The 103,567-nt window shown below is 42.0% G+C and overlaps 1 protein-coding gene across 4 annotated transcripts; it reads left to right on the forward strand.

Annotated features, from left to right (window-relative positions):
- Positions 1–4,875: 4,875 nt before the first annotated feature.
- On the forward strand, positions 4,876–97,384 carry MKLN1 (muskelin 1). 4 transcript variants are annotated; one of them, XM_079303976.1, is made up of 18 exons: positions 4,876–5,010; positions 19,191–19,260; positions 26,672–26,814; positions 28,180–28,268; positions 34,060–34,169; positions 37,948–38,140; positions 45,249–45,326; positions 46,471–46,536; positions 54,109–54,221; positions 69,908–70,120; positions 71,958–72,179; positions 73,503–73,632; positions 81,392–81,539; positions 82,500–82,614; positions 84,250–84,389; positions 86,597–86,699; positions 95,114–95,168; positions 97,069–97,384. In XM_079303976.1, exons 1-18 carry the CDS (start codon positions 4,916–4,918, stop codon positions 97,188–97,190), a joined length of 2,205 nt encoding a protein of 734 aa, XP_079160102.1. In that variant the 5' UTR covers positions 4,876–4,915; the 3' UTR covers positions 97,191–97,384. The 4 variants fall into 4 exon arrangements, with proteins under 4 accessions (XP_079160102.1, XP_079160103.1, XP_079160104.1 ...); XM_079303977.1 differs by having other exon boundaries at positions 4,889–5,010; positions 37,945–38,140; XM_079303978.1 differs by lacking the exon at positions 28,180–28,268 and having other exon boundaries at positions 4,892–5,010.
- Positions 97,385–103,567: the final 6,183 nt, after the last annotated feature.

A 103,567-nucleotide genomic window follows, 5' to 3' on the forward strand; every position in this document is an offset into this window, starting at 1 on the left:
TAGGAAAAAATTCTTTAGTGTGAGGGTGGTGAGGCACTGGTACACCAGTGGGAGGATGTGGATGACCCAACCCTGGCAATGTCCAAGGCCAGGCTGGATAAGGCCTTGAGCAATGTGATCTAGTGGAAGGTATCCCTGTTCATGGCAGGTGAGGTTGGGACTAGATGATCTTTAAGGTCCCTTCCAACCCAAACTGTGATTTTACCAAAGGATGGAGAGTGTGAGTGTGATTTGTGCCACCATTCCCATCTCACTGTCCTTCCCTGCCCTCGGGTGCCCTATTTCAGTTCAGACAGGGCAAGGGTACCAAGGAGATCATCTTTCCCCAGTGTGGCTCAGAGCCACTTGCATCCCTTAAAAGGCATCTTCTGACTCAGATACACTCTCCTCCATTGTCTGGAGCATGTTGTTTTGCAGCTGGAGACTAGTGAATGAAGCTGAGTTACTGACCTTGATTCGAAAAAAATGCACACTTGTGCTTTGCAAAACAAGCCTTTTAAAGCTGGCTTTTATGCAGAGAATTATGCCAATGTGTGCATGGAGGCGCTGGCATTTTGGGCCCCTTTCAATCTTCTGGATTGTCAGTGAGGTCTTTCACTGATTTAAAGCTTCAACCAAAGGACAGATGCTGCAAGAGGCAGTGAAGAGGACTTAAGCAGGTATTGGAGTGTTTAGCCCAGGAGCAGATGCTTGGATCAGGGCCTAGATCAGAAGAGGTATTTTATTACGCTGAAGGAGGTATTGTTTTACTGCATTGTAAGGAGGCACAGATGATCCCTCTCTCTAAGGGGAGAAATAAAACATCATCTGTTTTTGAGGTTTGTTCTCAACCCTTTTCAGTGTGGATGTGCATGGCAGCCCCACAGGAAATGGGTCTCAATAAGATTTGCCACTTTTTTTCATCGTGTCATCAAAATGAGAGATGAAGATGAGTGAGGCCAGTTTGAGGAGATTTTGGAATTCCCTCTGGTCCTGCTCCAGCCTTGCACATAGGTTAGAAGTGTTTTTCTTTGAAGCTGCTGCAGGAGACAGCAGACATTTGGCTCAGGAGGAAGTTCTTAGCCTGGGTCTGGTGCAGGCAGGAGGTTTGATTCCCTTTGTACCATGTCTGAGTTAAACGAGGCCCTTGCCTTGCAGGAGGAGCTTGGTTAGGTGAGCACCGCCAAAATCTGGTAGGACAATACCCTGCTGGGCCAGCGCTCTGCTTCCGCTGCCTGAACAATGGGAGTTTACACAACTGCAGCCCACTTGAGGTTTCTGCCTTGCTTCATGGCTGAGCAACGAGACCCCAAATGTTACAGCTCTGCCTAATGTCCTTGGCTCTGTCCTGCTTTGGAAGGAAACATGCAGCGGCCTGTGCTGCCAATGCTATTTCCTCTCTCGCTTGTCTTTAAAGGTCTCTTTTCCCAACAGCTGATCGGCTCCGCAGCTCCGGGGAGGACGTGAGATCCGGCTGGCCCACGAGCTGGCTGGTATGGCTGCGTGCCATGTTGTTGTTTGTATTGCTTTCATTTTTCTGGCGTTACTTGGCTCTTCCACGAAACTTGTTTTCATCCTGAACTATGTGCTCATTACATATCCAACCGCCCACGCGAGGTTTTGCATGAGGAAACTCGAAACACACGCGCAGTAGAGGAGCGAGTTTCTGATGCGGGGGGATGAGATATTCGTCTTGAGGCTGACACAAACAATTGTCAAATGCCCGAGTTTGCTGCAGTTGGGGTTCCAGCTTGCTTTGCTGATGATAAGCACATGAACGCTCTCTGTGAATCCTCCTGGCAAAGAGACGTGGGGAACATCTCTTGTGGTCACCTTGGCCTTTCCCAGAAACTCCAGCTACTGTCCAAAGCACACGTCCAGGGAGCGCTGAGCTCTCTGGCAGGCTGGTCCCTGAACGCCAAAGGGACCTTCTGCTGCTAGGGAAGCTCTCACTTCCCCTCTGCGGCCCCATCCTCAGACAGCAGCACAGATCCACCCAGCCAGCTCGGGGCTGGGAGGCACCAAAATGTGTTGGAGGGTTTCAGTGAGGTCCCAAGTGAGGGAGGCAGAAGTAGGAAAAGTCTGGACAGGGTTTGCTTCATAAGGACAAGGAAGCTTGTGAAGGGTCTGGAACACAAGTCCGATAAGGAGCAGCTGGGGGAGATCAGCCAGGTGAAAAGGAGGTCAGGGAGAGACTTTTCACTTTCTACAACTCCATATCAGGAGGGGGCAGCCAGGTGAGGTGTCTGCTCCCAGCAATAAGATGAGAGGAAATGGCCACAAGTTCTCCCAGAAGAGCTTTAGATTGGGCATTATGCAAAATTTCTTCACTGAAAGTGTTGTCAAGCACTGAAACAGCTGCTCTGGGTAGTGGTGGAATTACCATCCCTATAGTGTTTAAAAATCTTGTAGATGTGGCACTTGGGGATATAGTTTAGTGGGGATTTGGCATTGTTTGATAGTTTTAGAGGTCTTTTCCAACCTTAAGGATTCTGTGATTCTATGTGTAAGTGCCCTCCTTATGGTACTTTCTGGAGCAATGGTCTCAGTCACTGCTGGAGGCAGGATGAGGCATGTTGGTGCCATTGGGCTCCCCACATTCCTCAGATCCAGTGTTACATTGGCAGAGCAAGCACAGCACAGGCCTGGACCAGCACAGTGGGGTTCACTTACTTGTGTTTTCTGAGTTTTCTCTCCCTCTTCCAAGACCCTGCCACCAGCTGGGCTCCAGCAGCTGCCCTGGTTGGGATACAGAGAGCTCATCCAGAGGCTGCAGAGTGTCCAAATCTGCAGCACAACACTGCCCTGCACATCATGCTCCTCCCCACCATGCTCTGTCCACTCAGAGTGTGGAAAAAAACTCTTCTTCAGCAGCCACTGGTAACTGCACAGGACTGGGCAGGCTGAGCTGGAAGGACCAGAGGGCTCAGTTTGCAGCTTTGGATTGCTCTGCTTCTTCACAGCCTTCCCTGCTGCTTGTGCTGCAGATGAATAAAGATTTTCCAGGGCTGTCAGTACTGTGTATTTCACCAGCATTCCTTTCACTTTAAGTCCAAAATGTGCTAAAAATACGCTGGCTTGGCATCCAGGTCTTGATTCAAGTGGTAACAGGATATTGGGCAGAGAAATCCTGGGGTGGTTTCACTGTGCAGCAGTGAGCTGCTGCCTCTTCCTCCTTTTCCTCCTCCTCCTGGCTGCTGCAGGGCTCTTACCCCCACTCTAAATCCCCTAAATTTCACATTCAGAGGTCACAGGTTTCACAAGGCATCGCTCCCCTTGGGCTGGTTTTTAGCAAGGTTCTGAATACTGAGGTGGCATGTCTCCCTCTGAGGTTGGGAGTATATTACCAGCAAAGTTTTTGTTGTATTGCTCCTGTGGTAATTTCAGGAGGGGAGCTGGAGCTGGGATAAATGAAGTCTGAAATGCCACAGGAAGGCCACAAACTTCAAAAGGCCTCGTTAGTGAAGCAGCAGAAGGAGATGTGGATGTTTGTGCCTCATCCATGGATTCTGTTGTGCTGTTGCTGAGCCGTGTGGCTTTGATAGCAGTGAAAACACAGCAAACCCCCCTCTGGGAAGGGGTCTTGAGATGAAGTGCTTTCTGCTCCCCCTCACTTTTGAAACACCCAGTTGATGTTCAGCCTTCAAGGCTGCTGAGCGAGTTTTTCATCCGCAGGCAGATTTTGCTGCCACATTCTCACTCACTTTCCTAAAATAAAGGGGAAAAAAAAAAAAAAAAAAAAGAATCCTAGTGCTAATTTAATCTAGCCAGGCATCCTGCTGTCCTGCCTCATAATATCTCTCCAATCTGTCATTTCCAACAGACAGTGGTTTACTGGTTTGGCTTTTTTTTTTTTTTTCCCTCCCCCTGGTCTTGAAATATCTTTTTTTCTTTCTCAAGTAGCCCAGAGCTCCCCCAGGGGTGTCCCAATTTCCCCCCTTACTTTGGAGGCTCTGGATGAAAACATCTCCCTTCCTCAGGAAAAACCTTGCAACAGCTTCAGACAGAGAGAAGCTTGTCAAAGAATCCCCAGTTTATGTGCTGTTACTGTCGTTGCTGCATTGATGGTTGGACTTGATGGTCTTTTCCAACCTTAGCAATTTTATGATTCCAGGAATCAGTGTAGGATCGAACCTCAATGGGTTTCTCTTGATCCCTTTCTGAATCCCACCTGCATGGAGTCAGGGAACGAGCGTTTATTTTGCTAATTAACACTCTCAGCTCACCTGAGCCCCTCAGGGCATCCCTCTGGAGCCTCATGGGGCACCCCCTGAGCCCCTCATCCCCACAGTGCATTCCCCAAACTTCTCAGCTCACCTCAAACCCTTGAGGCATCCTTGACCCCCTCAGGGTATCCCACAGCCCCTCCGAACCTCTCAGGCCACCTCAGGTCCATGGAGCATCCTCTGAGACCCTCAGAGTGTCCCCTCAGACCCACAGCCCCTCTCAGCACCCCCTCATACCCATCGCCCCTCCGAGGCCCTCAGGACACCTCAGCTCCATGGAGCATTCTCTGAGACCCTCAGGGCACCCCCTCAGACTCACATCCCCTCCCAGCCTCTCAGGCCACCTCACGTCCATAGGGCATCCTCTGAGACTCTCAGGGTGTCCCTCTCAGACCCACAGCCCTCCGAGCCCTTCAGAGTGTCCCCTCAGACCCACAGCCCTCCGAGCCCCTCAGAGTGCCCCCCTCAGACCCACAGCCCTCCGAGCCCCTCAGGGCACTCCCTCAGCCCCTCTGAGCACCCCTGAACCCCTCACGGCATCTCAGCCCCAGGGAAAAGCGCCCGAACCCCACGGAGCGGCCCCTCAGCCGCTCCCCGAACCCCACGGAGCGACCCCACCCCCGCCGGCGCGGCCCCTTTAAGAGCGCGGCCCCTTTAAGAGCTCGGCCCCGCCCCCCGCGGTCGCTGCCGGGGCCGCTGCTGACAACAAGATGGCGGCGGCGGCGGGTCCGGCGGGCGCTGAGAGCCGCGTGTTGGGCTACAGCCTGCACCGCTGGAGCAGCTTCTCCTCCACTTACTTGCCCGAGTGAGTGCCAGGCTCGGCGCCGTGCGTGGAACGCGCTCCGGGCTCGGGTTTGGGGGTGGCCGGGCGGCTGGGCCTGTGTGGGGCCTGCGCGGGCCCCGCGCTGAGGCCTGCGCGGAGAGGCCGCGGCAGTGGGAGCGGGACAGGAGCGGTGTGCGAGCGGCGTTCTGTGTGTCACAGGGCTCCGTGCGGCAGATTTGGGGGGACCATGTGTGAGCAGGGTCTCTGCAGCAGAGTTTGGGTGGCTGTGTGTGAGAGGGTTCTCTTCAGCAGGGCTGCGTTTGACAGAGGTGTGTGCTGCAGGACTTGGGGGTGTTAGTGGGGCAGGAGCCCCTCAGCAGGGCGGGAGGTTCAGGGACAGGGCACCATCACTCGGGGCTGTGTCTGGGAGGTGGTTCATGAAGAGATTTGGGGGGAGTTGCGTGGGGCAGAGGGTCTGGGCTTGCAGGTTTGGTGTGATGAGTTAGATGGGGAGACCTGGAGAGTCAGGTTTGGGGGGTAGGTTCAGCACGAGGTACGGGCAAAGGAAGGTTACAGCTAAAGAGAAGAAGCTGATCCCGGCTTTGGGTGCTGCTGTGGGAGAGGCTGAGCCCGGCTTTGGGTGCTGTTGTGGGGGAGGCTGAGCCCGGCTTTGGGTGCTGCTGTGGGAGAGGCTGAGCCCGGCTTTGGGTGCTGCTGTGGGAGAGGCTGAGCCCGGCTTTGGGTGCTGCTGTGGGAGAGGCTGAGCCCGGCTTTGGGTGCTGCTGTGGGAGAGGCTGAGCCCGGCTTTGGGTGCTGCTGTGGGGGAGAGGCTGAGCCCGGCTTTGGGTGCTGCTGGGGGAGAGGCTGAGCCCGGCTTTGGGTGCTGCTGTGGGGGAGAGGCTGAGCCCGGCTTTGGGTGCTGCTGTGGGAGAGGCTGAGCCCGGCTTTGGGTGCTGCTGTGGGAGAGGCTGCTCAGTTGGTGGGTGAAACAAGGAGAAGGGTCAGTGCCCCTCCTGCCCCGCCCTGCCTCTGGCAGGTGCCTGCGGGCTCTGTGTTTTTTGGCAGCTGGGCATCCTCTCCTGCCCCTGACCCATGGCATGCTGAGCTGTGTCACTCCCATTTTAGGGGAAGGGTGTCACTGCTGCCCTAATCGCCTGCCTTTAGGAATTTGGGGTTGGCAGGAGCTGTTACAGCCATTGGCTTGTGCTGCTGTACCAACTCATCCCATCCTCTGTTGACCATATGGCATCCAGCTGCAGCCTGTGGGATTCCTCTGTTGCTGAGCCAAGTTTGGAGTGATCACAGCGTGGTTTAGGTGTGATGTTTTTGGTATACACCTTGTGGATAAGCCATCCTTGGTGCTGTAATTCGGGAGGACTGCTGGGGTCACAGCACAACGAGGTCATTATGGGCTGTTGAGACTCATCTGATCATTGATTGTCCTGCATTTACTGACCTTTGATTGATGTATCCTGAATTTACCTGCTGTCAACAAGTGACAGAGTTGCCTTAGTTGTTAATTATTAATATCCTCAATTATCTCCACTTTCCAAAATCAGGCAAACCTCTAAAAACAGGTTTTTAACTAAACTCCAAATTGTTTTGTTTTTCTGTATGTTTTCTGGGTTAGATGTGAAAAAGAACTGGTTTCTTTTCTAATTGGTAATCTTTGGTGATAATTAAGCCATCCCTTTACCTTTCCTGTTAAAACAGCTTGCCCTTAGGGTGCCTCTTCCAAGTCTCTGATGGTCTTGTAGTTATTTCTACAGGCATTTCTGGCTTTTAAAATCTTATTAAAGTGTTGGTCCCTGAGGAGAGGGGTGACAGTCCATTATTGATCTCAGTGATGCTATATAAACACAGAGTATTGTCTTTCTCCTTGGTATTCCTTTCCAAGGCTCCCATTAGTCCCTTTTGCTACAGACTCGTGTCAGGAATTAATGTTCACGTGGCATCTGCAGTGCTGCCCAAAGTCCTTAATGCCTTCCCTGATACAAATTCCCATTCCTGTTGCTGGGCTGGTATTTAACAATAACAATTGTGTGACCTTGCATTTTGTTGTTTTTAAGATGTTATTTAAAAGTGCTTGTCATCAGTGAAAACAATTTTATCTGCTTTTAAGCACTATGATCCCAGCAATGGGGTTGTTCTCTAGTGTGCTGACCTTGGTCTGAGGGATTCTGGTCCTCATGTGCTGTCTTGCTATGGAAGTTTTGGTTTTTGCTTGCTAACTTTTTATTCCCATGGTCTGGGAGAGAGCTGGAATATAGTCTGAATTGGAAAGGAGAGGCTTTGACCTGTGATTTGTGATCAGCCTCTCAAAAAGAGAAAGTTTAACAAGAAATATATGGGAGGGTGGGTTTTTGGGGATGGACTGAAGATGGAAATCTTGAAAATTGCTGGGACAAGACCATAACACCCTGTGGGATGAACATGCACATAGAACTAAAGGTTGTCCTAGTATTTAATATGTAGAACAAAATGATGCTTGTCTGGAAGAACTTGATCTTTGAGGATGTTTTCCAACCTACATGATTCTATGACATTGGGAATTCAGGTTATACTGTAGTTTAAATGGGTTTGCTGGCATAGCTAGAAAGAAACCACTTTAACCTTGAAGGAGAGGCTCTGCCCTCATGTATGTAGGAATGAATATACAGCTTATTAAATATTATTGCTTCTTGTTGGGAGTTGTGGTCTTGCAGGCAAAGTGCTCAGGGAGGAGCAGCAGAGGAATTAAGCATGATTTAAACACATGCCTTAAGTAGTTGTATGGTTTTAAATGTAAAACAAAGTTATGGAATGTAAAACTTTCATCACTGCTGATCAGGGAAGAAATCAGATGTCTGGTGACATCTCACCTGCTTATGTGATGCTGAACTGACATTGAAACTTTTCAGAACACTGAAGTCATCTGATAACCTCACTTTTAATTAAAAAAAGCCTAAACAGAGTAAAACAAAAAGTGTTTTTCAAAGACCTTTCTGGTCATACTCTAGTTGAGGATCAGTAGTCTGTTGAAAAACATTAATTTTCTTTCAGTGACAGAGAAACTTCCTCTGCTGAATGCCAGTGTCATTCCTCTTGCATTTGGTGATGGCACTGGAGGATTACTTAGTGCTGGATCCACTTTCTGGCAGTTTTACCAGTGCTTCAGCTACCTGCATGTTTGCAAGGACCTGTCCAGACATTAAGTGAGGATTGTCTTAATGAAAAGAAGTAGTTCTCCTGTTTTTCATGTCACTGGAATTGTTGTCTATTGGTTTGTACCAGCAAGAAGACTTTAGGAAGAGAATTGATCCAAGAGGGAATTTGTTGTTGAAACATCTGTTGTTTCCAGAGATGCTCTGCCTGTGCAGAGGCACTGGTGCATTGAGAGGCTTCATCTTATCCAACTTGGAAAATGATCAGCCCAGCCCATTGCCTGAGCTCTGTCAGATCCATTCCTTGCTCTCCAAGGTTCCTTCCCAAAGGAATGGAGCCTCAGGGGAAGCTGCTCCCTGCCTCACAGGGGACTGACCCAGTACTGGCAGTGACTCCAGTGGCACAAATGAGTGCTGGTGTCTTTAGACATGAGCAGAGACAGGGAGATGGGCTTCATTCCTCTCCCTTCTCTGCCCTCCTGCAGGAAGTCATGAGCTCAATCACTTGGTTTCTTTCTGGACTAGGAGGGAATAAAGTTATAGAAGGTAATGCATGCCTTGCACCTACTTGTTTTTGGTTTTTTCTGGTAGGAAACAGAACCAAAAGCTCTTGCTCTCCACTGAGAGAAGCACTTCATATCTGACTTTTTTAGTGGCCTGTTTCTGTACCTGCTTCAGTTTGAACTTCCTCCTGAGGTGAAGTGCTGTGCTCTGTGCAATGGCAGCTGTGTACTCTGTTTTTATTGCCAGATGACTTTATCCTGGGGCTGTGGGTTCCAGTGGCTGCATCAGCCTCATGGCATTTTGTGTTTGGTAGTGCACTCAGGTCCTTCTGTCACTGTTTTATACAGCTGAAATCCCACTTCAGACACTAACAAGAGCTTTTTGCTGTGTTCCTCTATTCACATACTTTAGTGAGGAATGTTCATCCTGTTTCTGTTCCTCAAATTTTTAGTCCTTCAGGTTTCCCTGTATGAAATCTCTGTAGAGGAGGATCAGTATGTTTCCTGTGTTTGACTTCAGGATTTTTAATTAGCATTTTGTTTATTTCTTGTGCTAAGGTTGTTATTAAGAATATAAATTAAGATTGTTAATGGTATTTAATTATCAGATAAGAAACCAATCTCTTAGTTGGTGTCACTTTTTCACTGCAACTCACTTTTATCTATTTTACAGTCAATTTCAGTTTTTCAGAGAATTCCAGTCTTCTCCAGTTTGATGCATGGAGTGGTGTCATATGGTGAAGACTGAATAACTCTGTTTCTTTCTAGGCAGTGTCCTGGAACAGGGAAAAATCCAGTTGATTTGTTAAAATACACTCAAAATAATTTTATTCGTTGGTTCTGTGTTTTTCCATCAAACTAAGGGAAGAAAACTTAGTGGAAGATACTTTGATAGTAAAATATGAGTGACTCATAGGCTTTTAAAGTGTAATTGCAATATTTTTTACTTTCTAGTTATGAACCAGCAGGTTCCTGGCCAGACTAAAATGCACTTCTGTAGTGATCTGCTCTGAAAGAAGTTTACTGTAATCTTTCAAATCTTGCAAAACCTTAGCAAGAAAGTGAAGAGAGCACATGTAGCAAACTTCTTGGGGTAAAGTCCAGAAGGATTAAAAACAACAAGCCTAAACAAACAAACAAAAAACCCCAGGTGGAAAATAACCTGAATTCCAGCTCCTGTGATCACTGAGATTTTTGTAATAGGAATAAAACATGTGTTTGTGGCCAGTGAATTGTGGTTCTCTGTTTCTGAAACTGATGACTCAGATCTGTACTTTAGAGGTTCATAAATGTCTTTGTAGATGCATCCAGCTCTTGAAGAATCTCATGTTCAAGCTGAGATCAGTCATGACTAATGAAAAGGTTTATTTTTAATATTATGTTCCCTGAGCCCAAGCTCTGTTTCCTTTACAAGGTGAGGATACCTTCTGCTGAGGTCTAAGCAGATTAAAGCCATCTAAACCAGACCCCAGTGGTGGAAGAGTTGTAGAACTGTGACTTTGGAGGTTTTTTTGCACCAATAATAAGCATTAATGTACTTTTTTCAGCTTAAATTGTTAGCATTTCTAGCTTTACTTCAGTATTTTGAGATAGCCAATCACTTTGCTTGTTGTAATTGTTTTACCTTTAGGTATGGAAGGCAAACAGGCACAGGGCTGGCTCTGTAACTGCTGATTACTTTCACTAGTGATCAATACTTGCCACAGTTATTAAAATAAACAGGGAATGCAAACCCTGCCTAACCAGTGAGCTCACCCACTCCTTTGCTCTCAGCTGAGCCCTGTGTATAGAAGTGCTCTCAGTTTTGCTTTTTGTCCTTTCTAGTGGCTGCTGGAAAATATTTTTTTCCCCTCTGCTTGTTTGTGTGGACTTTCTGGATGTTTCTAGACAACCTCATGAACATTCTGACAGGCATTTTCCCCTCTTGTTTACATCACTTCTGTAGCCTAGGATTTTTCTGTGAGTGCTGAAATTCAGTGTTTTCAGAGTAAAATATTTCTGTAGAAAATAAAGCTGCTTACAGACTGAATACATAACTATAAAATGCTTCTTTGGTATCTGATCAAGTTAACTAGTGAGAAAGAAAAATGTCAGAGGTGGAGGCATTAAAAAAAAAAAATCACAAAATTATGAAGTTATGAGGAATTAGGAGTTGTGATATCTCTTACTCCCCAGGTAAAAGCACAGGTGCTGTAGTATCAGGAGAAATCTCATTAGGCTCCAGTTAAAATATAGACATTATTTAAGAGATTAGACAGGTTTATTCACTGGCAGAAGGAGGAAGGTGAAATGCTAATTGCTCAGGTTCCCTGGTGTGCCCAACCTGGCAGAACCTGTAGTGCTCTGATGTACAGCCTATTCTGGGATGGCATTTTACAGGAGCATTAAGAATGTAAAATTTTCATAGGAGGTGTTAACATCATCAGATTGTGGATAATTTACTGTGTATGTGGCTGTATAGCCTGTGAGCTTAATAAAAGTTTTCCAACCTTTAATTACTAATTACTGGTTTAAAGACTAACTAGTTATTGGGGCAGAGCTTTCCTTGGGAGAAATGTTGTTGCTCAGGCATCATGTGCAGTCTGCTTGATTTTCTTTCTTAATGGCAAAGAATATGGGTTTTCATTCTGTACATTCATTTATCAGATTGCTGGTGGAATGGTCAGGTTTATCACCACCATCAGTTTTGTGATCTGATCCTGATTTTTTTGCTGAGATTAAGTGGTCTGGGTAGCACTGATTATGTCATGTACATAGATGGTGATTTGTTCCAAAGCAAGCCAGTGCTTGACTTTAATTACACTTTCATATAAACCTGTAAACCCAGATGTAATTTGTTTTTTTTGCCTGTTGAATTTTGTGAGAGGGGTGAGCTGTAAGTTCACTGGGTCTGAATTCCTCAATACACCAGTTACTGGAAAGGAGGAGGAGCCCTGAAGATGTAGAGTGGCTTGTTGCTTTAGGTAGTTGCTATTTCAGTCATTACTTGCAACTCAGTGTGCATAATCCTTGAGAAATTATTTCCTGGATCAACTTTGAATCAAGGAGCACAACCATCTATTTAAGTTAAGGACAGCAGCCTGCACATCTGAATTTAAACTGCAGGAGCAGACTGGCTAATAACACTTGCTCTTCCTCTGCTGGCACCTTCTGCTGTTCCTGGAAAAGGACAGGATCTTCATCATGGATAAAAATTGTGCTCTGGTTAGTTTGAATTTGGTGGTGTTTTCCTTGGTCTTCCCTGCCTTTCCTCCTGAGACTGGCTGGGTTCATAATGTCATGCTCAAGCTTTGGGAAGGTGCCTGAAAAAACATTGTAACTCCATTTAGGACATGACCTGTATTTTTTTGGAATCCTTTTCTGTGGGTACATAGTTTAAACAGCATTTGGCTGTTATGGTAATTATATTTAAACAGCAATTTCCTAGCCTGTTCTGGAATTGAAAGTTTTGTTAGTAAAGAGATGCTCTTAACACAGTGTTAAATTGGAGGTAAAAATTTGGTTTAGGTAAATTGACCTGTGAATAAGGAACTGATGAATGAGTTCCCACTCCACCCTTATGTGACAGTGTACTACAGCAACTTTCAATTTTGTCTTCTAAAAATCCTGGTTTCTGCTACAGGGTTTGGAAGCTGCCAAATATGGAAGTAATTTTGGCCTGGGAACTGCTGTATCCTTTAGCATGAATTATGTATATTGATCCAAAATAAGGAATTATTCCCTAATGTAATCCTGGGTCAAATGTTTGACCTGTACTGTGTTTTTCCTCATAACCAGCATTTAACAGTCTGATACTTCCTTGTTTTCCCAGATCAGTATTTTGTCTTCTACATTCCATGAGTTGCACTGTCAGTGAGAGAAACTTAATTCTGAAAGGAAGGCTGTGAAAGTTTTCCTACCTGGAACCAGGAGGCATTTTCCATAGAGTTTTGTTGGAAAAATCTCCAAACCTGACATCAATTTGGGCATGAGGGAGATTCAGTCTGTTTTTTTGAACATAGTCTGCTTTAAATTCTTTTACAGGCATCAGTTTTTTGGGTGAACTTTTACTGGGTGTGAGGTTACAGTGCTGATGAGTACTAAAGATGTGTTTATGGCTTACATTAGTAATGTATATCTTTACATGTAATCACTGAGTCTGGTTTTATGGCTTCCCCTGAGTGAAATTATTGCAGATATTGTGGAATAGAAGAGCATCCTTGCACTGTTGTGAAATCGTGGAAGACCTTGATCTACTTCCTGGCCTTCACTAAGTTTTTCCATATGTGCATTAGTCAAACAAAAATACTCTACTGAGGTTGTGATGCTTCCAAAATACAGCACAAGGAATTTACATAGATGGGCTGCTTTCCTCTAATCTACTTAAAAAAGATCTGTTCCATCCCAAGAAAATATTTTTGGCAATGAGAAGTGAGCAGTGCTGAAGTGGGCTGCTCCACCAGAACTGTGGTACATTTGGAAAGTCAAAGTTCAGTGATTTTGCTGTGATTGCTGGCAGTTGAAATCCCTATGTTCACACACAATCCAAACTATTTTCAAGCTAGATAGGAGATTTTCTCAAAATGAAAACTGAACGTTGTTATCCAGTGATTGTCAGTGCTGATGTTTTAAAGTTTGGGAGATTTTATTCCAGTGTTTTATCTGTTGGCTACAAATTCAGTCAACTGAAGAATGTAATCTCTTCATCTTTTTCCTTGAGTCTTGAAGGGCAGAATTCATGCTATTCTTGGTCTCTTTATTAAGCCAGGGATTTATTTCTACTCAGGGAGTCTTCTGGTATCTTAACCTAGGCTTGGTTAAAAGGTTGGAATTCAGATATCCTTGCTTAAATATCCTTATTGAGGATAATAATATGTACAGGTGAACACAGAGTATGAAATGAATAAAAGAAGCTGCATCAGATGATCTTACAATCACTGAGTTCACTAATATCACTAATTTTTTAAGTTATTTTCTTTAAAAAAGCAGATAGACATTAATTAAAGTACATAGAAAAGATTTGTTGTAGTGATCTAAGAGTTATTAAATTTAAACCTAAAGACAGTGCAGGGAGAGAATGAACCTTGGTAATTTTTCAAGCTTAGAAGATTCTCAGCATCACTTAGCAGTGAAATTGCATCTAAACTATAATCCCTAAATGTTGGGACAATTAGGCTGGTAATCATCTGTGATGTGTGAAGTTACTGTGGCTACCAACATGAGTAAATAAGCCTGACTTTATTTTTTCTCCTGTTTGTTTTTCCTCTGTGCTAATACTGATATTCCCAGCCTGGAGCTGGGAGCTTTTGCCACCAAGGATTTGAATCTCTCAGTGATACAGTCAAAAGTTTAATCCGTGATTTAGGGTTGAGTGTCACTGGAATAGAAGTTATTTACTGGGCTGGGATAACTTGGAAATGACCTCAAGAGTTGCCAGGGGAGAGTTTAGATTGGATATCAGGAAGGGATTCTTCACCAAAAGGGTTGTCCAGCACTGCCCAGAGCAGTGGTGGAGTCACCATTCCTGGAGGGATTTTAAAGACATGTGGATGTGGCACTTGGGGACATGGTTTAGCAGTGGCCTTGGCAGTGCTGGTTTAATGGTTGGACTGATGATCTGAGGGCTTTCCCAACCCCAAGTGATTCTGTGACTTCCTGCCTACCCTGCTGCAGTTTTAGTCACTATTAATACTACTTCAATTCCTGTATGTCTCGAGGAAGAGCTGATGAATGAAAAAAGTTTTTGAAAGTCTTAACTAGATGAGGGGAGAAAAAACAAAAAGTATTTCCTAACTTTCCTTACTGGAAATGTTTGTGACAGGGTCATTTAGCATTTAAGAAGCATTTTGGCTGGTCTGGCAGTGATGGTAGGCAGCTTAAAAAACAGAATTAAGCTTTTCATTGAAAAAATTGAGAACCTGATTATAATTGGGCTGTTTCTAGGCCAGAGCTAAGTAATGTCAGGTTTGTTGTCCAGTATAGTCAGCTGTGATCTGAATATATTTCTGTAATATTTCTAAATTCTTTAGTTTATTTTTGTAATGCTGTTTTTATTAAGCTATATTGTTTTTGATAGAAATAGGTTTATAATATACTGGGTGAAAGTGTGAGACTGCTAAGGAAATGAAACAACTGAGCAGAAGTTGGCCAATCTCATGACATTATTATATTGAAAACTGTGCACTCCTGTACATGTTCTATTCAAACTTTGTTTTGCTATGCAAGAGGTTGTAAAAAAGCAACCCCAAAACCTACACTTTTTTTCCTGAATGGATCTGCATAATAACTGTCTGCATGATAACTTAACATGCTTTTACTGTGTTTCAATTAGATGTTTTCATGTCTTGATGTTCTTCTGCCACTCTTAGCAGAGAACTTTTCCAGTGAGAGGGAGAGAAGCTGTAGCAGAACCTAAAAAGTGTTTTTTGACTTGGCTTTAGATGACAGCCATAGGTACATGCAGGTTTTCAAACATTGCAGCCAGGTGGTTGGAAACCAGCATGGCTTATAGTGAGTTATGGGAGTTGCAGGAGAAAAAAAAAAAAAACAAACTTTAGTTTTTTCCAGATCGATTGGGTTTTTAGGTGATAAGTAATTTTTTCCCCCCTTGTTTTTCTTGGTTAAGGCTGTGTGTACATTCCAGTGTCCAGGCTGGGCAGGATTATCTCTGTGGATGCTTTCTGCTGGCTGCTGTCAGAGTTCTGCATGTTTGGGATAGTTTGGTCCACCACGTCTTACAGTGGACTTGATGGAAATTCTACTCTGTGTATTCCAGTTGCTATGCTCTTCCCAATCTCTTTTGGGATGGTTGTAGGAAAAACTGAAGGAATCATCACATGGACAGCCCTGGAGCAAGTATTTAGTCCATTTCCAGCCAGTCTGTGTTTTCCTAGCACTCCAAGTGCAGTGTAATGGTGTGGTGGCTCTGTGGTATTGAAGAAGAAATCTGAGTTCCAAGTCCTCTCAGTAGAGCCTGTGCCCTTTCCTGCTCAGCTGCTCTCTGAAGAGCCATGTGAATGTGCCAAGCAAAGAGAGTGTTTAGGATTTGTTTATTCTTAAAGACTCATTCCTAAAGTCATGGATTTCCCTAATAGCAGCTCCATGGAAATATTTAGGTTAGATGCAAATTTTAGCTGCCTTAAACCTAATTAGCAGCGTATTCTGCAAAGTCATCTTATTTCTCTCTTCTCCACTGGAGCAAAGGAAAACTCTCCCTTAGTGATTGTCATGCCTGAACCCACAGAGCTCTTTGTACAGAGAAGTCCCCAGGTCGTGGGGACATCTCTGTCATTCCAGCAGAGATCAGCCAACTGTGGGCACAAAGGATATGACCATTTCTGGGTTGGTAAAAGGAAAAATTATCTCCTTCCAGCAGTTGTGAGACCAGTGTCTGCCCGGGTAATAAAAAGAAACTTGCACTGTGCTCTGCCAAGAGCTTTCTGCATGGAGCCATCCAATTTTTAGCTATGAATGCTTACAGTAAGGCTTAGCTGCTGATAGCTGTGCAGGCAGCCAGGTTAGAAAATGAGGCACACCAGGGCTGCCTCTGGAATTGCTTGTGGTGTTAATAATAATAAAATGGCCCCTCCTGCTTTGCTTCTCATAGCAGAGGTGCCACGTCATCTCTTTTTTTTTAGTACTTTCTTACCAGTGGGAAGGGGGGATTGGGAGTTCACTCCAGTGGGAACCCCTTTTCCCAATCTAACTGCTCATCTTTCAGGCTCAGTTTGTGCTGGTATGAGCTGATCTGACGAAATAAGTTATTTATGCAAATCTTTATTATAGCTGCTGGTGTAGGGAGGGGGAGGATCCTTTGCAAGTGGGTGGGATGGTCCCTTTGGCAGTGTTGCAGATTCATGCCAGACTTGATCTTGTATCCACAGCTGATGATGATAAGTTATCTCAAACCACGTTTAATGGGATGCTTTTTTCACAGGAAAAGCTTGTGTAAACCCATCGGTACTTGTGGTAGCTCGAGGGCTTACAAATACCCTCTTTTTTATTTATTTATTTTTTTTTTTTTAATGTCTTGTGAAAATAGCATGGGAAGTCATTGTGTTAATGGAATTTTCACTTCTCAGATTTTAATCTAGGTGTCATATCTGCAAAGCCTCCCTCCGGGTGCTGTGTAGGAGTTTTGTGATGTCCAGAAAAAGGGCTTTACATGGAAAAAGACATCTGCTGTTAGGACATGAGTTTGTTTGTTTTTTATTGCCTCATGGCTGGTGCAGTGCTTGGATTCCTCCAGATCCATGAATTTTCCTCAACTGTTATGGCAAATCTGCTTTGTTCATATGGACTTAGGTCTTCACTGTTTGTTGAATCTTAATAAGTTAATAACCCATGTATTTTAACATTTCTAACTCCATTGATACTGCTATCTTTATCTTTCACGTCTCTTTTTAGCCTTTATTTTGTGTGAGCTGCCTGTTCCTTTTCTCTCTCTATGGAACGATTTTTATCTGGTCTAGCTGTACTGATTGAGATCTTCCTTGGTTGTGGCAAATCTTTGACCTGGAGAAGCAAACAAATCTATTTCTAAAAATATGGTATTTGGGATCTGTCCCAGGTACAAAATGCCTCTTTCCAGCTGGGCATTATCTGACCATGCAGCAGTGCCAATTCCTGCGAGTGTTGCTCAATGTACGAAGAGTTTATTGTCTAATGTTTAAACAAATGTAATGGAATCATAAATAAAATTTATTCCGTAGGATAACTTGTCTTGTGTTCCAGGATTAGGATAAAGTTCCAAAAAGGAGAAAAGCCATACAGCATTATCTAATTTTATCTGCCTTTTTATCCCTAATGTATTTAATATAAGATACGTATCTTTAAGTTTAGCATTTTTTTTTCTCTCCAGATACTAAGAGGTATTAAGAATTTATTAAATACCAAGTCTTGTCTGTGGCATGGTACAGAAGACTGCAGGTGATTCTTCTCCAAAGCAAGTGTCTTGTGGTTTCTAATGGTGACTTAGCTTTCAGACTGGCAGCTTTTATTAGAAATTTGTGTCTCAGTTCCCAAATTCTTCCCTTTGCTTAGAGCCATTTGTTTTGTCCCAGTTGTAATTCAAGACAGTGCCAGGTTTTCTCTTGGAACTGATCCTCTTTGCACTGCAGATGATGTTCTTAGCTGGATGTTGAGTTATGTAGAGCCATGTTTTTTGTGTTTGATGGGATTGGAGCAGAGGGCAGTGCTGTTCCATTGCATTTTCCCAAGTGGGGATGGGTGAATAATGCAGCCACAGACCTGGGTCGCTGCTGGTGTGGCTGTGTTAATAAATACTGTGCTATGATGGGAATCAGCTAAAAGGAGAGGGAACTGCACTTTTATTCCTGCACTGTGTGAAAATCCGGAGGTGTTCTCCAAGCCTGTGCATAGACACAGCCACTTGGCCAGCTCTCAAAAGTGTTCAGATTTAAGAGGCCACCCTGGTGTGGCTGCTGGCCCTGTCCCTTGTCTCATGGTGGGACTGCCTGGATACTGTTGCCACTGTGGTGATTTTGGGCTGCCCAGTGTGGAAAAAGCCAGCTAATTTTTGTCTGGTAATGCTCAACCTCTGACTTAACCTCATTCCCTTTGGAGCTTTCATTGGAGCACTTTTTCCTCCAGCCCTTTGTAGTAATCCAGATGCTCGTGTTCTTTTCCTCCTACACAGCAGATGGAGATGGCAGAAGCCTTTTGATGACTGTTTCCTTCTTTTTACATAAGTTTTATGAGCTGACAAGTTCGTTAGTTGGAAGTGGTGGAGCTCACAAGCCCTGTCCAGCAGGTGGTGCATTGTCACCTTGCCAATAATTATATGTATTTTAGGGATTTTTAGTTAGTTTTTTTTTTTTTTTTGTTTTGTTTTTAGTTTAATCTGGGATGTGAGCTTTACTGCATGGTTATGGAAGAGAAAGCAGATGTGTCATGTAACTTTCATGATGGATTGGTTTCATTTTAGCCAAAAAACAACTATTTTGAATTTATTAAATACCAGAGTGTTGTGCTATTTCAAAGTGAAGAAAGAAACTCGGTTTTGCTGTTGAAGAGTTGAACTTCTGCTTGCTTATGTGTTGTTCTAGGCTTGTAGCTCTTGAAAAATACTTGTTAAAATTTGGCATGACTCGGGTGGTCATCTTTCTATGGTCCAGGAAAGCTTAAAGTGGGTTAGCAGCCCTCTGTCTCCCTTCCAGCATTGCCTATCTACTAAAGAAGAGTTTTTGGCTGACTAACCCTCCAGCTGCTCATCATTTCAACCTTATTGAAAAGTTCTTGCCCTACTGAGGTGTATAAACTCTTTTTTTCCACTTCATTACGGACTTAGGCCTATGTAAATTCATCTGTTTTACATTTATTTCACAATTTGAAGTTTTTTTTATTTCACAACTTGGAGCTCTGTTTCACAACCACAAAGCTTGAAGGCGTATTTTGATGGCTTCTGTGAAACAGTAATGTAGAAAATCTTTAATAAAGAAGGGGTAGAACCTGAATCTGTAGCTAATGATTTAGGCAGTTGTATGAGGATGTTACTGATCTGAATGTACAACACATTTATTTCAGATGTAAAATACGTAGCTGTTACTTAAATTACTTTTGGCTTCTTGTTTCTTAGGAATATCTTGGTGGATAGGCCAAATGATCAGTCCTCAAGATGGTCTTCAGAAAGCAATTATCCTCCCCAGGTAAGCTCCTGAATTTGTGCTGCTCTGTAGCTGTGTTGTACAATTTCATGTATACTGGGGATTTAATTTTAAATGTGGACTGCTGCTATTCACACTGACATATTTATAGGTTTCTTTCTCTGGGTAAAATGCAGGTTGTTGGTACATGAGATATTTACATTTCTAGCAATTTGTGATCCTTCTAGAAGTGCTTCATTGTGGGGGCAGTTTCAGGTTTCCTCCTTGGCAGTCGTGGTTGTGCTGGAAATAATCAATCCTTATGGTGAGATTAAGCTGCTAATGAGGCATGCAGGTCCCCCTTTGTCAGCACTACTGGAGGCTGGTGTAGGTTCTTGGCCTTCAATCCCAGATCTAAGGAGCTGCTGTTTGTTTCTCCTTACAGCACGTTCAGAAATGTGGCCTCTGGTTAGAAATACCCATGTTACCTCTTCTACTGGTTAAGCACTTTATTAAAATAAGATTTGTATTGATTTTAGCATCTAATTTGCTTTCTCACTATGATTAAGGCTGTTGGAATATCCAGAATATGCTTTTTCACTTTTTTTTTTCCTCCAGTGAATATTATCCTTTTCTCTGTGTTAGAGCTGTACCTTATTCTTAAATGGTTTGATCAGCTTCTATGTCTCTTATGCTGCTTGTTTTCAATTCTTTGTTTAAAGCACTGATACACAGCAGAGTGACTTGCACAGTGTCTCTTGTCATGCAAAGTTCTACTTATTTAATCCAAGCATTCCTCATCAGTGAAATCTCACAGGATTTTTCTCTAGGTAAATCTTGTTGCTTTGTTTTGGACTTGTGCTAAAAATCCAGAGTCTGCACTGGTGGCTCCCTAGAGCAGCAGGTCATCTGCTGCATCTGAAGAGCTTTCACCTGGATTTTCTGATCAATCCTTCTGTGTCATTATGTTTGTAAAATTAGATTTTTGGGTTTTTTAGAGGAGAAGGAAAGGTATCCTCTGTATTCCACTAACATGTTCCTTAAACCTGATTGTGAGAACTGATATTGATCCTCTTGATGCCTCTATGCATCTACTGCTCTTTGATTATTTTACTTATTTATATTTTGATAAACAATGTGGAATTTTAATCCATGGCCTGAAGCAGTTTAATCTATCTAGGAACTATGGATTGCAGAATAATGGGTATTGAGCATGGATTATATCCTAGCCTGTGTGCCATCCTTTACTTTCTGTCATGCAGGAGGCACATGTTTTTCTTGGTTTTTCTTGAGCCAACCCAAGACAGGGTTGCTTCATGGTGCATCTTTGGACTGGGTTTTTTTTCTGACATGTGCTCTTAGTTGTTGCTTAAATTCATTCTTTAATTTTCTGAGCTGTCATGAACATTCAGTCCTTTTAAAAATCTGATTCTGGCATGGAAACACACTTCTTGTAAGTGGATGCTTTAGAATATTCCAAATTTATACTTGAGTCTGACAAGGAGTGATGCAGGTTATACTCAGACATGTAGATTAAGCAGGGATTAATTAGAGTGGCAGCCTTCAGTACAAACCACATGGGCTTGTTAAAGAGATGTCTTCTAAAAATTTCATGTGTGTGAGTTGTGACCTGAATGGAGATCCTGTTGCAGAATGACTTGACTCCAACCCTGGAGAGTTGGGCACTGCTCTGCATGCTAAGCAAGGCATTTAACCCAAACTTGTTGGTAGGAGAGAGATGAAATAACACTGGCATTATCTCCCTGTGTGTCACATATCAAGACATATATTAGGTATCCAGAATTAAGGCCTGGGATTGAAAAAAAAAAAAGGTCCTCATGTGGCAACTGAGATTGGCAAGACAGTATTTGAGTTTTATTCTATTACTTAAAGACAAAACTAACAGAAAATGTGACTGGAAAAGACCATGTTGCTGCATCCTCTTCCTTGAATCTTTACATCTAATAATGAGAATATAAAATACTGTGTAGTTGCTCATGTGTTCAGCAAGCCATATCCTGAGCACTAAGATAGACAATGTATTTGCAGTGCCTTTATACTATATAAAGTACTATATATACACTATATACTGCAGCTAATGCTAATGGTTCTAATCTGAGTATTTAATTAGTCATGTAAAGCATTTTTTGCAGTTTAATTTCTCTGGTGAAAAATTAGCTGGAAAGAGGAAGTGGGGAATTAAAATCTTCAGAAGAGTGGTGTGTGCAAAGAATGCAGTTTTTGTTATTTCTGTGTATATAGAAACAGTTCCTATTTGTGTTGTCTCATACTTAAGAGATGAAAGAACTCCAGATTTGGTTGCATTTTGATCAAAATAGTTCTTGTACCTTGTCCATTGAAAGACTGCCAAATTAAATGCAGGAGAAACATTTATATAGGTGTTCTGCTTCCTTGGTTTTTTTCCCAGTGGCTGAAATTCTTACAGCAGAATCTTAGCTTGGAAAACTTCAGTTGAAACATTGAATGACTGGATTATAAATGTGGTAAGGAGACAATTTGGGGGAAAATCAAGTTGAATAATGTATATTCCTAAAGACTTCTAATCTCTGGAATAAATATCATAGATCCTATAGAAAATGAAGCTGGAAATCATTTTATAGGTGTTGTGTTGGCAGCTCTTCAGTTAAAAATTGGTCACTCGTGCAGTGACGCACTTGCTCAAGTGTGTGGGTGGCCATAATGGTCTGGACAGGAAGTGAACTAAAACTCAGGGAAATAAAGCTCTCCTTGTTCCCAGCTTTATTAGCTGAAACCAGGGTTAAGGCACAAAACAAGGACTGATGTGCATGCTCAATGGGAGATGTTTTCATAAACTCTGCAGCTCTGATTGCTCGTGTTTGTCTCCTCAGTGCCTCACCTTAATGCCAGGGTTTAGCAATTCCCTGCTGAGGTGATAAAGCTGTGCTGGCTTAGAGGTAAAAATATGAGTGAGTCCCTAAACACTGGTTTATTCCCTTCCCTCATTGACTGAAACAAAACCTTTCCTGACACCTTTTCTTTCAGAGCACATATCAGAAGAGCATAGGTAAAAATGTGTTCAGAAGCTCAGTGAAAAAGCAGTAAATGTGCTAAGTCCATACCAAACCTTTTTGAAAAGGGAAAGAAAATGAAAGTGGAAGTTGAAATGCTGCCACGTGACTATATTTAGTAAAGGGGTTTCCTGGCTTTGTGGGTATGGTAGAGTTAAATAATTCCTGTGGCCATGAAAGCTGCCAGTTGGTTATGAATGAGTGCCAGTGAAAGGAAATACATCTGACAGCTGTTTTTCTGTTTATTAAACTAGATATCTTTCTTGAGTCTTGAAATAGATGACCCAGAAATTATATATTTAATAACAAACCTGTTATGTAGTAACCTATTCAGGCAGGAGAGGGCTGATGGTTCTATTTTTAATTCTGTTCTCAGCTTACATTGAAAGTGTGAAGCAATGAGGCTGGTGATGCTGAAGACCATGGCTCTGTCAGAAAGGCTCATCCTGATGATTCTAGTGATGGTCTGATGTGGAAGACTGTGCAGAGCATTTAATTCCCCTGAGTGCCTTGATTAATAGCATGTAGAACAAAAGCATAGATTTTTATTTAGCCACCAACTTAATTGCAAGAGAAGTTGAGATGTTTGTGTTGTGGACAAGACAGCCCTTGTTATTTTGTGGGTTTTATTTTTACATGCAATTCAAGTTTCACTGTTTCCTAATTAAAAAAAACCAAAAAGCTTGAGCAGAACTGGTTAAAGAAATTGATAAAAGACAGTGTGAATCTAATTGTACAGGCAGCTTGTTTAGTGCAGTTTGGAATCTGGTTCAGCATATTTGATCACAGAATCAATTAGGTTGGAACAGACCCCTGAGATCAGAGTCCACCCTTTGACCAGTCACCACCTTCTCAGTGCCAGGGTCCAGTTAAATGCCACATCCAGCTGTTTCCTGGACACTTTCAGGGATGGTGCCTTCTCCACCTGCTCCCTGGGCAGCTCCTTCCAGTGTTGTGGAGGTGTGAATTTTGAACAGTTGAAGATCATAAAGTTATTGGCCTTGTCCAAATGGTTGGTTTCAGGTTTGCATCTGAAGGCCAGTTTTTCTCTGATTTCCATCCTGCTGTGTAGATTGTATCAGGAATCAATTTAAAGAACATTAATAAAATTTACACTCCATTGTGTGATGCTGCAGCCTGCATATGGTTGTCATCAAATGGTAGCACATACCAGAGCTTCAAAAAAGTTTGGAATTTGCTGCAGCTCCCAGTGTAAGGATGGACTTGCTTATTTTTTGGGGGGTGCACTTTAAGCATCTGTTGGGGTGCTGAAGTGCCATATGTGACTTAGTCTGCTCTTTGTGCATATTTACTTGTTAAATGTGTTGAATCAGAAACCAGGAGTTTTCCTTTTCTAGCGTTTTGTAGCATGTTTTTTGTTAGTGTTGTGATTTGAGGCCTAACAACTGGGCTGAGGTTTTTGCTCTGTCTTGCCAATTATGTGTGCCATGTTCTAATGGACAAACACTTCAGTTATAATTTGGATTTTTGGAGTACTGCATGGATACGTGGACATTGAATGTGCTGATGTTGCCCACAGCAATAAAATGGAAAAGTGTCAAATATCTTGGTGTATTTGTTGAAATCTCATAGAATTGTTCTCTCCAGGTTGAATAAATCACTTAATCCTACAGACACTTCTGTCACATCTTTTAGAGATACAGAGAATAGTCTGTCACAGCTAAAATCCTGGTAGCAGTCCAAAAATATCCATGCAACCAGCTGTTAGCAGCTCTTGAGGCAGTGTGTTTTTTCAACATCACTAAGATTCATGGCTGGTACCCACACAGTAGCAATGATGTGTTTGTATAGAAACCCAAAAAGTGCATCTCTGTATTTTTACATTTATCATTGAATTACAGAATAGTTTGCATTAGAAGGGTCCTTAATCATCTCATTCCAAGCCCCCTGCCATGGGCACCTTCCACTAGACCAGGTTGTTCCAAGTCCTATCCAACCTGGCCTTGGATGGGAAATCCACAGGATCTCACCACCCTCACAGTAAAGAATTTATTCCTAATAGCTAATCTAAATATTTTAGTTGGAAAGTCTCTCAGTTTTCTCTGTGTCTATGCATTATAAACCAGGAAAACACACATCTAGGTGCAAGGTTTTATAGCAAAACTGTCCTTTGTTTCCATATCAATCAGCAGATAATTCACAAAAAAAGGTTGAGCTTCTGTTTTCGTAAGGTCTGCATGACTCAGCAGATAGTGGGATGTGTGGAAGTGGGAAGGAGGGCAGCAGAGTTCCCTCTCTATCTGTGGGGTTAAGAAATCACTGCTGGCCATGTGGAGTAATTGCTGTGCCTTGCTCCCTTCCAGGCATAAAGGATTTAACTGCAGTCCTGGTTTTCTCTCCCTTAATTTAGGGTAAGAATTGAATAATGCAGGATGACATTGGTGCCAAGTTTTTGCAAATCTTGTGTGGTACTTGAGAAAATATGTGTTCATGGCCCAGGCATTAGGTTAGGGATTCCAGCAGGATTAGGAATTGCAGTTGTTGGTAGTGCTGGCTTCACTTTTCCAGCTTTGGGAGAAATCTGCAGGGAAGATATGATGGTGTAGGAGGAGTTCTTAGACATTGTGTACTGTCTGTTCTGCATGGGAATTTTGGCAGCAGGCTGTGCCATGTATCAAGTGCTGCCTTGCTCATTAAAGGACCATCCTTTTGCTCATCCTTTCCTTTCCTCTGCTTTCAAAAATTAGTTTTCTCTATAGAATTTTAGTGGGTTTTTTCCTGATGTTTGGGAATTACTTTGGGACAACAGCATGGCTTGCTGCTGCATAACAGTGAGTTCTGACATTTGATGGTATTCTTCACAAAACTAGAACTTTTTCATTAAAGGTATTTGGAAAGGCACCAAAGCATTCTTTTGTTATACCCTCACAGTGTTGATACTAGTTTATTTTCTTAATTTTGAAAAGATTTGAGATGCTGGAAAAATTTTTGACAGTAAATCTGCTATTAGTACCTATCCAGTCTGCACCCTCATCTGTAACTGCTCTATGTTTCATATTTCTCTTAAGCTGAGCTTTTTGTAAATGTAGAAGGAACTAGCCATTGAGATGACACCTTTATTGATCATAACTTTATCCTGATGCTCTCCAGAAAATATCAGCTTTATAGGGCTAAGACAGTTAAAAAAAAAAGACTAAATGGATGAGCAAATTTTTTCTGCTGCTCTCCCTGAAGTTACTTTTCTAGGGTAAGATTGCCCTACTAATAGAGTTGTTAGGATAGTAGATACTATCCTAAGATGTTTAGCATAGGAGATCCTACTCAGTCTCTACTCAGGATCTACAGAAAGCAGCCACACACATGCAAATAACTGTTTGATATTGATGAGAGACCAAAACTCAGGCATCATGTCTGGCTTGGCAGTGCTGCTGCTTGGAGGACAGGGCCACCAGCAGAGCCTGTGGTGGGAAGTGTCCTACAATGTGCTGATCTGCTTGTGCTGGAGTCCTGATGACAGGGTTTTGTAACAAAATCCAGCACGATGAGTAATTGTCATTCTGTGCTTTGCCTCTGTGGTGCACTGCTTATTTCTGAGAAATCAGGGAAGAGAGTGAAACACATTGTTTTCAGATATAAAACTTGATGTATTCTGCAGAACAGGGTGTCTCCAGACTCACCCCAAGAGCTGTTTGGTAGGGGAAGGTACTCTGTGGTCCCTGATGAATGGTGCAAGTTCTTCCCTGCACCTGCTTTTCCATGGGAGCAGATCTTTTCCTCCAGCAGTGCTGGTGAAGCTGGTAGCTGTGGCCTGAGTATAAATAATCTGACTACTCATAGACAGATTGTGTCCAGCCAGTGTGAGTGGGGAGCAAATGTTCACAAGGGAGAACATTTTCATCCTTTTCCATGTAAAGCTCCTTTTCTGTCATTAAGTGGCTCTGTTATTTGGGATGGTTAATAAGCAGTTGGTTCCTGTGTTCCACACACACCAAACTTTGTGTTCAGTGGTTAAACAGCGTCAATCCAGAGAGGAAAAGTAATTTGATGTTCTCTTAGCATGTGGAACATACTGTATTTATCTAATTGTGCATTCAGTTTAGGTTTCATTTCAGGCTGGAGTGGGCGTTTCAATCTTCACTCTCTGTGGTTTGATCCTATTTGCCAGATTTCAGCAAGCCTTGCATCCAACTTAAAGGAATGTATGTAAGCTCTGAATAGAATTGCTAGGCATAAGTAGTTCAACCAAATCTTTTTCCTAGATAAGCTGATTTTAGAATAATATTTTTTGAAAACCTTTCCTTCGTTCCAGGACCAAGGTCAAAAAAAAAGCCACATAATGGGGAGGTTTCATCTTCACTTTCATTCTCTGGCTTTGCAAACTGAGTGTTTGGAGTCTGTTTCTCCCTTAGCATGTTTTGCAGCCTTGGCTTTAATATTCCAACTCACTATTTTCTCTTCCACAGTATTTGATTCTGAAGCTTGAAAGACCTGCCATAGTCCAAAGCATCACATTTGGCAAATATGAGAAAACACACGTCTGCAATTTAAAGAAGTTCAAAGTCTTTGGTGGGATGAATGAGGAGAATATGACAGATCTCTTGTCCAGGTAAGACATGATTCCATCAACTCTGAGAATCATAAAGGCTGGACCAAAATGCTCTTCCCCCTTGTCTGGCCAGCAGTGGGGCAGAGCTGTGGGTGTGACCCTGCCATTGGCTGCCCTTGTGTTTGTGGTCAGGTCAGAGAGCAGCAATCCCAACACTCCCTCCAGGAGCCTTCCTTATCCTGCTCTAACCACAGAGGATTTGTGGAAAGTGAGCTCTTGGGGATTTGGAAGAGCTGAGTGCTGGGTGCAGTGTTGCTGGATTGCAATTCCTTCCTTCCATGTGCTTGAAGCACAGGAGAAATGATTTCCTGGGTGTAGGGGACTTTGAAGTAACTTTCTAAAGCCCAAGTAACCTCCCCATGTCAAAACCCTCATTGCAGCCTTAAAGATCTGAACTAGTTAGCTGCTCTGCCTTTTTCAGATGGGTCAATAAACCAAACAGACAAATGGAAACCTGCATTTTCCTTTGTTTAGTTGGATTTGGTAGAGTTGTGATAGGGACTAAAAAAAAGAGCCTTTTGGCTGTTCAGGTTATCCAGAACTTCTAAGTAGTTGCTAATGCAAATTTGCAAGGGCCTTTTAAGGAGTGTGCTGTTTCAGAAAGGGAAATGAGAGGTAAAATCCAGGCATACAAGAGAAAAGAGCAAGAGCTGGTGTATTTTGGGAGGCCTCCAGAAGAGAAGTCCATCTCCAGGGTATGCATGGGGTACATCATCTGTAGTCAAGCAGAGTAGCCATGGACAAACATGGGAAATTCTGTGTTGCAGGTGTCATTCAAGACCATGTAGAATCTATCCACAACCCTTCCCACACTTTTACCCTCTTTAGATAGATCAGTCTTGAAATTTGTCTTTATTGCTGTTGCAATTGTGGGGGAAGAGGTCTTTTTAGTATCATAGTAATTATTGGCATTTAATATAATTTCCTTTCTGCTGAAGTTTAATCATAGTCAAATGGACTTAAGATTTTTGATAAATTATACTGAACATTTGATATTTTTAGAAAACAATGCCCATAAATGAATCACAAAGCACTTTGTCAGGGTGATAATTTTGAGATCTCATCCATCTCCCTCTTGAGAATGGAAAGGTGCAGTTCAGCACATCAGGAGCTGAAGTCTCAGGGTTCCAGGTGCAGAGGAGCAGCACTGATCCAAAGCCAATTCCCTGCCAAAATCCCAGTGTTGCCTCCCAGGGAGGCACAGGTAGGTGGAGAGCAGCCCAGGCCTCGGTCCAGCACGTGTACTGATGATTCAGAGTGGTGTGGAAACAAGCTGCGTGTTTCAGGCATGACCTAGATTGCATTTATTAGCTAGTTCTAAAATACAAGGTAAGATTTAGTAACCTTATTTATTTTTTCCCACAGTGGCTTAAAGAATGATTATAACAAAGAAACATTCACCTTGAAGCATAAAATTGATGAACAGATGTTCCCCTGTCGATTCATTAAGATAGGTAAATGCATTTTTTCAGCATTCTGAGTAGAAAATAATCTCTTCTGATACTTGTGCCTGTCTTGGCACTTGTGACTTCATTGTACTCAGGAAAAGTATCCACAATAGCTGTTCCATTTCATCATCTTCTAGGCTGGTTAGATTGGAACACAGTGAAGTCCTGTTAATAAGAAATAGTAGCTTCATAATTTAGATCCTGGGGAGTGAAAGCAAAATAGAGCAATTTTCAGAAATAAAGCTGTTGAGTCAACTAATTGCGGGAGAAGCTGCTTACTGTCCTATCAATTGCTGTATAGAGCTTTAAATAAATAACTAAGCTAAATACCAGTGAAAGTTTCAGCATTGACAGCCCTCAAGTCTGAAAAAGCTTGAAAAGTTTCATTCTCAGACACGCTTGCAACACTTAAAGCAACAGCAGAAGCCTCCCTTGTTCTCTCCCTGCTGCTCTTACCACGATTCACTCACTTCTGGCTAAGGATGACACCCAGGGGCAGGGAAGGGCTGTACCCCCTGATGTCTGGTTTGGCTGGGGCAGGGGATGAGGGGGTGCTCCCAAAGGCCAGGTACTGGGAGGTGTGATGGGAGCAGGTGAGGATATCTTCTCCTTGCTTTCTGCAGGCCAGAGAGAACAAGAGCCTTACAGTTGTTGGATTTAGTCCAAGGATTTGGAGCTTTTCAGTTTGCTCAGTAAATTTATCTTTCCATTCCTACCTACTGAGATAGTACAAGAATGACTGGGTTTGAACTAGCTGTTTAAGGTTAAAAATAGAGCAAGGAGGTAGTTGCTGAGAAATGAGATAAGATCCTGTTGGCTAATTTAGATGAATTTAAGAGTGTTTTGATGTGTTGGGTAATTCCTTTGCCAAGACTGTGATGATAGTGGCTGTGTAGGAGCTCCCCTCGGAGCCCTTTGCTCCAGTGTGTTCTTTCTGAATCTTCTTATGTTTGTCAGGAACTGAAAGTTTCAGGCTGGGAATCCAGTAATTATTTGTGGGGTTTCCTGTTCCTAGAGAAGCAGAGGATTTAGTTGTTCACTGGGCTGGTTTCTGGCTGCTACTTTTGGAAGCAACTGTAGTGCTTGGCTTTAGGAAACCTCAAGAGTAGTTGACTGCATCAGGAAAGTTAAATGAATTTTTAAAAACTTTATTTTGTTTTTTTTTTTTTTTTTTTTTTTTTTTATTCTGAAGCTTCCAGCATTAAGTTTTTGGAAAATTATTTTTCAGTGGCTAAAAACCAGCAAGTAGTTCCTGGAGGGCTAAAGGGGCCAATGGAAAGATTTCTGGATGCTTTTTTGAATGTGTAAATTGTATTCCAGGAAAGTGTGTTCTGATGAAATAAAGTGTAGCTGTGAGTTGAAACTTGTTATGAATGTGAAATGCTGATTAATTTCTATTGCCAGGATGTTTTCCTCTGAAATTACATGAGTACCTCGTTTTCTTGGGATGCAGTCTTCATGTAGCACTTTTCACAAGGGCATGTGGTGATAGGACAAGAGGAAATGGCCTTATCTGAAGGAGGGTAGATTTAGATTGGGTATCAGGAGGAAATTCCTGATTGTGAAGGTGAGGAAGCCCTGGCACAGGTTGCTCTGAGAAGCTGTGGCTGCCCCTGGATCCCTGGAAGACCAGATTGGACAGGGCTTGGAGCAACCTGGGATAGTGTCCCTGCCCACCTCAGGAGGATGAAGTTGGATGTTCTTTCAGGTCCCTTCCAACCCAAACCATTCATGAATAAACATTATTATCTTTGTTAATATTGGGTTTGCATTGAGCTGTCACTTGCTCACTGGTTATGGTTTGAGATGAGTTTTCCTTTATCTATAGCCTTTCATTTCCTGAAGCTGTCTTCAGGACAGAAATTTCATGAAGAAATTCCTCTAGTAAGGCACAACTGGAAATGATCTTTTCACCCAAACCTATGAAAGCCTCTGGTTGATGGCTGGTGTCATTTTGTTGATGAAGTTGTGAGAGCAGTTTTTGCCGTGAAACAACTGCAAAACAATGTTACGAAATTCTGTTATTTTTCAGATTCACAGCTTGAAAATGTTTTGAGTTTGTTAAAATTTCCAAGCTGCTAGCCAAAGTAACTCAAAATTTCAAGCACCGTGCTGTGTTCCTTGTGACAGTGCCAGGAAAGGAGGCCAAAATCTGCCCTTTGGACTCTTGGGGACTGACAGGGCAAAATCCCACTATCAGGGAGGTTTGGGTTTGGGACTTTTCACCACCTGCACCAGGAATTGGCTTTATGATTCCACAGATCAGCAGAGGATCTCCAACAGCACTGTCAGCAACACAACAGTGGGGTTTATATGGGGGCACAGGGCTGGAAGGGAGATGGGGAGAAGGGAAAGTTCCTGCTCCATTGCTGACGTATCAGAGGAATTTTCAGCTGATAAAACGCAGAAAGAATAACCTCTCTCCTTCTCTCAAGAAAAGCCTTCCACTTCTGTTAGTTTAATAACTTCAACTTTAGTTCCTGAGCACTGAAATGCCCAGTTGTGCAGGCTTTTGACCTACTTGACAGATAATTTTTACATTTCATGTAGCACCTCATTAAAGAACTGGAGAGAGAGAGAAGGTATTTATCCAGACAAAATATCAAAGAATAATCTTTGTCATGTCTGTGAGCTTTGTTTCTGGCTCTGCTCTCATGATTCCTCCCAGCAGATATTTTTCTGTGCTGTGTCCTTGAAAGCAGAAGGTGTAAAAACTGATTGCCATGAAAGAGCTTGAAAAATGCCAGGTGTGATTCTCATTGCAGTTTGTTACTAGCATGGGATTCGGTAACTAGGCTTCAAGATTTTTAGGCTTTGATGGAACAAAAATGAGGGATACTTTTAAAATTGATATTTTCTTCATTTTTGCAAGCATACCTGCTTGTATGTCTGCCTACAGGTGAGGAACACAGAAATTAGCTTGAGAGAGGTATTTAAAATTACTGGGTGTAATGCCTTTGCTATTATCTTCTCTTCTATATAGTTGCAGTCCTTGTCTAGGCATAGTTATTATTGAGAAGTATCCCTTAAAATCATCCTTGTGTGGATTAAGAAGTGTTTAAGGGACTCAAAAACCTTCTGTTTCTCAGAAGAATATTGATTTTTCAAGAAAAAAATATTTTTCCTTTTCTGAGCTCCTTTTACTGTGGAGTGATAATTCAACTGCTCTGAGCAGTTACACCTTTTAGAATGGATTGCTGTGGTACTTGCAGGAAAAAAACATGGTGAGGTGGCTTTATGATAAAAAGTGAAGGAATTATTTATCTTCAGGCTTTCAACATCTTTGATTGTAGTGATTTTCCATCTCAAAGGTGTGCAGAAAAAAGTGCTTCCATGCTGCACTTAGTGCCTCCTCTTTCCAAGTATGTCAGATTGTGGGTGCTCTAAAAGGAGATTTTTCTGAAGATCTGAGCACTCCTGTGGAGGACCTCAAAAAAGAGAGGGCAGAAGAAAGGGTGAGAGGTGTCTCCTGGGAGTCAGGAAAGAAGTTCAAAGATGGGGAGCTGATCCATCAGAACACTTCAGCTTGCCTAACTGGAATAGAAATCACATTTCAGTCTCAACCTTCAGCTTTGCTTCTTTTCCTGCTCCTGTGGAGTCATTTACAATGATCAGGTTCAGTTTTCTCTGCCTGTGCAGTGCTGGGGAAGTGGTTGCCTTCCCTTCCCTGTACAGCTTAATGTGCTTTCCTTAGAAAAGATTGTTGCACCATGAAAATCTTGCTGGTGAAATCACCACTTTTGGTGTTTTGTGTTTTCCTTTTGGTAAAAAAGGCTGTTGGAAGCTCTGAGTTAACTGTGGGGAAGACAAACATCACTAAGTTGATGACTTTGCTTTTTCTTGTGGTGAGAGCTGCCCCAGATTCTTGTGGACATCCCAATAACTTCTTAAGGCTTGTAGTTGGCATTATAGAGGAGGGAAAATTGTTAATTTTTTTTCTGGGAGAAGTTCATATAAGTTCTGAGGAGAATTGCTGAAAAGAAATGGTGGATAGAGAAGATGGTAATACTCAGTTTGGAATTTGGCCTCAGGTTTGCCATCAGGAAATGTATGGTCTTGGCCCATTTGAGGTGGTCTGTGGTTTAGTTGAGTGTTTCAGTTCAGTGGGCTGATGGATAGACTTTGATGTTTATAGCTGACCAAATGCCAAATTCAACCTCAGTTTGATCTGGTCTTTGTGTTCAGGTTTGAGGACAGACCAAAGGGGTTGCCCTTAGATGTGGTATTTTGTCAGATTGCTGCAGTCATGGGTAGGATATCCTGGACCCAACCTGAATTTAGCAGCAGTCATGTTTTATGGTGTTAAGTTACCATATTGGCAGCACTCAGCTTGTGCAGGGGATGAAAGTCAGCAAGAAGGAAATTTCCTAGGCAGAGTGTGGCATGTGGGTGACTCCTGGCTTTTCTGACCACTTCATTTCTCTCTTCTCTTCACAAACATGCACCTACAAGGAACTGCTCTGAAAGCATCACACTGTGTGCTTAATAAGTTTAAAAAAACAAGTTTGAAAAGATGGTTTGAGAGCATAGAAATTAATATCTCTGTTCTTAGGGATATTAAAATCAGTTAAGAGTAGCATATACAAAGTCTCTTTGGATCTTGACTGTTCTCAGAACTTATTATGAGTCTTTAGCAATAGGTTTGTAAATACACCCTCTAAAACTTGTAAAATCATGTGTTTGAACATGTGCTGTGTGCCCAAACACATTGCAGACAACCATAGATGTAGTTTGTTTGAAGTACAAATACTTAAGAACCTGTAAGAGCTCAAGAACAACTTTATGATGAGTTTGGGGTTTTTATTTCCACAAGGAGTAGGTCAGAAAAACATGAGTTCAACAGGTTAATCTCAGTGGTATTTCATGGTGGTTTGAAAGACAACAAGCAATTTCTTAGTGGCAAAAATAGTGCAAGGGAGGAGGTAGTGGGCTCCTTGCTGTTGCTGGTAACTGCTCATTCAACTTTAATACTGTCTTTTCCTGTTTATCACTTACAGTCAAATAAAGAGGAAACAAAAGTATTTGAAATGAAACCACTTGATTTCAGTGCAGTTTTAAGGAGTCAGAGTTCACACACAAGTTTTCTGGGAGTAGGAGTTGCTTCAAAAAGCAGAACCAGGTCTTAACCTGCAGATTAACCACAAAACCAGTGCGAGGCCACAGATGTTAACCCAGAGTGGTAGAGAAGCCATAGGTGAGAGGCCATAGTGTGTTTCATGGTCTTTTAGTATTTCAAGTCCATTTGTTCCAATGTTCAGTTAAAATAATATCAGCAAGAAAACTGCACAGATTAAAGCTTCAAAAAAATACTTTTTAAATTAGAAACTGACAGTTATCCCTCCCTCGCTCCTCTACAACTTGCAGATGTTACTAATTTTGTGAAATTTAAAATACCCAAGCTTCTTGTCTTCACCATTAGGGAAAATAATTGTTGCTGACAAATGGGGAAATAAATGTACTATGAGGAGCAAATACTGTCACTAGTATGCTTGTGATTCCCATCCTTGTCAAAGCTTGTTGCCTCTTGGAGCTGTTTTTAATGATAGTGTTTTTGCTCTTCTGCTTAAAGCAAGCTTCTGCTTTGTAATGATCTGCTGTGTTAATGTTGCTCAGCACAGGTTGCTTTAAATGACAAACTTGAACATGATGTATTTGGTAATTTTTCCTAAGCTGAGTTAAATGAGCTAGAGCTTAAGTCAGAAGCACTGAATTTTGTGTAAACTTTAAAAGCATTCTGTTGCAACAGTGATTGCTTGATGTTTATGCATCCTTTTTCTCCTTTTCATTTCTTCTCCAGTTCCACTCTTATCCTGGGGACCTAGCTTCAATTTTAGTATCTGGTATGTTGAACTAAATGGCATTGATGATCCAGATGTGGTCCAGCCGTGCCTCAACTGGTACAGCAAGGTAGGCCTGCATTTTAGATGCCTGTTTGTTTGAAGATTCCCAGTCTCAGAGTCTTGTGAAACTTCTCTTACTGGAGTGATGTGACCTTTTCATTCCTTGAACATCAGCTATTAAAACAGCAAACACGCATAGTTGAAACCACATGGCTGACTTTGACCCTTAGGGAAACTTTCTGAATTTTATCAGTTTGTTCTCTTTGAACAACCAACAAAACAGCCCCAAGAAACCCCAAAACCACCAGCATCACCCAAAAAACCTGCCACGTAGCCATCAGAAGAACATAAAAGAAAGGAACACTGAGCCAAAGGAGACAATATTAGAAAACTAGTATTTGTATTGGAAGGGAAGTCAATCTTAACAAAACCAGATTCTGTTTTTCCCTCTTCTTGCCTTCTGATTCTTTTAATTCCAGTCTGTGGAGTCCAGTGCCTTTTGGGTTATAGGACATAAAAATGACCTTTTTTTAAAGAGAATTCATGTTGGTGTCTTGCACTTTAGATGTTTCCCTCTTATTGTCTTTTTGCTGAATACCCTGGAACAGAGTGGGCTGGTGCCACTGGACTGTGAGATGAGATGATTTATGGCATTTGTCATTTGATAGACAGAAAGTTCAAAGGATTCCAAACTTTATTTTTCTTTTTAACCTGTATTTAATTGAGTATAAGAGATGCCTCTCCTGTGAGAGGGAAGTGCACACTGACAACCAGAACTCAATTTTATTGGTACATTTTGTGCATTGGATTTCCTGGAACAATTAATGAAAGTCATATTGTGTTGCAGAGATGACATCCTTCCCAGCTGAGTAGGACTGAGTAGTGTGGAGCATTGTGTTTCTGCTTCCAGAAGGAAGAATTTAGAATGGGATAGAGGTTGTGTATGATTAGTACTGAGACTCCCTCACCAGTTCATGGTGCTGCCAGAATGATGAAGCAGCTGTGTGTGACTCTGGTGCCTGGCTTGTGCCAATTTACACCAACATCATGAGCTGCTTTCTGGAGGATTTAAATAACCAGCACAGTGGAAGTTGTCTGCAGCTGTTTTATGGTCCAAGTGGTGTTGTGGTCATGAGTCAGCTGATGATGGATGTCCAGTTCTGAAAAGTCCAGTTGACAGAAGCTGCTGATGGTTTTGCTGGCTCTGCACGTGGTAGTGTGTCTGGAGGTTTGGACCAGTTGCTGCAAGCAGGAAGCTGTGATTTTTATTTATTTTTTTTGGTCAGGAGTCATGCAGTGATGATGTCTGCATCTGTTTTGTTCCATCTTGTCCCATAGAATCGGCCCTTTTCCTGGTCAGCATTGTGTGTAGGGACAGCAGCTTCTTCAAGGGGTGCCAGCATTGTTCTCCTGGAGCTTGGAGCCCCAAACAGCAGTGCAGAGACTGAGTCATGATGGTATGGGCTCTGCTGGGATCCTCTGCCAAGTTTTTGGTGATGAGTACATGTGTCACTGATGTTCTCTCACACAGCACAGGCCACTGTTGCTGGATCCACAGAGAGGGATGTGCTGTCCCATGTTTAGGGAAAGGTAGAAAGGATGACCTGCTTCTTCCAGTTCCTTGAGATGGTGGCAATATTTTCACATGTGTTTTTGGAAATCTCAGAGTCTTTGAAGTGTAATAATTCTTCACTGCCTGTGTCATCAGATGAGAGGAAGGTTCTACACCACATTGCCCTTCCTTTTTGTTTTGTGCCAACAAAAGCCTCCCTCTCCTGTGGGGAGTGGAGCTGGGATAATGGATCAAGACTGAAACATTCCTCAGTGCTTTCTCCTTGCTGTCCAGCTCAACCTACTGCCTGCAAAAAACCTTATCCCTTTTTCCTGAGGATTGGGCATACTTCAGCACCTAAAAAGGGGCACTTTATCACTGGGTGCCACTTCAGATAATGAGCACATATGTATTTTTAATTCTATGAGTGTATTTGGCAGTGTTGATATCTTAGTCTCTTCCTCTTGTTACGTTTTTAACCATAGGAATTATTTACAGCTTCAGATCAAAGCTATTATTTGGGTTGTCATCTCTTTAAAGCTGTATGACAGCATTTAAAAAGGAGCCTTTTACATACTTTTCATACACTTTCTTTGTTTAAAGCAAGTTTTTACATTTAACTTCTGAAGTACTACTATGGTGTCACTTGAACATAAACTTTTATATTGCATCAAGTGGCTGAATTCCATCAAAGTCATTCCTGGCTATCTAAGCCAAGTCTGTCAGTCATGAGAGGCTCAGTGGAAGGGAGGAGGTACCCTCTGTCCCAGGTCTGCACTTTGTCTGATTTCTAAACTGGAGGAACTAAAAATGCAGGAACTGGTAGTTACTAGTGTGCAGCTCTCCTTTTGCTTGCTATCCCTTTGAAGAAAAAAGTCTAATTTGGTTTTGGCCTTGACTCCTGCAAGGGAAGATTTGCTTAAAGAGAATGTCTTAGGCATCTCTTGAAAAGAAGGAAAAGGAGGTTTTTTTTGCCAGTTGTGCTGTAAAACTATTTTAGCTTTAATATTCCTTTGCTGCAGCCTTGCATTCTTATCAGTACATGTCCTTGGCCTTTATGTGGGCTGGGAACTGGTTTTCTAAAAATGCATAGTTCTGGCTATTTGCAGCTGTGAAATACTGATGGATTAAGAACTAAAAATACAGCACATGGCTGTGTTTCTTTTTGGCTGCTTCAGTTTATGAGATTATTGCTATCGAGCCATTCTTTCGAGAGCACTAATTTTTGTTGGATGTGTTAGTTCCAAGTTTTCAGAAAGATTTTATTCATTTAAATACTATAAACTTCACTTCTAGCAGTAGTGTCCATTTAGGAGTAGAATCTTTTGTCTGCAGTTTGATCAGTCTTGTAGATGCTTAAAGTTACATTTGCTTTTTGCCACAGTAGTTGTATGTCGAGGATGGAAGTTGAGATTTTTGTTTTCTTTAATGCCTTAGAATTTAGGCTTGAGCAGTTTATTTAAAATAAGTGGTTCTGCTACTTACCAACTAAAAAATCTGTGTTTCTTATGTGTCTTCTTAGTAGCTTTGAAAATTGTAGCTCTTACTCAGAGTTTACTACTCCCTCATGTGTCTGTGCCAGGATGTTTGACCCAGCGTGGGTTTTCTGTCACCTTTCTCACCCTTCCCACAGCTGAGTGGGAGATGGGCAGCTGTGGCTCCATCCGTGGTGTGAAAGCAGAGGTTCTGCTTCAAGATGCAGGAGAATATTTAGAAGTTAAAACTTTGACATGCACATAAATCCTTGGTGCTGCTGATCACAAACCCTCAGGAATCCGCAGCATTTGGGGTCAGCCTCCTGCCTTTCTGTGGCAGGAGTGCTGGTCATTGCAAGTATTCCCATTCTCACAGCTTTTTTTTTTTTTTTTCCTTCTGCTTCTAGAAAAGCTGTGACCTACTTACTCCTCTAAATTATTTTGTTATGTAAGAGTCATACAATCAAATTATGTAACACTGATAGCGAAGGCTTTTTCCTGCTCTGTGCTTCGTGTAGGCCTCGAACAGCAGGGCCAAGCAGATGGGGGGGAAATACTGGTCACCCCAGAGATCTGGGACATCATGCATTCTCTTCTTATATGCTTATTAAATTGGATGATACCAAATTGTGTAATTTCTATACTGTTGGAAAGTAAATACCTGCACAGCTTGTAATGTCTCACACAGCATCCCTCCATGAGCTTGCGAGTCTCGTGGGTAAGAGATCCTGTCTCTGGGCAGGTTCCCAGGTAGTTGCCAGCAGTGCTGCTCAGAGGAAGAATCTCCATGTCTCAGAGGTTTTCTTGTGTTCCAGTAGTACCGTGAACAGGAAGCCATTCGCCTCTGCCTAAAGCATTTTCGGCAGCACAACTACACCGAGGCTTTCGAGTCGCTGCAGAAGAAAACCAAGATTGCTCTGGAGCACCCCATGCTGACAGACCTGCACGACAAACTGGTGTTGAAGGGGGACTTTGATGCTTGTGAAGAACTGATAGAGAAAGCTGTGAATGGTAAGAGAATCTGAGGAATTTGATTCATTATTTTTTGAAAAAAGCACATTGAAATATTACCTTCTTTTGAATGTTAGTTTGGTTAGTAGTAGAATTGGCAGGTTTGTGTGTTGTTCCATTTCTGCTGTGCTGTCGGCTTTTGGGCTTGAATGTGTGTGTGATGAAGGATAAAAATTCATGAAATCTCTTCTCACTGCTACTTTTGAAGTCTCTTTCCCCTAGAGATGACAGAAGGTGCACTTGAGTGGGTAAAGACAAGTTCTTCCTGTAAGTGTTGGCAAGCTGAGGGTGGGCTTAAACTTCCAGGAAAGTCACTCAAATGGTGAGCAGGGAAGCAGAAGACTGGAGTTGTCAGTGGTGACCTGGATCATGGTTTCTGGTTGGAGCTCACCACTGAGTTGGTGTTCAGGCAGAAGTTTCAGCTGTGTTTGGATGAGGATGCTCTTTGCTTATGGGGAAAATAATCCTTGGAGAATTGTGTGGAAGTCAGTGACTGGAGGCAGAGCCTGTTTTCCTTTGCAGAGTGGGACCTTGGCAGGGCAGTCAGTTTCATTGGAACTGCTATTAATATTTTCCTTGGAAGCTTTCTACTTAAAAACATGGTGCATAAACAGCTCTTAACTCCTAAAAGGAGGGTGATGTCTCTCTTGATCAAATAGATACAGAGAGAGTGGGGCTGTTGCACTGAAGTGACTCTCAAGAGCTGTGCAGCAGTTTTGGATTGATAAAACAGAGGTGCTCTTGGCTGTGGGTGTAGAGCTCTTTGACTCTGTGCAGTCATTCAGTATGGGAGACTTGTGCTGGTGTAAGAGGAAAACTTTGTGTCTGATGCCAGTAGAGTCAGGGACTTAGTGAACCAATTTCATGGATAGCTGGCACCAGAGATGCTATTCTCTAATTCTGGGCTAATCAGTCATTTTGTAATACCTTTGGAAAGATGCTGGTGTACCTTCTTGAGTCCCATCAGTGTGGTTTGTACCACCAAAGCTGGAAGTGGTTCTCAGAATGTGATAGAATGATAGCTTGAAAATGAAGGGTTGTCTTCCATGAAAACCCACCATCTTTTTGTGACTAAGCTGTTCAACTGAGCACAGTTTAAAGAACTTATTACAGCAGGTCCTCCAAAACTGCAGTAAATAGCTTTCTATGGGTTTGGCTCAGGGTTTCTCTTCAGACAGAGCAGTGGAGACCTGCCCTGTGCTGAGCTCCATGAGTGAGGCTGAGAATTGCCATGTTCATCCTCACCCTCCTGAGACAGCAGAGTGTTTGCTGGGCTGGGAGTGTGAGCAGCTTCCTGCAATGCAGGGGCACTTTGCAACTGGCAGCTTCCTCCTGAATCGTAAGGGCAAGGGAGGATTGCAAGTTGGAAAAGCAGCAGGGAGCTGTTTCTGTCTGTGTCTCACAGAGTGCCTGGAGGGAGCTGATGAGCCCACCACCATGCTGCAGCAGCCAGAGGAGTGCTGTGTGCTGATGGTGATGATTTTATCATTGCCTCGCTCTGCTGCTTTGGCCATGGCTTAATCTCAGTGCCTGGAGGCTGTCCTCTTTCCACTTCATTGCAGGCTGGAGTGGAAATGATTTCTTGAATGGAATTTCACTCAAAGTCTTAGAATGTGCTGAAAAAGTACTCTCAAAAATGGAATTTTTTTTCTTCAGTGCTTGTGAAGTAAATGTTTGTAGCCTCATTTTTGAGCTATTGTATCTTAATATCTTTTTCTATTTAATGTATGCTGAGAGTGGGGCTGCTGTCAGCAGTGCTCTGCTTTTCCAGGTGTGGAAGGACTGGCCTGGTAAGAAACTGTAGGTCTTGTATTGTTCTGTCTGACAGACACTTGTTTCTTGTCAGATTTGATGTGGATAATCCTCCTTCCCTCATTTTTGTAATCATGTCCCTTTTTGGAGGCTGAGAAGCTCAGCATCACTTAGGTGAGCTGGAGGAATATGCTGTAGCTTGTTTCATCAGCCTTTTTTGTGTTCTAGCAAGTATAAAAGGCAAGCCTTGGTAGTAACAGACCGTGGATAATTTAGCTAGAGAGTCTTCAAGAGCATCATTAGGTTTTGTCACTGCTTCTGAAGGACAGAAAAATATGCATGGGGATGTTTATTTTGCTTCATTTTAATCCAGCACCTGGCTAGCTGAAGTTAAATGTCAGTGTGTGCATCTCCCATCGCTCTGTTGGTCATCCTTAATGATTTTGCTTGTCTTGGAATACATTAACCTTCCTTCCCCCATCCTCCTGCCATTCTTTATGCTGTCTTCAGCTTTAAATGTACCCATTTAAAGCTGTCTCCTCCCAGCACCCTTTGGAGAGAAGTGCTATCTATCCCGAGACACTGAGGCTGCATCCCATATTTGCTTTAAGCTGACACAACTGCGGGTTTTCACTAACTGGGTCAATCCTGCCCTTGCTCAGGACAGTGTGTCCCTGGCACTGGTGCTCGTGCTGCCACATGGCCAACCCAGACAGGGAGCTGATCAGGCTGGGGTGGGGGAGAGAACAGAGCAGACCTCTTCTGATAGCCACAAATTCCCCCAAAACTGCAGCTGGAACAATTTGTCTGAAGTTGAGACACTTAAGATGCTGGATATTAGTGGTGCTTAACAGCTGCATTCTTCTTGATAGGATGGGAATAGAGGTTTCCAGCCTTCAGCACATTCTCCTACAGTATTCCTACTACCTGCTCCCTGTTACCTTCCACAGTTACCTGTTCTTACTCTGTTCTGCATCTGTCTTGAGTAGCTTGATCTGGTGAAAGGTGTCCCTGTCCATGGCATGGGGGTTAGAACTACATGATCTTTGAGGTCTCTTCCAACCCAGACCATTCTGTGATGATATTTTAAATCATTTTGCTATCCCAGCAGCTCTGTTGTGAAGTCTCAGTAGCTTGCTGCTTAGTCTCTAAGGTGTGGGTGTTCTTACTGCTGAACTCCTGTCTGATGTGTTGTTTTTCCAAATAAAAGAGGATTAACTTTAGTCCTGTGTCTGTGTAGTGTAGCTGAAGTGTAGAGTTAATTGAGACATACAGATCCTTAAATTATCCCTGAAATCGTTCAAAGAGCGACTGTTCTGTTGCAGACTGGGCATGAATATGTGAACTCCTGACCGTTGCTGATCTGGGAGTTCATTGCCTTAAAGGCACAAACAGAAGTGCAGGGAGGTTGACAGAGATACTGCACACTCAGTTCAGCCTAAAATGTCTTCTGGAGAGGCTGATATTTGCAGTGGTGGGTATTGACAAAGTGCAACGCTCTGCATCTCTCGCAGGCTATTTCCATAGGCTTAGTCATGTAGAAAAAGAGTAGGTGGTCAAGAATTAGTGCTGGCAGAGCTAACTCTTGTTCTTTTGCATTGCTAATGATGAACGCTGTCTTCCACCTCACATCACCAGATGATTTCTTTTGAGAGCTCTGTGGCAGGCAGCCACACTTTTCCCACTGATTCTTTTGACTTGTGCGTTACACTTAGAAAATGGGCAAATGGAGACTCTGGCAGCTGCCTGACTTCGTCTCAGAAAGAAAAGGTTCCCCAAATCTCAGCTGGTTCACAGACTCAGTTCAAATGCTTCACTTTTGGATCCATTCCTATAGCTTTCGGGCCTATATTATTGAAGGAAAAAAATCTGCTTAATATTCTTACAGAGAGTATGTGGAGTGCAAATTGCTGGGTTGAGTTGCTTGCAGCTCCTGTGGACATGGAAAGCTGCTTGGAATGGGTGGAAGAACTGCTTGTTTCCTATTAGTATTCCAGGGACTGAGGTGTTCCTTCTGGCACTGCTGGTGTCAGTATGTGACATGTGTTTATCCTGTGCGACAAACAGCGAGTTGGGATGTGCAGCCTGCAGGCTCCAGTGTCTCCCAGAAACTCATGATTCACAGGAACAGGATGCACAGGAACAATTGTATTCCCCTGCAAGCTCTAGACAGACACGTATACCTGAATCTTGCCATCTAATATTGTTTGGATTTGGTTCTGAGAAAGCTGCTCTGTGTACTGGCATATATGGAGGGGAGAGGCTGGCTGGGGAGCCAAAGCCTCTGGGAAGAAAATGGCAGGGTTTGTGTAGAACAGGGATAACTTACATGAATTTGAGAGCAAACCTTGTTTCATTTTTATGAAGAACAAAGTGGGAGAAAATATTACAGCTCTGAGGCTGGAAAAAAAAATTGTGTGCTTCCTTGCTTCTCCCAAGTCTTGAGGAAATTGTCAAATAATGACTGGGTTTTTATCTGGTAGAGCCTTTCTCTTCTTCAGGTTTTCTTTAGAGGGTAGTTTGTGACTCAAAAAGCCTCAAACTGTTAAGGTATTTTTGCTACTTTTCTTTGGTTTGAGAAAAATCTTAAAACCTCAAACCCCATCTTTTAAAAGTTATGGGCTAAATGTCATTCTGAATGTGTTTGAGCCATTGGCAGTGAAGTGAATAGATGTCAGCAACCCTACCTGGAGATGGGTGTTGTCTAAAAACCCCCAAACTTTATACAACTTGCTCCTGATTGGCTTCAACAAGTTAAATATTTTTGTCCACAATGTTTGTCCTAATCCTTTCTGGGTAACCTGCAGTTGGCTGGCAAAATAAAGGCTTGGATTATCAGGGAGGCAGAATTTACAGAGCTTTAATCACAGTGAACTTCGTGTTGTTACATCCAAAATGCGTCATGACTTGCTGCAAAGGGCTTGAAAATAGTACAAAGTTGTTTTTTTGGCTGTAATTTTAGTAAACATGGACATTGAAGTGAGAGGTCTCCGGAGTGAAAGAAAACACTTCATCTAAAAACTTCCACTCAGCGCTTTTTTTTTGGGTTTTTTTTTTTTTTTTTTTTTTTTTTTGACAAGAGCCTTGAAATTTATTTTAAACTCCTGATTCATTGGGAACAGCTGACAGACCTGAGCAGGCCTAGATCTGATCCTCAGTGTCTCACAGGAGCTTTGGAGACCTTTTGGTCAGCAGTGCTTTCCTGACAGGGAACATAAGGAGTGCGCTGGCGTAGGTCTGGTGTTGGGTACAGAATCCACCTAGAAATCCTCCTTTTTTTTACCATGCTGGTGTCAGACAGGTGGTGATTCAGCTTCCAAAACAAGCTGCTGCTGGTTTGCAATGCAAGTAGAATGAATGTGGAACTGCTTCCAGCAGAAGGAAACATTTCTGGGAAGCAAGCTGGAGTATTTCCAAACCAATGTCCCATGGAAGACAAGAAGCATTATTAAAAGAGGCTGAAGGCACAGTAGGGGAGAAGTGTCATATCTTGACAAGTGCAGCCTGTGGGTGTAGAGCATGGGAGAGAGGTTAAATCACCCTTTCAGATCCTATGTGGTGTAATTCATCTTTTTGAGCTATTTATGTCCAATTATCTATTGGCTGCCATCAGGATAAATACAGTTTTGGTTTCTCTCTTGCAGACCCAAGGCTGTAACGAGAACCAAAAAGCTGCATTTCTGTCTGGGTTTGTGGCTGAGTCACTGTGGGATTTCTTACAGCACATGCATTTGTTCTATTAGGCCTGGCTTTTCTGAATCAGAATTTATGAGATCTCAAGCTTCAAGCCTCTAGTGTGTTGTCCCAACTTCATAAATGCTGAAGAAGTGGGAGTTAAGAACCCTGCTATTAAATCCAAAATAAACCACTTTTCTTTCTACATACGTTGAGCAAACTTCTGGCTTTCCTCGATTACCTAATGGGAGGGAGAGCTGCTGCTTTTGGCTCTGAGGTGAAAGTAAAATCTGCCCTGTTTTCAGAGTATTTATTTGGAAAAACTTGCACAGCTGAGTTTATGGAAGTTTTATATTTTCAGACCAAACTCATCACCTTTCAGGAGCTCTTGAGTGCCCTTGTTTTCCTGTTAGATGGTCTCTAAATAGAGCATTCATCTTCTCCCAGGAAATACTTGCTGGCTTGGGTTTTAATTAAAACCTGGATTTCAGTCACGACAAACTACAGGATGCCAGGAAACACTTTAAAATTTTCTCTGAGCGTTGTGTCGTGCTTAACAAAGATTTTTGCCTTTTCCTAAATAAACAAGGATGGGTTCAGTAAGGATCATTCTTTTTTGCCTATATACCTACAAAAGGCTTTTGTATAGATAAGCAGAGGCATTCATCATCTATTAAATTCCTATTTTTTTTTTTCCAGGTAATGCATTAATACATTAATACAGCAGAAGCATTTTTCAGGAAGAGCTTGTGTGTTGAGGTGGTGGGTGATGGGTGGGATGTAGCCAGGCAAACTCAGGTGCTCTCATAGTTTGTTGTGGTACAGAAGGTGAAGTAGGTGTTTTAGAGGAGACATTTGAAGAACAACAGCACCAAGTTCCCCACGTGCCAAACCCTTGCCAGTCTGGAGAGCAGTCCCAGGGAGTGTGGGTGTTACAAATCTCCTTTACAGAAAAGTGGTGTTTATGTGGTAGACTGATAACATCTGAACAGGATTAGGAACTGGCCTCTGGGTGCTGAAGAGGTGGAAGGCACCAGGGGAGTGTGGATGAAGTGCTGGAGCTGGTGCTGCTCACAGAAATTCTGCACTTGGCACATCTGGCCCAGGACCTAATGCCTTTTCTATTGCTCTCCTTGCTTAACTCTCTGAAGAGAATGTAAACTATTGTTTTGTTTTTCATCCAGTGCTTGGTTGTCCCATATCACAGCACTTAAACAATCTGCTCTGCTTCCCTTCCCTTCTCAGATGAAGCTCCAGAGATGCTGTCTGACCTAGTTCTAAGTTAAAGTGCACTAAAATGGTTGAATTTTATATGCACTGGCAACTTTCCTCTTGCTTAAATAAGGGGGAGGGATTCTATTCTTAATTAAATACACCACACTGGAGATTTATAGACACTTGGCACGACCTGGCAGGCAAACTGGATAATTCCTGATTGATCTAGTAGCAAGTATTCTTTTTATTTTAGTGCTTGCACATTTAGTTCATTAACAAACTAACAAAAGTTTAACAAACTAACAAAAGTTTAACAAACTAACTGACACATAATGGAGAACTCCCTGAAAATGGAGGCTTTGGAGAGGCATACTGGATTGAGTTAGACTGAAGTTACCCACATTAAAAGTGGTTTTGCTATAATGGAAGGATAAATGTTTTATCCAGTAAATTTTTTGTTTTGCAGATGGCTTGTTCAATCAGTATATCAGTCAGCAAGAGTACAAACCTCGCTGGGGGCAGATTATCCCCAAAAGCACCAAAGGTAAGGACATTTCTTAAGATAAAACTCATGTACTGCCAGTTCTGTCTTGTTCCTTTGAGAATATGGAGCAAGAAAATGATGCAAGAAAGTCTCCTAGGAGAGTTCTAGGCAATGATTTCTTTGAAAAAGTTGCATTTGTCTGCAGATGTAGTGAAATTCAGCCTGCTCTCTGGTTGAGTAAAGAACACTGGAGGAATACAAGTGATAGCTTTGAAGACAGATCCTCAGTTTAGTAACAAATCCCAGAATATTGGTTAAGCACAAGAACAGTTTTCTGTGTTACTTGATTTAGCACATGGGACTGATGTAACTTCAAGTTAAAGTGAAGAGTTGGCAGGTAAATAACATTATCTTAACAGGGAGTATTTTAAATGAGGTTGATGTTTTGAAGTCTTGATCTGTTACACAGTAAATCCAAACTGCAGAATCTTTTCCATTCCTGTCTGCCTTGAGAGGAGACTTGCAGCAGCATCCTCGACTGCAGAGTACAAAAATCACTGTCATAGAGCAAATGTAGGATCCAAGGTGACAATTGCCAAATGTGGAGCACTGTCCCCAAACCCCTTGGGAATGGTTATCTGTGTCACCTGTCCTGAATGCTTAAGATACATAAAGTGGTTGGAAAGGTGCTTTGATTGGATAGTTGGAATTCCCTTATACATGAGAATAGCTGGTGCAAAGCTGGCTGTGCTCTGTCTGCATCACCTCCTGCTCCCATCCCAGGGTTCATTTCCCTGTCATTTGATTATCTGTTCTCTCAGCTCAGCCTTCAGGCAGCTCTCAGGTGGGGAGAGTTGCAAGGGGAGCCAAAAGGTGGCTGTGTTGTCCCTGCTGGAGAGCTGCAAGGACAGCTCAGAGCTCTTTTATGTGCACTGAGTGTCTCAGGAATGTTGGAGCTCCTTTCCAAGGCACTGGGAGTTGAAGTATTCACTTCTTCTCTCTGTACTGTCAGTCACCAGATAATTCAGTATAAAGCTTTGTACAGTTTTATAATGCACAAAAAAATTCTACCTGGAAAAAGTGACGTGCTATTGTTTAAGGAAGGATGAGTTACTCAGTCCCTCAGGTTCCCTGTTGAGGCTGTGTCTTTGTTTGGTTTAAAAATCTTAAAATGGAAAACTCTCCCTTCTCTCTTTTTCTGAAGGTGATGGGGAAGACAGTCGGCCAGGGATGAGAGGTGGCCATCAGATGGTTATAGATGTGCAGACAGGTGAGTAGTTGTTACATTTCTCAACTAAATTATCTAATCAGTTTTTTTCCAGATTAATAGGCAAATCTGTTTTTCTTTGGACACTGTGTTAGCTTCAGGGTTTGAGGAAATGAAATTGCACTTTCTAATAGTTGGATTAAATGTTCTGCTTCCTCTCTGGATCTATATTCCAGCTGCCTTTCCCCTTCTTCCCTCATAATTCTCTGTTATGCTGTAGCTGTTGTCTTGTTTTAACTAAGAAACCAGAAAAATTTGTTTTAATTTTTTGTTCCTCCTACCATCTTAGGGCAGGAGTTCAAACAAGAGAAGAGAAATTAGGGCTAATAATTTCCCTTATCTGCTGCAGGCTGTGCTCAAGCAATAGATCTGACGTGTTGAAACATTCCTTGTATTTTGGTTGGAGTGGCTCCTAATTCCCATAGTGTGCAAGAAACTCCTGCTAAATATAATTCTTTAGACATCTTTTGCAAAAATGTTTCCTGTAGCAGTTTAAAGAATGGCTCAGCCTCTGTTTCAGAGAACCTGCAGAGAAAAGAAAGTGGGGTGGTGTATTAGGAACAGTTCCAGTGATTGTTGTTCTGCATAATTTTTTCAATCTTTGTCTGTTATTTAATCAGGTTTCTGTGCTACGTCAGTCCTTACTAAAATAAGGAAAGCATCTGCCCGAGTCTTTGGTGTGTGAGTGAAAGGATTGTTCTTGGGAAGGGAGAAAGAAGATCAGGGTGTGGGTATTGGACAGGAATATAGGGTGGCATTGAAGGAGTTGGCAAAAAAATGCCCATGGCCGTATCTGTTGTGGTCACAGGACGGGGACAGAGCATGTGACAGGATGGGACCTTCCAGAGTAATTTGCTAAGTCATAGTGAGCAAGCAAAATCCAGCAGTAGCTGCAGCCTCTGGCTTTTGCTCAGAGTAGTTACTGCTCTGGAGGAAGCACTCCAGTTATTTGGTGTAGGAGAGTAAACTTCTTTCATTTGGTGGGAGAGGTTTGAGATTGATTAGAGCAAAATGCTGCTGGAGGATTTGCTGGTGGTTTTCTATGCAGAGGCTGGGAACGCTCCCTAGTGGCCTCAGGAATTAGTAGTGAGTGTTTCACAAGAGTGTGGAAGAAACATGATCCTTGTCAGCTTGGAAATGTTAGTCCTGCACACCTCCTGAAAATAAAATCCATGGTAGTGTGAGCCTTCCTTTCCATTCCTCTTGCTTGTCTTAAGTGCCAGTAAGGTTGTCAGCTCTGCCTTTGATTTCAGTTTCACTCTGCTTTAGCAAGGCAGTGAAACTCATCCTTGTATTTTTTAGTATTTCTTGATATATTTTATATGTATTATATGTATTATATGTACTTTGGATGTATATGTGTATTTCATATATATTAGTATCTATATTATTTATGGGCATATACTTAAATAACATATCAAATATATACAATTTATTTATATTATTATTTTTACTTGCACAAAAGTGGCTGGACAGTACCCACAGAGATGGAGTCCTGGATCTCCCTCCCTCTCTCATGGTGATCCTTTCTTGCTGTAGCACTATTTACAGGGTGGTGGGATACCTTCCCAAAGTTTCCCTGTGGCCTCATTGGGAAGTTGCTGTCAGTTTTGCATCCAGCTCCACTGAGGCTTGTAAAAGCTGAAATGTTTTTGAGATGATCAGTTTTGCCATTTAATTTGGCTCATGACAGGCCAGGGGAAGTTCTTGGGGCTGTTTCCCATTGCTGATTGCTGGAGTTTTCCTTTTGAATATAGGTGGAGTTTAATGAGCTGGTGGGAATTCAGCCAGTTATGTCAGGATGCATTTTACAGACTGGAGCTGGAAAACTCCCTGGCTAACCTTGGACAGATCCAGTGTTAATGCAAAAGGGAGCAGTGGTGTACTCTTCCCTTCAAAGATATCCTCCCTCTCACACACTTGCTGAGTGGGTTTTTTTCAGAAGATTTTGGCAACTGAAGAAAAATCATCTCAGTTTGCATTCCTTCTCAAAAATCAGTATTTAACTTGAATCTTTTGGAAGTGAAGTGAAACAGCAAAATCATACTTAAAAGGAGATTCTGAAGTTTCATATCACACAGAATTATGTGTTGGAAGCAAATTCTCATCTCTGATGGCCCAACCTGCTGTAACTAAATGAGCTATCAATGGTTTGATGCTTTGATTAACCTCAAGAGATTTTAGCCATTTATTACTGACTAGAAAAATAATTCTAATTTTTAATAGTACTGAACCTGCTGGATGCATGTGCTGATGTTAAGATAGAGGATATGGGTTGGTGAGTAGCTGAACTAGACCTTAAGTTGCTGCTAGTGCATGGAGTCACTGAAACTTTTTAAATCAATTTTGGGTAGAACATGGATTAACTTGGTCTAATGTGCCTTTTAGCATGGTTTATCTTTCATTTAGAGTAGGCTGAAAGTAACTGAAAGACAATTTAGCATCTGGCAGCCAGTAACTTGTGCTGGAGCTCATTTCCCTCTGATACTCCTGTTCTTAATACCTGCCACAGCTGAGTGTAGTGTTGGTGTTGCTTTGGAAAACTCTTAAAGCAGTTTGAAATGGAGCTGTAGGCATTGAGAATGCAGCCTGATGCCTTCCTAAGACAAGAAGAGTAATTAAAAATGGGAAGTTAATGATTCCTACAATATCCTCCATCATTTTAATCATGGTAACACTCAGACTGGAATTTCTCTGGATGGTAGAGTTAGGATTTGGAATACATGTGCAGAAACATAAACTAAGAGAAATTCACAGTTATAGCTGAAACCACTGTTAGGTACTTTAAAGCTTTAGACTGCAAATGAAAACAGAGAGCTCCTGTTATTCCTGCTTTTCCCTGCAAGGTGCATTTCTCATGCAGCTCTCTGTGTGGGAGGCCTGGAGCTCTCTCTGCTGTTTTACAAGGAAGGGGAAGTATTTGAGTAGTTGCAACCAGGTACATGGATTAAAGCAAAATTATCCCCCATAGAACCCCAGAACTACACAAGAACACAGTGTTGTGGTGCTGCATTTCAGACATGAGAAGCTGTTTGTGTGGGCCCTGGGGAAATACTGGGGCAGTAACACACAGGCTCATGTGCAGAACTGTGTTCCCAGGGAATTGAGCCCTAATGCAGTTTTGGATGAGGGTGTCAGCATCTGGCACTGGTTCCTTATTAACAGCTCTTTGAGTCTGCCCTCCCTGGCCTCCTTATGGGTCAGATATGCCACATGTTTCAAAATTCCAGTGCTTTTTTTGGAAGAAAGAGGGAATGGGTAAGTGAATTGCCAAAAGCAAGTTTTAAGGACTGATGTTGGTACTTAACAGTGTGTGTGTTGTGTTTTGGAGATGTGATTTATAATTCCATAAGCAAGGTGGAATTATCTCTTCTACTCTTATAGGGCAGGCACAGTGAATGACAGTGCAGTCCATAAAGCCATGTAATTGTTTTGATAACAATAAAAATATGGACCATGTAGAAATTATTCTGTTTAAAAAAAAAAGATATTTGGTGTAAATCAGGCTTTCTTAAATGTTGAAGTTTTCCCATGAGCCTGCTTTGGAAATAACAGCAAGGCAACCAGGATAATTTTCCTTCTGTCTCCATTTCTCTTTTCTTTGGCAAGTGAAACATTTTTTTTGAGGGAAACCATTAGTGAAATGGTCTTTATTGATGTGATACCTCTGTTCTCTCACTGAAGTGCAACTGCTGTGTAGTTTTAGTTGTGCATCATCTTGCTTTTCCTTTCGTCCAAAGGAATTCTGTTTGCTTCCCTCCATCAGATAAATGAGAACAAATCTGCAGGTTGGGAACAGAGGGAGATTCAGAGCTCTGGGCCCAGAGTGCCCATTGTGTACGTGGGCAGCACAGCAGAAATGACAAGGCTGGTTCAAAAGCAGCATGGAAAGATGAAAAAGATGAAGAGAGAGCAGCAGACATGAAGGATGCTGTTTTGCCTGAGGAAAACACTGCTATCCATAAGATATTTAAAGACAAGACTTGTGTACAGGATGAAGGGATCTCAGAAACAAAACACAGATGGCTTCTAAGCTCTGAAACACAAACAGCTGCTGAATCCTGGAGGTTACTCAACTTCATGGGGCTTTCACATTTGAGACTGTATGCCTATCCTTAAAAAAAACCCCTTGTATTCAGCCAACTTGCATCCAGCTGAACTGTGGCTCAGAAGCCAAGGGATGGGATATTGTAGGAAGGTTTAAAGCTGGTTTTATGTTTGTGCTCTTAAATGCTCCTTGCAAAGTGGGCAGTGTTGCTGGCATGTAACTAAAGGTGTGGGTGCTACTTGGGGAAGTGACATTCTTTTGTAGAAGGCTTTTGAGAGATCTTACACCTTGGTTAGTTTTTTATTTCTGAGAGGAATCCTTCATAGTTTTAGGGACAGTGGTGCTCCCAGCAAGTCTGTTGGGAAGGCAGTGGCTGATGAACTGGGAAATAGGACCATGAGTCCAGGGGACTCTGAGGGGCTGAAGGAGAGTGTTGCAAGGTTCTGATCCTGCCCCTGGGATGTGACATCTGTGCAGGAGGACAGGCTGGGGACTGATTGCATGGAAGGATTTGCAAGGCACTGGAAGTGGAATGTGTGACATTGGTGGCCAGCCTCTCCTGCTGGGCTGTACCAGCACAGCCAGCAGGGAGAAGGGAGAGTGATGTTCCTCTTGTGGGTACTGCTGTGCTGGTTTGGGCTCTCTGGGACAGAGAGGATTGTGTCAAACTGAACTGATAAGGTGGTCAGGGCTGGAGCATGTGGTGTGTGAGGAGATGCTCAGGGAGCTGCTTTTGTTCATCTGGTAGGAAAAAGGTTCATGGGAGGATCCTAGAGCTGTTTTCAGTTACTGGTGAGAGCATGGAGATAGCCAGGCTCATTTTGTGGGGGAGCAGAGGGGGAGGATGAAGGACAGGAAGGGAAAATCCTGTTAGATAATAGGGAGAAGAAATTATAATTAAGTTAATCAGTCATTGCAGCAGGGATCCAGTCTGAGTATCTCCATCCTTGGAGAAAATGGTGTTAACAGGATTAAGAGAACTGGCCTTAAGAATGTGTATGGACCTGGACTGAAACCACCCCAGGAATTTTGATATTTAATGGGTTGGAAAAGGGTGCTTTGCTGCTCTTCTGAGAAATAGAAATTAAGGAGAGGTAGACAGGAAATATGTTGATTGTTGGGAATGTACGTCCTCTAATTTGAGGACTTCTCTGGCACCTTTTAATCATCTGGAGAGTAAGGGAAGAAAAGAACTCAGACATTATAGAAAAATTTTTGACTGAGCAAGCAGTTTAGAAATACTCACAGAACATATTTAATTCAAAGTGTTGAATTTGTATTCAGAAATAAATGTAGAGGAAATAAGCTGAGGATGCTGGGAGGAGAAATTTGACTTCCTAAACGTAGCTGGTAAAAGCTTTGGGTAAATATAATTGCTTTCATGTTGTTTTTTTTTTCTTGTTGCCTTGCAGCTAGGTTTGAAAAATTCTTCTGCTCTGCCCCTAAAGCTGAATAGAGACTTGCTTTAATAAAGCAGCATCAATTTTGCTGTGTTCCATATTGCTTGGATGCAGAGGGAGGATCTTTTCCTCCCTGAGTTCCCCAGTGCTACCAGAGTGACATTGGTGTGGGACTGCTGGGCTCCCCTGAGCTGCCCCACTGCTGCTGCTGGGGTTTGTGGCCTCTGTCCTCTCCTTTGAATGTTGGCCTTTGTTATCTGTCCTGGTTGGGTCTCTGCATGCAGGGTGAAAAAATAAAATCTGAACTAACAGCTAGAATACAAGCAGTGGTGCTGGTTGGGAAATAGAGTGAAGCTTGACTTCCAAAAAAACTTAAAATCCCCAAAAAATTCAAACCCAACCAAACAAAAACAATCAAATCCAACCTCAACCAAAGAAGAACAATCCCACAAACCACCAGACAACTATTTTTTTTGCTTTATACCATGGGAAAACAGTTACAAATTTTAGAAGAAGTATAAAAAATATTTACTTGACATTACCAGCAACAGATGCATTAATGCATTAAGAAATACTCCTTTTAAAACATGGAACCTTCCTCTAAAATGTGCAAATGCTTTTGCAACAAGGCATGAAACTAAAAAATTATTTTCATTGGGTCTAGATTGTAGTGATGGAACCTTTCTTTCCTGTGAGCTGCAGTTTTACTTCATGATGAAAAATGGGTCTGGCACAGAGTTGATGTCCACTTGTGTTCAGGGTGTCACTCTGGGGATGCTCAGCACCAGCTGGGTGCTCCTGCTTCCCCCTCAGCGCTCACATTTAATCCTGTCAGCCTGGGTTAGGTAACCTCCAAAATCTGAATTTTCATCAGAGTCATTCAGGTTTGCTATTAAATTTCATGTGAGCCAACAAAGCCTTTCCAGGCAGGCCTGACATTTTGGCAAGGCCCCAGTAGGATTTTTTAGCTGGTGCCAAATCTTTTATTTTTCTCGGCTATCAATGAAGCTGTTGTGGTAATGTGGGTTTTGTGAGCTGTGAGAATTTATGTGCACAAAGGGACCTGCTCTTTGCAGGGAACACTGGGAGCCCTGAGTCCAGGAGGAAGGGTAATTAAAGTTAATGAACCAGGGTAACCTTTCCATGGTGATGACCACTATCCTGATGGTAGGTAAGGGTCAGGGACCAGTCCCGTTTATAATCGTGCTCTAACTCTGTGCTTTAATTGGTCTTGGATTAAAAATTGGCCATTACCTCCATAATAGAAGTGGTTGGTGGATTTTAAAGGAGTTTTTCAAAGCTCTGCAAGTCTTGAGGAGCTTGTTCTCCTTGGACTTGGCTTTGTGTTGTGTTTTAATGCAGTCTAAAAATGAAGTATGTTTAGAATTTGAGACCAGATAGTGTTGTTTCTATAATGGGAGCAGTTTGGTTATCTCCCCATGGCAGAACAGAAACTCCTTTCTTAAATGCTTCCCCTCTTCAAAGGCTTCACCTGGTTTTATCAGTGAGTCTGGGAAGCCTTAGAACTTGCTGCACACAGGGCAGTTGTGGGTTTGAGGTGACAGCCCTGAAACACTGACTTAAATTTGTGACTCTTCTCCTCATTGCCTTTTGTGGCATCAGGTAAGTTATTTTCTGCAAGACATTTCACTTGGAGAGGGTTTTGTAGTTGATTTTTCTATCTAAGGCATGGGCTGAACAGAAAAACTTTGCTGCTTGTATCTCTGAAATCTTGTTGATGTGTAAATCCTGCACCAAATAGGGCACAGGATGAGATGTCATTGATAGACTACATGCACAGGATCCAAAATGTTAAATATTGTTCATTTGTCTGTCTGGAATTTTAATCAGAAGGCTGTGGGTTTGATTGCCTCTTATGTAAATGTAGAAATAGAAAATGACTCTGAGAATTGGCTGTCTATCAATCCTAAAATCTTCCATTACTAAACCAAACCACATTTTTGTCTTGATGACTAGTTCCATTCAAAGAGGAGTGGTGTTTTAAGTAAAAAAAAAAAAAGAGTTTGAATTTCTTTTCTGGTAGTTTGTCATTGTCACAGATGTTTAAACACTCTTTTAAAAATAAAATTAACTTGTTTTTGTTTTTGTTTTTTTTTTGTTTAATAGAAACAGTTTATTTGTTTGGTGGCTGGGATGGAACTCAGGATCTGGCTGACTTCTGGGCATACAGTGTGAAGGAAAACCAGTGGACCTGTATATCCAGGGATACTGAGAAAGAGGTGAGTTCTGCAAACATCCATATTTTTAAAAATACATCAATGGTTGTCCTCAAAAATGCCTCTACTAAAGTACTTGTGTTGAAGTGCAGTATAAGGTGAGAGCCACAGAGTTCAGACCTTCAAGTTCTGAAGACTTTTGAAATGCTTACGTGGGAAAAATATGAGCTGGAGGTGGCTTTGAAGTGTTCAGATTCCTGGAGGGGAAAGGTTTGTTTCTCAAAAGCAGAAATGATCAGCCAAAAAATCAGCTCAGCAAGTAGAGCACGAGTTAAAGAATTCTATGTGGCTGAACAACCAGACTTATCAGAGAATCACAGAATGTTTTGGGTTGGAAGGGACCTTAAAGATCATCCAGTTCCAGCCCTGCTGCCATGGGCAGAGACACCTCCCACTGAAAGGTTCCAAGAACTTGCTAATGAACATTTCAGACCTGATCCTGGTGTTTGAGCTTCAGAAACAAATTGTTTGTTTTTTTAGCTTCTGTCAAAAATGAATAGAAATGGACAACTACCAGATGGAAATCTAGAGGACAGGGGTTACTGCCAAAGGCTACACAAGCCTGAGAGCTTTCGTGGAATTCATTTGAACCATTTTCCTTGGCCTGTTTTGCTCAGTATTTGACGTATTAAACCTGAAATGAATGTAGCTTGGGTTATAGGACCAGACAAAAAAAAGTCCAAGACCTTTGGCTTGTGTAATTCATTTCACTGTGCAGTGAAATCTTTTAGTTCTGTGTGGTTATTGTGTTTTGAGTTCATTAGTTGTTTGTCAGGGGAAAATTCATGCCACTTCTTCTTAGAGGTATGTAAAGTTTGAGATCCCACCACTGTTTGACAAATTCAGGAGTTGATTTCCTCAGCTATTTGAAAACAGTACAAAAACATCTTCTTTCTCATTTGTATTTCTCAGTTTCGTGTCATGGCTAATTTTGTGAGCTTCCTTACCAGATTAAATAACAATTTAATATTCTCATTTTTTTCATGGCAAAGGTTTTTTTAGAGGTTGTAATCAAATAGGACAAATAGCCTGAGCTAAAAAAAAAAAAAAAAAAAAAAGAATAAAATTTCACAGGCATTTCCTGTAGCCCTCAAATCTCTGTGTCGTGTACTTACTGATTGGAACATCCTTTACAAAATGGGCAATAACAAAACTGAATGTAATACTCTGGTTTCTGTCATAACAGAGCTGTGGAGAGGTAAAATTGTTGTTTTTATGTACTGTTTAGGTAAAAAGGGGCTGCTGTGTTTTCTTCCTGCACAAAGGAACGTGGTGTTTAAGGGATTAATTTCCTTCTTGCTTAGGTCATGCCACGTCCAGTTGAGTTTCTCTAAAGCTTAGGAGGCCTGGCTGGGATGTTTTCTCTCCAGGTTCCTCATGCCTGATTCCAGCAGGGTAATACTAGGATGGAGTGCACAAAAGGAGAGCTGTGGAGGAGACACAGTAAAAGAGTTATGAGTTGATGTGATGAAATGATGATAAAGGGATTTTAAAGGGAAAAATGTTAGCAGAGTGTTATGGAAGCTCAGGAAATTCAGATGGAAGATGGGAGGGTTCTAGTGGAGAGAGAAAAAAAGAGGAATTTTAAAAAGTAGAGACTTGCTGAATGTGTGAGGAATTTTGAAGGAGGAATGTAGTTGATAGAGACAAATGTGGAGAAACATGGTTGGCTTTGGAAGGGGAATTTTGGAAGGACTCTCCATGACAAACTTGTGAGGTGGGGCCCCTGTGAGCCTCGTGGAGTTCAGCAAGGTCACTTGGACTTGGGCAATTCCAAGGACAGAGGCCAAGTAGAGAATGGATCCAGGAGCTGCCCTAAGGAGGAGGAGGGCTTGGGGTGTTGGTGGATGAGAAGCTCAGCAGGTCTCAGTGATGTTGACTCTGGAGCCAGGCTGGCAGAGATGGGATGCTCACCTGCAGAAGAGAAGGCTCCAGGGAGAGCTCAGAGCTCCTGCCAGGGCCTGGGGGGCTCCAGGAGAGCTGGAGAGAGAAGCATGGTGTGCCAGGACAAAGGGGAATTGCCTCTCAGTGTGAGATGACGGGGTTAGGATGGGATATTGGGAATGAATTCTTGGCTCTGAGGGTGGGGAAGCCCTGGCACAGGGTGCCCAGAGCAGCTGTGGCTGCCCCTGGATCCCTGGAAGTGTCCAAGGCCAGGCTGGATGGGGCTTGGGAGCAGTGGAAGGTGTCCCTGCCCGTGTCAGGGGGTAGCAACAGATGGGCTTTAAGGTCCCTTCCAGCCCAAACCATTCCATGACTCTGTGAGACACTCAGCAGTGTTCAGGAGGCCTCCTGAATTGTAGATCAATGTTTTGGTGACTTCAAAGGTATGGTGAGCTGGCAGCTGCTGTACATGGAAACCAGCAGTGGGTTGTGGTTTTTTTTTTTTTTTTTTTTGTTTTTTTCCTTTTTTTTTTTTTTTTTTCCAAAGAGATCTGGATGTAACCTGATTTAGAAATGAAAAGGTCAATTTCAAATGTTGAGAAGTAAATTCAAAAACAAAGACTCCAGATGTTTCTCTAATAGGGACATCAACTGTTCACAAACAATTTGCAAAAAGGAAATGTCTGTTGACATGGAGTTTTAAAAAATATTCAAGAGTAGATTCCAGTAGAGCCTAATCTTGTTTTGTTGTATTGTGCTAGTTCTGCTTCTGGCTTTTTTATTCTAATTAATCAGTGACAGTGGTTAAATTATCCACTCAATAATTAAACTTGGATAAGAGCGAAATATGGTGAAAGTTGCATCCTGTCCAGTGTTATTTAGGGATAATGCAGAGTAATGTTTTTGGGAGCTTCTATTGCAGTGCATTAGGAAAACATTGTGTGACCATTTTAAAGTACATTTTTACTGCTGTTTTTCAGCGTTTTCCAGTGAGGTGTCTCTTTGTCAGCTGAAGTTGCATTTGTCTTTTTTAACAATTAGGCCACCAAAGCTGATTTTTCGTAGAATCATTTAGTTAAGTTGGAAAAGCCCTCTAAGATCAACTCCAACATGTCTCCAAGTCTCACATCCACATGGCTTTTAAATCCCTCCAGAGATGGGGACTCCACCTCTGCCTTGGGCAGCCTGTTCCAAGCACGGACAACGCTTTCAGTGATCAAGTTTTTCCAAATGTCCAAGCTCAACCTCCCTTGTGTAACTTGAGGCCATTTCCTCTCCTCCTGTCCCTGTTCCCTGGGAGCAGAGCCCGTCTCCCCCCAGCTGTCCCCTCCTGTCAGGGACTTGTGCAGAGCCACCAGGTCCCCCCCTGAGCCTCCTTTTCTCTCCTTTTCTCCAGGCTGAGCCCCTTTCCAGCTCCCTCAGCTGCTCCTGGGGCTCCAGACCCTTCCCCAGCTCTGTTCTCTTTCCTGGATATGCCCCAGCTCCTTCTGTCTGTTTTGTATGTCTGGACAAAATGCTCAGGGCACTGCTGGAGCAGCTGCTCATTACTGCATGGAAAGCAGGGTCTGGAGGAGCTGCTGGTGAGCACACCACCACTGCTGATGGACAAACAGAGCCCACCACCCCTTCAGAGTGTGGATCCAGCAGGATTCCTGCTGTGCTTGTCAAATCTTCCTCCTCAATCCTGAATGCTTCCAGGGAGCTGCTCCATGGAGCAGCTCAGGACCTCCCAGCTTACCCACAGCTTCTGTCTCTGGGGTGTGTGACAGCCCTGTGAATCAGCTGGCACAAGGCACAGCCAAAATGAATTTCATTTAAGAGCCTTTAAGAGTTTCTACCCTGAATCAAGTGGAATGTTCTGACAAATGCTGTTGTCTTCAGGGTTTTTTAGTGGCTGTAGATCAACAGACCTCTTTAGGATTAGGGAATAGTTTTAAAAAAACAGACCTTGTCATTCATTGGACATTTTTATTCTAGGCCAGTGTCAGTTAATAGAGAAATTTAATGTTTCTGTTTTGATGTCTATTTTAGTTTCCAAGCAGCAACTTTCTCTTTTGAAGGGTAATTTAGTGAAATTCAGTGCAGGAGGACAGTTTTTAAGTCTAGGAAAGATTTTGTTTGGTGTAAATTGATAGTCCGGGGATTTTGAAATAGCATCAGAAAGCTGATGGATGTTGATGCCTCTGGAGATCAGATAAATGAGACTAAAACAAGTGTGATAGTTGGCATATTTTGTGTGTCTCTGGTGTTCCTGTACCTTGTTTTAGCATTTCCTAGAGACAAGAGATGGGGGGATCTCCCTTCAAGCAATGTCACTGCACTGATTGGTACCTTCTGTGCTGCTTCTTGGGAAATGCATTGACTCATCCTCATTCTGGCTTCTTCAGAGGAAAAGCCTGCTCACAAATCAGCTCTGTGAAGGATATGGAAATTGTGTAAATGGGTTAGGTTTAGGTGACACTGTGTTTCTCTCAAAAATTGTTAAAGTGTTTCCTTGCCAAAGGTAGAAGTGAAGGTCTTGTGATGGTTTAACTGCTTGAGAAGATAAACCTTTGCTCACAATGAAGGAAAGTGTAGGTCAACAAGTGCCTCCTGTTCAGTAGGTTCAAAATGGTGTTGAAAATGGGTATATTGTGAGATGACAGTTTGCTGTGAACACCAAGTGCTTTTCCAGGATGCTGAAAGTAAAAGCTGACAAGTGTAGAGAGATCTCCTAATGGTGAGAGCCAGGGGGAATTTCAGCTGCTATTGTATTTCCAGTTAAATTTTCTCCAGTCTCTGCATGCATTTCTTTGCATTTGTTGACATGGATGAATTTACCCAAAGCTTTCAGTGTCATATTACCACAGAAGCATTTTTGTAAGAGTTTGTGACACCTCTGACTGACTTTTTGGGTGTGATGCAGCAGTACATGAGCTTATCAATGCAAAGCTTTTACCCTGTGCTATTTGAAGTGTAGGAATTGAACTAGTCTCAAATATTGACTTCTTTCCACAGATGGTGATACAGTTTGGAAGACACATCAAGTGACTTGAGGGGCTTTTTGTTGCAAATATTGTGAAGTTTATGGACTTGAGATCTAATACAGTGAATGTGCCATGTCCCACTGCTGAGCAGTTCCAGTGGTACAGATGCTCAGTTGTACAAGATGCCTGGTGCTGCAAAAGCACATAGGGAGAAGGCAGCTGTCCCTGAAAAAACTTGGATCCTGCAGATGTACCTCAGAGCCAACTTCCTAAATAGTGCAAATGCCTACAAAAGTAGGGACAAAGACAGCAGATGCTGGAGTGAACCAAATGAAAAGTCTCCTAGGCTGATCCTAAATATCACAGGCTAATGGTCTCTTTTCCTCTCTATTTAGTAGCATAATGGTTTAAAATGTTGGAAGCCAGTGTTCTTTCACCAGAGTGTTAGAGAGAGACTTTCACATATGCCTGACTGACATCCCCAGTGATTTCCACTTAGGCAGCCTAAAGCAAAAAGAAAGACCCTGTTGAGAGAGTAGCACCTCAGCTTTTCAAAATAATTTATTTTTAAATAAACTTTCTGGAAAAGGTTTTCAGCTTTTAAAGCTACCTCGTGTGCCTCAAGAGTTCTGTCCTCTTAACCCTGGTTTATTTGTCTTTTTTTTAACTTTGACATTTTTTTAAGGAAAAGATCATCCATATTTGAAAACAGCTTCAGGTCTTAAGCTATTCAGTTCTCTCTCTAGGTGCCTGTATTTCTTGCTTTCAGCATGAAAGAAAGCCCAGAAAACCAGCCAAACTTCAGTTACTCCTCCCACCAGATGTTTGAATGCATGGAGGTCCCTTTCCTCCACACTCTGCTGTTCAAGTCAGTCTCGTGGAGAAAGGAGCATTAAATAAATGCCTTGTGCCCAATGTTCTGGAGGCTGCACAACTCTGGCAAGCCTGGAGCTTGTGCGTGCCAATCTTCAGGTTATGCTGAATTTCCAAGTCATCATAAAGCTTTCAGTTGCAAAGTAAAACTACTTTTAGTCCTTGAAGTCATGCATCAGGCAGAGTTGATTTGTGGCGTTTATGTTCCGATAAAAATCACCACTTCAGCTACAGCTTATGATGAGTTTAGTGCTCTGATCTCTGGTCTGGAATGGAACTTTATTTTACTTATGTGGCTTTATTAGGACATTATTGCATCATCCTAATGCATTTTGCAATTCCCTGTAAATTGTAGATGAGGCAGTGTAGAGTCGTTCTTGGGTGGCTTGGATGCATCCAGGGGGAAAATGATATTACAGGATTTTCAGGTAAAGATTTAGGGAAGAGGTTGATATTGGTATAAAGAATTCTGATTTATACCCTTTTGGCTTTTAAAGACATAGAAATATGTACCTGTGGGATGAGCCAGTTGGAATGCCAGGACCCCATCATTTCACACTGAAGGGATTAAAAGGAAAGGATTTTAAAGAAATAGGAGAATATGTAGAGGTGGAAGGAAAGCTTACTCTTTTGCTGGGTGAGTGAAAGTAGCTTCACACACCAGTCAGCTTTGCCTTGGGAGTAATGTCTTATTTCAGCTACACTGAGAGACTTGTTACATTAATGTTACATTAACATTCTTCAATCTGTACAAATACAGAAATCCCCAAAGAAATATCAGTTATCCCAAGGTGGTAACATTAGGGAAGCAGTCTCAAGCAGTATCACAGACAAATCTGTAGCTAAATTGTCTGGATAATTACGAGCTTGAAAATGTAGTAAGTTTTTGTGGACCTTGCTATTGCAGTATTTCAGCAACTGGGTTTTGGAGGTAATTGGGAATTGAGCTTTCTGGAGTGTCTCAAGAGAACTTACTGGTACAATGGCTGGTGCAATGATGTGTTGAATTCAGACCTACCTCAAAGTGTTTAATAGCACTTAACCCATGAATTTTCCAGGGCATGCGTGTGATGGAGATGTTACTGATACTAGGAATTTCCTAGGGCTCTAGGAAATTAAACAGCCACTTTTACAACTTGCTAACATCTTCAGGTGCAAACAACCCTTTTGTCACTTGTTCAAAATTGTCTTCATTTTTTCAGCAACATTTGAGAGCCTTTGGCTGTTGAAGAATTTAGAGTTAGAATTTCATGTTTGTCTATCACCAGCCTGTCAAGGACAATTCCATAAGAGAATAAGAGAAACCAACTTCCAGAAGTGTAGCCTTGTTTGTAACCTTTGTGGCTAAGCAGTTTATAAGCAACCAGTTAAATTTTTTCAGCCTTCTGGTTTGCAAGAGGAGCTGTAGCTCAGCTGAGTAGTTCGTGTCTATGGAAAAATCTCTCTTGGCTGGACCTTTGCTGGCCATTGTTACTGGTAATGAGAGGACAGCATGAACTTGTGATGCATGCAAAAATGACCTCATTCAACATCCTGCAATTGTTAATGGGGTTAGTTAAATTCAGCACACGGGAGATGTTGTCCTGAGGGCCCATCTTAGAGCTGGTGAAAGCTCTGGTTCTCTGGTGGCTCCTCTGTTCCATTTCATCAGCACTGCTGAAAGCAAAGCTGGGCAGTGGATGTGGAACAAACTGACAATTTACTTGGTAAAATTTAAGAAGTTACAATTTTTTTTCATGTTTCACCAGTGTGAGCAGTGCTTTGGTTGCAGGTGAATTGTGCCTTGTGTTAGAAATAGCACAGAACTGATGTCCTTTTGCTGCAAGGTTGCCCTATCCTGGGGTATTCCTTCAGTACTTCTCTTGTTTGTAAGCTGAATCACAGAGGTGGATGATTTTATTTTTGACTATAAACTAAAGCCTGCACAACACCTTCATACACGTTCCTGCAACCTTCTTCACATAAATTAAAGAATTTCAGAATGGTTTGGGTTGGAAGGGACCTTAAACATCACCCAGTTCCAGCCCCTGCCGTGTGCAGGGACACCTTCCACTCTCCCAGGTTGCTCCAAGCCCCATCCAGCCTGGCCTTGGACACTTCAGTGAGTGGGGCAGTCACAGCTTCTCTGGGCACCTTATACCAGGGCCTCACCACCCTCCTGAGCAGAGAATTTCCTTCTAACAGCTGATCCAAGCATGTCCTCTTTCAGTTTAAAACTGTTCCACCTTCTCCTATCACTACCTGCCTGTGTAAAAGTCCCTCTTCATCTTTTTTACAACCTTCTTTTAAGTACTGAGTGGCCACATATTATTTCCCACTATTTGCATGCTTCAAAATGTGGGAGCTTTTCCCCCTTTCCACTGGCTTGTGAGATGTCTTGGTTTACTGCAACATAAGATCCATGGTGTTATGCATTGCTGGGAAGCCTTGATGATACCTTGGTGTGAGAGCAGAGAGCTCAGGAGATCCAGGAATGTGGCTCCTGCACTGACAATTCCTCTGGCATTGGCTGCCAGAGCTGTTTCTGCACTGTGGGAAAACTCAGGCAGCACAGCTGTCAAAGCACAGTGCTGGTGCTTTGCAAAGTTCAGCTCTGAGGACACACTTGGTCTTTAGAGGTGCCTTGATCAGGGCACATCAGAGGCCAGATCATGTATTAATTCATTCCTCTATGAAAATGCTCTCAAGTCAGTTATTTCTGCAAGCAGGCTGGCTGGGAGGCTAATAAATAATAATTTCATGAGAATAGAGCATTATACCTTTGTTTTCATAGCAGTTCTCCTGTGCTGCACTGAGTCTGTGCTGTGTTAAACCTGTGCCAATCCCTGAAGGATGGAGCAAAGACTTGGAGTCAAGTTCGTGTCAGACTGGAAGGGTTGGGCTGTCAAAGGTCATCAAATCCAGCCTGCTGCTGTCATAAGGATTGTGTATTATCATCTCTGAGCCTGATCATTTGACTTATAAGCTCATTGAACTGTCTTTCAAAAATAGAACATCAGGCCATTTATTTTTTTAATTCTAATTTAAGCAGGGAAAGTCTCTTTGTGGCAGGCTCAGCTCAAGGCCACACATCAACAGTGTGAAATCAGGACTGTCCCAAATGTGAGTGTGCTTTTAGGGAAGGGAAAAAGCAAACTTCATCCTTTTCAATTTTATTCTTTTCCCACCTTGAAGAGATGTGCACACAAAACTGTGTGCTAAAAGCTGCCTCTGGCTTTAATCTGGTCCATCATGTCTGAGTCAGATGCCCAGAAAGGACTTTGCTGGTAAATCTATTCCGTGGCATCGCTGCAGGAGGGCACCAGTAAGCAGATTAGCCATAGCTCAAATTCTGTCAACTGCCTGACCCAGGGTGCCTTCCCTGTTTTAGCTGTGTCTGTACTTATTAATAGTTAATTACAACTTTTTAATATCCAAACCTAATATTTATCATAAGGCATTTAACTCTATAGTTTGAAAAATTGTGTACTGGCTCTGAGTAGTTTTCAACATTGTGACTCTTAGATTCTGGTCTATTTCTTGGGCTTCCCAATATATTTATTGGCAGAAGATATTTCATTTATATGTAACAGTTTTCTAGAGAAGCTGTCCCTGGAAGAATCCTAGACCAGGCTGCATGGGGCTTGGAGCAACTTGGGATAGTGGAAGGCAACCCAAACCATTTTATGGCTGATGAACTTAATGTTCTCAGAAATATTCTTTGTAACTGATAAAGCAGCCTTAAAATTTAGTTGGAGTATCTGTTACTCTTATGAATAGTGGCAAGAACCATGGATTATTAAAAGGTTGGAAGGGATTTTAGAGATTATCTAGTCCCAAACCTCTGCCATGGGCAGGGACAGCTTCCACTAGACCAGCTTGCTCCAAGCCCCATCCAACCTGGCCTTGAACACTTCAGGATTTATTTGCAGAGTGATTTAAACAATGCCATGTATATTGAGCATCCACAATCTGTTTTTTGGAGCTAAGCTCCCATCTTACATTCCTAGAAACATTCTGTCCTTTGCTGCTCTACCCTGTGTGACAGTCAAAGGATTTTAACTCTAGTGCTGAAGCTGTCTAGTCTTGGACATGAAATGACACAAATGGCACTGATTTCTGCCATCATACAGAGTAGGAAGTTGGGATGTGCTGTTAGAGGGAGGGTCTCTCATGCTGAAGAAACCCTTACAGAGGGCTCTGAGCCCCTGCCATGTGCATATGCTGGGCTGCTCTGGCCTTGAGCACAGTTGTGATGCTGCTGTTGTGTGACTGAACGTGCAGGACCCTCCCTCTGGTGTTTTGGTGCTCCTGGCACATCATCAGTGATTTCATGGGTGATAGGAATGATATATCAGCCCCCCAGCTCCTTTTGTTTTGTGTTTTTTGTTGGGGGCGATACAAATCCTTAATTTCACCATAAAAAAAAGAATAGATTAAATTATTTTCTGATGTTTCTCACATCTTTAGGCTATGATAAACTTAAAATACCTTCGGTGAGTAACTTGTATGGGATGAAAGTGTTTTATTTTGTTGTATAGCTGCAGTTGTTTCTCTTGCTGAATTTAGTGTTCATCTAGAGCAAAGCAAATCTTCACTGCGGCTCAGATTAAACATTTTGGGAGCGTATTAGCTGCAGACTGGCATTGATAAAGCACTAACAAGCTCTAATCTTAAAGCACATGGACTTGAATTAATGCCAGGAATAATATGCATTTCCTTTCATTTTCAAGTTTGTGGAGAACTTTTCCTTTTTTTTTTTTTTTTTTTGTTGGGAGTGGGGGGAGGTGGAGGAGGAAATGAATTATAGTCCGAAACTGGGAAATGAGAGCAATTAATCTCTGCAGTTGTGTGTAGGCAGGGGGGACTATTTGTTGCCTGACAGGCTGCTCTCAGGACTGGAAACAAAGTAGGTTGTTTGTGTCTTTTTATGTCCTCGTCCTAGTTTGCTTTAGGACAAGAGCATTTACCTCATGACGCTTATTTTTGAACTTCATACTGGAGGCAGTGTTCACATTCCACTCAGTCTTTTACAGGACCAAGAACGGAGAATTAGTCAGCTGTTCTTTGTTTTTATTGCCCTGACTCTTGAACAGGATCCAGGCTTGCTCCTGAGGTTTCTCATCTGGATTGCTCTGAATAAAACAGATTTTTCTTGCAACTGAAACCCCTTTATTTGCAAAAGGTTATGATAACCAGAAGAAGCCAAGCTCCCCCAGTTTTTGTTTGGGATGGGGCAGTGGAACCGGCTTCCTGCGGTCATGTTCACATTAAAGGAAGTTCATAGGACATTTATTTAAAAACAAACCAAAAAGTGAAAGCTGTCATGTTTGTGCCTTAGTTTAGCATGCTAGGATTCTCTTGCTAAGATTATGCCTGCTGATTCTGGCATAAATAGTGATTTGAGCAGACCCTACCCTGGGGAGTTGAGTCCCATTCCTTTCTCCCCTGTATAGGAACAAATCAATTATTCCAAGGAGGCGGTGTTGTCTCTCGGTGCTGTTGTGTTGCTTTTTGAAAACGTTTTGTAAGTTAGTCCTTAAGTGGGATAATTGCTTTCAGCATTTGCAAGTTAAATGAAGAAAGCTCTAATTAGATTTTATAAAGTGGCTTAGCATGTTGAGAAGGCTTTTCATAAAGTATACTGTGTATTCACTTGGCGTTGCACAATTGAATTTCGTGTAGCACTGACGAAACCTAAAAATCCTATTTGGTCCTGGGTGCTTAAAGGATTGAAAGCCTGTCTTAAGTGCTCCTGGCCATACAGCCTCTCTTCCTTTCCCCACCATCCCACCTTCACCAGGGGGTTTATCTGTGCTGTAGGGACCAGAGGAGTTGTGTAAATACCAACCTGTTTGAGGAAGAGTCTTGGAGCTGGGCATAAAGCTTGGTGTTTTGTAGCATTTCCAAACAGGACCCTGCACAAGCTGTTTAATCTGTTTTAGCTGTTATTGTGCTGTGCTGATTGTATGGTGGAGCTGGGTGGCACAGAGCCACTTTGTTCAGGTCACTCCTGGCTCTGTGTGGGCACTTACTGAGTCCCACACAAGCCCAACAGTGCCTGTGCTTAGTAGTTTTTGGTATTGTTTGGTGTCCTGTAGGTTAGAAATGTGATATGCTAATGCTTTCCTCTTGCCATCACAGCCTTGGCAGCAGCTGAGGCACTGGCCAAAGCAGCCTGACACACTGCTTGCCATCTGAATAAGGGCTTAGCCCAGTCACAAGCCCCTTTCACGTGTGGTTTCTGCAGTGTGTGTGCCAGGAGCTTTCTGATGAGAATTGGAAGGAGTCCCCAGAGCCAGTGTTTGTTCAGGTCGTTTGGATGCTGTTGCTGGATGTGACTTTTAGAGTCTTATGGAAGGTGGGCTCTGTTTGGAAAGTGACAAACCTCAGTCAACCAGGTTGTGAAGCTTTTTCTGCAAAAATGTGGATTCCATATGCAATAACTTGAAAGTAACCAGATCTAAAGTAAAGTATTTAATTATAAAATCCCAGAATGGTTTGGGTTGGGATGGACCTTAAAGAGCCTCTAGTTTCACCCCCCTGCCATGGACAAGGACACCTGCCACTAGGCCTGGCTGCTGAGAGCCCCATCCAGCCTGGTCTTGAACACTTCCTGAGGTGAGGAGTTTTGCACAGGTTTGTTATGAGTTCAGACAATCACAAAAGCAACTTAGCAAAACTGTGACTTGGTGATAAGGCCTGAATTTGAAGAAGGGCATAGAGATCTCTAGTAAGATCCACTCAGCCTGGGACATTAATTAATGGATCATGACCAGCCTAGCATCATGGCAGGGGGACAAAAGGTTGTTCTTTTGCCCTCTAGCCATGCTTGATCTCTTCAGCCTTGGGTTAGAGAGTCATCTCTATCATGGTCAGTTTTTCTCACTCATTGCTTTTAAAGGGTCAGATTCTTTGAACACTTGTGGAATCAACAAACTTTCCCATTTGAATTGACTGGGTTGCTGTGTCCACGACAAGTTGTGGCAGTGTGTTCTTGTGTGAACAACAGGCTGCTGTTGTAACCACATGGAGCACACAGCTTTGGATGAACATTCACAGCCACCCACGGGCACTTGATTCATCACATGTGCCTCAAAGCATTTTACTCTTTTGTAGTGTCTTTGTAAATGGACTTTATGTCCCTCTTTGAAGTACATATGAGCTGCAAGGGCTGCCATGGTCAAGCTGAACTCAAGTGAACACAGATTTAGACCTCTCTCCTCTTCTGCCTTAAATGTCAAACCAGTGTGTATCACTGTTAATGGAGTTATTTACTCATTTTGGTAAACATGTAAGCTAAGGAAGAAACTTTGGCAGGTCCTTGTGATCTTGTGAGTGGTGTGCAGGCAGAACTCCAGTTTTCTTTGAGAACGGATTTGAAATTGGATGAAGTGTCCTGTATTTGTGAGAGATAGTTCATGCTGTGGCAGGCTCTGCAGTTTGGTGGAGCTGAAGTTCTTGGGTGAACTTGAGGTGATGAAGATTTTGTGTCTGTAGAGATGGAATGTTAACCTTCACAGCTCTTTAAGAAAGCAGATATTACTGTGTGAGATGTGGTCAGGACGTAATTAAAGAAAAAAGGTATTTTTCCTGAATTATTTTCTCATTTCAAAATAGTCTTAGGAAATCTGTATGTTGCATATTTAGTGAAGCAACTGTTGTTGATGTGAGTGCCTTGAGATGAGTACTGAGTTGGGAAGTGTCTCAGCCTTGTGTCTGTGCTCAGACAAATTTTGGTTGATGATGTGCTTTTTTGTGGCAAGGAAATTGCTAGATTGGAGTTTTACACCTGAAACTACCAAAGACATTATTTGAACAAGTTTGAGAGATTTTAATTTAGTCTACACAGAGGTGATAGAATGGGGGGATGATTCTTAAATTGTCCAATTCCATTAAAAAACTGCAGTGACCTGCCAGATGGTGGGGGTCACATCTCACCTACAGGGCAGCTGTGCCAAGGCAAATAGGAGCTCATTGGCAGGGGACTGGTGCCATATCCCTCAGTGACCCAACTCCATGCTTGGGATGGACTTTGCACACTGGGGTGATTTATCTGTGAGCCAGGGGCTGCCTTTGTGAGTGCACAGATTGGTGCTTCTCATGCAGAGGAACTCCCCCCGTCTGTTTGCAAGAAAGTGTTTCTGTATTTTCTAGGAACAGTAAATTGTGTTGTTGCCTTCTGTGTTATCTTCCTCCATGTGACCAAAGGCAATCAATGAGTTTTTACTGCATTTCAGGATTTTATGCTAATATTTCACTGCTATCAGTACTTTTTTTTTTTTCTGAAAATAAAATTATCTTTAATTACCCTGAAGTAACTAATCCTCAAAGCTGTAGTCATTGTTGACATAATGCTTCATTTTTACAAAATATGAACAATTCAGTTCACCTCTTAGCATGGTCTTTTGAGTTACTGTAAACAATTTCCTGGAACCATTGCTTAATCAAGAAATTGAATTTTGTAACATGAATAGTAAAGGCTTTTGACAACAAAGATGTAATGCTTCCTTTCTTGTTTTATCCAATTTAGTGATGTGCATTCCATTAGTGTACTTTAAATTTCAATAGAATTTAACTGAAAGGGTACAGTTATGAAGATTTTATCAAAAGGCTATACTTGGACACAGAGCAACTATTGTGCTGATCATTTGGTGTGATATGGTTGCTCTTCTTTAGCTATAAGTCTTCAATAATGATTTTAAAGATTTGCTCTATCCATGTCTGCTTTCCTAATCTTTACTTTTCAGTAGTTTTAATAGATTTTTTGGTATAGAACCCCAGAATGGCTTGGGTTGGAAGGGACCTTAAAGATAATCTCATTGCAGCACCCTGCCATGGGCAGGGACACCTTCCACTGTCCCAGGTTGTTCCAGACCCTGTCCAGCCTGACCTTGGACATTTCCAGGAATCCAGGTGCAGCCACAGTTTCTCTGGGCAGCCTGTGCCAGGGCCTCCCCATCCTCATAGGGAAGAATTTTTTCCCCATATCTAATATAAACCTGCCCTTTGTCAGTAGGAAACCATTCTCTGTATCCTGTCACCCAACTGTGTCAAAATAAACTACAGAATTGATCTACACAAAAGATGTGATGTTTTTCTTTTGGGTGATATTTTGCACATAAGGCTTTGCAAACCTTGATTTCTAATGTTTTGGTGTACCAAAACATCACTCTCATGCTTCAAGAAAAAGTGTATGAAGGCACTTAAAATGAGATTTGGGAAGCAGAAAGGAAACTACCCAGGACAGTTTAATCATCATCATCATAATGTCATTAAATAAATTACTCCATCATTTAACTTGAGCACTCCTGGATGGATTAAGCCCATAATAATTTGACATGGAGCACTCTGTGTGTTTCTCTTGAAGATCATAACTCAAGGCAGTTTTGCATACCGTGGGAAACTTTCTTTCAGCTGGAGGCTGGGAGGGCCATATCTATTTGTGAAGGACAGGGAGTGCTTTTGTTACCTTCCCAGAGCCATTATGGGATATGATTGCTTGGGGGAGTGTCTGCTTATGATCTGTTAGAAAACAGCCTATTAATAAAACAGAGCCTCTTGTAATAGAGCTCTTCTTAATCTTCTTCCTGTGTAGTTATTTATAGGTTGTGACATCTTAATTTGCCTCTCATGTGCATCGACTTCTGTTATTTTAAAAGATCAAGTAGTTTTCACACGCCTCTGAGAATCACTTCTGGGAGAAACTGTCTGTTTTCTAAGGAATCTGACCAAAAAGGTTCAAATCATAAGTTTGTTCTGACAAGTGCATTAGGGTTTTTGCTGGTGTCTTTCTAAAGGACAGAAGTTATGGGATGTGCTCTTGTTGTTTTTTATATATTAATCCTGTATTTGATTACAAGCTGTTACTCCTGATTTCCCCAAGGATTTCTAGTTGCTGCTAATACTTATTTTCCCTTAGCGACCTACCCTGAGCAATATAAATTCCATTATTCTCTTCATTTTTGTGGTCCTTTGCTTTCTCAGAGTGGTCCCAGTGCCAGGTCCTGTCACAAGATGTGCATTGACATCCAGAGGCGGCAGATCTACACCCTGGGCCGGTACCTGGATTCCTCTGTGAGGAACAGCAAGTCCCTGAAAAGTGACTTCTACCGCTACGACATCGACACCAACACCTGGATGTTACTGAGCGAGGACACTGCAGCAGATGGAGGCCCCAAGCTGGTGTTTGATCATCAGGTCAGCCACACTCATCCTCCCCCTGCAAGTTCTCAGTGGTTAGAAGTCAGTTTTGATCATAGTCTCTGTGATTTCGTGGTGCTGTACCAGGTAACAGAGCAGGAATGAAGAGAGTGTGATCTGCACTCAATTAAATCCTAATAGCAGTTGCTGCTCAATGCCACTTGCTGCTGGTGCTCTAATCAAACCGAGTCAGAAGAATCATAAAAACCTTTGCAAACAAATGCATTTTATTAAGACACGTTTTATTAAAGCTCAAAGCACAGTTCAACTGGTTTTAATCAGTCTCCCTGAGCTGAGTTTGCAGATCTGCCTTGCCTGGTGGGCCTTGGGGAGCTACTTGCAAAGCTGTGTATGGTACCTTTGGAAGAATACTCCAAGCAAGCTGCTGGAATGAGGCCAGCACAGGAGCAAGATTCTTTCCAAATTGGTTACCTTTAAAAATTGTAGAATGTGCTTTCTTTGTAGAGCTTGAAACATTTTAGAGGAATGGCTACTAATCCTTTAAAAAGTCACATCTGTCCAGGTGCTCAATTTGACAACTTCTTTACTTATGTTGTGTTCACTGGCTTTGGTCTACTTGGAAAAAGTATTTTGTTCTCAGTTGACTTTTTTTTATTTTTTTTTTTAATGAAACATTGCCAAGAAACAGCACATCAGGGCTCATTTTTAAAGCAGCCCAAGATCAGCTTTTATTGGTACTGGCTGTTTTGTAACCAAAGCTGTTGTTTGCCAGCACAATGTGCCTTCCTGCTGACACCGAAAATTAAAGATACGCCATGTCTGCAGAACAAAAGCCAATCAGTCTTTCTGTTCTATTAATAACCAGTGCCAGTCTCCCAGGTGTTGGGGAAGAGGCACAAGGAAATTGTCAGCTGGCAAGGCTACTCTGGGTACCTCCTTGCCTCTTGAAATGATTCCTTTTTTTCCCTGTTCTGTCTCTCAGGGAAGAAGAGCTTCACTGACTTGTGTCCATCTGCGGCTCTCCCTCTTCTCTCCCTCAGCACCTACTGCAATAGCAGTTTTTATTTAACCTTCAGGAATGTGCTGCACCAGAATTGTTTTGTGTAGGCTTTGCTGAGTAGCTTGTCTATCTTACTGTAATTTTGTCTATTGGTTTGCTTTTTTACCCCTCTCTGGTATTCTGTAACTCTCTGCTTTGCACTTTGTCTGGAAGCATCACCTTGAGTCAGTGGATTTGGTTTGATTTGTGCTTGTCACATGTGCCATGGCCTCAGTTTAGGTTTGGAGATTAAACATATTTCTGCTGCTCTCCCATGAGGAATCTTTGGCCAAGTTATACCCCCACCCTCCAGTAATGAGGGTGATGGTAAATCTGTGCTGGGGATGGAATCTCAGTAACAAATCACAGACTGATTTTTGCATCAGTTGATTGGTGAGCAGTAAATTAGCAGTGATTTTGAATTTCTCCTCTTGCACAACCATTGACAAAGGTGATACTCTGTTAATTCTGGCTATCAGGATGTAGCTTGAAAATATCTCCATGGATCTTTTCTGTAGAATCTATGGATCTATGGAAAAGAGCCCTGTGAATCCTTGTGAAAGACTCTCAAGTACTTTTCCCTGAAATCAGCAGGTGATGAAGGATACATTTAAATGGAAAATATATAGAAATTAGACTTGTATTTTAAATTTCTTCTGTGAGATTAAGACCTGACAACCACGAAGACGTGTGTCCTTCTCAGTTTGTTGGAAGCTCAGGAGATGTGCAGAGCACTGTCTCTTGCATTGCTTGCAGCAGAGGGATGTTTAAAGTTACATCTCAGTGTTCAGGTCTTACCGTGCCAGCTTTAAACTGCTTCCCTGCTCCTTGCAGATGTGCATGGATTCTGAAAAACACATGATCTACACCTTTGGAGGCCGAATTCTGACCTGCAATGGCAGTGTGGATGACAGCAGAGCCAGTGAGCCCCAGTTCAGTGGCTTGTTTGCTTTTGACTGCCAGTGCCAGACGTGGAAACTTTTGAGGGAGGATTCCTGCAACGCCGGACCCGAGGATATCCAGTCCCGGATAGGACACTGCATGTTGTTCCATTCTGTGAGTATCCACACCCTGCTTTGATTTATGATGTCTGACTTCAAGGAGAACATCTGGTTTTGGTTTTTTTTCTTGCAAATTTTGAGCTCTTTAATCCTTCTGAGTGATGTGTTGTCTCAGTTAATTCGATGTTTGCTGACATTCTGATGCTGCTTTGGTAAGTGCAGGAGGTGCTAAAAGTTTCAGAGATTTCATGACTCCAGCTGAATAAAATTTTAAGTAAAAATCAAGGTGAATTTAAAAGAATTGATTTTAATGGAATAGTAAACAGTATGGACACTTCATCCAGAGCCTCATGGAGAAGCAGAAGGATGGGGGTGAGGTGTATATAGCATTTTACTCTTATGTTGAAAATTAAAAACCACCTTCCATTGCCTTTCCAGTTGTGTTCATCACCCACATATCTATTTAAGAGAAGAAAACTTAAGAGAATTAAAATTAATGTTGTGACATGATGCCATCAACTCAAAACCCACCAATTTGAGGAAATTGCTAATTTTATTTCCCTTTCAAATGAAAGACCAGGATTTTTACAGTGAATACTGGGCTTTCTGAGCTTTCAATTTTATTTTTATTTTGAATGGTTCTTTAAAATCTGGCAGAAAAACATTGTCACAGAAAATTCTGCACAAGGACTTGAAGATCTTTTTTTAAAAAAAGGATTTTTTTAGGATCTGTCTGTGGTAAATGTAAGAATACTGGTTTCTGTAAGCACAGGTCATGGAAGTTTAAGTCCTTTTCTGTTTTCTCAGCCATTTGAAAGAAAAATAATCTGCCTCTTATGGACTTTCCACTTGGCAGACTTGAAAGAAGCAATAAACCTGTTATTCTTGGCTTGCCCCTTGCCATTTGCCTGTACTGAATTTAGTAATGTGCTGGTACCTGGATGGTTTCTCCTACAGTCTAGCTTTTGTTTCTATTGTGTTTTTCAATTGTGATTTTATGATGGATTTTAGAGATGGGGCCTGTTAATTCTTTCATAATAAACTTGAAAGATGAGCTGCTGCTTTAATGTTGTGAAGTTGAAGCTGGATGAGGCAGGGCTGCATCAATTACCTGTGCACAATGATGTTAAACTTAGAAGAGACATCTCTGTTGCTCTTTGATTCATTAATTGCTGCCCCTGGATTCCTGGAATTGCTCCAGGCCAGGTTGGATGGGACCTAAGAGTGACCTGGGATAGTTTGGAACTGGCTGGGCTTTAATGTCCCTTCCAACCCAAACCACTTGTGATTCTGTGATAAATATTCCTGTTAATGATCACAATTGACCAACATACTGCCTTGAACTTTTAAAGACTTTTTTTTCCTCTCCCTATTCCAGAAAAACCGCTGCTTGTACGTTTTTGGTGGCCAGAGATCAAAGACTTACTTGAATGACTTCTTCAGTTATGATGTGGACAATGACCATGTGGATATTATCTCAGATGGCACAAAGAAAGATTCAGGGATGGGTAAGAGAGTAACCACAGAATCATTTCATTCCATTGGTACAAGTGAGAAATATACTGGGAAATATCAAATAATGTAAAAGGAGAAATATGTAGGTGAAAGGCCAGTTTCAACCTGTGGGATCAGGTTGGCATTCTTAACTAACCCTCCACAGCCAGGTAAAATCCACACTGTACAGGTTAAACTTATGCCAGCTGTCATTTGACACTCTCCATCTTGAGCACAATGCAAATAATTGATGCATGAAAATGCATAGCACCTCAAAAGAAAAAAAAAACCAAAACCAACATCAAAATAAGATCAAAAAATAACTTCTGGAAACTATAGCAAAGACAAAAAAAATAGCTGAAAAAAAAGTCTTTAAACCCAGAAAGGAGAAAGTAAATTCTTATTTTTCTGGTTTTCACTCAGTGAAAATTACCATAAGATAATCTGCAGGACAGGTAGGATGCTCAGAGACAGAGAATTGGAGTAGAAGGACAGAAGTTATTTTGACCAGAAAGATGAGACCCATCTGTTGTCCTGTTATATTTGTAATAAATATCAGAAAGGGGCAAAAAAAAAAAGGAAGAGGAGGGAAGAGGGCTTCAGTTCTGTGTGATTCATAGCACTGGAACTACATATCCTGTGTGTATGACAGAAGTCTTTAAAACACCCAAAAGGCCTGTAACACAATCATAAAGAACTGTTTTCATGCCTTTTCTCCTCAAATGACAGAAAAATTTTCTTTCTTCCTGAAAAGCATTTCTACATGTATAAGCACATCACCTTCCTGTTACAAATACCCTGGTCTCCATTCTGCAAGTCAGAATTTGAAATTTGGCTTGCACTGTGTACCACTATGGGACAGAAGTTGGCAGTATTTCTCATGTGTTGTATATTCAGTCCCTATCTTCTCTCAGTTACTGAAAACCCCAGGAAGGTAATTAATCTTGAATTTAGGCTGCCCTCCTCCTTTTGATCAGGTTTAACTTTTAGCAAGTAATTTTGCTGAACTTTTGAAGTGAATTATTGGTGGTAACGAGTTATTGTGTGCTCATTAATTTAGTTGTTCCAATAAGGGAGAAAAGTACCCAAGCTCTGATTCTCTGGAGTCATTTATTTACTCATGTGCTTCCAAGAAAGAACCAGCACATTGTTGACAGTCTCCTTTTTTCAGGTGTACATTGCCTGATGCTGCTCTGCACACACCCACGCTCTCTTTGTTGTCCTTAGAGCTTTTAAAGAATTGATTCATTTTTTTCTCCCAGGAAATTAGTAGCATTCTGCCATTTTTGATCTTTTCAAGCTACATGTCTTCATATCCACAAGCTTGAGAACATGTGGCTTTAAGCTAGACCTTTGTCTACTTCAGATTTAAAGATAATGAGTTTGTCAGGACACTGGGCTCTGCTTTTCATACATAAACTGCAACGTTTATTGAAGTAAATGAGAAATGAAGTAAATTTTTAGCCCTTCTCCCCATTCCCACAGGCCTTGAAGTGATGAATAGAATATATTTTTTTAATAAGAAAATGACTCACTGGAAATAATTCTCGAGTAAATTTTTTTGGTTTACTGTTCTCCTGTGTGTGGAAAATAAACAAACAGATTTGAACGTTTCCATTGCTTTTGAAAGAAAATGCTGGGATAATTTGCATTTTAACAGGGAGAGAACAAAATGCTTATTACATTCAGACAGCAAATGTTGACAGCACTATTTTCACCCCCAAAAAAGCAAGTCTTTATTGTGCTCTTGTTAGGTAGTGATAGACCATTTTGATGTGTCTGAACAAAGTGATTGCCTGCCTGGTCGCTGTGAAGTTTTAAGCTGCTCAGTGTGATGAGTCAAGTTGAGGATGCCTGACCTAAATGTTCCTATAAAGTCCCATGATTACATTTTGTTCCTGGCTCGCATGTGGCATTCAGTTCTATTCTTAGTTGAGCTATTTTGATTTTTACCCTTTCTAAAAGAACTTAATTGTGCATTTGTTTAAATATCTTATGGAGTAGGGATATTTTTTTTTTTAAAGTAGTGAAATGGATAATAAGGGTTATCAGTAACACAGAGTTGTTGCAATGCTGTAAAACCATGGTAATGATATGTTGATTTTGCTGCTCTCATCTTCTGATGTATTTGTGCTGTTCAGCATTTCTTTGATTTTGTTTGTTCCTCTGATGTTGATCCTGTGACCAGCTCTTTGGATGCCTGATGTATTTGGGAATGATAGGTGATAAGTATCACTTAGATTGTCTTAATTTGAAGTAAAAGTCATAATTCTAACAAATTTAGACATGCAATTGTGGTGATATGTTGGATGTGAAGGAAGACAGCAGAGGTGCAAATTAGAGGAATTTTAATACCATTGAATAGAGTTTGTGTTTGGAGGAGAGGTAGAAATGTTCATGTTGATGGATGCACTTTTAGAGCAGCTTTATATTTTAATTGCTTTGAAAAGCACATAGACAACACTCAAGCAACAAAACCCCCCCAACAAACAAAAATGGTGTGTATCTGAAGCATACAGGTGGTCTGGAGATGCCACCAGTCCCAGCTGTCCCCAAGGGCTGGACTGGGAGCTTTCCTGAGTCCCTTAGTGACAATCTATGACTAATTGTGGGCAGTCATTTCAGCTCTGAGGGCAACACTTGTGGTGGAGGTTCCTGTGATAATCCCCTCTGGCCCTGACTCAGGTGGTGTGTCAGAGCTCCTGATCAGAGGGAGAATTCCCTTCTGCAAAAGGATGTGCAGAGCATCTTAACATCCCCCAGCTCCAAGTAACTTCCAAAGTCAAATGTGACCAAGCCTTAAAAGTTCTTGTGGCTCATTGTAGTGGTGAAGTGGTTCTTGAGGGCACTCTACAGATTTTAAAGCTAAGCCTAGTTTTTAAGCTAGCAGTGCAGCTCCCAGGGCTCTTGTTGGGCAGGTGCCCATTTCACATACAGAGCTGTGCACCTGATGGATGGGGAATTTCCTGGGTAAGTACCACGGACAGAGGCGACACAGCCCAGCCTGGGAAACAAGGCAAAGTCAGGAAAACATGAATCCAGACAGATAGTACAGCTGGCTCAGCATGGCTGGGATCCAGCTCACACAGGCAGCCTCAATATCCCCTTTTCATCACCTCCTAGTGACACCTGGCACGTTGTGCCTGTGTTCAGGTAAAGTCTTGCCAGTGGCCAGCACATCCCTTGCCATGGAAGCATTTTGTTTTGTGAGGCACCTGATGCTTTTCATCTTGTGAGGTGCTTCTCTGAACTAATCCCCAGATCCTTTCCTCTACCTATGAAGGTGTGCATAGAGGCAGGCAGTCATCAGATCCTAGAGATGCCTTGCAGAGCTGCCATAGCTCAGAATTCCATTCAGATTTACTGACTGATCTTTGTTTTCCAAAATTTCAGAGACAGCTGAGCATTGGACATTGGATTGTTGCTTTGTCAACATGACAACCAAACTGTTCAGATGGTCTCCTTAGCTGCTCCTTGGCAGACTGCCAGATGCAGTCTCATCAGGAAAAATCCAAGAGGATAATCATTATCTTGCTGTGTCAACAGCTGGCCTGGTGCTATCACTCACCATGACTTGCTCCATTAAAGTCTGGGGGAGGTGCTGCTTCTGCTTTATAGGAATTACAAGGAGTGGCATGGAATAATTTCTAGTCCTACCACTTTTTAAAAATTAATCCACTGGGAAGTGCCAGGTTCTGGTGAGCAGCAGTATCCATGTGATGCAGTTTTCTCCCAATTTTGTAGTCACGAGGCATCACAAGGAGGGAAGATACTTGGAAATCTCTTGCAATGAGACTGTCAGTCACATGTTCTGAGGGTTTCATAACTCAGGTGGCACTAAAATCCTGTCAGTGTACTTGCTTCCCTTATTAATCCTTCATGAATCCTTCAGGCATGATCTGTAGACTATAAATTTATAGATTTGTTTTGACATTGTTGTGTTGCAAAGAGTGTTGAGAAGTTTGTTGTAGTGTGCCCTTAAATGGAAGAGATGAGATTTAATTTGCAAAATGCTGTCCAGTATTATAAGAACCAGATCTGTGTAACTATAAACTTGACTTCAGGATGCCCAGAGAAACTGTGGCTACCTCTGGATCCCTGAAAAGTCCAAGGCCAGGTTGGATGGGGCTTGGAGCAACCTGGGATAGTGGAAGGTGTCCCTGCCTGCTTGCAGAAGGTGGGGGGACTGGATCATCTTTAAGGTCCCTCCCAACCCAAACCACCCTAGAATTCCATGAATTTAAGTTTCCTGCTTTGCAAGCTCTGTCTCTGTGTAAAAGCTGTTTTCTTGCTTTGATACTGGCAGCAGCCAAGGTTGTGCTTGAAACAACTCTAGCTGTTTGTACACACAAGCCAAAAAATATTCAGCTGGCTGAAATGATCACTGTGATCCCATAAACTGCTGTAAGCAGGGACTGTGGTAGTGGGAATGTGGCTGTTCCATGATTAGGTGCCACTTTGGGAGAAAAGCTTTTCCCATGTGTTGTATTCATATGGAAATGACACTGTACAGAGCTTCACAACATCTCAGAGCTTGCTCAGGAATTGCTGCCTGCTTATGGAGCTGGCTGCAAACTCCAGGCCTGTGTGGCTGAATATTGTTTTTAAATATTGAGGCCACGACCTTTTAATTTTTACTGTGTAAAAATGAATGAAAATACTGAGATCCTGAGCAAGGTTTCAGACCTCTTATTTTCAAGTAGTTACTGCCTCTCTATTCTGGGCTGGTTAATGAGGTTAAGGGGGAAGAAGAGTCAATAGCACAGGAAAAGCATTCACCATCTTCTAGACTTTTTGGGATTGTGTTGTGTTCAGTGATTTCTCTCTACAGCTTTTCCTCTTCAATAAGGGATATATTGTCATGAATTGGTAGGGATTTGCTCCAAAGCTGATCTGTGAAGAAGCACAAGTGAGGAGACTTGCATGGAACCTTTCTTCCTACTTCATTCACCCCTTGGATCTAGTACATTGCAAATAACTGATCTGGAAGTGCTCTGGTTCTCACCCCTAGATATTTGACTTCTTTTCTCCCACGTCCTAAAATTTAAAAAGATATGTCCTAAGCAATCAATTACTGTCACTGTTATAAACCCATTTTTACAGGTTCAATTTTGCCCATGCAAAATTAGATTTCCATCCCAACATATATTTTGTTACTTAAATGTCAGAAATATTTTTCTGATATTTCCAGCCTGTGTCCCTCTCTAATACTCTGACCATTCTCATTTGAATTCTGTCCAGTGTTTCCTGCCTGTCTGCTACACTTGCAGATGATGAACCTCTCTTACCCCCTAGTGGAGGTATTTCAGTCCTGAGGTTTTTATGGAGCCCTTTTGCTCTGTCAAGGATTAGACTTCCTTGGAAAACATCTTTTTGATGTTTCTGTTGGATTTAAAAACATCACAGCTTCTCCTGCTCGCTGTCTATTTATCAAGTATCTTGTCTTACTGTCTATTTATTTTCTGGGGACTTGTTTATCAAATTTGTGTTATGGGTTTTTTTTAATGACACTACTTCCAACTTTCTCATTTTGTCTTCCTCTGCAAAAGACCAGATGTCAACTCTTTCTTGCCTAAGGCACTACTTTAATACAGTTTCTACACAGTTGCTTAGATAGGTCACAGATTTATGCAAGTTACTCCTTGTCTTTGGCCCTTAGTAAATGTGGGGATTTATATTCCTGATATTTTTCTAGGCATTCTACATTTCAAACAGTCTGAAGAAGAGATTGATTTGCAACTGAGGAAAGCCTGAAATTACTTGACTTGAATCTGGGTTTGATTGCAGTTGCTGCAGATGAATTCTATTCTTAATATCAAGAGGAAAGAACCACCAGCACTGAACTTTGGCAGCTTTTCCCTCCTTCATTATTTAAATAATAATTTCAGCTTCAGGAAATCGAGCATAAACGAGATACAAAATTAATTTATTTAACAGCATTTCAGGAGGAGGGATGGGACTTTCACAGACAAGTTTCAGATGCTTTGAGTATCAATGTTAATAGAGCAGCTATGTTGCCCATGATTATAATAATTTTCATTTCAATGAGGTATTAGTGCTCTGAAGATTTGCACAGGGTTTTTGGTTTTTTTTTTTTTTGTAATATTCCCAGCGTGGTCTCAAATGTTCAAAGCAGCAGATAGGGTTGCAAAGAAATTTTCCATGTGCATTAGCATTGCTGATCAAATTTAGATGGCTCTCCTGCCAGAAATGTCTCAAACAGGCCTTGAATTTAATCCTTTTGGGTCAGCCACTTAGTCCCTGCCTATGCAAGCAAACACATTGCATGATACTTTTCAAAAATGAACAGTTTTTAGTCTATGGTCATCTTTCTCTGCTGAATTTCCTTATGGGATGACTTTCACAGTCCTCATTATCTTATTGAAAAAATAAGTTCTTCGTGATTTACAGATAAAATGAGTTGTGTAGTCATTGTTGTGTCAGTGTTACTCCCTTATTTTTTTTCTCCTTTTTACCACCCATCTGCTTATAAACTGGATTAATTTTTCTCTTAAACTTTGTGGCATAATTGGAGGTCAAACTAGACAGGTTTATGCTGATGAGGGCTCCAAAGCCTCTTCCTCTTGTAAAATCATAAGGGAGTATTTTGTCAAAGGGAGTCTGAAAATGAGTTATCCAAATATATTCCAGTTTCTATTTAAATTTACATGAAAATTAAGCATTTAAATTTCTTTTAAATGCTCAGGTTTTGTGGTGTTGCTGAATTCTTCACCAGGGGCTAAAATTGTAGAAAACCAAATTCTACTCAGAATTTTTTAATTCCTTTATTGCTTTGCTTGCCTAACAAATGAAAAAAGTGAAGCGTGAGAATGAAACCAGTTACAGAATGGGTTTCCAAAATACCATTTTGTGTATTCCCCAGTGGCAATATTAAATGTTTTATTAATGTTGGGCTCATTTTCTAGGCCATGGGTGCAATTCAGTTAATTGCAAGGAAGAATTTGCAAAATACAAGAGTTCTGAGAATTTTTCGTGCCAAAATCTTGACCAAAGGCCAGGAACCTTTACCAGCCTTTGTAAACTGACCCAGAAAGAGAAAGGAGACAAACAGGATCTGTAAACAAAGATCACGTGCCCTTCACAAATACATTTTGGGAGGATGGTTGCCTAGGGAAACAGGAAATGAGGAATTACACAACAAACAAAAAGGACTGCCAAACAAATTTGCTGACCTTTTTTTTTCGGGGAATTATGATGAAAAGTTTTGGAATCTGCAGGATTTCGCCATAGTTCTAAATCCGAAGGTGGGACAGAAGAATGGTTTGGTAATTACTCCACAACTATTCAGAAAATACAAAAAGCTTCTTTGACATCTTTGTCCTGCAGGGTTGTGAGCTGTAGAATTGTGAGGTCATCTTGAATTTTTTGGAGTTTCCCAGCTTTTGCAATGAAGCTTTTTTGAATCAATGCTTCCTTTTACAGAAGAGATAATAACAAAATTACTCCATTCATATTTGTAAGGGTCATCTGGTCATTTAGCTGTAAGTTAGGCAGCTTAATCCTCATTTCTGAGCTGGTAGTCTCCCAAATGGCTCTGTCCATATCTTTTCCTAAGAAACAGCAGCTCTCAGAATGGTTTGTTTTTGATTCCAAGAGTCAGAGATAGGAAGAGGAGAATTTTCATTGGACATGGCTTTAACAGGAAAGAAGTTGGCCTCTGTATGATGATCTGCTGAATTGCAGGGAGAAGGATACTCATTTGCCTGATGTTTGGATCCTTTCCTGTGTGTAACTTTAATTTTCTTTTCTCAGTTCCAATGACAGGTTTCACTCAAAGGGCCACCATTGATCCTGAACTGAATGAAATCCACGTCTTGTCAGGGCTCAGTAAGGACAAGGAGAAGCGGGAAGAGAACGTGAGGAATTCCTTCTGGATCTATGACATTGTGAGGAACAGCTGGTAAGCCCTAAGTTCTGACTTTATTTAGAAAGCAATCTCTAAGGTAACTCTGGAACCTCTATTAACCATGGAATTGTTGAAAGTTGTGGAAGACAGCTGAGTTCCCTTGAGGCACCTCTTCTTCCCATTGTCTTTAGAGGCATCATGGCAATAATCCAAATGAGGGAGAGAAATCATGTGAGCATCTTTATTGGAGCCAGGTGGAGATGAGGGGAAGTGAGCAGTTATAAAAGGCTTTTCCTGTAGGAAGGGTTCAAGGCCAGGATTCAGGATGAGTGCAGCAAATTCAGTTGTTAATAGCAGTGTACATTGCTCTGGTTCTTAGAAACTAAGGAAACTGGTGCAAGTGAATGGTGATGGAGAAGATTTTGTGCCAGGTGAGATATTCTGTGAAAATATCTCCTGGTTTGTTCATTGAGTTATACTCAGTAGCTCGTTGCCACTGTTCCTTAGCAGAGCTGGCAGATATTTTGTGTTCAAGACCTCTTCTAAAGTGGGGTCAATCACTTCAAAAGGTGTAAGTGTTGTTTTTTAAAAGTGAATTCTCAGTTATAACTGAAGTCTGCTTGGAAATCACTGACTGAAATACCACCTCTGCTGTAATCTGTGGTCTAAAGTCTACAGGGTTCAAGATGTTTTTTTCCATAATAGAAAAATACTTCATGTTGACAGTTCTGTAGGCAAATAATATGATGTCTGAAGAGATCCCCAAAGCTCATGACAAATAATTTTCTAGAATTTTTTCCTGTTTGACTTGTGCTTGAGGACTGTTTTCAGCCAAGGTGACCTCTGCTTCCTGTCTGGGTTCTTTGTAGAACTAAGAATGGGATGGGATAATAGAGGACAGCATAGAGAGAAGTAAGAAAATCTTTGCTATTCTACATGATTTGTACCTTCCAGCAACTTTTCATGCTGCCTATGTAGGTAGAACTATTAATTCCTTACTGCTTTGAATTTCAGGTCTTGTGTCTATAAGAATGACCAGGCAGCCAAAGAGAATCCAGGTAAAAGCCTTCAGGAAGAGGAGCCCTGCCCAAGGTTTGCCCATCAGCTGGTGTATGATGAGTTGCACAAGGTATGAAGTGATTTTGTTTTCAGTCATTTTGCTCTTAAGATGTAGCTGTTTCCTTAGAGATGGTACAATAAATATACTTTTTGAACATTTGAATTAATATGGTGAGTAACTCTCATTTAACTCCCCATATTTTAAAATAAGGTGCTAAACTACTTTTCATATCAATATGAAGTAAACGTGTGTTCTCACACTTCGGAACACACAAAACTGCATTCATTATCCTCATTAATCTTACCTGTTAGTGACTAAATGAGAACAGATAGTTAACAAAATTTCTAGGAAAAGCTGTGTTTGAATGAGCTAATCAGTTAAGAATCCTCTGCACCAGAGGTGCCTAACTTTGCCCTGCATGTCAGAAACTCATTCTTTAGCACTGTCACCTCCAATGGACACTTAAATACATATTCCAATACCTCCAATTCATACTCAAATACACTAAACCAAATTTTAAGTCTATTTGACAGCTCAGTAAACTTAGGGTTGGCTTTGTGCATATTAACCAATAAAGCACAAATCCACAGATTAGGTTCATAAATTCATTAACTCATGAATTTAAATTGCTGTGGCACGTTTACTGATCCTTTCATGGATTTTTCTAAAAATTCTCCCTAGTCTGAAACAGTCTGAGTTAAAGGAAAACATATTTTAATCTTGCATTCTGTGGGAGGTTAATCAAAATTGGGAAACCCAACTAGCCCAAAATTTGACAATAAGAGGGATTTTAAGGAGGAATGCTTGTAAATTCTGTATGGAGAAATTGCATTGCTTGTTGTCTTCACTGTAATGATACAGTAAATAAATAAATACTGTTCTGCCTTTCCTTCTAAGTGTAAGGCACCATGAGACAGAGTAGTATTTTCTGAGTTACTCTGAAGGTTGCTAAATCATTGCAGTTGCCCAGCTTTATCTGAGGAGCTGTTTGATGTGCTTGTTTTGAAGAGTCTTATTTTTAGAAACCTCTGTTCCAATGACCTTTCTAAACTCCTCTGATATAAATAAGGAGAGCCTACAGCAGTGGGATGCAGAATACATTGTTTTGAGTGATTATTTTTAAAGCTGTGGGGAAAGGTAGCCTGTTGGACTTGTTAAACTTCAGTATTTGAAGGTCCTTTGTAGCATGTTTAATATCAACAGTTCAGAGTCTGACATTACCCCACGATGGGATGAAAAATGTAGCAAAGAAATAAACAGTCCTTTTGTGACACTTCCACTCTTCTGGAAATGTGCCTCTCTCTGTAAGTCTGCATTATGCTGGCCTGGCTTGCTGTCACTTTACTTTGGATGTCTCCAACTCACTTTGTCAGTGCTTAAGGATTTATCATTTTCATGGGTTTTTCCTAAAGAAAGAGTTTGCTTGAATTTTGGATGTTTATTTATAAATGTCTCAAGTATTTGCTAGAGAGATGTTCCAACAGTGCAAATCTTTTCTTATCTTAAAATGTAAATGGTTTAAGAGAACTTTTCTTCATCTCCAAGGGGACAAAGTGAGGCTAATAATAAGTTGGAGCAACTTGTCTAAATGACAGTTTCTCCCACCAGAATAAACCTCTGCAAAGCTGCTGACATAGTAAATTGTCTTTGTTCAGTGGATTTACACAAACAATCAATTTTTTGATCTGCCTCTCATTTCCTTAGGTTCATTACTTATTTGGAGGGAATCCTGGTAAATCCTGCTCTCCAAAGATGAGATTAGATGATTTCTGGTCTCTCAAGCTCTGTCGACCTTCAAAGGAATACCTGCTAAGACACTGCAAATACCTCATCAGAAAGCACAGGTAAAGAAACAAAAGGTGCTTTGCAATTTTCTTTTCCAGGTGTCTCTCTCTTTTTTCAAGTTGCTAAGACTCAAATCTCTCATAAACCATTTTGTGAAATGTCATTTTGTTGGTTATATGGAACTAGATGATCTTCAAGGTCCCTTCTAAATCTTCTGCAGGTTTCTTGATTATTTTTTAAAATTATTTCAATAAAACCAGTGAGCCAGGGCTAAACTACAAAATTACTTGATTCATTTTGCCTATGCTATTCTAAAACTAGAAAAATCTGGTTATTGAGTGGGGAGTCATGGGGAATTTTTAGATTCCCTTTTCACTCTGCTGTTCATCAACATGTGCTTTGGTGCTGTCACCTCCCAAGGAAATGGAGTATGTTTTGGAAACACTGTGCTTGGAGATAGTAACAGCCTGCAAGGATGCTAATGAAGCCTGGGGGCTGGATGCCTTTGCACATCTGAGACTCAACTGTGGTGAGGTCATCAGAGTTTCTCATTCAGAAACTCCTGAAAGAGCTCACTTGGGCAGAATTCAGCTACACTGCAGTACTTCTTGCACTCTGGATGCTTCAGAGCTGCTTTATATTTCTTATTTAGGGCAACAGCTTTTCAAAATCAAGCTTATGGTGTTGCCTTAGTCAAGAAATTGCAGCAGTGAGAGAGCCTTTCAGGACCCAGCAAATCATTTGAAGGCAGTAAATAGCTCTCCCTGCATTCTCAGGGAGAATACTTTGTTATCAGGCTCTGCCAAGAGTTGGAAGGTCAGGTTTTCCTGATGGTATTTTATTTCTGAGGCAGCAAGCAAATTGCTGTACTCAACTCACAGCCACTGTGGCTGGGTGAGACACTGAGATTAGCCACACAGTAGTGTGAATACCTACAAGAATGAATAAAGGCCTCTCCAGTTATCTGGGATGCTGATTAAACCCAGCTGTGGTGGTATGGAAATGCAGCTGTGCAGCCTCCAGAGACAGCTCTGCATTATTTGTTTCTACTTGCTTAAAGTGCACTTGAAGGAAATGTTGCTGTGTGTTGTCTGGCAGAAGTTTGGGGTTTATGCACCATGCTCCCATTTTTGGGGTCTGTGTGAAGGAGCCAAACCTGAGCAGCCAGGGATGGTGGGATGGGTGCCTGGCTGGAGCTGAATTGCTGTGGAGTCACTGGCTGCCCTTTACTGCACTCCCCCAAGCTCTGGGTACCAGAACAGTTGTGTTCCTTGCATCCACAACAAACCCACAGCATCAGCTGGGCTCCTGTTTTTCCTGTGAATTTGTTTGGTACCAGTCAGACAAACAGGGCAGGTGGAAAAGAGCAAGGTGGCAGTGCTTCCACTTCAGCTCTCTGGGCCATGATGATGTCATCTGAGAAAATCCATGGCAGTGTTTACAACCATGTGTGGTGACCAAACTGGCAGATGCATCAGGTGACAGACAAGGTCTTTGTGCTCCCTGTGCTGCTCAGTCCCTGATGACATCTTTAGGCAGTTTCAAAATTCAGGCTACACATGTCCACTGTGGTATAAATAGCCAGGTAGATGACCCAAATAAAAAAATAACAAGATGAGAAGCAGTGTGATGCTGCACTCAGTGGGTAGGTGAGGTAAGGAAAAAGATGATTTTAAACCTCATCCTTTCTAGGCTTATGCAACCAAAACAGTGCTGCAGGGAAGTAGCTCTGCTCACTGAGGATGCTGAGCCCAGAATCTTTTCCTGAGGGCTCTGTTCACTTCTTGTGGGAATTCACAGAAGTTGCAGTTCCTGTTCATTAAAAGAAAATGAAGAAATAATGGTGGTGGTGCACAGGATTTTTATGGACCTGTACTCTTTCCAAAGGTGGAATGTTAATATCCCAGGGACTGAAGTGCTCAAGGCTTGCCTGTGGTGCTGCTCACACCTTAGTTCATTTGTGGAAAACAAGCTATGCTCAATATTTTGTATTTATTTATTAAGAAGTTTCTGTGCATATGCTTTTGAATATGTTTAGTAAGAATGGAATATTTTGCCCTTTTACACTCCTTTAAACTCCCAAAAAAACCTCCTTCCTTGTTTCAGTCTGGCTTGAAATTCCAGTGACCACGAGGCTCAGCTGCCATTAACATGGTTTTCTTTGGAAATACTGGGTTTGTTAGATGGAGTTTGCTGTCTGTTGAACCAGTAGTACTTAGTTTTGAAGGAAATGGCTGTGCTCAAGTTTTCTGTCTCCTCTCTGCAGGTTTGAAGAGAAAGCTCAGACTGACCCTCTTAGTGCACTGAAGTACCTGCAGAATGATTTATATGTAACCGTGGATCACTCGGACCCTGAGGAGACAAAGGAGGTGAGGAACAATGATCCTTGTCCTACAGAAATTTAAACTGTGTTCTCATTGAAAGTTTTGAGCTTCTTAAACCTGGGTTTTATTCAGTTTATAAAAGCTCTGCAGGTGCCAGACAGTTTGCTGTATCATGTATTTCTCTGCACTTAAGTCACACTGTTTTGGAAACAGTCATTTAACAACTGCAGGTCCAGATAAAATAGCTTTTGTACTCCTAAGAGTGAAGACTAAGCCTTTGTTTTAATTCCAGTGTGCTGGTGTATATTTTGGGAGCTTTAATTGAAATGTAAACTCTTTTAAATGTCACAGTCTGTAGTTGGTTGTGCAGTAGAAAGGGAGTAGAAACTTGTGCTCAGGCTTCTCAATATTCAGCATCTCTGGGAAGGGAAAGCTTTTCCAAAGAAGATCAATATTTCTGGATGTAGTTTATACCTATACACTGCTTGCTACCCTTAAAATCTTATCTCCTTTCCCTTTTGAACATTATCCAGTAGGCATCTTCTTTATTTATTCCAGGAATTTGTTCTCATTTCCTGTGTTGATTCCAGTACCGCAGTGCGTGTCACTTTACAAAATGGATTAAAGAAATAGTGAGAAGTGTCAGATAAGGTGTTTGATTTGACTCTGGCATTCATTTCCACATGGAATTTGGGGCAGCCAGGTGAGATGTGCCAGTGTTCAGCTCCTGGATAAGGAAGAGTCTGGGGTTCTTGCTGTCTTCTTTCCTTAATGACTTGGAAAGGGATTCGACAGCTTCTTTTATAAATCATGATAGGAGGAGGGGCAGTTCTATTCCATGCCGAGTCCTTGGATTAAATCTCTTAATCTGGTGGCTTTAACTTGCTACTTTAGCTAAAGAAAAGATTACACAGACACTGAAAGGTCTTGGGGGAGAACATTCCTCTTGCTTGCGTGTGCACAGGATGGAGTTGTAGGGTTAGAATTAGGAAAGAAGTTTACTCTTACCAGGATCTTGGAAGTGATCACATTCGTCATAAATTCTAATCAGCCTTTGTAAACATGTGATTCAACAAAACATTTAAGTGCTGTGACTCTCTGTTCTTTGTAAATGGTTTCTTGTTCAGATTGTTCCATGTCAAGTAGTTTCACATCCTTTCTAGTTATTTCTAGCATAGGAAAGACAATAGATCATCCTGCTTTTCTTAAGATAGAAGAGGAGATTTTTTTTTTTTCCTGTGTGCCATCTTCCCAGTGTGGTTACACTTCCAGAGTCTTTGAGGTTGGAAAGACTTTTAAGGTGATCAAATGCACCTATTGTCCTAGCACTGCCAAGGCCACTAAACCATGTCCCCAGGTGTCACATCTATGTGGCTTTTAAATACCTCCAGAGATGGAGATTCCACTTCCCTAGGCAGCCTGTGCCAGAGCTGTACAACCCTTCTGATGAATTTTTTCCTGATCCCCAGTCTTAACTTAAGGCCATTTCCTCTTGTCTTGTGTTTTACTACTTGGGAGTGACCCCCACCTGGCTGGCCCCTCCTGTCAGGGAGTTGTGCAAAATCAGAAGGTCCCCCCTGAGCCTCCTTTTCTTCAGGCTGAGCCCCTTTTCCACCTCCCTCAGCCTCTCCTGGTGCTCCAGACCCTTCCCCAGCTCAATTCCCCTCCCTGGACACACTCCAGCCCCTCAGTGACTTCCTTGTAGTGAGGGGCCCAAAACTGAACCAAGAATTCAAGGATTCTTCTTCCTGTTTGAGCCTGTACTAATCCATACAGTACAAGCCCCCATTCTGATGCTTTCTTTCCCCCTTCTGCTCCCTCCCACTCCTGTAAGATGTATCCTGTGTTTTATGATCTCCCCTTTTCTCCATGTTACACCTGTGTGCTGGTAGCCTGTCTCTCCTCAGCCAGTTATTCCTAAGGAGATCTTGCATCTCATGGCTGGCTGAGCCTTTTTATTATTCCCTGAACAGCAAACATCTGTGATGTGATGAGCAAGCTCCTTTCCTAGTTCCTGCTGCCTCCTGTCGCCCACAGACTGAAGGAGGTGCAGCAGAAGTTGCACACTGAGCACATCTGGCACAGGAAAGCCTTTAATATTCTGCTTTTTCTTTTCCCAGTTCAGTGTTCAACTTGTCCACCCTGTAGGAATGGAGAATTTACATGACTGCATGGGCTCCTATGAGATTTTTGGGGCATGTAGAAGCTGTATTATACCAGGTAGAAATAGAATTAAATATTTGGAAAAAAGAATTGCTCTTTTTCAGAGAGCACACTGGTGTTCTGAACATTAATGATCCAGTGAATGAGCTTACATAGCTCAATCCAGCTGAGTGAATACATTGTGGATTCTTTCCCTGCAAGCCTAATGTCTGATCCAAACAAAATCCAATAGCTTGTGTCTGTTGTGCTGGGCCATCGGATCAGCACCGTTCAGCAGAATTGGAACTTCCATCTATTCCAGCCATCTCCAAAAATAATTTAACAGTTTCTGGGACGCTTTTGTTTGTTGGTTTTTTTTTTTAATTATTATTCATTTTGCTGGTCATAAAGCTTTAACTTCCAAAGCTTTTTTCCACTGGGTCAGATCTGCCAGGGCTGTGGCACAGAGCCAGCTGCTGGGCTGGTACTGACTGGGTGCATTTCCAGTTGACGTCAATTTACCTTCCGGTTATCACATCGAGTTGGCTTTTTGCTCTGGCATTGCATCTCCCAGCAGCTCCTGTGCTTTCCAGAGGACTGACGCAGGCATTTTGGATTCCATATCCAATTTCAAGCACCACTTTGATTGTGTCTCTCAGCCCAGACACCTCCATACCCTGCCTTTATTTGATTTGTATCTCAGTTAATAGCAAAGGTGATAGATGTGGTTGGCTGCAGTCACTGAATGCTGTAAGGCTGTTAGAACTTTAGAGAATCAATTCCTGCCTGTTTTTTCCTCTTTTCAACTGTTAAATTTGGGAAGGACCAGGCTGAATAGTTTTATCCCCAATTTTGTGCAGTAATTCTGGAGACTGGCCTGTATGGCTTCATGTTTTATGGATGGGGATCTGGGTGGTGTTATATACCATTACAAGCAGAATTTCCCCTTGTGGTGAGGCTTGCTTGCTTTGTAATAGAAGTAATTCCTTCTAACTTAGTTAGGCAAGTCTGTTCAGCTGTTTGCAGTTGCATGCCAAGGAAAACAAACAGACTGTTCTTGAAACTTACTTTGGCATTAGTAACTGATTTTGTTTAAAGTAGCATGAATGATTGATAGTAGGAACATACCCTAAGATTTTCATTCTGTTGCTATGAATTTTGGGGATGCTAAGAGGACTAGATTTTTATTTCCCTTTTTTATTACTCTGAAATGAAGTAGATGCCTGCAAGTAAGAGGTATTGCATGGGTGCCTGGTTTAGTAGCCACAGGCTGTGTGCCAGCAATTTCTGTGCCCACAAATGCAGAGCCAGTTCTCTTTAACTGTGATTCTGCTTGACATCACTTAAACATCCTCACTCAGTTCAGTGTTCCCAAATCAGTGGGTCTTTTTTGCTGGCTGTGGGTTAACAGCCCTGGCACTGTAGGGAAAGGAGGGTAAGTCCCTAGAAAATGGGGAATTTTGCCTGTGATTTAACAGATTAAAAGTTGTATAAAAGGGTTATTTGCCGGTGTGAAATTTTCTGCTGGCCTGGCTGTTCTTCTCTTTCACACACAGATGTGTGCGAATTTGTGTGGTAGATTACAACAGCAGGCTTTTAAAAGTAAAAGGATGGTCAAAATAAATATCAAATTGAATTCTAAATTTTGTACTTAGGTGCTGTTAAAGCACAGAAACATCAGTAGTTCATGTGCAAAAGCTAAAGATGCTCCTTGAACACTGCAGTAATCATACCCAGGACTTTGCTGCTATGAAATGGGCTGCAGAAATCAAGATGACACAAAAAAAATGTCCAGTGCTTTCCAAGTATGGGAGAGCAGGATAATTTTGTACATGGAGATTCAACAACTGATGAAGCTCAATCCCATGATTGTTGTAAAACAGATACAAAGCACAAGGAAAACTCACAGTATGTTTTTCTTGGAGCATGGTAGGAGAAAGAGCAAGGACCTGGAGGCCACTCTGAGGCCTGACTTGATTGTAGACTGAGGCAGGAGGCCCCTATTCAAGGCTGCTTCATACTTTCCATTCTTAAGACCTTGTCTTTAATAAATTTGACAGATAAAGCCAGCAGGGCCCAAAAGTATTGTTTGAATTCGCATTAGACTGATATTTCTGGGAAAATTGACGCCCAAATGGGAAAAATAGTTCTAGGAAGGAGCTGAGAAAAGCCTGTTTCTCTTCTTTGTGTCCTGCTGTGATTCTTTGTAAAGCCTCAGAGCCTGTGTGCTGCAGGAGCAGAGGCTTTGGAGCCAAGGAGCCTTTACAAAAACAGTGCTCAGCCTTCCCCATTTCAGCAACAGCTCCATCCTCAAAGGGTTTGAGCCTCTCCTTGCCTCTTTGAGCCTGTGCTGGGAGTCACCAGCCCCAGAGAACTGGTCAAAGCTGAGGAACTGGTTTATGCTGTGATCTGAGCACTCACACACAGGCATTACAGAGGAGAAGGAGGAATTGTGTGATTCATAAAACATGCCAGGTATCCCAAACTAGTTACTCATTCCCCCCCAGTCATTTTGTTTGTGCAAAGGCAGAGGTGTGCAGATATATAAAAATAGACATAGTATAACCTTTTATTAGTTAACCAGATCTGTTTATCTCTGAGGAACTCCTGCCTGTGTTCAGAAGGTTGGTTGGATCTCCGAGAGAGAAGTTAATTGTATAACAAAAGGAACTGCTGCCTTTTGAATGGAGGCTTAATTTGGAATGGATGAAGCCAGTGAGCCAGAGGGATTGTCAGAAGAAAATGGGTGGTGGTGTGATTGAAGCAGTTGGATGCTTCTGCTGGGTAATTGAATTCTGCTCTTGCCTCCATAACAGAGTTGCTCTGTGATATTAAGCAAATTGTTTTTCCTAGATGGCCATTAATTGGGTGTTTCATTCTGGTGCCTGATGGGAGAGATCTGAGGTGTGATTTGCTTGAGGGCTTTGCTTTTCTGTGAATTCAGAAGCTGTTGCATAACACTACATATTTTGAAAAATCAGATAATGTTATTTCAAATAGACTCAAAATTAATCAGAGTTTGAAGTGCCATCTGTTAGAATAACAATTAATATGATAAGAAAGTCGATGAAGAAATTAATTCCTTTAGAGCAGAGCTTGAACTTTGTGAAGAAAACAGTACATTGGATATCTGCTGGGAATGGAATGTAGGAGACCTGATATTGAATGAGCAGTAACTGTCCTACACTTTGGGAAAAAAATAGGGATCCTTTGGGAGATGATTGTAGGGTTTGAGATTGTAATACAAATGCAGAGTGAACCAGCTTAGGCTCAGCACTGTCCTTAGCTGATGTTCTTAACTCACATGCTTGACTTTTCCATCAGAAAGTGCTTTTTAAGTGTGAGCTGATACACAAATTTAATTCCAAGCCAAACAAAACAACAGCCCTCAAGGTTAACTCAAGTGTGGTGCCATCAGCAGGGAAGGAAACAAGATCCTCCTTCCTCACAAAGCTGCAAAGAAACCCATAGCCATGGAAATCCATCATGCCTGGTGCAGATGAGGCTGGAATGCTTGGCAGGGGCTGCTTCAGCGAGGGTTTGGTCTCAGTTCAGTGAGTTCCTGGCTGAGCCCTGAGTCGGGCACCTGAGCCCCAGCCTGGCTTTGTGCTCCCAGCAGGACTGGAAGGCAGAGTTTTTACTGGCCTTTTCCAGATATTTTTCCCAATAACCCCTGGGATTTTGCCAGCTTTGGAGTGGTGTTCCAGTGCAACTTTTGGAAATGTGGGGCACATTTTCCATTTGATTCTTAGGGGATTTTTCATTTCTTAGTGCGAATTTGCAGGGACTTTTCTGGTTTGCAAGGCTCACTTTTTCCTGGATTTTTCCTGATGCTTTTCCCAGCAGTCCTTTCCATTTTGGAAGAGTACAGGAGCCCCTGGCAGCTGATGGCACCCCCTTTGTCCCAGCCTGTGTGCCCCCAGGCCATGGTGTGGGAGGGCAGGGTGGCCAGAGCGCGGCATTTGCGCGCAGAAGGCGCCGGGATTTAGGCACGGCTCTTGTTGGAACTTCTGGAGCTATTTCTGCTGGGCAGCTGTTTCAGGAGCTGCTGCTGGGGAGCCAAGCTGCTCTCACAAATGAGGCTCACGGTGGAATCCACGTGGGGCAGTGCAGTGATTTTGTGTAAGCTCAGGGGGGCATTTTACACCCCCTTCCCCCTCATCTCCAGTTTGTCAATCCTGTATCTTTCTCACCATTCCCTCCCCAAAGCATGCAGACAATCCCAGAACACTACAGTCCTTATTTCAGCCTGTTTTTTCCCTTGATGTCACATCAAAACTGATCTCACTGAAGTGTTTTTGTAGCTTAGTGCACTTGGTTGTAGATCTACTTTTTGTAGCAGCTTTTTGCATCTGTGACTTCTGGCAGTTTTGTGCTTGGCCACTGTTCTCTGGAGGCTCTGCAGCCCTGACTCCTTTGAGTTTTCTTTGTAGAACTTGGTTTTCAGAACACTTAATTTTTTTTTTCTAGTGCTTTCCTCATTTTATATTTCCTTGTATTATATTATATAATATTTCCCCGTATTATATTATTTCCTCACTAACTGATACAGGGCATCCCAAAATGGGCATCCTATTATAGAGGAGACTTTAAAACCTTGATAATAGCAAGAGTATTTTATTTAAAGATGCTGCTCCTTTTCATGTATTTGTCAGTTTTATAATAAAGTGATTCTGATCTGTTGTAGATCCTAAGTACATTTTCACAGAGTCTCTGCACCTGTTCTGTATTGCTGATTTTTTTCTGTTTATGTTGATTTGCACTTGGCCCCAGTGAAATGCACCTCAATCCATCATTATAATTTGGATTAAGTGGAAAAACAGTTGGAAGGCTGTCTGTTCCATGCTGGCAGTCAGTCTGAGTGTGGTGTGAGGTCTGGTGATCCTGCCCTGTTCTGCCAAGCAGGTTATCACTGAAAACTCAGGGTGATGCTGACCCTGGGGCACAGATGAATCACTCCTGATTCAAGGTTCCATTTTGATGTCAAACCATTGATGGCCACCCACAGTAAAGTTGTTTGACCTGTTTGCCTTTCCCTTTTGGCTTAATCTAAGTGATGCCTTGACAATGTGCCTTAAATATCATATAAAAATGTTAGAATTCCTATAAAAGTCAGAATGGACAAGGTCTATTGCCAAGTCCCATCCCTAGGGCCTTCTGCCTCACAGGAGAAATCAGATTGATATGCTACAACTTGTTGTTGCCAAATTCACGTTGGCTGCTACTCATCACCTTCTCCACTCCTACATGCCTACAAATTGTCTGTGTTCCCATTTTCTCTTGAAATTGAAATTAAACTGATGGATATGTAATGCCTGGCTGTTCTTTCCACTCCTTCTCTGAACATATTTACTTCTCTTCTGGTTTTTTTCTCGCTTCTTTTCCTTCAGGCTGTGTGTTGAAGAGACACACAGGCAGGAGACACAAGATTCCAAGGCTTTAAGCAATCAACTCTTTCTTTGCAGGAGCATGACAAAGCACTAAGCTTTGCTGTTCCTTGGGTAATTGGAAACAGAGTCAGGGGCAGAGGAAGACACTGTGGTCACAGTGAGACATGAAGGGAGAATAAAATCATGAATGTGTTAATTAAAATGGTTTTATTCATGGTCTTGATGTTCCCAAACAAAGGATTTTTATTTTTAGTTAAGAAGATACTGCCTTAAATTTGTGATATGAGATCTCTGGCAGTTCAGGAGGGTTGTTGTCATTCAAATCATAGAATGGTTTGGGTTGGATGGGACTTTAAGGATCACTGAGTTCCAAACCCTGTTCTATGGGCAGAGATGCCACCCATTAGATCAGATTGCTCAGTCCAGCCTGGCCTTGAACACTGCTGGGGTTGGGGCATCCACAGCTTCTCTGGGCAGAGCTTTCTCTGTGTTCAAGAAGTTCATGCTCACTCCAGCAGTTACCCTGTTTTTGTGCCATCTAATCCCTGGCTGCTGAACCTGTACCATGTGGTGCATACCCTGGGAGTGTTATTATATGGAAGGGACTCTATCTTCTGCCAAAGAGGCAAAAAATTATATGTAAAAAATTAGATTTTTAGAGCTCTTAGTCAAATACCTTTCATTGCATCAACAGTGCTCTAATTCTAGGAAAAAACATCTAACTTGTGCCAAGGTGACAAATTGTAGTGCTCATATGAAAGTGCCTGCTGCTGTTATTCATGTGTGTGGCACAGGAGTTATGAGGATTGTGTAGAGAAAACAGCAACTCTAAAGCTACTTGTGCTTCTATGAATCCTCTGGGGTTTTTGCCTGTGTGGTTAATAACACTTTTTTTCTTTCTTTGTCCCTTTACCTCCTCTTCTGCAGTTTCAGCTTCTTGCCTCAGCATTATTTAAGTCTGGCTCGGATTTCACGACTCTTGGTGAGTATTATGTGACAGAGGAATTACATGATGTTCCCTTTGATAATTCCTCTTAGTTTCTACTGGTTTTTATATCAAATGTTATAGTTCCTATCAACATTGTAGGCTCTTTTCAATATGCAAAGTACCACTACCCAGACATTTGAGAGGTTATTTATAATGACCAGTGTCCAATGCCTCAAGCCCATATTTAAAACATCTGTCAACATCAGTGGTTTTAAACCAATGCCTCCCGGGATCATTTTGTGTCTCTTATTACATCTGATCCTTCACTGTTACCCAAGTAAACAGAAGCTTTGGTCAGAATAAAGCACCTCCTGTCCTGTCACTTTGGAATCTCACAGCATGGCTACAGCTCTGTTTGCTGTGATAACTGCAATTCCTGGAGTAGTTTGGTTCGCTCTGTTCTCTGCAGAACGAGTTCTTTGGGCAGAGTGTCAAGAGCAGAGAAAACAGTGGCGTGAAGGGCTGGAAACAGGAGGGCTGAGCCAAAGCCATGATTTGTTTCACTGCTCTGTCCAGTTAACTCCTTGAGAGATCACAGAGACTCATCCTGGGCAAATATAGGACAGCTACCAGCAGAAATTGCATTGTTGTGCTGCTGGGGTGTCCTCAAGTCACTGAGCTCTTGCTGAGAGAATGGATGACTTTAATTTTTGATGGAGGTTTAATTCCTAATTTAAGAAATTGAGGGGAAGTAAAAGCCCACTGCAGTTCTGCTCTGATGGATGAGCAAGCTCTGCTGAGTTCTTGTGGTTTGGAAGACATGAAGTTCACCCTATAAGATCAACTTTTTTTAAAGAAAGAAAACCCAAGTTTCAAAAAAGTTTTATTTTTCATAGACTCATAGGATGGTTTGACCTGGAAGGGACTTTTAAAAATCATCTCATTCCAACCCCCTCTGCCATGGGCAGGGATGCTTTCCACTATCCCACATTGCTCCAAGCCCCATCAAACCTGAACTGGAACACTTTAGGTATGGGACATCCACAGCTTCCCTGGGCAACCTGTGCCAGTGCTTCACCACCCTCAAAACTTTTCCCTTGTTTTAAGCATTTTAAAAGATGAATTGGTTCTTGACTCAGTACAATACTTTATCCAGATTTTGGATTTACAGATAGGAGGATATGTACATCAAGAAGTGCTTTGCAAATAAAAACCCCAGCCTTCCTTGATTTGATTAACTTGGTTGACTTTGATTAACTGAAGAGTGAGTTCACTGAATTAAAAAGCATTCCTTTGAGATAGCAGCAATGGAAGTAATCCAAAGTGGAGGAGATCATTGTGTGCCTGCCTTATTGTTCTTGCTGATGGTTTTAGTGTAGGATTTGGATAAACAATGCAAACCAAACCCTGCTGTGTTGGGAGGCAGCACTCCAGAAACCGGTTTGCAAAGCTCCTGTGTGCCAAGATGCAGCCAGGTGCAAGTCCAGTGAGTAAATACCAGCTCTGAGTTGGGACTCCTGCTGTCAGCAGAGCTTATCTCAAGGAAAACTCCAAGCAATCCAAGGAGCAGTTCTGGTTATGGCAGTGAAGATAATGAAGAAAGCCTGAGGACAGAAGAAATGAGGCACCAAATAAAAATAGCTGCATGGATTTTGTTTTCTGGGACATCAGAGCAGTCCCCTGAGAACTCCTGCTTCCCCTGTTTCTTTGGGGCTGTCAGTGAGCTTGACAGGCATTTGTTTATTACTTTTTAGGGAATTTTGATGGCAGTGCTGGCTTGGGATGACATAATCTCTGTATGTGTGCTCACAGTAGTGGGACAGTGAGCTGACAGCCTTGTTAGTGGAGGCAGAGGGAGCTGCTAACATTTATCCTAAATGGACAATTCCACAGCTAAACTGAGTGTTTGGGATTGGGAGGAGTGACTTACTTTCCCCTTTCCTTCCTCCCCCAGGATTTTCAGACGTTGACCACACATATGCCCAGAGAACTCAGCTGTTTGACACGTTAGTCAACTTCTTCCCAGACAACATGACCCCTCCTAAAGGCAACCTGGTGGACCTCATCACGCTGTAATGGAGCAATCACTGGACACATGGAAGAGGGGAAAAGCATCCATTTTCAGTATTTTAATTTTTTTACTGCATTGATTGACTGCTGGGATGAAGTTAATATAGTAACCCCTAGGTGTTTGAAAGGGGTTTTATACTTGTATGGTGAATCCCTGGAGCTTTTCCCTTGGAGTAGGTTAATAAAATGTAACTGACGTACTTCTGACTAAATATATATATTTTTTCTGACTTTGGATTTTGAGTTAGCAAATGTAAGATGAAAAGGTGGGGGAAAAAGAAAAAGAAATAAAACCCAGTCATGCAGTGATCTTTTTGCCTATGGGGGAAAATTTGAGATTTGTGAGTTGTCTGGGATTAAAGATGATGGGTTTTATTTTGCATTTCCTGAGGAAGAGGGGGAAGAGGTTTTTCTTTCCTCGTTTGTAGCTAGTCATGATGTATTGCTTTATCCTACAACTCCATCCTCAGCAGCTGCATAGCTTGGTGGCAGGACACTGGCACATGCTGAGATGGTGTAATTTGTGTCCTGGACCTTGCACTCACGGTGTGTCGTGGGAAGGCGAGCGTGTGTTCCGAACCGTCTGTCTCCCTTTCCCAGAGCTGTGCTGACAGTCGTGTCTAATTGCTTCTGAGACTCACCTAAACTGACTACCTGCATCCCTATCTCCTGTTCTCTGGAGCCTTCCACTTAAACCTGGCAGGCAAGAGGGAGCCTTGGAGATACAGCTGGAAAATGGGAGTGCGCTCACCGCCCGCACGGGCCCCTTTGCAGGGATTGATCTCTTTGCTGCTGTGCTCATCCACTGAGAAACCCTGTGGCTCCTTGGCCAGCCTGGCAGAACTGGGTCTTCCACCACACACACCCCTGCAACCTGACCCCAGGTTGGGTGTAGGATTTCTGAAGCAGATTGTCTTCATTTCCATGTGCTTCTGCGTGTGTTTGTCTGTGTGTACTTGTACAGGGCATTGCTCCCAACAGCTTGTCTCCTTCCCCTGTAGTGCAGCTCCCTTGTCAATGCATTTTAGATCTAGATCTGAATGTGAGGGAGGCCTTCCTAGCATAAATCTCTGAAAATGAGCTGATACATATGTATACAAAATGTATTCTTCCTTTTGCTGAAAGCCTTCTTTATAAACACTCTAAGGGCTTGGTGCTGCACTGTGAGGTGGAATGAAGAACACGCATACCCAACATTAGAAACTCTGCATTCAGTGTCCTGAGCATTCAGTACACACTGGCAGATGTAAATATTTATATGAAACTGCAAAACTTTCTGTCCAGCAGTGTTCATGCCAGTTGGGTATCGTTGCTGCACCTGCTGTGGCTCCTGTTGAACTTGGTGGAAGTCCTGTGTGTGCAAAGATGGTTTGGACTCTTGAAATAAAGAGTTAGTCGAGTGTCTTTTTCAGAGCTCGAGTGTCTGCTTGCTTTGATTGTATTGCCTCTTTATCATGTTCTTTGTGTGACTTTTGTAGTCCTGGTGCATTAGAAATAAATTTCAAAACCTCATACTAGTGTTTAATCACTTAGAAAGGAACAGTGTGTCAGAGGCCAGGCTTGTCTTCAGGGAGAACTGTATAAATGAAGTGTTTTTAACCTGTCACTTGAGACTGTTCAGACACTGTTCACTTCAGTGGATGGCAAATCAGATGTCTGCAGAAGAATCCACTCAGTGTGGGAAATGAAATCTGATGAAATTGTTTCTTTGGAATGTGGCAGATTTTTTTTCCTGTTGACATGGAAAGTTTTACATCACTGCTGGGCTTTGTGGTGTGCTACCTGTGCTGAGGTTTTGTTAACTAATGTAGAGTTTATGCAGTACAATGTAGATACTGGGGGAATATTCCAACTGAGCTGTTGCTTCCACTGAGATCAAAATGAGCACTTTTAATGCTACCAGCCAAAATTCTGCAACCTTTTAGTACTTAAATTTAGTGCTGCTGTGCTTCTTTGTCACTTGATCTCATTGCTTGTGTATCCTCAGCTTCAGTCAGATGACGAAGTACTCTTTGTGACAGTTCTCTAATTAACCAGGCTCTTCATAAGCTGCTGTTGGCTAAAAGAACCCAAAAGATCCACCTTGGTGGAGAAGCCCTGTTGAGCAGGCAGGGGCAGTTCAGGAGCACCCAGAGCTGTGGATGGTGTTGCTGGTGAGCAGTGCATCGTGTCAGCTCTGATTTGTGTGACAGAATTCGATCCAAACTCATTGTCATCTGCGCTGGGGGTGCCTGTGGAGCCGGGCAGCCTGGGCTCTGTGCTTTGTAGCCTCGTGCAAATCAATGATTTGTTTGAGCCAGGGGAACGTTGCTTGTGCAGGACTGAGAGTCCCAGCTAACGAGAGCACTTCAGGATGATCAAATATTGACCTGCCTTTGTCCCGAGCCGATCGATGCCGCTCGCACCAGCACAGTTCATGGATTGCAGCTGCTGATTAACCAGCAGAAACTTCACTCGGCTCTGCACTATTTGTTGAGCAGCAGAGGCACCATGTGGCCAGAGAGGTTAATCCAAAGGGAAGGCTTCTTGTGGCTTTGCCAAGGGTCTTTCCTTCTTTTTGTCCTTAAGTCTAAGAGTCAAATGTTCTCTTTGCATTAGTGTATGCTACGTTACCTGCTTTAAATTCTAACCAAAAATTCTGAGCGGTGAAGTAGAAATTTCCTTTTAAAATCAGCCACTTGTTGTCAGGCAGTGACACAGGTAGTTTGAATTTCATTGCATGCTGATCTTTAAAGACACTGGTGATATTCCAGGAAAGCATCTGATGTGCTCATTACAGAAAGCCTGAAATACAGATAGTAAAGAAACCCACTGGATCTGAAAACAGCCACCTGAAAACATTTCACAGCCCAGTGCATGCGAGGTTATAAATATCTGAGCTGTGCGTGAGAAGTCTTTGAACCTCACCATCATTGCTTGTTGGCTGTGTCTGAGGCTGCTCTTTAGCTTAGACAAGACAAACATACTCTATTTGCCTTTACTTCAGATTATAAGGTGACTTTGTGTATGAACTTGACACCACATAATCTTTGCACTACAGTGAGTAATTTTATCTGTAAATTCTGTGTTAACTTGTAAATAAGGTAATGCAAAGGAAAGCGTCATTCCTTGTCAGAGAGGGACTCATTCATCATGTTTTGGGTCTTTAAAGCCAAAGTTACAAGGTTCTGGTATGTCTTTAAAAGCTAGAGGAAGTCAGGGTGGGGTAAACTTGATACAGACATCCAGACTTCACTCTTGTTTTAGATTTTTTAAAAATATCCTTTGAATTCCCTGTGTTGGTTCTTCACTGACTCTGACCCTTACAATACCCTTTAGTGAATCATCTCCTTGGAAAGCAAGAAATTATTCTTTATGTTACTCCTGTCAAGTGATACATTTTCTTAGTGAAATAAAACCCTCCAGAATTAATTTTTTTGGTCACTTGGATTAGATAGAATTAAGTGAGTTTGTTAATGTTTGTCTTGCACAACCCCTCATAGTAGTCACGAGGTAGAAGTTAAGAGTTCTCCCAAAATGACTTCTCTAAGCATGTTCAGCTCTTGCAGTGTGACCCAAAATGTTGTCATGTGGCAGAAGGACTTTGTTACATGTTGTTAAATGAGATTATAACCACTTTAGCCACCTTTTTGCCTCTTTTCTTTTGAGGATCCCATTAGTTAGTATTGGTCCTGGGAAGGCCTGAAGGGTGATGCAAAATGTTCATTGAAATTACTTGTAGTTGTTATCTTCTGGCTCTTTTAAAGATACTTGTGATGTGTTTATTCTTTAATCTCTTCCTTTTGCTGAGCATAATGAGGAAGGAGAACTTTGTCTTGGAAAAGTTGTTTGCCCTTTCCCTGGGTGGCATCTTGCATGTGCAGTTAAGGTAGTTGTACCCAGTTGTGTAAATAAAGCTCTGGAATTGGGTTTTTGTTTGCCTGGGATGGCTCTGGGTGTACACAGGTACACACTGGCTCAGGGATCAGGTTGGAGCTTCCTACCAGAACTTCAGTTAGCAAAATCTTATTTTAGAAAATCAGTCAGGGAACAGCCAGTTGAAAAAGCTTTTCTAAGACATTGCTTTGTGCAGTGTGGCAACTGGAGTGAAATTAGAAATTTTCCTAAGGAGTGTAGAAAAGCTTCCCTTTGTGGAGTGACAAAGTTAAATGAAACTGCTGAAACTCTTTTGTCATTGATTATAATAACCCAGCCTGAAAATTGAGTGACTTAATGATAACAGTTTAAATATTGAGGAGTCTGTAAGCAAATTAACTAGACCCACCTATTTGCAGGAGCGTGGCAGAGGTGTGGGGCTGGTGGCCAGGGATTGCCACAGCTCATCTGTGTGTTTCTTTATTTGGCAGCCACAAGTGTCCAGGGCTCCATGAGCTGTTCCTTCTTCCAGAAGAAACTCCTTCCAAAGCTGAGTGATGACTCTGGAAGAGTGTTTTCCACAGGGCTTTGTGGCACAGCTGTTTGCTGAACCATTTTCCTGATGTGTGCAGATTTTTCAAAGGGAGTTTTCTCTGTCCCAAAGTTTTGTGCTGACCTGGCCCTGCTGTGCCAACCTGCCCTGGTGAGTGGAGGATTCAGAGCAGTGTCTGAGGAATGTTTCAAACTTGTTTGCTGCTCTTAATGTGAGAAAGATGAGCATTTTAATGCTGCTTGTGTCAAATGCAGGAGGGTGGTAGGTAGCACAAATACTCTCTTGCTTCCTCCTGCATTTCAGAATAGAGAAATAAATACTTCTGTAGAGCTTACTGAGTGAACTTTAAGTTTGAATAACTTGTGTACAGCTCCCATCTCTGCACAGACAGTAATTCTGCTGATGTAATGCTGTGCCACTTCTGGGGAAAATGGCAAAAATTAGTAGCTATGTTTCCATTCGGTCCCTTTGTTTTTAAAAGTGGAAAAATGTCTTGTGGAACCTTGAGTCCCCGTGTATGCTTTGAATTTTAGCTTATTAGTTGGCTCAGAGTTAAGGAATGTTTGGCTATTGTCAAGTGAAGTCCTGACAGTAAAAGCAGTTCATGTATGTCTCTGGAAGTGCTTGTGTTGTTTTATAGCTGTACTTATTACAGAAACAGAGGTGGAGCCCATTGAAAAATTAAAATTATTGGTGTTTTGATTTAGGGGGAAGATTATAGAAACTCTGAGCTTGGCCTATTTTAATAAGTACATGTGTTAATTTGGAGACGGGTCTTATTTTGTGAGAGGAGAGTTTAAGAACAACTATATGGCTTGTTCTTAATATAGATTGCTAGTAATATATAAGCTGTAAATACTGTTGAAATGTAAATGTGCTGTCAGAAGCTTGTTAGTGTATCTAAATGCCTGTGGGAATGGGAGACCCCATCATACCCTGTCATGGAAAAGGTTATACTGGAGATTATTCAAGTTGTGGTAATGTCTTATAGGCAAAATCCCTCTTTTACTGAAAGCTTTTAATATAATGAAAAGTTGGAGTGGAGAAAGTAGGTTAACTGTGCTGGAACCAGGATAAGAGTCCATGGCTCAGTGCTTGGATAAATTGACTCCAGATGCATTTGTCTGTAGGCAATGGATCCAAACGTGGTTTTGGAGTGGAAGCCAGTTAATGACCTGCTTATTGCTGCTGGAGAGTCCTACAGGAGAGCCTCACAGGGATGCCAGCAGGTATCCCTTCAGCACTCCTGGCAGAGGTCACAGAGCTGCTGCAGTGTGGGATTATCCACGTGCTTTGCTTGTATCTAAACTGAGGATGAGGTGGCTGTGTGGGCTGTGTGTAATCCCAGCTGTGTGGCTGAGGTGTGGAGCTCTGCAGGGCAGCACAGTCCCTGAGGATAACACATTGCTGCTGTCTGCTTTGCCTTCATGGGCTCAGTTTGGTGGGGGTGAACTCCAGATAGTGCCATGACCCGAATTCTGCTTCCAATGGAGCTGCTGTCAGTGCATCACCCTGAAATCTCAATTTATGCTTGCTGCAGACACAGCTCCACCTTGCCTTGGCTTCCAGCTGTTTGCTGTAAGTCAGCACAGCTTTTACTGATGACCTGGAGAGTGTGAGTGCTGTCAGAACTCACTCGACTGTTCAGCTCCAGCAGTTCATTCCTGGAAACAGGGATGGGAGTGAACAGCTCAAAACTGGCTCTGTCAGGCTAGATTTTTGGGTTTGCTACTAATTTGGAAGGAAAGTCTTATCACTAGGAGGTGTGATGGTTAAAGCATGACCCCTTGGTTATTCCCACATTTATTCTGAATTTTCTTTCCCTGTGACTGATCACTGCTATTAAAATGCTTCAGATTTCCTTGAGTTTAATAGGTACCTATGGAGGAATTAAAGATCAGAGCTGCATAGTGGTTATTGAGGCATCAGTTTCCCCACATCATACTGCAGTTGCTTCTTTTGCAAAACTCCTTCC

The sequence above is a fragment of the Erithacus rubecula genome (assembly GCF_903797595.1).
Source record: "Erithacus rubecula genome assembly, chromosome: 4".
Classification (NCBI taxonomy): Eukaryota; Metazoa; Chordata; class Aves; order Passeriformes; family Muscicapidae; genus Erithacus; species Erithacus rubecula.

Excerpts from the sequence above, each read along its gene's own strand:
- MKLN1 (XM_079303976.1), top strand. The coding sequence starts at position 4,916 with ATGGCGGCGGCGGCGGGTCCGGCGGGCGCTGAGAGCCGCGTGTTGGGC. Across the intron at positions 54,222-69,907 it reads CCAGGGATACTGAGAAAGAG|AGTGGTCCCAGTGCCAGGTC; the intron begins GTGAGTTCTGCA and ends TTGCTTTCTCAG. Across the intron at positions 72,180-73,502 it reads ACTGCATGTTGTTCCATTCT|AAAAACCGCTGCTTGTACGT; the intron begins GTGAGTATCCAC and ends TCCCTATTCCAG.